This window comes from Rutidosis leptorrhynchoides, chromosome 6 (genome assembly GCF_046630445.1).
Source record: "Rutidosis leptorrhynchoides isolate AG116_Rl617_1_P2 chromosome 6, CSIRO_AGI_Rlap_v1, whole genome shotgun sequence".
NCBI lineage: Eukaryota > Viridiplantae > Streptophyta > Magnoliopsida > Asterales > Asteraceae > Rutidosis > Rutidosis leptorrhynchoides.
Genome location: NC_092338.1, coordinates 229,685,421 through 229,829,599, shown reverse-complemented (window position 1 = coordinate 229,829,599; position 144,179 = coordinate 229,685,421).

Below are 144,179 nucleotides of genomic sequence, written 5' to 3'. Positions count from 1 at the left end.
ATAATTCTAATAATAAGGGTATGTTAGCGAATATTATAAAGGTGTAAGTCGAAATTCTGTCCGTGTAACGCTACGCTATTTTTAATCATTGTAAGTTATGTTCAACCTTTTTACATTAATGTCTCGTAGCTAAGTTATTATTATGCTTATTTAAAACGAAGTAATCATGATGTTGGGCTAATCACTAAAATTGGGTAATTGGGCTTTGTACCATAATTGGGGTTTGGACAAAAGAACGACACTTGTGGAAATTAGACTATGGGCTATTAATGGGCTTTATATTTGTTTAACTAAATGATAGTTTGTTAATGTTAATATAAAGATTTACAATTGGGCGTTCCTATAAATTACCATATACACTCAATCGGACACGATGGGCGGGGTATTTATATGTACGAATAATCGTTCATTTAACCGGACACGGGAATGGATTAATAGCCACTAGAATAATTAAAACAGGGGTGAAATTATGTACAAGGACACTTGGTATAATTGATAACAAAATATTAAAACCTTGGGTTACACTCAGTCGACATCCTGGTGTAATTATTAAACAAAGTATTAAAATCTTGTTACAGTTTAAGTTCCCAATTAGTTGGAATATTTAACTTCGGGTATAAGGATAATTTGACGAGGACACTCGCACTTTATATTTATGACTGATGGACTGTTATGGACAAAAACCAGACAGAAATATTAAATAATCCAGGACAAAGGACAATTAACCCATGGGCATAAAACTAAAATCAACACGTCAAACATCATGATTACGGAAGTTTAAATAAGCATAATTCTTTTATTTCATATTTAATTTCCTTTATTTTATATTTAATTGCACTTCTAATTATCGCATTTTTATTGTTATTGTATTGCACTTTTAATTATCATACTTTTTAATTATCGCAAGTTTATTTTATCGCACTTTTATTATTCGCAATTTCATTATCGTTATTTACTTTATGCTTTAATTTAAGTCTTGTATTTATTTTTAACATTTTACATTTGGTTTTAACTGCGACTAAAGTTTTAAAATCGACAAACCGGTCATTAAACGGTAAAAACCCCCCTTTATAATAATAATATTACTTATATATATATATTTGTATTTTTATAAAAGTAAACTAATATAGCGTTAAGCTTTGTTTAAAGATTTCCCTGTGGAACGAACCGGACTTACTAAAAACTACACTACTTTACGATTAGGTACACTGCCTATAAGTGTTGTAGCAAGGTTTAAGTATATCCATTCTATAAATAAATAAATATCTTGTGTAAAATTGTATCGTATTTAATAGTATTTTCTGCAAAAATATAAGCTATTTTATATACTACTCTGCTAAAACATCAAGTATTTTTTGGCGCCGCTGCCGGGGAACTTCTTAAACGCCGGAAGCACAACGCTAATATAAAAAAAAAAAAAGATTTTTAGTTTACTTTTATTAAAATTCATTTTTGTAAAAATACGTTTTAAATATTCAAAAATATAAAAAGAAAAACAAAAATATAAATATTTTTAGGAGTTTGATAAATATTTAAGTTTTATAAAGTTTCTTTATTTCCATTTTTTTTAGTTTGTAAAAATATAAGTTTTATTTAATTAATAAATATATTTTATATTTTACAGCAAAAAAAAGAAAAAAAAAATTAATTCGGCCCGAACACTGTAGCAGCCCAGCTTTTGGCCCGAAACCCTAGCCCATGCGATCGCATGGCTGGGATACTGAGGACTCATGCGATCGCATGAGCCCTGCTGACACGCCAACTGTAGCCCTGAATCAGCATTAATTACGGGTATTATTTATTATTATAATTATAAAACCCTATTTAGTTTTATATTTAATATTAATTAAGTTTAGTTTTATTATTTAATTTATATATTTAGTTTATTTAGTTTAATTAAATTTTAAAATTAATATTTTTATAAAATAAATAATATAAAAATAATATTTTTATAAAAATTATACTTTTTACAATTTTTAGTATATTTTTATATTTTGTACTCTTTTAGCGTAATTTTTGTATTTTTCGCTCGTATTTAGTTTTAAGTCATAGTTTTTGCCATATTTATTTTTATTTTAAGAATTCTCCGTAAAATCCCTTAAGTGCTTTTTCTTTAGACTAAGATTTAAGTGCTTTAGAATTTTGCGACGCCTTTTTAAGTTTTAGTTTCTTTTTAAGTTATTTCCATTTGGGATTTAGTTTTTCCTGTAAGCTTTAATATTTTTAGACACCTTTTACTATGTATCAATTATCATTCCAATTAGTAATCTCAATTTGCGATTATAATTTTAAGTTAGTTGTAGTAATAAGGTTAGGTTAGTCAAGTGTTTTAAGTTTTATAAGTTTCTTTTATTTTTCCGTCACCTTTTATTTTTCAAACATTTTTCTTTTTCGACCTTTTTCGACGAGCTCTTTTTCTTTCTTATTTCTCGCTATTCTAGTTTTAGGACATAGATTTTTATTCTACTTCTTATCTAAATTTCTTAAAATTACGAAAATTTATTTTGAGTGGTTAAATTGATAGACATCAAAATTTTCTGGTTCGTAGTAATAGTTGGATTTGTACGTGGACCGGGTTATTGGAGCCAAACAGTCCTCAATTATATTGAGACCAAACGAATCCTGCCCCTCTGCTGCATCTTTTGGCTATTCGAAACGTGGGCAAAATCAGAAAAGTCTATTAATTGGATAACTTATTATAATTTTTCTTTCCTTTTAAAAACTAATAGGATATTCAGTGAATGCACCGAGCAAGACGTTCACCACCTTTTGTACGTTCACCACCTGTAACTAGATCAAGACATTTAGCAAATATAACCGCCGTTGATTTCTCTTTAGAATCGTCATCTAGTCGACCAAGTACTTCAGTTCAAATTTCCGATAATCCATTTTTTGAACCCGACCTCACAATTGAGAATCCGGAGAATATTCAGGAACGGTTCGTAGATCCTGAACCACTAAACTTTCCCCCGGAACCACCAATCATTCAAACAGAGATTGTTGAGGAACGAACCATTAAATCAGAATCCTCTAGTGATTCCGATTCAACAAATTCAATTATGGAGAATCTGGAACCTTTAAGTATGGAAGACCGAATGAGAGCTAAACGCACTGGCCAAGGTCATGCAATTACTCATCCAGACATTAATGCGCCAGATTATGAAATCAAAGGACAAATTCTACACATGGTGACTAATCAATGCCAATTTAGTGGTGCGCCGAAGGAAGATCCAAATGAACATCTACGTACCTTTAATAGGATCTGCACACTATTTAAAATCCGAGAAGTGGAGGATGAACAGATATATCTCATGTTATTTCCCTGGACTTTAAAGGGAGAAGCCAAAGATTGGTTGGAATCGTTACCTGAAGGGGCGATCGATACATGGGATGTTTTAGTTGACAAATTTCTTAAACAATTCTTTCCTGCATCTAAAGCCGTAAGACTTCAAGCAGAAATTGTTACGTTTACACAGAAGCCAAATGAAACTCTATATGAGGCATGGACAAGATATGGAAAGTTGTTAAGAGGATGTCCGCAACATGGTTTAGACACCTGTCAAATAGTACAAATATTCTACCAAGGATGCGACATCACTACAAGGAAAGACATAGATATAGCAGCTGGTGGTTCTATTATGAAGAAAACCGAAACTGATGCTTACAAAATTATTGATAACACTGCTTCCCACTCACATGAGTGGCACCAAGAAAAAGATATCATTAGATCATCTAAAGCAGCTAGAGCCGATTATAGCCATGACTTAGTTTCAATTTCCGCAAAGATAGATGCTGTGGAGAGACGAATGGAAAAGATGACTAAGGATATTCACTCAATACGAATTAGTTGTGAGCAGTGTGGAGGACCACATTTGACAAAAGATTGTCTCAGTATTGAATTAACAATGGAACAAAGAGAGAATATTTCATACATAAACCAAAGGCCTGGAAATAATTATCAGAATAATTATCAACCGCCAAGACCGATTTACAATCAAAACCAGAATTATAACAGAAATATTCCATACAACAACCAACAAGGTCCTAGCAATCAACAAGTATCCAATAATACTTACAACCAGCAAAGACCTAATTTTCAAAACAAACCACCATAACAAACCGATGATAAAAAGCCGTATTTAGAAGATATGATGACGAAGCTAGTTGAAACTCAGACGCAGTTTTTCACATCTCAGAAACAAACTAATGAACAAAATGCTCAAGCATTCAGAAATCAACAAGCTTCTAATCAAAATCTGGAACAAGAAGTAAGTAACCTAGCAAGGTTAATAGGTGAAAGAAAACCGGGAAGTCTACCTAGTGATACAAATGCTAACCCCCGGAATGAAACAGCTAAAGCCATTACCACAAAAAGTGGTACAACACTTAAACCACCGGAAATACCTTTAACTTCTGATGAAACTATTCCTACTCCACAAGAACCACAACCTGATCAAGATAAGGAAAAAGAACCGGTAGTTGAAAAGGTTAATGAAGATAACACAGTTAAGGATAAACCTTATGTTAAACCATACCAACCACCACTTCCTTACCCGAGTAAAATGAAGAAAGAGAAACTTGAAGCCGAGCAATCCAAATTTTTGGATATGTTTAAACAGATAAATGTAAATCTTCCTTTCATTGATGTGATTTCAGGAATGCCTAGATATGCTAAATTCTTGAAAGATCTAATCTCAAATAGAAAGAAAATGGAAGAGCTCTCGGCTGTTACTATGAATGCTAATTGTTCAGCAGTGCTGTTGAATAAGATACCAGAAAAATTATCTGATCCAGGAAGTTTCACAATTCCATGTTTTCTGGGTAGTCTTAGTTCAATAGAAGCATTGGCAGACTTAGGTGCTAGTATAAATTTAATGCCGTATTCACTATACGCTAAACTAGACCTTGGAGAATTGAAACCAACCAGAATAAGCATACAACTAGCCGATAGATCAATAAAATATCCTAGAGGGATAATGGAGAACATGCTAGTTAAAGTTGGTACTTTAGTATTTCCAGTAGATTTTGTTGTTTTGGACATGGAAGAAGATTCTCAAGTTCCTCTCATATTAGGAAGACCATTCTTAAACACGGCTAAAGCAATGATAGACGTGTTCGGTAAGAAATTGACCCTAAGTATAGAGGATGAGAGTGTTACCTTTTCAGTTGATAGAGCAATGCAACAACCACAATCTGCAGATGATACATGTTATTATATTCAAACTATAGATGCACATGCAGAATTATTAGAAGAATTTACAGAATTACAAGGAACAGGAGAATGTTCTTTAGGAGAAGGTAATGAACCAATTGATGAAGCTGAAATGTTAGCTACACTTATAGCTAATGGATATGAACCAACAACAGAAGAAATTTAAATGCTAAAAGAAGAAGACAGATATCGATACAAATCATCGATAGAAGAACCTCCGAAATTAGAGTTAAAGCCACTTCCAAACCATTTGGAATACGCTTATTTACATGGTGAATCTGAATTACCTGTAATAATATCGTCTTCTCTTACTGAAAATGAGAAATCACAACTCATTTCTGGGTTGAAAGCTCATAAACCAGCCATTGCATGGAAGATTCATGATATTAAAGGAATAAGTCCTTCGTATTGCACACATAAAATCCTTATGGAAGAAGGTCATAAAACGTATGTGTAACGCCAGCGAAGACTAAATCCTAATATGCAAGATGTAGTTAAGAAAGAGATTATTAAACTGCTAGATGCAGGTCTAATTTATCCAATCTCTGATAGTCCATGGGTAAGCCCAGTTCAATGCGTACCTAAGAAGGGTGGCATGACTGTCATTACAAATGAGAAAAATGAGCTTATTCCTACTAGGACTGTAACAGGATGGCGTGTATGTATTGATTATAGAAAATTAAATGACGCCACCAGAAAAGATCACTTTCCCTTACCTTTCATAGATCAAATGTTGGAAAGATTAGCCGGAAATAGTTACTATTGTTTTCTAGATGGATTTTCCGGATATTTTCAAATTTCAATAGCACCCGAAGATCAAGAGAAAACCACATTCACGTGCCCTTATGGTACTTTTGCTTACAAATGCATGCCATTTGGACTTTGCAACGCCCCTGCAACCTTTCAAAGGTGTATGATGGCGATTTTTCACGACATGATAGAAGAATGCATGGAAGTTTTCATGGATGAATTTTCAGTCTTCGGTGATACATTTGAATCATGTCTAGTTAATCTGGAACGAATGCTTCTTAGATGCGAACAATCAAATCTAGTACTTAATTGGGAAAAATGCCATTTCATGGTTAAAGAAGGCATCGTTCTTGGACATAAAATTTCAAAAGAAGGAATTGAAGTGGATAGAGCTAAAGTAGATGTAATTGCTAAACTTCCACATCCCACCAATGTTAGAGGAATTAGGAGTTTTCTAGGGCATGCCGGTTTTTACCGACGTTTCATAAAAGATTTTTCTAAAATTGCCACTCCTATGAATAAACTCCTAGAAAAGGATGCTCCATTCATCTTTTCAGATGAGTGTATCAAATCTTTTAATATTCTTAAAGAGAAACTCACTAATGCACCGATCATGATAACACCAAATTGGAATCTACCATTTGAACTAATGTGCGATGCAAGTGATTTTGCAATGGGAGCCGTTTTAGGACAAAGGATTGAAAAACGATTTCAACCTATATATTATGCTAGTAAGACGTTACAAGGAGCACAAAAAAACTATACAACTACTGAAAAAGAACTCCTTGCTATTGTCTTTTTTTTGACAAATTTCGATCATATCTCGTTCTAGCAAAAACGGTGGTCTATACCGACCATTCTGCTCTTAGATACCTATTTTCAAAACAAGATGCTAAACCAAGATTAATCCGTTGGATCTTACTCTTACAAGAGTTTGATATTGAAATCCGAGATAAAAGAGAAGCCGAAAATCTCGCCGCTGATCATCTTTCTCATCTTGAAAATCCCGAATTAGAAGTTCTAAATGAATCGGCCATACAAGACAATTTTCCTGATGAATATCTATTGAAGATAGATTATAAAGAAATCCCATGGTTTGCAGACTATGCAAACTACTTAGTTTGTGGATTCCTTGAAAAAGGATTATCGTACCAAAAACGAAAGAAATTCTTCAGTGATATAAAACACTATTTCTGGGAAGATCCACATTTGTTTAAAAGTTGTCCCGATGGAATAATACGCCGATGTGTATTTGGAGATGAAGCTAGTAAAATTTTAAACCATTGTCACACAGGACCAACAGGAGGGCATTATGGGCCTCAACTAACAGCAAGAAAAGTTTATGATGCTGGATTCTATTGGCCTACAATTTACAAAGACGCACACCTACTTTGCAAATCCTGTGATGCATGTCAAAGGGCCGGAAAAATAAGTCAACGTGATGAAATGCCACAAAATGTCATCCAAGTATGTGAAGTATTTGACATTTGGGGTATTGACTTTATGGGTTCATTTCCAAAATCTCATAATAATCTATATATACTCGTAGCCATTGATTATGTATCTAAATGGGCGGAAGCACAAGCTCTCCCAACTAACGATGCACGAGTTGTAGTCAACTTTTTAAAACGTCTTTTTGCAAGGTTTGGAACACCGAAAGCTTTAATAAGTGATCGGGGTACTCATTTCTGTAATAATCAACTTGAGAAAGTTCTTAAAAGATATGGAGTAACTCATAAAATCTCCACCGCATATCATCCACAAACAAGTGGACAAGTTGAAAATACCAACCGAGCTTTAAAACGTATTCTAGAGAAAACCGTAGGATCAAATCCGAAGGAATGGTCCATTAAATTGGAGGATGCACTCTGGGCTTTTAGAACAGCCTACAAAACTCCAATTGGAACCACACCTTTTAGACTTGTTTATGGAAAAGCATGTCATCTTCCAGTAGAAATTGAACACAAAGCATTTTGGGCTTTGAAAACATGTAATCTTGATTTACATGAAGTTGGACGTCTACGATTAAGTCAACTAAATGAATTAGAAGAATTAAGACATGAAGCATACGAAAATTCGTTAATCTATAAGGAAAGAACGAAGAAATGGCATGATAAAAGAATCAGAAGTTTAAAAGAATTTAAAGAAGGAGACAGAGTTCTTCTTTTCAATTCACGATTCAAGCTATTTCCTGGAAAATTGAAATCAAGATGGTCTGGACCATTCATAGTCAAAAGAGTTTTCCCATACGGAACGATAGAATTAATAAATTCAAATGGGATTGAATTTAAAGTTAATGGTCACAGAGTTAAACATTACATACATGGTCCGATGGAAGTCGACAACGAAGTTAATCACAATTTCGACACCACAGCTAACTAAGTGTGGGGAGAATCAAGTCTTTAAAGGATAATATGTATTTCTGTTAGAGTTAGATTATCTGTTTTCGTGTAGTTCTCGAAAATGGAACCCGAATGGTCTTTCCCTAGCAGACCCTAAAGAACTAGTCTTCTCCCCCCATTCTGAATTTTTATTTTTTTTTAGGTTTTTACAAAATGAAGACTTCCTGTGAACTAAACCATGGTCTAATGCTACACGCTTTGATCACTAAACGTAATAATGACATACTACCGAGTGAACTAGTATCAGTAATCAGAGAAAGAATGGACGGAGTTAGAAAAGAATCCAGATGCGAAGATAATAAGTTACAATTTGGTAAAGGAAAATCAAAATCCGCAGCAAAAAGAAGAGCACGACACCTAGAACGATGTCACAAATGCGGAAAATGGTCACATGGAGGTAAATGTTCAAATAATCAAACCTATTCAAATACCGAATTTGTTACTTTATGCAGAGACGGACCGTTCATATGTTTAGAAGAAAAGACACTGAATGCTCGAGGTTACGCCTATGTAGCCATGGAAAACCAATTAAACCGACTATCTTATGAATGGGATAGATCATATAACTAAGAAATCTATTTCACAGGTAAGTCTGTACAGTTTTTATTTTATTTTTAACCTTTTGATAATAAACGCTAATTTGTTCTATAAAGTATTAAATTGGTATTAAATAAAATTAGGTTTGGCGACCGAAATTATTGATATCATTCAAAAATTTATTACATCACTTCAAAATTTAACGTTTATTCTTAAGGTATAAATATCTTTAATCAATCAACCCAAAATATTTCAAAAATTCGTCATGAGTTAAATTAGGTCTTGGAACCGAAATTACTTTACCGAAAAGAGGGGCGCATATTTTTGATAATATTTGATTGATTAAAGTGGGATAAAAAGCCAAAAAGATTTTTAATTTTATTTTTACCATGTTTTTAAAATTAATATTTAAATCTTAAATTAATATTGTAAACTTTGTAAAAAACAATATTTTTAAAATTATAAATATTTGAATTTTTAAATTAAGTTTGGTGTGATTTTTTAATATTAATTTTGAATTTTATATTTAAATTGTGTGAATTTAAAAACAAAAATTTACTTTATCTCATTAAGTTAAAAATATGATTTTTAAAATTCGTCGTAAGTTGAAGACTAGGTCTTTAAACCGAAATTGCTTTACCCGAGGGAGGGACGAGAACTTTTATTATCATTATTTTTAATCTTATTGAATTAAAGTATGCCAAAAACATTAAAAAACCCAAAAATCTTTACTTTTAAAAACCGCGCTTTGATTTGACAAATTTTAAAATTTTGTCGAGGGACAGACTAGGACAACGATCCGAAACGCCCTCGCTCCTAAAGGAAAACAAAATTTTTAAAATTTAATTAATTATAAGTTTTATAAAGCATAAGGTTTTATAAAAAAAAAAAAAGCTGAAAACACTGTAGCCGGCACCCCATGCGATCGCATGGGGTTTGCACTTGGAACCCATGCGATCGCATGGGGACCAAATGCAGGTCAGAAACAAAAACAGCAGCGGGTTTGCTCTTCATCCACAAAACACACACACATTCACGAACCAACTCCAAAAATTCACCAATTTTCGCCATTTTTCCACCGTAATTCATCAAATTTCTTGCTCTAATCATGCCTAGATTCTCATTCCTCAGCAAATTGGTAAAAATTACACCCCTAAACTCTATAAATTCCTAGTTTTTGTGATAATTACCAATTTTTTACCTAATGCAATTTTGTTAATTTCTATTGTAATTAGTGTTAAATTGTTAGTATTTTATGCATGTATAACCTAGATTGATGCTATTTAACATGATTTGAAGCCAAAAACTTCAAAAATTTTAGAAATCTAGGGTTTGTGTTCTTGAGCAATTCGGGGCTTTTTGATATAAACAGGTTATGGCCGATTTTTGTCATGAATTATTGCTAAATTGAGTAGTGTAACATGTTTAGATAGTTAAATGATCCAAACAATGATCCTAAACATGATTTTTAGAGATTAAAGTGGACTTTTTAAGTCCAAAATTCATGAACTTGATTTATTTGATATATTTGCCATTTGAGACTTGTTTAATTATTAGTAATGAATATTTTGACATGTTATTTGAGTTAAATGCTTATGAATTTTGTATACATTTTCATATGTGCTTATTTAAAAAGTGTAGAATTGTGAAAAATTGTGAAAATGTGTATAAGTTTAATTTTGATTTAACATGTTATAGTGATTGTTTTAAGTTGTTATTTTGCTAACACTAATGCATATTTGGATGCACAATTTTTGTGTTTAATGTGTTTTACAGAGAGCCGACACTGGAGGTTCAGGAGCATCATCATCTAGACGACCAGCACCAGCACCAGAACCAGAACCAGAAATGCAACACGAACAAGAACCGCAACAGGAACAACAACAGCCTGATCAGCACATACCTTATTATGATCCGGTACAGTTTGTTGATGAATTCATAGTATTCCCAATGAGGCCGCCAGTAGAATTCCCAACGATTCCTGAGCACACTCTACATTCTAATCTGAGATTTGATAGAAGATGGAGAGATCACGAGACATATCAAAGGAACAAATTCAAATTGGTAACAAAAAATGTAGAGGTGCCAAGGGTAATTGATTGGGCCCCTTTGGAAACGGTCCATCTAGCTGACCGTGTTAGACAGCTTTTAGTTCAAAGGTACGGCAGTTCTTCTTTTACAGATTGGGAACGTCTTTTCACCATTCGTAGACCTGTATATAAGGAATGGTGTGTTGAGTTGATGAGTACTGTATCACTTGATACAAATATAGTTAGAATAGATGATAGAAGATTTCTTAGGTTTATCCTTGGCGGTAGGATGTACAGAATGTCCATGCTGGACATGGCCAGGGCCTTACAGATATATACTCCTGGTGAGTTGCTATTACCCGATTGTACAAACTTGATTCTTTATGGTGAACGGGTAGATAGTAACTTTGACGCTGACGCCATTTGGAGGCGTATGTCACATTTTGATGTTTTTACACGAGCAGGAGGACACTCCTATACACATATTGACAGAGCCGAGCTTCGTATTATTCATAGATTTTTGGCTAACTCGATTACATAAAGAGGTCATAATAAAGAAAAAATTACCTTATATGATTTATTCTACCTAAAGTGTATTCGGGATCCTAGAAGCTTTGTCAATATCCCTTACTGTGTTGCTTTTTATTTATCTAAAATGGTAGAGGGATTGCAGGACGGGAGTATAATAGGAGGAGGTATTTTTGTTACTCTTATTGGAGAGTATTTAGGTGTTGATAGGAACCAAGGGGGTCCATTACAGATTTGTAGAGAACAGGTTGAGCCCTTAGGATTGAAAGTTTATGTGGGTGCTAAGGTATTGAAAAGTAGACGTAACCAGGCAGTACCCTATGAGGGATCTCATCCTCAGGTAGAGAGAGGCTCAGACGAGGAAATGGAGGAGGCGGAAGACATTAGGGATGTCTTTCGAGATGCTATTCTTGACGTCCACGTTCGTATAGATGAGGAAGCAATGACGAACGCGGCAAGACATAGTATGTATGAGCAGTGGAACTCCGAGCGAGTATACGAGGATTATAGGCGACGCCAACACGATAGCTGGTTAGTTCATCAGCACCAAATCATGAGCCAGCTATCATATCAGGTACCAAATAACTATGTACCTACTCGACCTGCTCATTTTCCGCCACATAGCCCCGATATCCGACCACCCTTTAACCGGTATGACTATGACCAAGCCTATCAGAACACCTATAACCAACAATGGAACCCACCCGATGAGATGAACTGGAACCCCTATCCAGACTGATTTAGTTCCATTTGGTCATTTTTATGATTTTTATGTTTTTATCTTTTGACTTTTTCATGTTTAAACTTATGTTATTGGATATATTTGTGTAATTTTTATTATTTTATTATTATTGTGTACTAATATTTCATATTTAGAATTTGAAAGTGGGATATTAAGTCCCATTTCAAATTGCCATGCACGATTATATTTGTATGTATGTATATTGTTGATTGTACAAAACAGGGTAAAACAGCGCATTTTCAAAGACTGGCATTAAGTTCAGCAAAAGCTACTAATTTTGACGACAAGATGACAAATAAATGTGATGTAACAACAAACGAAATGAACAAATGATATGCACCATTTATCATTCAGCAAACAAACGCCAACATGTTTGGAAACTTTGGTAAAATTTAATCATTTCTACGCTAATCACCCTCAATAATTTAAATTGTACTGATTTCTTGCAAATGAGGGCATTGCAAGATCTAAAGTGTGGGAAGGGGTTAAATTCTTTCGGATTTTTAAAATTTTTATGTTTATACACTTGGTTACCATTAAAAATACTAGTAACGTAGTAGTTGTATTAGAATCTAGTGCTCTCTGATAATAAAGAACAGCCCTAGTCTTATATACTGACTACCCAATTCTAGTAAAATTTTTCAAAATTTTCAATTAAATGAACTCAAAATCATGTTTATACATATTTATGAACGATAAAACTAGGTGTTAACACCGAAATTATTGTAACCTCGGAAAGGACATAAATTGAGAAACAAACCAAAATGTTGAAATTCATTTAAAATGGAATAGAGGACGATAAAAAGGAAAATAAAAGCCAAGTGTGGAAAAACTTACCAACTTATCTTAAACATATGTCACATATATCTGTAACAAATAACTGAAAATACTTTTGTTTTGGACTAAACTAAACCATTTTACCCGATGAAAAAAAAGAAGAGATGGATCTACACGATGAATCAATTCCATCATTAAAAGGAAGTAAAGTCTTCCGAAAAAGACACGCGCTTCTTGATTTAGGTCAAGAAGTTGTCGTCCAGACCAGCTGTAGGTTGACGAAAAATCTAGAAAAGTCATCTCTAAAATCAGCAGGAAATCCACGGACCTCAGCATTAAACAGGGTCGCCAAGTGGTCAGATTTATCCTAACCATGAGAAGGATTTATCTCGTACAATGGGGGGCACCATGCAAATTAGCTGGATAAGACTAATGAATCAGATCCCCAGAAAGGATAATCTCCTTAAAGATTAAAAATCAGCTTTTAAGACTGATATTACTCAATCCTTGAGATTGACTTTAAAGATTGAGAATTACAAACTCATGGAATTCGATGATACCTAAACTCGAGCTTGAACGAGAAAATATTTTGATCAATTTAAAACCGATTTGTTTTCTAAAAACCCATTTTCAATGCATTCATTACCATTGAACGTAAAATCCTAGGAATTCACCTGGAATTCATTAGGTCACCTGAACCAAATCAGGTGTCAACCGTAAGAACGGTGGTTGCATAGCATGGTCAAAGACAGGACCTTGTGCCAGACCGAAAAATCATAAGGGTGAGCTTTACTATTGCTCCTACCAAGGATAGTAATTGCGTCCAACACGTTATAGACCATAATTAAAAGCATGTCAGGGGACATTGCCTTAACAGTTGCTTGTTCAACGCTTTCCTTTATAACCGGACGGTAGTTTATCGAAAGGTAATATACGGGACAAGTAAGCTGGATGTGTTGCTTTCCAAATACAAGGTTAGCAAGTGGGTGACATAAAACCGCAAGTTTTAAGCTAAAATTTTCAAATCTGAAACCCACCAAACCCACAAAAATATTTTGCAAACACCGGTGAAGGGTTATTCCGGAAAACTTATCTAGGGTAAAAGCTAGATTGAATTTTCAAAAGATCAAATATTTTCATAAAGATCCAATTTCCTTAAGGATCTACATTTTCATAGTCATGTGGGACTGTAAACCACCTTTCAAATGTGCACTTTGCTTTGGAAACTGAAAGTAAATCGTCTATTTGATTGAAAGTGTCGTTGACCTAAACCCGAGGCAACTGTGGATGACACACCCACCTTTAACCATGGTTCTATCGTTACTATCATTATTTATACCGCCGTATAGAAATCACTGATGTACAAAGTGTGAAGAATAAAGAAGTGATTCTAGTATTTCAAGACGATATTGCTTGAGGACAAGCAACGCTCAAGTGTGGGAATATTTGATAAGGCTAAAAACGAACATATATTTCATAGCATTATTCCTCAAGAAAGACAAGCTTTTAGTTGCAATTGTTCTATTTACAAGTGATATTCGTTTAAATAATAAAAGGTGAAGACAAAAGACAGATTCGACGAATTGAAGACGCAAACGACCAAAAAGCTCAAAAGTACAAAATACAATCAAAGAGGTTCCAATTATTGATAAGAAACGTCTCGAAATTACAAGAGTACAAGATTCAAAACGCAAAGTACAAGATATTAAATTGTACGCAAGGACGTTCAAAAATCCGGAATCGGGACCAGAGTCAACTCTCAACGCTCGACGCAACGGACTAAAAATTACAAGTCAACTATGCACATAAATATAATATAATATTTAAATAATTCTTATAATTATTTAATATATTATATTATTTATAAAACCGTCGGCAGAAGAAAACAACCAAAAATGAGCCTCCCCAGCTGGCCATGCGATCGCATGGGCTGGAAGGCATAAATCCATGCGATCGCATGAGCCCCAGTTCCAGCCTACATGCTTATAAAAATCGAGCTTTGGTGCACCACAAATCCATCTATCTTTCTCTTCTCTCCATATATACGTAAAATATATATTTATAATTTATATTTTAATTTTAATTTTAATTATAATTCTAATAATAAGGGTATGTTAGCGAATATTGTAAGGGTGTAAGTCGAAATTCTGTCCGTGTAACGCTACGCTATTTTTAATCATTGTAAGTTATGTTCAACCTTTTTAAATTAATGTCTCGTAGCTAAGTTATTATTATGCTTATTTAAAACGAAGTAATCATGATGTTGGGCTAATCACTAAAATTGGGTAATTGGGCTTTGTACCATAATTGGGGTTTGGACAAAAGAACGACACTTGTGGAAATTAGACTATGGGCTATTAATGGGCTTTATATTTGTTTAACTAAATGATAGTTTGTTAATGTTAATATAAAGATTTACAATTGGGCATTCCTATAAATTACCATATACACTCAATCGGACACGATGGGTGGGGTATTTATATGTACGAATAATCGTTCATTTAACCGGACACGGGAATGGATTAATAGCCACTAGAATAATTAAAACAGGGGTGAAATTATGTACAAGGACACTTGGTATAATTGATAACAAAATATTAAAACCTTGGGTTACACTCAGTCGACATCCTGGTGTAATTATTAAACAAAGTATTAAAATCTTGTTACAGTTTAAGTTCCCAAATAGTTGGAATATTTAACTTCGGGTATAAGGATAATTTGACGAGGACACTCGCACTTTATATTTATGACTGATGGACTGTTATGGACAAAAACCAGACGGAAATATTAAATAATCCAGGACAAAGGACAATTAACCCATGGGCATAAAACTAAAATCAACACGTCAAACATCATGATTACGGAAGTTTAAATAAGCATAATTCTTTTATTTCATATTTAATTTCCTTTATTTTATATTTAATTGCACTTCTAATTATCGCATTTTTATTGTTATTGTATTGCACTTTTAATTATCGTACTTTTTAATTATCGCAAGTTTATTTTATCGCACTTTTATTATTCGCAATTTCATTATCGTTATTTACTTTATGCTTTAATTTAAGTCTTGTATTCATTTTTAACATTTTACATTTGGTTTTAACTGCGACTAAAGTTTTAAAATCGACAAACCGGTCATTAAACGGTAAAAACCCCCCTTTATAATAATAATATTACTTATATATATATATATATTTGTATTTTTATAAAAGTAAACTAATATAGCGTTAAGCTTTGTTTAAAGATTTCCCTGTGGAACGAATCGGACTTACTAAAAACTACACTACTTTACGATTAGGTACACTGCCTATAAGTGTTGTAGCAAGGTTTAAGTATATCCATTCTATAAATAAATAAATATCTTGTGTAAAATTGTATCGTATTTAATAGTATTTTCTGCAAAAATATAAGCTATTTTATATACTACTCTGCTAAAACATCACTTATTCACTGTGAGTTATAGCTTCCCTCTTTACTTACACTATATTTGGGACTGAGAATACATGCACTTTTTATGTTTTGCTTACTTGACACGAGTACTTAAACTTTACATATGTGTGGGTTATATAACGGCATAAACATTCCCCTTAGCACGGTAACGTTTAATCATTGGTTTTGAACCGGTGAACGTGAATATTAGATATGGATCCATAGGGTTTGACATCCCCACTCGGGCTAGTCGCACTAGCATTTAACGAGTGTTTGATAGTTTGAGGACATACGCACTCGCCAAGTGTACTTTTAGGGGGTATTATTATTACGTTAAGTTAGTTACCGTGTACTCACGGTTAAGCATATACTTTTCATACTGATTTAAACTGCTGATTGAAGCACTGAAATCGCGTGGTCTACATTACTTTACTGATTACAAACTATAGCTCACCGACATTCGTGTTGACTTTTAAGCGTGTATTTCTCAGGTGCTTAGACGATGTTGCTTCCGCTGTTAGACTTGCTGTCTTGGTGTTATAGACTTACTGTTATGGACCTGCTGTATTAGATTTCCGCTGCATTACTTAGAGGTGTCTCAATCATGGAACTTTTATCTTGCATTCGTAACTTATGTTATTTTCAAATAATGACTTTGTAACGACCTTTGTGTCACGTTATCTTTTGTAAACGCTGTCTTTTTATGAATGCAAAACTGGTTTTCAAACAGCATGTAGTAATTGACCGTGTAAAGATCCTGTTGTTGACTAATCGTACACGATGGTTTTGTACGGGGTTTCACATTTGGTATCAGAGCATTGGTTATAGGGAATTATGTTGCATTAGTGAGTCTAGACCGAACCGAGTAGGATTCACTAATAGGACTAATCTACAACTTGCTCATTTAGTTGTTTCTGCAGAACCTGCTGCATGCTACTGTGTTATATTACTGCATGTTACTGCTTACTACTGCTGCATGTTACTGCTTACTTATACTGCCGTATGAACTTGCTGCATGCTACCATTTCCTTTTACTGCTATGTAATGTAGTGACCCGAACTTTTCCATGTTTATATATATTAAATGAAATTGATATTTACATGATTAAGTGTTTCCAACATGGTAAGCAATCAAACTTGTTAAGACTTGATTAATTGAAATAGGTTTCATATAGACAATTGACCACCCAAGTTGACCGGTGATTCACGAACGTTAAAACTTATAAAAACTATATGATGACATATATATGATTAAATATATAATTAACATGATATTATGATAAGTAAGTATCTCATTAGGTATTTTAACAATGAGTTATATACATAAAATTGTGTTTATTGAAATAAGAAACTCGAAACGATATATATAACGATTATCGTTATAACAACGTCTTACTAATTACATATGAATCATATTAAGATATTGTTACACTATGTTTAATCATGATAAATTATAAGTAAACATGTCATTATGTATATTAATAATGAACTATATATGTAAAACAAGACTACTAACTTAAGAATATCGAAACGAGACATATATGTAACAATTATCGTTGTAACAACATTTAACTGTATATATATCATAATATCATGATAATGTAATAATTTAACATCTCTTTAGATATAATAAACAATGGGTTAACAATATTTAACAAGATCGTTAACCTAAAGGTTTCAAAACAACATTTACATGTAACGACAAACGATGACTTAACGACTCAGTTAAAATTTATATACATGTAGTGTTTTAATATGTATTCATACACTTTTGAAAGACTTCAAGACACTTATCAAAATATTTCTACTTAACAAAAATGCTTACAATTACATCCTTGTTCAGTTTCATCAACAATTCTACTCGTATGCACCCGTATTCGTACTCGTACAATACACAGCTTTTAGATGTATGTACTATTGGTATATACACTCCAATGATTAGTTCTTAGCAGACCATGTAGTCACCTAACACATGTGGGAACCATCATTTGGCAACTAGCATGAAATATCTCATAAAATTACAAAAATATGAGTAATCATTCATGACTTATTTACATGTAAACAAAATTACACATCCTTTATATCTAATCCATATACCAACGACCAAAAACATCTACAAACACTTTCATTCTTCAATTTTCTTCATCTAATTGATCTCTCTCAAGTTCCATCTTCAAGTTCTAAGTGTTCTTCATAAATTCTACAAGTTCTAGTTTCATAAAAATCAAGAATACTTCTAAGTTTACTAGCTCACTTCCAATCTTGTAAAGTGATCATCCAACCTCAATAAATCCTTATTGTTTACAGTAAGATATCATTCTAAATCAAGGTAATACTCATATACAAACTTTGATTCAATTCCTATAACTATAACTATCTTAATTCGAGTGATAATCTTACTTGAACTTGTTTTCGTGTCATGATTCTACTTCAAGAACTTTCAAGCCATCCAAGATCCTTTGAAGCTAGATCATTTCTTGTCACTTCCAGTAGGTTTACCTACTAAACTTGAGGTAGTAATAATGTTAATAACATCATTCGATTCATACATATAAAACTATCTTATTTGAAGATTTGAACATGTAATCACTAGAACATAGTTTAGTTAATTCTAAACTTGTTCGCAAACAAAAGTTAATCCTTCTAACTTGACTTTTCAAATCAACTAAACACATGTTCTATATCTATATGATATGCTAACTTAATGATTTAAAACCGGAAAACACGAAAAACACCGTAAAACCGGATATACGCCGTCGTAGTAACACCGCGAGCTGTTTTGAGTTTGATAATTAAAAACTATGATAAACTTTGATTTAAAAGTTGTTCTTCTGGGAAAATGATTTTTCTTATGAACATGAAACTATATCCAAAAATCATGGTTAAACTCGAAGTGGAAGTATGTTTTCCAAAATGGTCATCAAGACGTCGTTCTTTCGACTGAAATGACTACCTCTTACAAAAACGACTTTTAACTTATTTTTCTGACTATAAACCTATACTTTTTATGTTTAGATTCATAAAATAGAGTTCAATATGAAACCATAGTAATTTAATTCACTCAAATCGGATTTAAAAGGAAGAAGTTATGGGTAAAACAAGATTGGATATTTTTTGATTGTTGTAGCTACGGGAAATATTGTAACAATTCTATACAAATCATATCCTAGCTAACTTATATTGTATTATACATGTATTCTAATGTAATCTTGGGATACCATAGACACGTATGCAAATGTTTTGACATATCATATTGACCCATGTATATATATTATTTGGAACAACCATAGACACTCTATATGCAGTAATGTTGGAGTTTGCTATACAGGGTCGAGGTTGATTCTAAAAATATATATGATTTGAGTTGTGATCTAGCCTGAGACATGTATACACTGGGTCGTGGATTGATTCAAGATAATATATATCGATTTATTTCTGTACATCTAACTGTGGACAACTAGTTGTAGGTTACTAACGAGGACAGCTGACTTAATAAATTTAAAACAGTAAAACGTATTAAAAATGTTGTAAATATATTTTGAACATACTTTGATATATATGTACATATTTGTTATAGGTTCGTGAATCGACCAGTGGCCAAGTCATACTTCCCGACGAAGTAAAAATCTGTGAAAGTGAGTTATAGTCCCACTTTTAAAATCTAATATTTTTGGGATGAGAATACATGCAGCTTTATAAATGTTTAACAAAATAGACATAAGTACTTACAACTGCATTCTATGGCTGGATTATTAAACCGAATATGCCCCTTTTGCTTGGTAACCTAAGAATCAGTAAACCGATCTACTAATTGACGCGAATCCTAAAGATAGATCTATTGGGCCCAACAAACCCCATCCGTTGTAGCGGATGCTTTAGTACTTCGATGTTGTTTTATCATGTCCGATGGATGTCCCGGAATGATAGGGGATATTCTTATATGCATCTTGTTAATGTCGGTTACCAGGTGTTCACCATATAAATGAATTTTTATCTCTATGTATGGGATGTATATTGAAATATGAAATCTTGTGGTCTATTATTATGATTTGATAATATATAGGTTAAACCTATAACTCACCAACATTTTTGTTGACGTTTTAAGCATGTTTATTCTCAGGTGATTATTAAGAGCTTCCGCTGTTGCATACTAAAATAAGGACAAGATTTGGAGTCCATGCTTGTATGATATTATGTAAAAACTGCATTCAATAAACTTATTTTTGATGTAATATATTCTTATTGTAAACCATTATGTAATGGTCGTGTGTAAACGGTATGTTTTAGATTATCATTATTTGATAATCTACGTAATGTTTTTTAAACCTTTATAGATAAAATAAAGGTTATGGTTGTTTAAAAATGAATGCAGTCTTTGAAAAACATCTCATATAGAGGTCAAAACCTCACGAAGAAATTAATTAATATGGAACGTTTATAATCAATATGAAGGGGGCATTTCATATAAACTCGATGTATGCTTTGCTTATTCTCGCTACTCTATGCTACTGCATGCTACTGTCTGCTTTTGATTGCATGCTCAATACTGTTATTACTTCCATGCTATGTACTGCTATAGACGACCTAGGCTGCTGTAGTTACTATGCCTGATTACGTGCTTGCTGCCCGTCTGCTTTTCGCTGTACCGACTTGGAGAACTTATCCATCCTAGTTCAGATGTTTTTCTGAACTACTTTCCCACTCGTCTAACCCTAAGAACTAGTAATGTAATCCACCTGTTACTACTGTTCCATCGTTCTATAGATCGAAACATTACTTCAAGCAATCTAGAAGGAGTACCCCTCAGATTACACGCCCACTAAAGTTGATCCTCGGAGGAGGAGATATGTGAGGACTTGTCAGAGTAACCGCACCCCGAGCTCACCCTAATTAGCCACATATAACATATGAAAATTAGAAGGATGTTCAGTTTCTGCAAGTTGACTCGTATCTCGTACACTTTCATGACCGTCACTTATCTCTTTCATTCTACACCACTACTCGACGATCTAACGACACTTCTGGACTTAGGTCCCTAACACTCTTAGGCATTGGAGAAGTCGGGAGGACATCTCCTTTCACAAGGTCATAGTGTCTTCCACCGATGCTCAGCCATACCCAAAGACTTGGGAACCGCCTCAAAACATATCGTATTACTACTTGCTACACGTACAACTCAACGCGAGACCCAGCTTGAATTCCTAGAAAGGAACCTAACGACATTACCTGAACCCGGATATTTTGAAGAAAATTCTGGGACATTTAGGCAATGATGCATGATCTACGGAACCTACGCACCCACACCGAGAAACTGTGAGATTGATTATGCAGATTTTGTTTTAAGATAGCATAGATAAAGCGCCGTTAGATGAAACTGAGTAGAACTTGAAGTGATCACGTTACATTGACCGTATGGAGTGATATTGGAATGAACGTACGATTTAGTACAATATAATGATGATAGGACAGCGTGATTATATTGAAGTAAATCATGCAGAAGTCCCAATGTTACTATATAAGGAATATGAAGTGATTCAGAGAAAATTTTGGTAGGAACGACTTGAGTATACGCATTATGGTCTATTAGAGGTAAGAAAAGAATAACCACGTAGCCCATATATTGTACAAGAAGGGCCTTGATTACAGAATTGATAACCCAAAAATCTGTTAATGATATAGACACCCTGGATACTTAAGGAAAAAGTTCTCAAATAGGAAAAACGCTGGACTTACTTGCGGTAGAGCAATCGTTATCTCAGCTATGGAGACCCGCATGGATCCTGATTTTAGTTAGGGTACGTTTCGTCACAATGTTTTATTGTCTCGGAGTTGTTTAGTACTAGAGTGATAGAAACCTTATATCTAAGGACCTTAGTGTTATGACTAAGAAGCCGTTAACAACCATGAGAGTTAAGTATTCTCTAGGACAAGCTAATGGTAAGCTGGCAGAGATAGAGGAATGATTTAAGGTAGTACCTTAAAATTAACAGGTGGGTCATTTGGAGATTACCGCATGCCAACAAAACTTGGAAATTTTAATGAAGTAGTTGGAAAGGATTAGTTACCTATGCACAAACAAATGTTATTTGAGAAGGTTGATAGAATTTTTCGCGATAGTATAATAAGATTTGGTTGGAATGAACCTTAAGATTAACCTAATACTCCTCAAGTCAGGAAGCTTGATATAAAAGTTGGAATGGACTTTAGGATTAACCTAATACTCATCATGTTAGGAAGCTTTGATGAAATAGTTGGAACGGACTGACTTTCAAGGATGAAAGCAAAAGTTATTTATAGTGAGAAGGTCATTCGTATACCTCGCAAGCATGGTGAGCCGTTAATAGGTTACGGGGAGAGAAGTAGCCCGAAGTTGAACCCTATTAATTGCATGACAGAAACCCGAAATCCCACAATGGAAATGGGAAGGAATAACAATGGGTTTCATCATGAAGCTACCAAAAACGGTAGGCAGTTATGACACTACCTGGGTTACTGTTGACTGCCTCACCAAATCTGCTCACCCTCTAGCCATAAAAGAAACCGATGCAATGAATAAACTTTCACAACGATACATAAAGGAAATTGTATCCTGTCACTTCAGCGATTCGGATTCTATATTAAAAACTACCCGAGAATCTTATTTGATACTCATTCTTACGCGACTCTGAATCCTAACTTATCCCGGGAAATTTCTTATTCGATAATAATCATACCATCATCCCTCTTACATCGATATTCGTCATACCAGTTCAAAATTTCTAAAATCAATGGGTAGTTAATTCCCATCCTCATACTCCCCCTTTCGTATCTCACTTATAAGCAACAACTTTACACTTAAGCATTTTTTGTCGAAAGACTTATACCCTACCAATAGTCATCAACCACATTTAAACTCAATGGTTTTTATTACCTCAAGGATCACCCGAAATTTTCAAAATCTTTTACTCAATCCTCATCAATATTTTTCCAACTTGTAACCTCCGAAATATGAAAATTTTGTTTGCCAAAATTTTTCACACACTATTTTACGGTACGATCCTCTCAAAATCTTATAAAAGTATGTTTATTTTATTTGCCATTCGTGCAAATTTTTGAAATCGTATATGTTATATAAAATAAATTAAATGATTACTTATTTTTGACAAATACATATGAAATTTTACTTTCACTTTTACAAATCAAATCTTCTATTCAAAAGATATCTTACTTTGAATGGTACGTGTTGTACATAACCTCAGTTTACTAAGAACTTCGTTTCATTTCTTACGTTGTCACCTTAAACGATTTCTATAAAAAATTTCTTTGCTTATTATATAAAATTTTTCGTTGCTTATTCGTATCCAAGTCATCATGAAGAATGACAATCGTCGAAATTGAGAAATTCATGTGTGTGTGTGTGTGATGAAGGTACTTACTAACTTACTACCATGTCATGCAGAGCCTTCGAGCATCCACTAACACTTAAACCATTCAAAGCGATTGCATTACCAAGGATCTTATTTGCCACGCCTGTTGGAACGATGCTCTTTCTTACATAACTCGAGGTCCTGACTTTTTCCAAGAGATTCTCATCTAGCGATATTAACACCATCAGTATTCCGACTTTAGTATTAGTCATAACCTGTTTGGCATTTTGCAAAGTCAAGAAGTGATTAACCTCTTATCCTCATGCTCTATCCTTCATACCTCACTTTTCAGCAACGGCTTCACACGTGAACATTTTTGACCCAAAGACTTGTGTCCTGATAATTATCAAAACTACATTAAATTCATTAGTTTTCATTACCTAGTAACGTGGCACCCGATGATTCAAAGATTTTCCACTCAATCTTTTTCAACTCGTAACCTCTGAAATACAAAAAAAAAAAAAACTATGCTTATCAAAATTTTTACACGTTGTTTATTTGTGCGGTCCTCACGAGATTTATGGACAAATGAAAGTAATAAAAATTTTTTTTGTCACTTATGCGATTTTTAAAACCATATACGTATAAATTTACCCTTACTCATTTTGGTTAGTACCTACTAAGTTATGTCTGCAAATTATTTAAAAATCACTCCTTTATCGAGTTATTTAACTTAAGTCAAATAGTTTTGTGCAAGATGGTGCACGTTGTACATACTTCTATGGTTACTAAAGACTTCATTCCATTTATATTGTCACATCAAACATTTAAAGGTTTTTCAAAACTTCCCTGGTTGATTTTATTAAAGATTTTTATATTAGTCTACACCATGTATGGATCACACTTCTTCTCGTCCTCCATTTAGGGATGAAGCTTACGACAAAGATCTTTGTTAAAACCTCTTGAGCCACTCTGGATGGCAGTTTTATAAAATTTATTAGAAAGTCTTTGTTCTCATAAAAATGTTCCTTTAAGGTTAGACATGGCAAAAACGCGGGCCGATAAATCAGTTTTCTGAGGTACACTTAGTGGTCACCCTATCGTAGGAAAGGCACTAGGTGGATTTCTACTCTTAATGTTCCACAACTAATCACAACACCCTCGTAAACATCATTCCTATGAATCAGTATATTGAGGTACAAGGAATCTTTTTTGGAGATTCTTTTCACGTAGAGTAAAACAATCTGTAGGACAAAGAGTTCACGTATCTTCTCATCCGCGCATCCCCTTAAGTATAAGGATAAATTCAGGACTAACCGCTCGAAGAGTTCACTTTCGTTCAAAGATCACACCTTTCGTACGATTTTCTTTCGGAATTGTAGTGTTAAATACTTTAGGAATCTATGAATCTTGTTATCCTCCTGAAGGGGACTGCTTAAAACATCTACGACACTGATGTGGTTACTCTACACATTCCTTCCTTCGTTGATTACAACTATATGTTGTTCTAGATTAATGTTAACCCTAACTTCAACATGTAACTGAAAGGATAAAGTTACATTATGGAACTGTGCTTTCATTCCATCTAAGGATAAGTTCACCTGTAGTATGGTAAACTGGGTAATATCCTTCATTGTTCGTTCAGACCGTCCTGAAGACACTATAAATAATTATGGCTTGCATTTCATATAAGTCCGATTAGTCACTTTCAGTTAAAATTTCAATTCATTTAGTCAAATGATACGTTCTTAAATATCGGGTTCTTTATGCCTATGGTCTCCTTCCAAAATCAAGAGGTTAGTAAAATCCGTGGCTAACACTATCTAGACATCAAATCGCAGGGTTGTAATCACCATGTTTTCCATTCTACCTATCAGCTTGGTATTGCGACATAAACGCTCAACGTTTTAGAGGAGTTTGGTAACATTCATGATGCATTTCATGCATCCAGCTTACGAAAGATGCCTGTAGGGCTAAAAACATCATCCTTCCTTTTGTGGGATTATATTCGGATGACATACTCATGTTAATCATAAACGAAATAAAAATTTGTTGATCTTTTAGGACAAGAGACTTAATTAATGGCATATACCTATTCTTACGCCCAAGTACCTTTCAAGGTAAATAACTCACTTCTGAGCCCACGTGTCTCACAGAACTTTGATACGCTCCTTCTTATTCAAATACAGTACCATTGTTGGTTACTCCTCAAAATTTCGGGATGAAATTTTCTTTAACAGGTGGGTAATGTAACGACCCGGCTTTTTCCGACTTGCTTTTGTGCTTTGTGCCTTCACGAAACTGCGTATATGTGCGTACTGACCTAGTTTATGCTCTGGGATCTTATTTAATGATTAATTATTCTCATTAATATCTTACAACGTGCTATTAAGTGTGTAATCACTTAGCTTGATCCCCGAAAGCTTTTACGACCGTTGGTGTCATTTGACGTTTGAAACGAGCTATGTAATTGGTACACGTTTAACTTTGGTCATAATCGGAATATTATGACTACGTAATACTAATTGTTATTTTATAATAACAATTACTTGGGTTTTTGGATGCTTAATTACGCTTAGTAATTTATTAGAGCACACTAGTTAGTCTTGTTGGACTTTCTACCTTGTTGGACTTTAGCCCACCCTACACTAGCTAGTGGACTATTTAATTAGCCCAATTTAAATAAGTTAGTGACCCATATTAATGAAAGACAAATGCCCATTTATTAGAGGGAACATACTAGCATTTTTGTTAAGCAATATCCTTAATGTTGCATGGGATCCTAACATAAGCACCAACTTTAGACAACCATTAACTAAAAAGCAAAAAGGTGTCCCCCTTGTCCCCTCCCCATACCCACGGCCACAATCACCCTCCCACCTCCTCACCACCTATAAATACAAGCCTTATTTCACTCATTTCACACTTGATCTCATCTGCAATTTACACACACTTACTCTCTAATTTTTTCTCGAGTCTTTCTTACTCTAAAAAGTGTAAGTTTTTGATTTATTTCTTCTTCTTTTTCCCTTCATCCACACGACATCATCATCATCATTTTATGGATCTAGCTTTTAGATTTTGATCTTATTATATCTTAAAGATTCAAACTTGGGTGTGAATCCTTCAAGAACATGAAAGATTCAAGGTTTCTAGCTTTGAATATTCACTTATTTTGTGTATCTAAATCTTTTTAGCTTTAATCTTGTTATTTTGTTATAAAGATTCAAACTTTTGTTTGTAATCTTCATGTATCTTAAAGATCCAAGCTTTATGCTTCAAGATCTTCAAGAACACTAAAGATCCAAGCTTTTTAGCTTATGGTTTCATTATTATGTTAAAGATCTTAGCTTTTTAGCTTATGGTCTCATTACTTTCATTATTTTGTTAAAGATCTTAGCTTTCTAGTTTATGGTCTCATTAATCTTGTAAAGATCCAAGCTTTCTAGCTTATGGTTTTCTTAATACTTGAGATCTAAGTTATTATTGTAGATCTCACTTACTTGGAACCTTTTTGTGTTTGTTGTGATGATAAAGATCAAGTCTTCATCATCACATATGATATAGATGCATGAACTTGTGTAAAATGGACAAAGGTTGAAGCTTTATTGGATTCATGCAATAAAGAGGCAATCTTGATGTTCAAAACTTGTAGAATGATAGATTTTACTTTTAGTTGTGTGTTGATGGTTGAACCTTGGTCAAAGTGATGCTAAAACATCAAAGAGTTGTACACTTGAAGCTTACAAGCATCAAGAATGAGAACCTTGATAAGAATCAAGAACCAAGAACCTCACCGGAGCATTTGTTTCCTATTTTTCAGGGTCTGATCAGACTCCTGGGCTTCTGGAAAATTAATTTTCAGATAGTTCGTTTTGAGTAGATAACTTTTTGTTTAGGCCTCGACTTAATCCGATATACGGTTTAGGATTTATGGCCTTCCGAAAGTCACTGCGCCTTTGTAACGTTGTGCTGAAATTTCTAACCTACTCACACTTGAACCGTCGCCACGGTCAAACGAAGACGAGTTAGGTTCTGAAAATTATTCAGTGGTTAGAGGACTCACATACAGAGGCATAGCCACTGACTACGCGTCTTTTCGATTTGTATAGAGGTCGTAACAGCTGTCCGAATTCAGCTTTTTGTTTCAATCTCTATTCTTGTTAAACTTACCTTAGTATTGATGAATGATGATGATAATGATGATGTCGATGATGACACTTAAACTTAATTTATTCACTTTTAAACTTATTGGGACAACATACTTACCTAGTGACCATTGACTTAGGTTGACGAACTTTTGGACCAACTTACCACTTGTATACGTTTCATATCGACTTTACTGCTTATTCACTGTGAGTTATAGCTTTCCTCTTTACTTACACTATTTTTGGGACTGAGAATACATGCGCTTTTTATTTTTTACTTACTTGACACGAGTACTTAAACTTTACATATGTGTGGGTTATATAACGGCATAAATATTCCCCTTAGCACGGTAACGTTTAATCATTGGTTTTGAACCGGTGAACGCAAATATTAGATATGGATCCATAGGGTTTGACATCCCCACTCGGGCTAGTCGCGCTAGCATTTAACGGGTGCTTGATACTTCGAGGACATACGCACTTGCCAAGTGTACTTTTAGGGGGTATTATTATTACGTTGAGTTAGTTACCGGGTGCCCACTGTTAAGCATATACTTTTCATACTGATTTAAATTGCTGATTGAAGCACTAAAATCTCATGGTCTACATTACTTTACTGATTACAAACTATAGCTCACCAACATTCGTGTTGATTTTTAAGCGTGTATTTCTCAGGTGCTTAGACGATGTTGCTTCCGCTGTTAGACTTGCTATCTTGGTGTTATAGACTTACTGTTATGGACCTACTGTGTTAGATTTCCGCTGCATTACTTAGAGATGTCTCAATCATGAAACTTTTATCTTGCATTCGTAACTTATGTTATTTTCAAATAATGACTTTGTAACGACCTTTGTGTCATGTTATCTTTTGTAAACGCTATCTTTTTATGATTGCAAAACTGGTTTTCAAACAGCATGTAGTAATTAATCGTGTAAAGATCCTGTTTTTGACGAATCATACACGATGGTTTTATCCGGGTCAGAGGTCGTTTGTTACTAGAATGCGATTCGTATTCTGCACGAAAAGGGAAAACCCTTAATGGTGTACGGAGAAAAGGGCAACACGAAGTTAAATCTTATTAGTTGCTTGAAGGCGCAAAAGCTAATAAGAAAAGGTTGCTATGCCATTCTTGCACATGTCGAGAAAATAAACTCCGAAGAAAAGAACATCAATAATGTTCGTGTCGCAAAAGAATTTCTAGATGTATTTCTAAAAGAATTATCGGGACTACCTCCACACCGATCCATCGAATTTCAAATAGACCTTGTACCCGGAGCTGCACCGATAGCTCGTGCTCCTTACAGACTTGCACCCAGTGAAATGAAAGAATTACAGAGCCAATTACAAGAACTTTTGGAGCGTGGTTTCATTCGACCAAACACGTCACAATGGGGAGCTCCAATTTTGTTTGTCAAGAAGAAGGATGGTACATTCAGGTTGTGTGTCGACTACCGCGAGTTGAACAAACTTACCATCAAGAACCGTTTGAAGGTATTTCATATGCCCGAGAGACATAATTAATTATTGTGGCCAATATGTTATGATCCAAGTCGGGTCATACCCAATAACAAACCGTCAACACTTTTATGTATTTATTTTAATGAGTGGATCTTTAAAATAAATATTTAGCACTTAGACTTTAGAAATTGGTTTTCTAAAGATAAAATGCAAGAAATAATTATTTGGATAATTATAAGTAAGTTTAATTATTTATATGATTAAACTTATATATGTGTGTTTTAATTTTATAAAAGGTTTATAGAATTATATATATAATGTGTAAGTATCAAATATTGATGCAAGACATCTTATATAAAAGAATGCAAAAAAAATAATAAAAAAGAGAGAGAGGGAGTAAGGGTGGACGTTTTTGGGGGACTCCATATGGGGTTCCCCATGCTTGCTTTTACTTTACTCTCTTTCCTTTTATTACATGCATTGGTGGATCTAAAACACACACTTAATACTTGCATTTCAAATTAGCAAAAATACTCTTCCTCATGCTCTCCATTTGGCCGAAATTTTGGGGCTTGAACAAGGGTTCACAAGTTGGTTTTTGCTAGTTAATAAGTGTACAAAATCCTAACCAAGAAGAAGGGTGTTGATTCAAGGTCTGTGGGCATCAAAGTCTTGAGGTTTCAAGTTAGAAACTTGCTATTCTTCATCTTCATCTTCATCTTGCTTCAACCTCCATTTTAGGAGAAGGTATAAACCTTAACTAGCTTCTTTTACATTTTAGTATATTGTACAAGACTAGATCTTTTAATGGAATACTTTTAAAAGGTTTAAATACACATGCAACTTGAAAATTACTTCCGCTTGCTATACATATATACACGAATTTATATACATACAAAATGGGTTTTGTGACTTTCTTTACATGTGGTATTCCATCAATGGTATCTAGAGCCAAAGTCTTGTTAATATGCTTCTTGTTTTTGGCTAGAAAACTCATTTATTTTACAATCTACTAACATGCATGAAAGTAGAATGAAAAAATCATGAGTTTTGGTGGGTTTTATGGTTTGGCCGAATTTTATGGGTCCCAAAAGTGGGTTTGGGACTTCAAGTTTGGCCAAGATTTGTTGTTATGTTGTTGTTCACAATCGAGCCTAGACCGTGTGTTTGTTTGGTTGAATGATTTGGTTATTATTTATAACAACCCGAACTAATCCATCCGGACAATGTCCATATTGATTATAAACGAATTACAATAGTTGATAACATAGCGAGGTAATTGACCTCTATATGATACATTTTACAAACGTTGCATTTATTCTTAAAAGGCAATCTATCTTTACATCAAAAATTGATATGTTCGTCTAACATTCCACAATAATCAAATGACCTAATCTGTCATTTACTTAATAAAAGTCTTTAATGATCTTCAATATCTCGAATGCAACGTTCTTGTATCATGGCTTAATTTGGTCCCAACTAGTTTCCTTAATATGAGCTAAAACACAGCGGAAGACTTAATTCGTACCTGAGAATAAACATGCTTAAAAGTGTCAACCAAAAGGTTGGTGAGTTCATAGGTTTATCGTAACAACAATTATCAAAAGTTTCAATAGACCACAAGATTTCATATTTATAAACATAATACACTCGCAAGTGTATAAAACCGTTCTGCTTATGTTGAGGCCTCAGTAACCAACCTTAACAATAATATAATAAGTCATCTTCGCAAAGATGGATATGTACACTCGCAAGTGTATAAATAATCCTCGAAGTACTAAACATCCGCCCACTAGTTCTTATGTCTAGTGCAGCCTACTGGATGGGGGTGTTAAACCCGATAGATCTATCTTTAGGATTCGCGCTTACATGCTCTTATAACATGTAACTAAATTACCTAGCACATCAATCCGCAGAATATCATTTTTAATCACTTGTCTCTATTTCGTAAAACGTTTATAAAAACAACGCATGTATTCTCAGCCCACAATTATATATAGCAAAAGCAATTAAAAAGGGAGCAAATGAAACTCACCTAATGTATTTTGTAGTAAAAATACATATAACACCATTGGTAACTTATAAGGTCGGCCTTCGATTCACAAACGTATCAATATTGAGATCCAATATTGCAGGATAGTATTTAGACACAACGGAGTTGATAAACACTAGTTTAGTTCACGAGCAATACCCCCGATCCACACCCATAATTTCCATAGCTATGACCCATAATCTCCTTAATTCTATCCCACTCATAAAAATCAATTTTGGTACATTTGGGCAGAACCTCATCATAGAATTTTAGGTAATAATACTAATAATCTTGCCCAAAATAATACCAATATTTGTAGTATTTAGATTAATATTGATAATCTTTAAAATCTTTAAATTTTGATTAATAATAATAATAATAATTTAATTAATTTAATTATACTACGGAGTAATATTAATATGGGAGAAGGAAAGAAAAAGAAAGAGAAAAAAATATACGTGTGTGTGCGTGAGACTAAAAATGCCGAATTTATAATTGTGGCCAGTTTTTATACCCCATGCGAGTCGCATGGGGTTCCCCTTACTTCTCATGCGAGTCGCATGAGCATCTAGGCCAGCTCACATTTGAATTTTAACACGTGTTGCCGACATTTATAAATATATTATTATTTATTTAATTTAAGTATTTATTTATATATTATATTATATTTACGGTATGGTAAAAATATATTTTTTTACAAAAATTACTTTTACGATGTCACCTAACTAATGTCCCGGTTCCGGTTTTTCAGAAAACGTTTCGTACGCTGAGAAAATTAACATTTTACATTCTGGGACTCGTACCTTTATCAAAATAATGGGTTTTAAATTATAAAAACAATCCCACTAAAAATGTAACTTAACCTTTTAAATGTTGTGGTCATTTACTCGTATAAATCAAAGTTTAATTATTTGTCAAAATATATTTTTAAATTGAAAACGTTTAATATTGCTTTGTAAAATACCTATATGTATTTAATGAACACGTTTTGTTAAATATTTGTTTTTATAAAATCACGGACCGTTACATTTATCGTTTAACAAAAGGTTTCAAAAAAAAATACGACTTTTAGAATAACGTTAAAACCTTTATTTTATTAAAACGACTCGTTAATATTTTGACAAAGACAGATTCAGATATTTGTAAAATCTTATTATCTTTTACTCTCACCGTTAATTATAATATTCTTATATCGAAACTTATTATATCTAATACTTTGTTATCGTTAACTATAAATATATAACACATAAACATTCGTGAATCGTCAGGCTTGGTCAAAAGGGTAACTAATCATCCAGATATAAGTTTGAGGCTTTCTAGACTCAACATAAGGGTTTTTGCTTATCGTGTCGGAAACATATAGAGTTTAGGGTTTAAATTTGGTCGGAAATTTCTGGGTCGTTACAGTACCCACCCGTTAAAGAAATTTCATCCCCGAAATTTGGTAGAGGTTGTCATAAATAACAATAGGAATGTTTTCATGACTAATATGAGGTATTAACGGAGTTTTATCATTATTGGAAGATATGGATATTACGATTCGATCATGTGAAGCGCATGAGTGAAGCTATCACAAAAGAAAGTGAAATGAGTAACATGGTATCATTTTAACTGATGACGTGGTTATGATTGACTTCCGGAATTCACGAGATTTAAAGAAAATCTTTCGTAATAAGATTTGGTTCTTCGGCGATTTAGGAAACAGGATCTCCTTTGATTTAATGCGGCAAATCTGCTATGACTTCTTTGTCAGATATTTCACTTATAAAAACTACCCCCTTCGTTTTCCTTCTTCCCGTCCTTGAATCAAGCGAGTAATGGTCCGGAGTTCGTAAGTATGAGATTCGGAATGAACATAGCTAATGTTCTAAGAAAGAAATGGTAATGGCACGATTTTGATTGGTCAAATTACCAGATTATTTCGGAAAATTAGAACTATCAGGGTGATACGTTCTAATATGTTTGGAGATTGGATAGAATGTAAAAGCCGTGTAGCATGGCATATAATGATGGTACTGTGAATCAGCATGTTTCATTAGAAACTTAACATGTATTACTGTAATATAATGAAGTTGATCAAGTTTCATTAAATTATACTAATTCATGCATCAGTTCCCAACACTGCTTCAGAACATTCCTATTTCAAACTCAAAGGTTTTAGAATTTAGAAACTAACACAGTTTCTTTTATATTGTAACGCAGATATTACGGAATGATAGATGATCTCAGATACGGATAGTTATGAAAATATCTCCAGAAATATGGAAAATATGTATAACGAAAGGTATGAAAATATCTTATAATATCTAAGGTAAGATGATGATGAAAAATATCATCTGGAAGATTTAGAATAAGGTGTATGGTTCATACTAACGGTTTTAGCAGGTTCTGAATCGTTTGAATTCTTTGAAAGCAGATCCAGTTCTTGTGATTTGTCCACACCTTCCTTCATGCTTTGCTCAATCCGCTTTCCAGTTCCAAATCTCCTCTTTTTCTGAGCCTTACCAACACACGATATTTTATCGTCATCTTTTGACTGCTAAATTTGTTTACAGTTTTTGCTGCTTCATCAGCATTTTAAGAACTGCTTCATGGTTCAGGGTGTTGTCGGAAACTTCATATTCGGAGTATGAAACTCTTAAGGATAAATGTTATAGGTATAACTGAAATGTCCCGTTCTTATTGATTAAAAACGTTCCATATTAATTGATTTCGTTGCGAGGTTTTGACCTCTATATGAGACGTTTTTCAAAGACTGCATTCATTTTTAAAACAAACCATAACCTTTATTTCATAAATAAAGGTTTAAAAAGCTTTACGTAGATTATCAAATAATGATAATCTAAAATATCCTGTTTACACACGACCATTACATAATGGTTTACAATACAAATATGTTACATCGAAATCAGTTTCTTGAATGCAGTTTTTACACAATATCATACAAATATGGACTCCAAATCTTGTCCTTATTTTAGTATGCAACAGCGGAAGCTCTTAATATTCACCTGAGAATAAACATGCTTTAAATGTCAACAAAAATGTTGGTGAGTTATAGGTTTAACCTATATATATCAAATCGTAACAATAGACCACAAGATTTCATATTTCAATACACATCCCATACATAGAGATAAAAATCATTCATATGGTGAACACCTGGTAACCGACATTAACAAGATGCATAAATAAGAATATCCCCATCATTCCGGGACACCCTTCGGATATGATATAAATTTCGAAGTACTAAAGCATCCGGTACTTTGGATGGGGTTTGTTAGGCCCAATAGATCTATCTTTAGGATTCGCGTCAATTAGGGTGTCTGTTCCCTAATTCTTAGATTACCAGACTTAATAAAAAAGGGCATATTCGATTTCGATAATTCAACCATAGAATGTAGTTTCACGTACTTGTGTCTATTTTGTAAATCATTTATAAAACCTGCATGTATTCTCATCCCAAAAATATTAGATTTTAAAAGTGGGACTATAACTCACTTTCACAGATTTTTACTTCGTCGGGAAGTAAGACTTGGCCACTGGTTGATTCACGAACCTATAACAATATATACATATATATCAAAGTATGTTTAAAATATATTTACAACACTTTTAATATATTTTGATGTTTTAAGTTTATTAAGTCAGCTGTCCTCGTTAGTAACCTACAACTAGTTGTCCACAGTTAGATGTACAGAAATAAATCGATAAATATTATCTTGAATCAATCCACGACCCAGTGTATACGTATCTCAGTATTGATCACAACTCAAACTATATATATTTTGGAATCAACCTCAACCCTGTATAGCTAACTCCAACATTCACATATAGAGTGTCTATGGTTGTTCCGAAATATATATAGATGTGTCGACATGATAGGTCGAAACATTGTATACGTGTCTATGGTATCTCAAGATTACATAATATATAATACAAGTTGATTAAGTTATGGTTGGAATAGATTTGTTACCAATTTTCACGTAGCTAAAATGAGAAAAATTATCCAATCTTGTTTTACCCATAACTTCTTCATTTTAAATCCGTTTTGAGTGAATCAAATTGCTATGGTTTCATATTGAACTCTATTTTATGAATCTAAACAAAAAAAGTATAGGTTTCTAGTCGGAAAAATAAGTTACAAGTCGTTTTTGTAAAGGTAGTCATTTCAGTCGAAAGAACGACGTCTAGATGACCATTTTAGAAAACATACTTCCACTTTGAGTTTAACCATAATTTTTGGATATAGTTTCATGTTCATAATAAAAATCATTTTCTCAGAATAACAACTTTTAAATCAAAGTTTATCATAGTTTTTAATTAACTAATCCAAAACAGCCCGCGGTGTTACTACGACGGCGTAAATCCGATTTTACGGTGTTTTTTGTGTTTCCAGGTTTTAAATCATTAAGTTAGCATATCATATAGATATAGAACATGTGTTTAGTTGATTTTAAAAGTCAAGTTAGAAGGATTAACTTTTGTTTGCGAACAAGTTTAGAATTAACTAAACTATGTTCTAGTGATTACAAGTTTAAACCTTCGAATAAGATAGCTTTATATGTATGAATCGAATGATGTTATGAACATCATTACTACCTTAAGTTCCTTGGATGAACCTACTGGAAAAGAGAAAAATGGATCTTGCTTCAATGGATCCTTGGATGGCTCAAAGTTCTTGAAGCAAAATCATGACACGAAAACAAGTTCAAGTAAGATCATCACTTGAAATAAGATTGTTATAGTTATAGAAATTGAACCAAAGTTTGAATATGATTATTACCTTGTATTAGAATGATAACCTACTGTAAGAAACAAAGATTTCTTGAGGTTGGATGATCACCTTACAAGATTGGAAGTGAGCTAGCAAACTTGAAAGTATTCTTGATTTTATGAAACTAGAACTTTTGGAATTTATGAAGAACACTTAGAACTTGAAGATAGAACTTGAGAGAGTTCAATTAGATGAAGAAAATTGAAGAATGAAAGTGTTTGTAGGTGTTTTTGGTCGTTGGTGTATGGATTAGATATAAAGGATATGTAATTTTGTTTTCATGTAAATAAGTCATGAATGATTACTCATATTTTTGTAATCTTATGAGATATTTCATGCTAGTTGCCAAATGATGGTTCCCACATGTGTTAGGTGACTCAAATGGGCTGCTAAGAGCTGATCATTGGAGTGTATATACCAATAGTACATACATCTAAAAGCTGTGTATTGTACGAGTACGAATACGGGTGCATACGAGTAGAATTGTTGATGAAACTGAACGAGAATGTAATTGTAAGCATTTTTGTTAAGTAGAAGTATTTTGATAAGTGTATTGAAGTCTTTCAAAAGTGTATAAATACATATTAAAACACTACATGTATATACATTTTAACTGAGTCGTTAAGTCATCGTTAGTCGTTACATGTAAGTGTTGTTTTGAAACCTTTAGGTTAACGATCTTCTTAAATGTTGTTAACCCAATGTTTATAATAACAAAATAGATTTTAAATTATTATATTATCATGATATTATGATGTACGAATATCTCTTAATATGATATATATACATTAAATGTCGTTACAACGATAAACGTTACATATATGTCTCGTTTCAAAATCATTAAGTTAGTAGTCTTGTTTTTACATATGTAGTTCATTATTAATATAATTAATGATATGTTTACTTATCATAATATCATGTTAACTATATATATAACCATATATATGTCATCATATAGTTTTTTTACAAGTTTTAAAGTTCGTGAATCACCGGTCAACTTGGGTGGTCAATTGTCTATATGAAACCTATTTCAATTAATCAAGTCTTAACAAGTTTGATTGCTTAACATGTTGGAAACATTTAATCATGTAAACATCAATCTCAATTAATATATATAAACATGGAAAAGTTTGGGTCACTACAGTACCTACCCGTTAAATAAATTTCGTCCCGAAATTTTAAGCTGTTGAAGGTGTTGACGAATCTTCTGGAAATAGATGCGGGTATTTCTTCTTCATCTGATCTTCACGCTCCCAGGTGAACTCGGGTCCTCTACGAGCATTCCATCGAACCTTAACAATTGGTATCTTGTTTTGCTTAAGTCTTTTAACCTCACGATCCATTATTTCGACGGGTTCTTCGATGAATTGGAGTTTTTCGTTGATTTGGATTTCATCTAACGGAATAGTGAGATCTTCTTTAGCAAAACATTTCTTCAAATTCGAGACGTGGAAAGTGTTATGTACAGCCGCGAGTTGTTGAGGTAACTCAAGTCGGTAAGCTACTGGTCCGACACGATCAATAATCTTGAATGGTCCAATATACCTTGGATTTAATTTCCCTCGTTTACCAAATCGAACAACGCCTTTCCAAGGTGAAACTTTAAGCATGACCATCTCTCCAATTTCAAATTCTATATCTTTTCTTTTAATGTCAGCGTAGCTCTTTTGTCGACTTTGGGCGGTTTTCAACCGTTGTTGAATTTGGATGATCTTCTCGGTAGTTTCTTGTATAATCTCCGGACCCGTAATCTGTCTATCCCCCACCTCACTCCAACAAATCGGAGACCTGCACTTTCTACCATAAAGTGCTTCAAACGGCGCCATCTCAATGCTTGAATGGTAGCTGTTGTTGTAGGAAAATTCTGCTAACGGTAGATGTCGATCCCAACTGTTTCCGAAATCAATAACACATGCTCGTAGCATGTCTTCAAGCGTTTGTATCGTTCTTTCACTCTGCCCATCAGTTTGTGGATGATAGGCAGTACTCATGTCTAGACGAGTTCCTAATGCTTGCTGTAATGTCTGCCAGAATCTTGAAATAAATCTGCCATCCCTATCAGAGATAATAGAGATTGGTATTCCATGTCTGGAGACGACTTCCTTCAAATACAGTCGTGCTAACTTCTCCATCTTGTCATCTTCTCTTATTGGTAGGAAGTGTGCTGATTTGGTGAGACGATCAACTATTACCCAAATAGTATCAAAACCACTTGCAGTCCTTGGCAATTTAGTGATGAAATCCATGGTAATGTTTTCCCATTTCCATTCCGGGATTTCGGGTTGTTGAAGTAGACCTGATGGTTTCTGATGCTCAGCTTTGACCTTAGAACACGTCAAACATTCTCCTACGTATTTAGCAACATCGGCTTTCATACCCGATCACCAAAAATGTTTCTTGAGATCCTTGTACATCTTCCCCGTTCCAGGATGTATTAAGTATCTGGTTTTATGAGCTTCTCTAAGTACCATTTCTCTCATACCTCCAAATTTTGGTACCCAAATCCTTTCAGCCCTATACCGGGTTCCGTCTTCCCGAATATTAAGATGCTTCTCCGATCCTTTGGGTATTTCATCCTTTAAATTTCCCTCTTTTAAAACTCCTTGTTGCGCCTCCTTTATTTGAGTAGTAATGTTATTATGAATCATTATATTCATAGATTTTACTCGAATGGGTTCTCTATCCTTCCTGCTCAAGGCATCGGCTACCACATTTGCCTTCCCCGGGTGGTAACGAATCTCAAAATCGTAATCATTCAATAATTCAATCCACCTACGCTGCCTCATATTCAGTTGTTTCTGATTAAATATGTGTTGAAGACTTTTGTGGTCGGTATATATAATACTTTTGACCCCATATAAGTAGTGCCTCCAAGTCTTTAATGCAAAAACAACCGCGCCTAATTCCAAATCATGCGTCGTATAATTTTGTTCGTGAATCTTCAATTGTCTAGACACATAAGCAATCACCTTCGTTCGTTGCATTAATACACAACCGAGACCTTGCTTTGATGCGTCACAATAAATCACAAAATCATCATTCCCTTCAGGCAATGACAATATAGGTGCCGTAGTTAGCTTTTTCTTCAATAACTGAAACGCTTTCTCTTGTTCATCATTCCATTCAAATTTCTTCCCTTTATGCGTTAATGCAGTCAAGGGTTTTGCTATTCTGGAAAAGTCTTGGATGAACCTTCTGTAGTAACCAGCTAGTCCTAAAAACTGGCGTATGTGTTTCGGAGTTTTCGGGGTTTCCCACTTTTCAACAGTTTCTATCTTTGCCGGATCCACCTTAATACCTTCTTTGTTCACTATGTGACCGAGGAATTGAACTTCTTCCAACCAAAATTCACACTTTGAAAACTTAGCGTACAATTCTTCCTTCCTCAATACTTCTAACACCTTTCTCAAATGTTCACCGTGTTCTTGGTCATTCTTTGAGTAAATAAGTATGTCATCAATGAAAACAATGACAAACTTGTCAAGGTATGGTCCACACACTCGGTTCATAAGGTCCATGAACACAGCTGGTGCATTAGTTAAACCAAACGGCATGACCATAAACTCGTAATGACCGTAACGTGTTCTGAAAGCAGTCTTTGGAATATCATCTTCTTTTACCCGCATTTGATGATACCCGGAACGTAAGTCAATCTTTGAATAAACAGACGAGCCTTGTAGTTGATCAAATAAGTCGTCGATTCTCGGTAGTGGGTAGCGGTTCTTGATGGTAAGTTTGTTCAACTCTCGGTAGTCGATACACAACCTGAATGTACCATCTTTCTTCTTGACAAACAAAACAGGAGCTCCCCACGGTGATGTGCTTGGTCGAATGAAACCACGCTCTAAAAGTTCTTGTAATTGGCTTTGTAGTTCTTTCATCTCGCTGGGTGCGAGTCTGTAAGGAGCACGAGCTATTGGTGCAGCTCCTGGTATAAGATCTATTTGAAATTCAACGGATCGATGTGGGGGTAATCCCGGTAATTCTTTCGGAAATACATCGGGAAATTCTTTTGCAATGGGAACATCATTGATGCTCTTTTCTTCAGTTTGTACTTTCTCGACGTGTGCTAGAACAGCATAGCAACCTTTTCTTATTAGTTTTTGTGCCTTCAAATTACTAATAAGATGTAGCTTCGTGTTGCCCTTTTCTCCGTACACCATTAAGGGTTTTCCTTTTTCTCGTATAATGCGAATTGCATTTTTGTAACAAACGATCTCCGCTTTCACTTCTTTCAACCAGTCCATACCGATTATCACATCAAAACTCCCTAACTCTACTGGTATCAAATCAATCTTAAATGTTTCGCTAACCAGTTTAATTTCTCGATTCCGACATATATTATCTGCTGAAATTAATTTACCATTTGCTAATTCGAGTAAAAATTTACTATCCAAAGGCGTCAATGGACAACTTAATTTAGCACAAAAATCTCTACTCATATAGCTTCTATCCGCACCCGAATCAAATAAAACGTAAGCAGATTTATTGTCAATAAGAAACGTACCCGTAACAAGCTCCGGGTCTTCCTGTGCCTCTACCGCATTAATATTGAAAACTCTTCCACGGCCTTGTCCATTCGTGTTCTCCTGGTTCGGGCAATTTCTAATAATGTGGCCTGGTTTTCCACATTTATAACAAACTACATTGGCATAACTTGCTCCGACACTACTTGCTCCGCCATTACTCGTTCCGACACCATTTGTTCCTTTCGTTCTATTAACCCCTGGTCCGTAGACCTCACACTTCGCCGCGCTATGACCATTTCTTTTACACTTGTTGCAAAATTTGGTGCAGAACCCCGAGTGATACTTTTCACACCTTTGGCATAGCTGCTTCTGATTGTTGTTGTTGTTGCGGTTATTATTGTTGTTGGGATGATTGTTGTAGTTGCTGTTGTTGTTGTTGTTGTTGTTGTTGTTGTTGGGCCGTTTGTTGTAGTTGCGATTGATGTTGCGATTGTTGGGATAATTGTTGCGATTATTGTTGTAATTGTTGTTGTTGTTGTATTGGTGATTCTTATCACCGTTTTCCTCCCACTTTCTTTTGACTTGCTTCACATTGGCCTCTTCAGCAGTCTGTTCTTTAATTCTTTCTTCAATTTGGTTCACGAGTTTGTGAGCCATTCTACATGCCTGTTGTATGGAGGCGGGCTCGTGTGAACTTATTTCTTCTTGGATTCTTTCCGGTAATCCTTTCACAAACGCGTCGATCTTCTCTTCCTCATCTTCGAATGCTCCCGGACACAATAGGCACAATTCTGTGAATCGTCTTTCGTACGTGGTAATATCAAATCCTTGGGTTCGTAACCCTCTAAGTTCTGTCTTGAGCTTATTGACCTCGGTTCTGGGACGGTACTTCTCGTTCATCAAGTGCTTGAATGCTGACCACGGTAGTGCGTACGCATCGTCTTGTCCCACTTGCTCTAGATAGGTATTCCACCATGTTAACGTAGAACCTGTGAAGGTATGCGTAGCGTACTTTACTTTGTCCTCTTCAGTACACTTACTTATGGAAAACACCGATTCGACCTTCTCGGTCCACCGTTTCAATCCGATCGGTCCTTCGGTTCCATCAAATTCCAAAGGTTTGCAGGCAGTGAATTCTTTGTAGGTGCATCCTACACGATTTCCTGTACTGCTAGATCCAAGGTTATTGTTGGTATGTAGCGCAGCCTGTACTGCGGCTATGTTTGAAGCTAGAAAAGTACGGAATTCCTCTTCATTCATATTCACGGTGTGTCGAGTAGTCGGTGCCATTTCCTTCAAAATAGTTAAATGGAACAAGTTAATCATACAGAATATTAAGAGTAGTTAATAGTATTTCGTAGCATAATATGAACTCATTTATAAAAGCTTTTTCTTCATATTAGCGTTTTATAAGTTTAAATTCGGGTAGTACCTACCCGTTAAGTTCATACTTAGTAGCTAATATACAATTCAACTACTACAATTCTATATGAAAAACTGATTATAATAATATTTCGCGTTCAAACTTTTATACAATATTTTACAAATTTACAATACCGCTTATTTTACATAAAGCATGAAATATAGCACACAATAACTTTGATACAAGATAGTTGTGAAGACAATTCTAGCTAGTACACAAGTCGTTCAGCAAAGGCAATAAAGACACGTAATTCATACGTCCAGAAACAAGTCATGCATTCTGGTTTTACTAGGACTACTTCCCATCCTTGGTCTTGTGCAACATAACCGTTATGGCCGTTGATAAGACAGCGTGTTGTAACGTCATCAAAGGGACGAGGGTTACGTAATGTCCAACAGTCCCGTAATAATCTAAAAACCTCATTTCTTACCCCAATTACCGACTCCGTCACTTGTGGAAACGTTTTGTTTAATAGTTGTAGCCCGATGTTCTTGTTCTCACTTTGGTGAGAAGCGAACATTACTAATCCGTAAGCATAACATGCTTCTTTATGTTGCATGCTAGCCGCTTTTTCTAAATCACGAAGTCCAATATTCGGATATATTGAGTCAAAATAATTTCTTAACCCGTTGCGTAAAATAGCATTTGGGTTCCCCGCAATATATGCGTCAAAGTAAACACATCGTAACTTATGGGTTTCCCAATGTGATATCCCCCATCTTTCAAACGAAAGTCTCTTATAAACCAACATTCTTGGAACGTTCTTCGAATGTCTTACAAACTGATCTCGCCTTAAATAGTTGTGCCGAGGAATTCTGACCGACTTTAGACAAGATTTCATCAATCATGTCTCCGGGTAGGTCTCTTAAAATATTGGGTTGTCTATCCATTTTGTGTTTTTATACTGTAAAATAGACAAGAGTTAGATTCATAAAAAAAATACTTATTAATACAAGCAATTTTTACATATATCATAAAGCATAAGCACACTATATTACATATATTACACCACACGAATACAACTATCTTATTCCGACTCGCTTGTTTCTTCTTCTTCGGTTTTGGTTCGTTTTGCCAAGTTTCTAGGGATATATGATGTTCCCCTAATACGAGCCGTCGTTGTCCACATTGGTTTAGAAAAACCTGGTGGTTTAGAGGTTCCCGGGTCATTGTTACAACTTAAGGACTTCGGGGGTTGACGATACATATAAAGTTCATCGGGGTTGGAATTAGATTTCTCTATTTTTATGCCCTTTCCCTTATTATTTTCTTTTGCCTTTTTAAATTCAGTTGGGGTAATTTCTATAACATCATCGGAATTCTCGTCGGAATCCGATTCATCGGAGAATTGGTAATCCTCCCAATATTTTGCTTCCTTGGCGGAAACACCATTGACCATAATTAACTTTGGTCGGTTGGTTGAGGATTTTCTTTTACTTAACCGTTTTATTATTTCCCCCACCGGTTCTATTTCTTCATCCGGTTCCGATTCTTCTTCCGGTTCCGATTCTTCTTCCGGTTCCGACTCTTCTTCCGGTTCCTCTTCGGGAACTTGTGAATCAGTCCACAAATCATTCCAATTTACATTTGACTCTTCATTATTATAAGTTTGAGGCTTTCTAGACTCAACATAAGGGTTTTTGCTTATCGTGTCGGAAACATATAGAGTTTAGGGTTTAAATTTGGTCGGAAATTTCTGGGTCGTTACAGTACCCACCCGTTAAAGAAATTTCATCCCCGAAATTTGGTAGAGGTTGTCATAAATAACAATAGGAATGTTTTCATGACTAATATGAGGTATTAACGGAGTTTTATCATTATTGGAAGATATGGATATTACGATTCGATCATGTGAAGCGCATGAGTGAAGCTATCACAAAAGAAAGTGAAATGAGTAACATGGTATCATTTTAACTGATGACGTGGTTATGATTGACTTCCGGAATTCACGAGATTTAAAGAAAATCTTTCGTAATAAGATTTGGTTCTTCGGCGATTTAGGAAACAGGATCTCCTTTGATTTAATGCGGCAAATCTGCTATGACTTCTTTGTCAGATATTTCACTTATAAAAACTACCCCCTTCGTTTTCCTTCTTCCCGTCCTTGAATCAAGCGAGTAATGGTCCGGAGTTCGTAAGTATGAGATTCGGAATGAACATAGCTAATGTTCTAAGAAAGAAATGGTAATGGCACGATTTTGATTGGTCAAATTACCAGATTATTTCGGAAAATTAGAACTATCAGGGTGATACGTTCTAATATGTTTGGAGATTGGATAGAATGTAAAAGCCGTGTAGCATGGCATATAATGATGGTACTGTGAATCAGCATGTTTCATTAGAAACTTAACATGTATTACTGTAATATAATGAAGTTGATCAAGTTTCATTAAATTATACTAATTCATGCATCAGTTCCCAACACTGCTTCAGAACATTCCTATTTCAAACTCAAAGGTTTTAGAATTTAGAAACTAACACAGTTTCTTTTATATTGTAACGCAGATATTACGGAATGATAGATGATCTCAGATACGGATAGTTATGAAAATATCTCCAGAAATATGGAAAATATGTATAACGAAAGGTATGAAAATATCTTATAATATCTAAGGTAAGATGATGATGAAAAATATCATCTGGAAGATTTAGAATAAGGTGTATGGTTCATACTAACGGTTTTAGCAGGTTCTGAATCGTTTGAATTCTTTGAAAGCAGATCCAGTTCTTGTGATTTGTCCACACCTTCCTTCATGCTTTGCTCAATCCGCTTTCCAGTTCCAAATCTCCTCTTTTTCTGAGCCTTACCAACACACGATATTTTATCGTCATCTTTTGACTGCTAAATTTGTTTACAGTTTTTGCTGCTTCATCAGCATTTTAAGAACTGCTTCATGGTTCAGGGTGTTGTCGGAAACTTCATATTCGGAGTATGAAACTCTTAAGGATAAATGTTATAGGTATAACTGAAATGTCCCGTTCTTATTGATTAAAAACGTTCCATATTAATTGATTTCGTTGCGAGGTTTTGACCTCTATATGAGACGTTTTTCAAAGACTGCATTCATTTTTAAAACAAACCATAACCTTTATTTCATAAATAAAGGTTTAAAAAGCTTTACGTAGATTATCAAATAATGATAATCTAAAATATCCTGTATACACACGACCATTACATAATGGTTTACAATACAAATATGTTACATCGAAATCAGTTTCTTGAATGCAGTTTTTACACAATATCATACAAATATGGACTCCAAATCTTGTCCTTATTTTAGTATGCAACAGCGGAAGCTCTTAATATTCACCTGAGAATAAACATGCTTTAAACGTCAACAAAAATGTTGGTGAGTTATAGGTTTAACCTATATATATCAAATCGTAACAATAGACCACAAGATTTCATATTTCAATACACATCCCATACATAGAGTTAAAAATCATTCATATGGTGAACACCTGGTAACCGACATTAACAAGATGCATAAATAAGAATATCCCCATCATTCCGGGACACCCTTCGGATATGATATAAATTTCGAAGTACTAAAGCATCCGGTACTTTGGATGGGGTTTGTTAGGCCCAATAGATCTATCTTTAGGATTCGCGTCAATTAGGGTGTCTGTTCCCTAATTCTTAGATTACCAGACTTAATAAAAAAGGGCATATTCGATTTCGATAATTCAACCATAGAATGTAGTTTCACGTACTTGTGTCTATTTTGTAAATCATTTATAAAACCTGCATGTATTCTCATCCCCAAAATATTAGATTTTAAAAGTGGGACTATAACTCACTTTCACAGATTTTTACTTCGTCGGGAAGTAAGACTTGGCCACTGGTTGATTCACGAACCTATAACAATATATACATATATATCAAAGTATGTTTAAAATATATTTACAACACTTTTAATATATTTTGATGTTTTAAGTTTATTAAGTCAGCTGTCCTCGTTAGTAACCTACAACTAGTTGTCCACAGTTAGATGTACAGAAATAAATCGATAAATATTATCTTGAATCAATCCACGACCCAGTGTATACGTATCTCAGTATTGATCACAACTCAAACTATATATATTTTGGAATCAACCTCAACCCTGTATAGCTAACTCCAACATTCACATATAGAGTGTCTATGGTTGTTCCGAAATATATATAGATGTGTCGACATGATAGGTCGAAACATTGTATACGTGTCTATGGTATCTCAAGATTACATAATATATAATACAAGTTGATTAAGTTATGGTTGGAATAGATTTGTTACCAATTTTCACGTAGCTAAAATGAGAAAAATTATCCAATCTTGTTTTACCCATAACTTCTTCATTTTAAATCCGTTTTGAGTGAATCAAATTGCTATGGTTTCATATTGAACTCTATTTTATGAATCTAAACAAAAAAAGTATAGGTTTCTAGTCGGAAAAATAAGTTACAAGTCATTTTTGTAAAGGTAGTCATTTCAGTCGAAAGAACGACGTCTAGATGACCATTTTAGAAAACATACTTCCACTTTGAGTTTAACCATAATTTTTGGATATAGTTTCATGTTCATAATAAAAATCATTTTCTCAGAATAACAACTTTTAAATCAAAGTTTATCATAGTTTTTAATTAACTAATCCAAAACAGCCCGCGGTGTTACTACGACGGCGTAAATCCGGTTTTACGGTGTTTTTCGTGTTTCCAGGTTTTAAATCATTAAGTTAGCATATCATATAGATATAGAACATGTGTTTAGTTGATTTTAAAAGTCAAGTTAGAAGGATTAACTTTTGTTTGCGAACAAGTTTAGAATTAACTAAACTATGTTCTAGTGATTACAAGTTTAAACCTTCGAATAAGATAGCTTTATATGTATGAATCGAATGATGTTATGAACATCATTACTACCTTAAGTTCCTTGGATGAACCTACTGGAAAAGAGAAAAATGGATCTAGCTTCAATGGATCCTTGGATGGCTCAAAGTTCTTGAAGCAAAATCATGACACGAAAACAAGTTCAAGTAAGATCATCACTTGAAATAAGATTGTTATAGTTATAGAAATTGAACCAAAGTTTGAATATGATTATTACCTTGTATTAGAATGATAACCTACTGTAAAAAACAAAGATTTCTTGAGGTTGGATGATCACCTTACAAGATTGGAAGTGAGCTAGCAAACTTGAAAGTATTCTTGATTTTATGAAACTAGAACTTTTGGAATTTATGAAGAACACTTAGAACTTGAAGATAGAACTTGAGAGAGTTCAATTAGATGAAGAAAATTGAAGAATGAAAGTGTTTGTAGGTGTTTTTGGTCGTTGGTGTATGGATTAGATATAAAGGATATGTAATTTTGTTTTCATGTAAATAAGTCATGAATGATTACTCATATTTTTGTAATCTTATGAGATATTTCATGCTAGTTGCCAAATGATGGTTCCCACATGTGTTAGGTGACTCACATGGGCTGCTAAGAGCTGATCATTGGAGTGTATATACCAATAGTACATACATCTAAAAGCTGTGTATTGTACGAGTACGAATACGGGTGCATACGAGTAGAATTGTTGATGAAACTGAACGAGAATGTAATTGTAAGCATTTTTGTTAAGTAGAAGTATTTTGATAAGTGTATTGAAGTCTTTCAAAAGTGTATAAATACATATTAAAACACTACATGTATATACATTTTAACTGAGTCGTTAAGTCATCGTTAGTCGTTACATGTAAGTGTTGTTTTGAAACCTTTAGGTTAACGATCTTCTTAAATGTTGTTAACCCAATGTTTATAATAACAAAATAGATTTTAAATTTTTATATTATCATGATATTATGATGTACGAATATCTCTTAATATGATATATATACATTAAATGTCGTTACAACGATAAACGTTACATATATGTCTCGTTTCAAAATCATTAAGTTAGTAGTCTTGTTTTTACATATGTAGTTCATTGTTAATATAATTAATGATATGTTTACTTATCATAATATCATGTTAACTATATATATAACCATATATATGTCATCATATAGTTTTTTTACAAGTTTTAACGTTCGTGAATCACCGGTCAACTTGGGTGGTCAATTGTCTATATGAAACCTATTTCAATTAATCAAGTCTTAACAAGTTTGATTGCTTAATATGTTGGAAACATTTAATCATGTAAACATCAATCTCAATTAATATATATAAACATGGAAAAGTTCGGGTCACTACAATAACTGGAAAAGTGTTACGAGATTCTCAATTCACTAATTGCGGATTTCGCCGAAGAGATAACAAGTTGCTGGTACATCTGCTGATAATGTTGTGAAATATAAAAGGTTCTCTGGTAGTGATAGCAAAAGACAAGGTATAAATATCGAGGTTATAGTAGGAGTAGTCTCACTGTGAAGTCGAAGTGGAACTGTGACAAAATTAGCTTCCTGAAAAGGAATTGTAGGATTGTTTTTGCTAATAAATGGCAAAGGATTTAATACGGTACGTGTTAAATTACGAATTTAGATTCGAAAGTTTTTCAAGTGCACAAATCTTTCTTCCGTAGACGAGGTGCGGCTGATTCAACTTTTTGATCGAGGTGTTTTTAAGAATCATGAAAAGATTTGAACGAAGATTATGATTGTCGAGATACAATTGAGGTTTAGAATGAAATCAAGTGGCAAGCTTGAAGATTTGTTTAGTTTCATATGTTATAATCAACTTTTAATTCATTTTACTTGTTCAAAGTTAACAGTCCAATAGTCAAATGGTCCATATATATAAGTTAGATATATAATATTCAAATTACATAATACATATCGTGACCCGTGTACCGGTCTCGGTGTCGATCACAACTCAAAGTATATATATATTTTGGAATCAACTCCGACCCTGTATAGCCAACTCCCACCTTCACATATAGAGTGTCTATGGTTGTTCCGAAATATATATATAGATGGGTCGATATGATAAGTCGAAACCTTGCATACGTGTCCCGTTATTTAAAGTGCGTAAAATAAATAAATATATATCATGACCCATGCACCATGTTGTCTCAGAATTACTCCGACGTATTGCGTACATGTGTCCCGACTTAAAAATGCATAAAAGTAAATAACAGAAATTAAATGACGATAAATAAAAGTGCGAGAATGTAAATTGCAATAAATTAAATGTTAATCAGTTAGCTGGAAACAGTTAGCCGGAACAGTTAGCATGGAATCCTTAACAGATATTTTTTTTTTATAGTTAGTTAATTCGTGTGTTTCTAACAATTTTTAATTTGTCCAATGTTTTCTTCATCATGCTACTTGTTGGATTCTGATAGGTCAAAATCCAGATATGAAATTTGAATAGAAATGGTTATTCTGTGGAGATACGTATATCGGTAGTTGTAAGTAGGATAGTAAATGATCGTTGAATCAGATTCGAAAAATGTACAATGTAACTTATTAATGTGAATTCTAAATATTCCTCGGGTACTACCCACCCGCTAAAATATTTTCATCATTAATAGTTTGTACGAAGAAATTTTTAATTACAATCTTTATGAAAATATACTTGCATATATATTTTCATCGGATGTAATCTTGGATTTAATGAGTCAATAAAATATTAAACTCATTTGATTTATCGTTAGTACTAGATTACATGATCTCTTAAGCATTAGAGATTTCATAATCGTCATGTCAAACGAAGAACGATACGTAAAGAAGAGGTAACCGGTATAGAATGATATTTAGAACAAAGATCATATTCGAAGTTCAGATGATGATGTTGAGGTACATGGTGCGGATGTGATTGTTGGTGGTGGTAATGATACGGTTGGGGTTGATGCTGATGATGCCGTTGACGTCGATGATGCTACTGGTACTGAAGATTGCGAGGTTGATTTGTTAACGGTACTGGTTATGCTGCTGGTGCTGCTGCTGGCGTTTGTAACCTTCGCACCGTGTTCTCCAAAGCCGTCACACGAGCGCGAAGTTCGTTAATTTCTGCTAGTACACCAGGATGATTGGCGGTTGGAGTGAGCGAATGAACAAGATCCGAAATATGGGATAGGATATAATCGTGACGAGATACTCGAGAAATGAGAGAGAAAATGGTTTCTCGAATAGGTTCGCCGGTAAGTGCTTCAGGTTCGTCGCCAATGGGGCAATTCGGTGGGTGAAAGGGATCACCTTCTTCTTGTCTCCAATAATTTAGTATACTACGAACCCATCCCCAATTCATCCAGAATAGATGATGAGAAATTGGTTGATCCATTCCAGTGACGCTGCCTTCGGAGCCCGAATGGAAATCCATATCAGCGTAGCTGTCGGAGTCGGAGGAATTCGAACTGGACGCGGAGTTCATCTTGTATAGTCGGGGAAATGAATTTTTGGTTTGAAATAGATTATATGAGTTGGGTTTGGTATTCTTCAATACATAATTTACATATGTATTTATAATACTCAAATCCCGTGAATTACGGAGAATCTTTGAAATTCGTCAGGCAATGTCTATAGCAACGGATACGCTAGGATACGAATTTTATCTATACACTATCGATGCACTAAATGCAGTAAGACGTGTCTAGACTTGAGAATGATATACAGGCAAATTTTCTAAGGATGATAAGCAGATGGTTTCCGACTAGATATGATAAGCAAAACTTTTGACATGTAGACACGGTCAAAGTCCAGACTCACTAATGCATCCTAACAACTACCAGTTAGACACACTAATGCAAGGCCTGGTTCGCTAAGACCAACGCTCTGATACCACCTATAACAACCCGAACTAATCCATCCGGACAACGTCCATATTGATTATAAACGAATTACAATAGTTGATAACATAGCGAGGTAATTGACCTCTATATGATACATTTTACAAACGTTGCATTTATTCTTAAAAGGAAATCTATCTTTACATCAAAAATTGATATGTTCGTCTACCATTCCACAATAATCAAATGACCTAATCTGTCATTTACTTAATAAAAGTCTTTAATGGTCTTCAATATCTCGAATGCAACGTTCTTGTATCATGGCTTAATTTGGTCCCAACTAGTTTCCTTAATATGAGCTAAAACACAGCGGAAGACTTAATTCGTACCTGAGAATAAACATGCTTAAAAGTGTCAACCAAAAGGTTGGTGAGTTCATAGGTTTATCGTAACAACAATTATCAAAAGTTTCAATAGACCACAAGATTTCATATTTATAAACATAATACACTCGCAAGTGTATAAAACCGTTCTGCTTATGTTGAGGCCTCAGTAACCAACCTTAACAATAATATAATAAGTCATCTTCGCAAAGATGGATATGTACACTCGCAAGTGTATAAATAATCCTCGAAGTACTAAACATCCGCCCACTAGTTCTTATGTCTAGTGCAGCCTACTGGATGGGGGTGTTAATCCCGATAGATCTATCTTTAGGATTCGCGCTTACATGCTCTTATAACATGTAACTAAATTACCTAGCACATCAATCCGCAGAATATCATTTTTAATCACTTGTCTCTATTTCGTAAAACGTTTATAAAAACAACGCATGTATTCTCAGCCCAAAATTATATATTGCAAAAGCAATTAAAAAGGGAGCAAATGAAACTCACCTAATGTATTTTGTAGTAAAAATACATATAACACCATTGGTAACTTATAAGGTCGGCCTTCGATTCACAAACGTATCAATATTGAGATCCAATATTGCAGGATAGTATTTAGACACAACGGAGTTGACAAACACTAGTTTAGTTCACGAGAAATACCCCCGATCCACACCCATAATTTCCATAGCTATGACCCATAATCTCCTTAATTCTAGCCCACTCATAAAAATCAATTTTGGTACATTTGGGCAGAACCTCATCATAGAATTTTAGGTAATAATACTAATAATCTTGCCCAAAATAATACCAATATTTGTAGTATTTAGATTAATATTGATAATCTTTAAAATCTTTAAATTTTGATTAATAATAATAATAATAATTTAATTAATTTAATTATACTACGGAGTAATATTAATATGGGAGAAGGAAAGAAAAAGAAAGAGAAAAAATATACGTGTGTGTGCGTGAGACTAAAAATGCCGAATTTATAATTGTGGCCAGTTTTTATACCCCATGCGAGTCGCATGGGGTTCCCCTTACTTCTCATGCGAGTCGCATGAGCATCTAGGCCAGCTCACATTTGAATTTTAACACGTGTTGCCGACATTTATAAATATATTATTATTTATTTAATTTAAGTATTTATTTATATATTATATTATATTTACGGTATGGTAAAAATATATTTTTTTACAAAAATTACTTTTACGATGTCACCTAACTAATGTCCCGGTTCCGGTTTTTCAGAAAACGTTTCGTACGCTGAGAAAATTAACATTTTACATTCTGGGACTCGTACCTTTATCAAAATAATGGGTTTTAAATTATAAAAACAATCCCACTAAAAATGTAACTTAACCTTTTAAATGTTGTGGTCATTTACTCGTATAAATCAAAGTTTAATTATTTGTCAAAATATATTTTTAAATTGAAAACGTTTAATATTGCTTTGTAAAATACCTATATGTATTTAATGAACACGTTTTGTTAAATATTTGTTTTTATAAAATCACGGACCGTTACATTTATCGTTTAACAAAAGGTTTCAAAAAAAAAATACGACTTTTAGAATAACGTTAAAACCTTTATTTTATTAAAACGACTCGTTAATATTTTGACAAAGACAGATTCAGATATTTGTAAAATCTTATTATCTTTTACTCTCACCGTTAATTATAATATTCTTATATCGAAACTTATTATATCTAATACTTTGTTATCGTTAACTATAAATATATAACACATAAACATTCGTGAATCGTCAGGCTTGGTCAAAAGGGTAACTAATCATCCAGATATAAGTTTGAGGCTTTCTAGACTCAACATAAGGGTTTTTGCTTATCGTGTCGGAAACATATAGAGTTTAGGGTTTAAATTTGGTCGGAAATTTCCGGGTCGTTACATTATTCATGGTTGTAATTCATTCATTTTGGTTTGTAATAAGTTGTAAGTAAATCTTGTAATTTTTCATGTAATTTATTCTATTTGTTTGTAAAAATAGAATAGGTTGTTATTTCATTTTCTAGAAAAATTGTATTAGGATATAATTTTGTAAAATGAAATTGAAGATTCAAGATGAAGATTACAAGATGGAGCTTATGAAGTTACTAGATTAAGTGGGAGATTTTGCTTAAAATCTCTTACTTTCCTTTACCCTTACCGGTGACATTTGTTTTTTGGCTAAACAAATGTCCACCATAATGGCTCCCGATTGTGAACATATTTTGTTATGCATGTTTGTGTATGTTTGTATGTTTGGTTGCTACAAGATTATCACATGTTAACACTTGCATAATACATTATAAATGGTTATAATAAAACATAACAAAAGGCACTAATAATTGGTTATTAGACCTAAATAAAATGGTTTATTTAAAAGGTAATGAAATGGTTTATAACTAGTAATTGGTTTACTAAAAGGACATGAAAATAGGTTTTTCATAAAACACTACACACCAAATGCATGTTGGTGTATAGCCTTTTGTTTTCTAAAACTAGAATGTAGAAAACTTAAAATCCCTTTAAACTATAACAAGGTAAACAAGTTAAATGCCATCCTTTTGTGAAAACACTTAGACGTATTAGGAAACTCTTGATGGGATAAAGGTCACCTAACCGTCATGAGCGGACTAATATGAATATGGTAAATTTTGCACACTAGTGGGTTAAAGGTCACCTAACCACTTGTTTGTTAAATTTACATGTCTACACAAGTAGGACGACTTGATTTGGGAATCATGAACTTAGGGTCACCGAAGCATGAGGAACAAATTGGCGTTGATGGGATAAATATGCCATGCAAAAGGATTGCATGATCCCATAAATTAAAAGTTGCAAAAGGATTGCAATTGTCATTATGACTACCTAGCTAAATCAAATGACGGGATAAAGGTCACCTAACCGAAATTTGATTTACCGTTGGATTCTAATATTTAATAAAACAAATTAAGAGGGTATTGTTTATTAAATCTAAAATCGATACTTAAAATGAACTTTGTTGAATTTTGTAGATGGCCGCTAATAACAACAACAACTTGCAAAACGCACCACTTAACCTAAACAACCTATCATTAAGGTCTCTCTTAGAGAAAGACAAACTCAACCATACCAACTTTATGGATTGGTTCCGCAATCTTCGGATTGTCCTCAAACAAGAGGATAAAGCGTATGTACTTGAGGACCCCATTCCCGATCAACCGGATGAGAATGATGTGGAGGCAATGGCCTCTTACGATAAGTATTGCCACGACTCCCTTCAAGTCTCATGCCTAATGCTTGGGACTATGATACCCGAACTCCAAAAGGATTTCGAGAATCATAGTGCATACGACATGATAACGCAATTGAAGGAGATGTTCCTCCAACAAGCGCGTGTCGAGCGTTTCGAAACGGTTCGGGCGCTACATGCTTGTCGTATGGACGATACCCAATCGGTTTCATCTTATGTACTTATGATGAAAAGCCTTATCGATCGTGCTAACCGCCTTAACCTAAACATATCTAATGAGTTAGCCACCGATCTTATCCTTAACTCCCTATCAAAAAGGTTTGATCAATTTGTAATTAATTACAATATGAATGGGATGGATAAGAGCATAGGTGAGCTTCACGGTATGCTTAGAACGGCGGAAACTAGCATGGATAAAAGGGCTTTACCCGTGTTAGCAATCGATCAAGGTGGATCCAAAGGTAACACCTCTAAGACAAAGGTGGCTAAGAGAAAAGGACCCGCCTATCAAGGCAAAGGGAAGGGGAAGATGGTTACCCCAACCATTAACAAGGCTAAAAAGCAAAAGGTAGCCGAGAAGGCAAACCCCAAGGAAGACCCATGTTTCGGTTGCGAAGAGATGGGTCATTGGAAACGAAACTGTCCGGTCTATCTTAAGGAGTTGAAGGACAAGAGGGATGCAGGGCAAACCTCAGGTAATATATATATGGTATATATAGAGCTTAGTATTACTTCTTCTAATACATGGGTATTAGACACGGGATGTGGAACTCATATTTGCAATTCTTTGCAGGGGTTCAAAAGAAGTGATCATAAGGCGGGAACATCAAGTCTCTATATGGGCAATGGTGCAAAGGTGCATGTTAAAGCTCAAGGAGATTTTATTTTGAAGCTTCCAAGCGGATTGGAACTTATTTTAGAAAATGTTTTGTATGCTCTGGATTTGTGTAGAAACATTATTTCTATTTTTCGCTTAAAACAATGTGGTTACGTTGTTAATTTTATTGATGATGATATTTATGTTTCTAAAGATAATGTATTCTATTTCAAGGCTTCGCCTTCAAATGGAATTTATGAATTGGTTCATGATGACGCATCATCGAGCTCTATATACCATACTAGCACCAAGAAACTCAAAAGGGATTTGAGTGATTCCTATTTATGGCATTGTCGCCTTGGTCACATAAACAAGAACCGAATGCATACACTTCAAAGGAATGGACTTTTGAAATCAAATGAAATGGATTCGTTTGATGTATGCGAATCTTGTTTACAAGGCAAGATGACTAAAGCACCTTTCAAAGGGACTTATGAAAGAGCTAAAGATTTATTGGGATTAATACATTCGGATGTATGTGGACCCTTTAAACCCATGACTAGGAATGGTGAAAGATACTTTGTTACTTTCATTGATGACTTTAGTCGTTTCGGATATGTCTACTTATTAAGACACAAGGATGAAACGTTTGAAGCATTCAAAGAATATCAAAACGAAGTACAAAATCAACTCAATAGGAAAATTAAGGTACTTCGTACCGATAGAGGAGGTGAATACCTAAGCGATACCTTCCAAGATCATCTTAGGAGTTGTGGGATCATCTCACAACTTACTCCACCCGGAACACCCCAACTTAATGGAGTTTCCGAAAGGAGGAACCGAACCCTAATGGATATGGTTCGATCTATGATGGCAAGAAGCTCGTTGCCTCTATCATTTTGGGGTTATTGTCTAAGCTCCGCGGTTCGTATTTTAAATATGGCCCCAACCAAGAAAGTGGAACAAACTCCTCATGAGATGTGGTTTGGAAAACCTCCTTCTCTTTCATACTTGAAAGTATGGGGATGTGAAGCTTATCCTAAGCGTTATGTAGCTAATAAGCTACATGCTCGATCCACAAAGTGTATCTTCATAGGATATCCTAAAGATGACATGGGGTATTACTTCTATGATCCATCCGAGCAAACGGTATTTGTTGCTCGAAAAGTGGAATTCCTTGAAACCAAGTTCCTTATGGAAGGTGATGGTGAAAGGCAGATAGATCTTGTAGAGGTACAAGATCAAGCCGATGATACACAATTGGTTGGCACTAGTACTCAACATGAGGATGTTGAAAATGATCAAGTGGATGATCAAAGTACACAAGACGTTCGAAGATCTAGTAGGATTAGTAATCCTCCCGAGAGATATGGGTTTCTCGTGGATGGTTGCTATACGGTTGATTTGGTTGAACCGACAAACTACAAAGATGCTTTATCAAGGATTGATAAAGATAAATGGCAGGAAGCCATGAACGTCGAGATGCAATCCATGTATGAAAACCAAGTTTGGGAACTTGTTGTGCAACCTCCTAGCTCCAAGCTAGTTGATTGCAAATGGCTTTTCAAGAAGAAAACCGACATACATGGAAACTTGGATACATACAAAGCTAGACTTGTAGCAAAAGGTTTCACTCAAACTCAAGGGGTTGATTATGATGAAACTTTCTCGCCAGTGGCAATGCTAAAGTCTATTAGGATATTATTTGTCATTGCTGCTCACTATGACTATGAAATATGGCAAATGGTTGTCAAAACCGCTTTCCTGAATGGATATCTTGAGGAAGATGTCTATATGCTACAGCCCGAAGGTTTTGTTGATCCGAAAAATCCTAAAAGGGTATGCAAGTTAAAGAAGTCAATCTACGGATTGAAACAAGCATCTAGAATGTGGAATCATCGCTTTAATGAAGAGGCAAAGAAATTTGGCTTCATTAAAAATGGTGATGAAGCTTGTGTGTACAAGAAGGCTAGTGGGAGCTCTATAATGTTCCTTGTGCTATATGTAGATGATATATTATTGTTTGGGAATGATATTACCACAATGCAAGAAGTCAAAACTTGGCTAAAGAGTTGCTTCTCTATTAAGGATCTTGGAGAAGCACAATACATATTGGGGATTGGGATCTATAGGAATAGATCCAAGAGATTGATAGGTTTAAGTCAAAGTGCATACATTGATAAAATATTGAAAAGGTTCAAGATGGAAAACTCTAAGAAAGGTTTGGTACCTATTCAAAGAGGAACCATTCTCAGTTCATCTCAGTGTCCTACCACGAAAGACGAACAAGAGAGAATGAAGAAAGTCCCATACGCATCTTCTATTGGGTCTATCATGTATGCAATGATATGTACTAGACCGGATGTGTCATGCGCTCTAAGCTTGACGAGTAGATACCAGAACAACCCAGGAAACAGTCATTGGATTGCTGTTAAAAGTATATTGAAATACCTTAGGAGAACTAAGGATATGTTTCTAATATATGGGTCTGGTGAGGAGGAACTCGCTGTAAAAGGTTACGTGGACGCGAGTTTCCAAACTGATCGAGATGACTCTCGATCACAATCCGGTTATGTCTTCATGTTAAATGGTGGTGCAGTCTCTTGGAAGAGCTCAAAACAGGAAGTTGTTGCGTTATCCACTACAGAGTCGGAGTACATTGCCGCCTCACTGGCAGCTCAGGAAGCTGCATGGATGAAGAAATTCATCGACGACTTAGGAGTGGTCCCTACCATTCAGGACCCTCTTGAGATCTTTTGTGACAACGAGGGTGCGATTGCTCAAATCAAGGAACCTCGTGCTCATCAAAAGACTCGTCACATTGAGCGGAGATTCAACTACATCAGGGATGAGGTTGAAAAGGGAAAGATATGTATTCACAAAGTTCACACAGATCAAAATGTTGCGGATCCACTCACGAAGATTTTACATGGGCCAAAACATGAGGGACATGTTTGTGCATTAGGGCTTCGATATTCTAGTGATTGGAATTGATCTATTTTATGTATTGTAACGGAACGAATTAGTTCAAACTCATTAATATAATTATGGTATTAATTTAATTATGAGTCATGTTCCAATTTTGCATATTTTATCCATGAATAAACTATTATTCTAAATTCCGTAGTTGATCACATTTGTGGGAATAAGTGTGAGGTCTAGACTATTATGAACTTGGATTGGTTAACATTCAAATGGTGAATGTGGGGCAAGGTTGCAACCAAGGTTCATAGATATTTGTGGGACACAAATATTGGAAGACCCGCTCTCAAGATTTACTATATGGAACCTTTGTGGTTGATCACATGTAATCTTGAGTAAAGGAGAATATCATTATATCCTCTGACCTGAGACACATATTGGGTTCGGATATCCACCGAATATTGTGCCTTGATTCTTTCCTTCGCTATTCTGAAATATGGTAGTACATAAGGGAGGCTTCAGGTATGGTACAAAGTGTAGTGTCTAGGACGTATGTAGTCAAGATGGAATTTGTCCCTCTTATTCGTTGAGAGTCAGATGTCTAAGGCCTGACAAAGTTAAATCTATAAGAGAGTGATCATTCTATGTCTCTTGGATTTAACATGACATCTAGGATAAAAGGATATATTGAAAGATTCACCTAAAATCATATTCGAGATGGGAACTCGAAAGGGATGATGTTATTGAATGGCACTAAGTCATAACACATTGGGGGTGGTGGACGGTCGTTAGGTGGTATCCGTCACTTGCATTAATTCCTTATGTTTCTCGTGCAAGTGGGAGATTGAAGGTATTTCATATGCCCGAGAGACATAATTAATTATTGTGGCTAATATGTTATGATCCAAGTCGGGTCATACCCAATAACAAACCGTCAACACTTTTATGTATTTATTTTAATGAGTGGATCTTTAAAATAAATATTTAGCACTTAGACTTTAGAAATTGGTTTTCTAAAGATAAAATGCAAGAAATAATTATTTGGATAATTATAAGTAAGTTTAATTATTTATATGATTAAACTTATATATGTGTGTTTTAATTTTATAAAAGGTTTATAGAATTATATATATAATGTGTAAGTATCAAATATTGATGCAAGACATCTTATATAAAAGAATGCAAAAATAAAAAATAAAAAAGAGAGAGAGGGAGCAAGGGTGGACGTTTTTGGGGGACTACATATGGGGTTCCCCATGCTTGCTTTTACTTTACTCTCTTTCCTTTTATTACATGCATTGGTGGATCTAAAACACACACTTAATACTTGCATTTCAAATTAGCAAAAATACTCTTCCTCATGCTCTCCATTTGGCCGAAATTTTGGGGCTTGAACAAGGGTTCACAAGTTGGTTTTTGCTAGTTAATAAGTGTACAAAATCCTAACCAAGAAGAAGGGTGTTGATTCAAGGTTTGTGGGTATCAAAGTCTTGAGGTTTCAAGTTAGAAACTTGCTATTCTTCATCTTCATCTTCATCTTGCTTCAACCTCCATTTTAGGAGAAGGTATAAACCTTAACTAGCTTCTTTTACATTTTAGTATATTGTACAAGACTAGATCTTTTAATGGAATACTTTTAAAAGGTTTAAATACACATGCAACTTGAAAATTGCTTCCGCTTGCTATACATATATACACGAATTTATATACATACAAAATGGGTTTTGTGACTTTGTTTACATGTGGTATTCCATCACCGTTATCCACTACCAAGAATTGGCGACTTATTTGATCAATTGCAAGGTTTGTCGGTTTATTCAAAGATTGATTTACATTCTGGGTATCATCAAATGCGGGTGAAGGAGGATGATATTCCAAAGACTTCTTTTAGAACACGTTACTGTCATTATGGCTTTATGGTTATGTAGTTTGGTTTAACTAACGCACCAGCTGTATTCATGGATCTCATGAACTGAGTGTGTGGATCATATCTTGACAAGTTTATCATTTATTTCATTGATGACATACTTATTTACTCTAAGAATGACCAAGAGCACGAAGAACATTTGAGAATGGTTCTAGAATTATTGAGGAAGGAAAAATTGTACGCTAAGTTTTCAAAGTGTGTATTTTGGTTGAAAGAAGTTCAATTTCTCGGTCACATAGTGAGCAAAGAAGGTATTCAGGTTGATCCGGCAAAGATTGAAACCGTTGAAAAGTGGGAAACCCCGAAAACTCCGACGCAGATACACCAATTTTTAGGATTGTCAGGTTACTACAGAAGATTCATCCAAGATCTTTCCAAAATCGCAAAACCCTTGACTGTATTAATGCATAAAGGGAAGAAATTTGAATGGAAGGATGAGCAAGAGAAAGCATTTCAATTGTTGAAGAAAAAGTTAACTACGGCACCTATATTGTCATTTCCTAAAGGGAATGATGATTTAGTGATTTATTGTGACCCTTCAAAGCAAGGTCTCGGTTGTGTATTAATGCAACAAAAGAAGGTAATTGCTTATGCGTCTAGACAATTGAAGATTCACGAGCAGAATTATACGACTCATGATTTGGAATTGGGCGCTGTTGTTTTTGCATTAAAGATGTAGAGGCACTACTTATATGGGGTCAAATGTATCATATATACCGATCACAAAAGTCTCCAACATATATTTAATCAAAAACAACTGAACATGAGGCAGCGTAGGTGGATTACGCTGTTAAATGATAATGACTTTGAGATTTATTACCACCCGGGGAAAGCAAATGTGGTAGCCGATGGTTTAAGTAGAAAAGAGAGGGAACCTATTCGAGTAAAAGCTATGAATATAATTATTCATACTAACCTTACTACTCGAATAAGAGAGGCATAACAGGTTGTTTTAAAAGAAGTAAATTTGAAGAATGAAATACCTAATAGATCAGAGAAACAACTTAATATTTGGGAAGATGAAACCCGGTACATGGCTGAAAGAATTTGGGTACAAAAGTTTGGAAATATGAGGGAAATGGTACTTAGGGAAGCACATAAAACCAGATATTCAACACATCCCAAAGCAGAAAAGATGTATCAAGATCTCAAGAAACACTGTTGGTGGCCGAGTATGAAAGCTGATATTGCTACATACGTAGGAGAATGTTTGACTTGTTCTAAAGTCAAAGCTAAACATCAGAAACCATCATGTCTACTTCAACAACCTGAACTCCCGAAATGGAAATGGGAAAACATTACCATGGATTTCATTACTAAATTGCCGAGAACTGCAAGTGGTTATGATACAATTTGGGTAATAGTCGATCGTCTTACCAAATCAGCACACTTTCTACCAATGAGAGAAGATGATAAAATTGAAAAGTTGGCACGACTATACTTGAAAGAAGTTATCTCCAGACATGGAATACCAATCTCTATTATCTCTGATAGGGATGGCAGATTCATTTCAAGATTTTGGCAGTCGTTACACCAAGCATTGGGGACTCGTCTTGACATGAGTACTGCCTATCATCCACAAACTTATGGGCAGAGTGAAAGGACGATACAGACGCTTGAAGACATGTTACGAGCATGTGTTATTGATTTTGGAAATGGTTGGGATCGACATCTACCATTAGCAGAGTTTTCCTACAACAACAGTTACCATTCGAGTATTAATGCGGCACCATTCAAAGCACTTTATGGTAGAAAATGCAGGTCTCTGATTTTTTGGAACGAGGTGAGGGATAGAAAAATTACGGGTCCGGAGATAATCCAAGAAACTACTGAGAAAATCATCCAGATTCAACAACGGTTGAAAACCGCCCAGAGTCGACAAAAGAGCTACACGGACATTAGAAGAAAAGATTTAGAATTTGAGATTGGTGACATGGTCATGCTTAAGGTATCACCTTGGAAGGGAGTCGTTCGCTTTGGTAAATGGGGGAAACTAAACCCAAGATACATTGGTCTATTCAAGATTATTGATCGTGTTGGACTAGTAGCTTATCGACTTGAATTACCTCAACAACTAGCCGGCGTACATAATACCTTCCACGTCTCGAATTTGAAGAAATGCTTAGCTAAAGAAGATCTCACTATCCCTTTAGACGAAATTAAGATCAACGAAAAACTACAATTCATTAAAGAACCCGTCGAAATAATTGATCGTGAGGTTAAATGACTTAAACAAAATAAAATACCAATCGTTAAGGTTCGATGGAATGCTCGTAGAGGACCCGAGTTCAACTGGGAGTGTGAAGATCAGATGAAGCAAAAATACCCGCACCTATTTCCAGAAGATGAGACAACACCTACTACAGTTTAAAATTTCGGGACGAAATTTATTTAACGGGTAGGTACTGTCAAAACCCGGACTTTTCCATGATTATATATTATATGAGATTAATATTTAAATGAATAAATGCTTCCGACATGTTAAGCAATCAAACTTGTCAAGACTAGATTAATTGAAACGGGTTTTATGTAAACATTTGACCACTCAGTTTGTCCGATGATTCATGAACGTTATAACTTGTATATGACATGATAATATATATGGACATATATATATGTTTAACATGTTGAAATCATATTTAAGTATCTCATTATGTATATTAACAATAAACTTTATACATAAAACAAGACTACTAACTTAAGGAATTCAAAACGATATCTATATGTAACGATTATCGTTGTAATAACGTCTTACTATTTATATATCATATTAAGATATATTAACACACTATGTTATATGATAACATAACAATTTAACATCTCATTAAGTATATTAACAATGTATTAATTACATTTAACAATATTGTTAACTTAAAGGTTTCGAAACAACACTTACATGTAACGACTAACAATGACTTAACGACTCAGTTAAAATGTATATACATGTAGTGTATTAAGATATATTAATATACTTTTGAAAGACTTCAAGACACAGATCAAAACACTCATACTTATCAAAGTTGGTTACAATTGCATTCTCATTCATTTTCATCAACAATTCTACTCGTAGTCAGTCAGTATTCGTACTCGTATTATATCCAGCTCCTAGATGTACATACTATTGGTATATACACTTTAATGATCAGCTCTTAGCAGCATTAATGAGTCATCAAGACATGTGGGAACCATCATTTAACATATAGCATGAAAAATCTAAAAAAAATTACAAACTAATGGAGCCTATATGAAAGGACTCCATTCACGTGAACTAGCTCACACTCTAACACATTCATTTTTCAATTTTCATGCATCAAACACATCTTTCTCAAGTTTTCTCTTGATGTTCTAAGTTTTCTTCATCATCTTCATCAAAATCTAGCTCAATCTATCTCAAAAATCCAAACATAAATCAACCTACATAACAATCTTTCAAGAACACTTCAAGAATCATATCAAGTTTGCAAGACTAATTCCAAGCTTTCAAATCCATTCCAAATAATCATCTAAGATCAATAAACCTTTGTTATTTATAGTAGGTTATCTTTCTAATTCAAGGTAATATTCATATTCAAACTTTGATTCGATTTCTATAACTATAACTATCTTAATTCGAGTAGTAATCTTACTTGAAATTGTTTTCGTGTCATGATTCTACTTCAAGAACTTCCAAGCCATCAAAGATTCATTCAAGCTCAAGATTATTTCTTGTCATTTCCAGTAGGTTTACCTACTATACTTGTGGTAGTAATGATGTTCATAACATCATTCAATTCTTATATATATAACTCTCTTATTCGAAGAATATAACTTGTAATCACTAGAACATAGTTTAGTTAATTCTAAACTTGTTCGCAAATAAAGTTAATCCTTCTAACTTGACTTTTAAAAACAACCTAACACATGTTTTATATCTATATGATATGCTAACTTAATGATTTAAAACTTGGAAACACGAAGAACACCGTAAAACCGGACATACGCCGTTGTAGTAAAACCGGGGACTGGTTTGGGTTGGATAATTAAAAACTATGATAATCTTTGATTTAAAAGTTGTTCTTATAAGTAAATGATATTTCATATGAACATGAAACTATATCCAAAAATCTTGGTTAAACTCAAAGTAGAAGTATGTTTTTCAAAATGGTCATCAAGACGTCGTTCTTTCGACTGAAATGACTACCTCTTTCAAAAATGACTTGTAACATGTAACTCTGACTATAGACCATCAATTTTTTATTTAGTTTAATAAATTTTAGTTTGATACAAAACCATAGCAATTTGATTCACTCAAAACGGATTTATAACCCATAAGACACTATATGCGGTAATGCTCGAGTTAGCATATAATAGGTCAAGGTTAATTCTAAAATAATATATATACCATGGGTTGTGATCGAGTCTGAGACATGTATACAATGGATCAGGGATTGATTCGAGATAATATGTATAATATGGGTCTTGAAAATATTAAGACAATATACTATATCGATTTATTTATTTACTACTAACTGTGGACTACTATTTGTAGACTACTAACGTTGGACTGCTAACTTAACAACTTAAATCATCAACACGTAAATAAAAATTGATATAAATATATTTCTATCATACTTTGATATATATGTATATATTTGTTATAGGTTCGTGAAAGTGAGTTATAGTCTCATTTTTACGATTTAATATCATTTTTACGATATATATGAAAGTGAGTTATAGTCCTATTTTTACGATCTAATATTTTTGGGATGAGAATACATGCAGTTTTATAAATGTTTTTCAAAATAGACACATGTAATTGAAACTACATTCTTTGATGAATTACTGTACCGGATATCACCCTTTTTGAACTTGGTAACCTAAGAATTAGTGTTTATTATAATTGCCACTAATTGACGCGAATCCTAAAGATAGATCTATGGGCTTTGACCTGCCTCAGTCAGAGAATTTGAACTGCTTTAGTACTTCGATTTTTCTCTTCAGACGAGTGGTTCTGTGTTGTGGATATTCTAGATGCATTCTGTTAATGTCGGTTACCAGGTGTTCCGTCATATGAATGATTTTTATGGCTATTTATGAAAAATGAAATCTTGTAGTCTATTATTAATTTGATATATAGGTTAAACCTATAACTCACCAACATTTTTGTTGACGTTTTAAGCATGTTTATTCTCAGGTGATTATTAAGAGCTTCCGCTATCGCATGCTAATTAAAGACAAGATTTGGAATCTGCATGCTTGTATTATATTGTTTAAAAACTGCATTCGAGAACTTATGGTGTTGTAACATATTATTATTGTAAACCATTATGTAATGGTCGCGTTTAAACGTTATAATTTTAGATTATCATTACTTGATAATCTATATTATGTCTTCAAAACCTTTGTCGATAAAATAAAGGTTATGGTGTGATTTAAAAACGAATGCAGTCTTTGAAAAACATCTCATATAGAGGTCAAAACCTCGCAATGAAACCAATTAATATGAAACGTTTATAATCGATATGAACGGGGTATTTCATTTGGTATCAGAGCGTTGGTCTTAGAGAACCAAAAATCTAATGCCCGTCCTAATCCGTCTGGATGAATACATTACATTTGGTTACATCGCGAGGTACTTGACCTCTATATGATACATTTTACAAACATTGCATTCGTTTTTAAAAGACAAACTTTCATTTCTTCGAAAATTGACGGTATGCATACCATTTTATAATATATCCAACTAATAATTGACTTAATAATAATCTTGATGAACTCAACGACTCGAATGCAACGTCTTTTGAAATATGTCATGAATGAATCCAAGTAATATCTCTAAAATGAGCAAATGTACAGCGAAAGATTCCTTTAATACCTGAGAATAAACATGCTTTCAAGTGTCAACCAAAAGGTTGGTGAGTTCATTAGTTTAACATAAATATTCATTTCCATCATTTTTAATAGACCACAAGATTTTCATTTCCATTTCTCATAAATATACGTCCCATGCATAGAGACAAAAATCATTCATATGGTGAACACCTGGTAACCGACCTTAACAAGATGCATATAGAATATCTCTATCATTCCGAGACTCCCTTCGGACATGATAAATTCGAAGTACTAAAGCATCTGGTACTTTGGATGGGGCTTGTTGGGCCCAATAGATCTATCTTTAGGATTCGCGTCAATTAGGGTGTCTGTTCCCTAATTCTTAGATTACCAGACTAAAAAGGGGCATATTCGGTTTAATAATCCATCCATAGAATGTAGTTTTAATTACTTGTGTCTATTTCGTAAAACATTTATAAAAGCAGCACATGTATTCTCAGTCCTAAAAATATATATTGCAAAAGCATTTAAAAAGGGAGCAAATGAAACTCACAATACTCTATTTTGTAGTAAAAATACATATGACGATATTGAACAATGCAGGGTTGGTCTCGGATTCACGAACCTAAATCAATTATATATATATATATATATATATATATATATATATATATATATATATATATATATATATTAACACATCATATTAATCAACTAAGTTTATAAATTTTTTTATAACGTACTATGATTAATATCCTTATATATAATTATATTAATACTTATAATAGGTTATATTATATATATGATATGATATATAATTTAATTAATGTTATAACAATAATATATTAGTTAATATATTAAAACATGGTAATTTTTAATATTAGTTATATTTATGTTACATGTAATAATTATATTCTATATAAAGAATATTTGTTGTAATAACAATAATAATACTAGTAGTAATATTAGTAATACAAATAATGATAATAATAATAATAATGTTAAAAATAATAATGATGATAATAATGATAATAAGAATAATAATTATGATATTCATAAAATTAATAATATTAGTAATTTTTATAATAATAATAATGATAATAATAACAAAAGTAATGATAATTCTAATATAATGTGGATAGCTTTAATAATAATGATAAAAATAGTTATTTGTAATGATAATATTAGTAATGATAGTTTTAATAATAATATTAATAATAATAATAATACTTACATTAATTATTATAATGATAATAATAATAATACTTATATTAATAATAAAAATGATAAAATTAATAAAATTAATAATAATAATAATAATAATAATAATAATATAATAATAGTAATAATAATAATATTACTAATATTACTACCTTAAGAAATAAGCTTTCCAAAAATAAAACGCTACTGCCCGGGTTCGAACCCAAGACCTCTCGTACCACAGCAACCATCCTAACCATCAATCTGTAGTTTATTTTTCTGAAATATATTGCAATCACAACTTTAAAACCCTTTGATTTTTGTTTTAATAAATATAATAATGATAATATAAATATAGATATAGATAATTATTAATATATAATAATATTTATACCTAAAAGAAAACGTGTGGGGTTTACTGCAGGAAGAAAAATAGATCAATCCTCAACCTTTATCATTATCAATCGTTTCACCCCAATTCTTATCATAACAGTACCATCATCATCATCGTTACCATGTTTTTGTCCATCATCATCATCATCATCATCATCTTCTCTTCATAATCATCATAATCATCATCGTCATCATCAATCATCACACTTTGTCAAGAAGTAGTAGCAACAGTTAAATAAGTCGATTACAAATTGAAAACAAGAACGGGTATAGCAGCTAGGGTTTTTCGATGGTCTTCCTTTATGATTTACGACTGAATATAACAGTAAACCAAGAAGTAATTTTAGCAGCACACGCATGATCCAATAAGAAGAAAGACATGAATAATTATGGTGGTTATTGATGATAATGGTGTGGTTTGTAATAGTCTTCGGTGGTGATAACAGTGAAGATGGTGAGTGTTTGATTGTTTCGATCTATTGCAAATACGTAATCATCATCATAATATATCACGATCACGATTATAATCATCTAACCCATCATCATTTATTAGTGTAACATCATCGTCTTTATTATCATCATCTCCATATCAATACACCATCTTCATGAATTAGTTTATGTTGAAAATAGGAATAGAAGTAAACGTACTGTAGCAGCATCGAAGGTTTTACAGATTGCAGCTTAGTGATAACAGTTGACTGAAATAGCAGCTCATGGTTAGGAAAGATGCATTTTGGAGTTCTTATTAAAGAACAGAAGTAACTGCAGCAAAGTATACTAGTAGCAAACATGTAGTTGTATGTGCGAATAGATAAGAAAGAAAGAAGATAACAATAAAGGAACAGTGAAGATGGTGGCGGTTCAACGATTGAGTAGTTGTTCAAGATGTGATCTTCGAAGGAGATGGGGGTCTTTAATGGTGATGGGTTTGGTGGTTATTGAGTTTAACCATAACAGGAACTAAACGATAGTTGCAGGGATCGGTCGATTAATGGGGATGTTGTTGAGTGATGGTGTTCGAGTATTAACAAAATATAATGATATATGGTATTAGTCTTCGGTAGTAGTAGCAGGAGTTAGGTGAGATTAAATGTTAGCTATCAAATAAGAAATCAAGTGACATTAACAGAAAAGGGTAGTAGTAGTGCAAATGCATGTATGTGTGTGTAAAGTCAAGAAAGTTAGAAGAAAAGGGGTATCATTTAGGTTGTGTATGTTGGAGTAGATGCCCAAATAAAGTAGTACTAGTACCTAATTATTATTGTATGCATATTATTATATAGATATAGATAAAGAAAAATGGAAGTTCTTTTAGTTGGTAGAAAAGAAATACAGGAAGTGGGTGTGATGTTGATTCAAGAATGCATGTATCTTTTATAAGAAAAATAAGAACTAAGGTGTTTTGATTTGGTTATAATCAAATAGCATAATAGTAAGAAATGATTGGTCTCTTTCCTTGTTTTGGCAATACAAAAACACAAACAGGGAAAGTAGTAGGTATATAACAAGTAATAATAGTGAAGGTTAAAGGTGATTGTGATATATTATTGATCGATTGCATGTATGTATGGAAAAATAAAATATATAGACTATCATTGAAACCCCACTCTTGACTAACCATCACCTTTAGTGTTGGCATTATATCCCATGCATATTTTGGTATATATTCTACCGACATATATTGGTACAAGCCTCTCAGTTGCTAAGCCCATATGTAATTGGTATTACATGTCTAATATATGGATTAATGGACTAATAGTTCAGTTTACACTTATAGCCCAAGTCATATATATATATATATATATATATATATATATATATATATATATATATATATATATATATATATATATATATATATATATATATATATATATATATACAAATAATGGATTTTATTACTTCATATCTTATTTACAACTAATATCTATATATATATATATATATATATATATATATATATATATATATATATATATATATATATATATATATATACATATATTAATATTTCTCATTACAGCTTATATTATTTATAAATTATTCATACAACAACATTAATCTACAATTGTAAATATTCTTTCGTGAATAGTCAGAAGCGGTCGAAGGGTAATTGATTACATGAAAACAGTTCAAAAATTTTGAAACTCAACATTACAGACTTTACTTATCGTATCGGAATCATACAAATATTAAGTTTAAATTTGGTCGAAAATTCCCGGGTCGTCACAGTACCTACCCGTTAAAGAAATTTCGTCCTGAAATTTGAGTGAGGTGGTCATGGCTAACAATAAAATTGTTTTCATGAAGAATATGAGTTGATAAGTAGAGTTTTATCATCATTGAGTAATATGGATAGAATAATTCGATTATTCGAAAAGTACGAATGAAGCTATCACAAAAGTGTGAAATGAATAAATGAAGTTTCGTCTTAACTTTAGACGTTGTCTTGGTTGAATTATGGAATTCAAGGGATTTTGAAGAAATCTCCCAAATCTAAAAGATTTGATTCTTCGACGAATAAGAAAATTAAGATTTCTAAAATTAAATACGGTGATCTGCCTTGATTAATCTGACTGATATTTCCATTATAAATTAAACTCTTTCGTTCCATTATTCTCACCATTCCTGTTCTTTCTTTCTTAGTCCATACATCCAAAAGATTGTGAAAATGCTTAATCCAGTTCTAATCCTTGATATTTTTCTAATTATCATTTCGGTCATCCTTCTTTTAAATCTTCCACCACAAAAATCTGTTTACCTCTACTATTACCTTAGGGTGATACTATTCTTAATTTTACCGTGTCTTTATATTGCTATTCGTATTAATATCCACGGTTTGTAATATCTGATTTGTTGTTGGGTTTTATATCTTCCCTTATATTTTGGAGCTCTTTGCCTTTTTATTCTCTTCTCAACCTCTAGTAAAGCGAGTAATGGTCCATAATTCGTAGGTATGAAGTTTCGAATGAACATGACTAACGTTCTAAGAGAGAGATTGTAATAGCACAATCTTGATTGGTTAAATTACCTGAATTCAAGAGAAAAGATAGAACTATCAGGAAGATATGTTCTCGATATGTTTGGAGATTAGGTAGGATGTAAGAGTCGTGTAACATGGCACATGATGACGTTTTGGTCTGTGAATCATCATGTTTCATTAGAAACTCAGCATGACTTACTATAATATAATTACGTTGATCAAGTGTCATTATATTATACTAACTCATGCATGAATTTCCAACACAACGTCAAAATCATTCATAATTCAAATTCGAATTTTTCAGAATTTTAGAAACTAAAACAGTTTCTTTTATGATATAACACAGATAGAGCAGAGAGATAATTAATATCAGACAAGAATATTTATGAAGATATATTCAAAAATACTGAGGATATTAATAAAGAAATATACGATGATATCTTAGGATTTCAGAATCAAATTGTGATGAAGAAATTCATTCATGATGATTTAGAGCAGTTAAGGAGTAAGGTATTTGCTAAAGATTTCATCAGAAACAGAATCATCAGGATTCTTTATGTACAAGTTTAGTCCTTGTAATTTGTTCAGAGTTTCAGGATGAGAGATCATAATTCTAAGGGATAAATGTTATATGTATATATAACTTTTGATGTAGAAACGCTGCGAGATTCAAAATACTAATTGCTGATTTCTCGATACTTGGTATGACAATTCTCGTTATAAGATGCCAATGAGTTCATGATAAGACTTCAATAGATAAATATAGTGATTTGTTGAAGAGATTTAAGCCAAGGAGCAACGAGGTTGCTGGCATGCATATATATCAAAGTTATAATATAGTTTATTTGAATGAAAAGTCTAAATTGATTTGCTAAAGCTGTGATAAAATTGGATAATTTGAAAAGAAATTGCATTGTTATTTTTGGAAATAACAATGCCAAAGGAGCTAGCACATATACGTGGTAAACGTTTACTCGGGTTCCGAGTGTTTTTAGGTGCATAACTATATGCATAAATCTTTTCTCTTGTAGATGAAGTGCGGTTGGTTCATCCTCTCGATTGAGGTGTTTTCAAGAATCATGAAAGGTCTGAACGCAGATTGTAATCGTCAAGATACAAATGAAATCAAGTGGAAAACTTGAAGAAATGTTTAGTTTCATATGTTATAAACAATATTTTAATTCATTTTAATTGTCCAATGTTGGTAGTCCTCAGTTGATAGTCCGCAGTTAACAGTCCAATAATTCATATATAGTTTAATATATAATATTCGAATTAATTAATAAGTATCGTGACCCGTGTACATGTCTCAGACTCGATCACAACCCAAAGTATATATATTATTATAGAATCAACCTCAACCCTTTATAGCTAACTCCAGCATTACTGCATATAGAGTGTCTATGGTTATTCCAAATAATATATATAGATGCGTCGATATGATATGTCAAATCCTTGTATACGTGTCCTGATATTTAAAGTGCGTAAAATAAATAACAGAAATTAAATGACGATAAATAAAGTGCGTAAAGTAAATAACAGAAATTAAATGACGATAAATAAAATTACGATAATTAAATTACGATAAATAAACTGCGATAAATAAATGTAATAAGGAATTAACAGTTAGCTAGGAACGGTTAGCTAGGATTTTGTTAGCGTGGATTCTTAACAAAATTTCTCATAGTTAATTTGTTTGTTTCTAACAAATTTTAATTTGTCAAATGTTTTCTTCATTATGCCATTTGTTGGATTCTGATAGGACAAAATTCAAATATGAAATTGAATGAAAATGGTTATTTTGCAGTGAATGGATTCGTATATCTGTGAATGTAAGTAGGATAGTAATTGACTGTTGAATCAGATTCGAAGAATGTACAGTGTAACTTATTAATGTAAAATCTAAATATTCCTCGGGTATTACCTCCCCGTTAAAATATTTTCACCATTAACAGTTTGTACAAAAGAATTTTTAATTACATTTTTTATGAAAATATACTTACATATATATTTTCTTCAGATGTAATCATGGATTTAATGAGTTAATATAATATTAATCTCATTTGATTTACCATTAGAACTAGAATATATAATCTCTAAAACATTAAAGTTTACATAACCATCATGTCGAACAAAGATAAATGATGTAGAACGTCATGTAGAACGATGATTATACTCGAGGTACAGATTGAGATGTTGAGACGTGTAGTATTGAGGCTTGTGATGTGGATGTTGTTGTTGGTGGTACTGGTGTGGATGTTGGTGGTACTGCTGAAGCTGGTAAGTTTTGCACTATGTTCTCCAAATTGATTACTAGAGCGCGAAGTTCGTTGACTTCTTCTATTATTCCGGGATGATTGTCGGTTGGAACGATCGGATGAATAAGGTTTAGAATCTGAGTTATGGTATAGTCATGGCGAGATATTCTGGAAATAAGAGAGAAAATGGTGTTTCGGACTGGTCCGCCGATAAGTGCCTCAGGTTCTTCATCAAGAGGGCAATTTGGTTGGTGAAAAGAAATTACCTTCTTCTCGTTTCCGTTGATTAAGTCGACTACGAACTCATTAGATGAATTGGGGAGGGCTGATTAGTTGATTTAATCTGGTGACGCTGCTTCTGGAGCTTAGGTGAAACTCCATATCGGATTAGCTGTCGGAATCCGAGGAATTCGAACTGGTTGAGGGATTCATCTCGTATGATCAGATGAAGGATTTTCGATAAGAAATAGATTATAGGATGTAGATTAGTACTATGCAATACATAATTTACATATGCATATATAATACTAAAATCCCATAAGTTACGGAGGAATCTACGGAAGCTATCAGGCAAAGGTAACAATAACAGATACACTAAGATATGAATTTATCTATACACTGTCTATGCAATAGAGGCAGTAAGACGTGTCTAGACTTTAAGGATGATAAGCAAATAATTTTCAACACGAAATGTTAAGCAAAACTTTTGACATGCAGACACGGTCGAAGTCCAGACTCACTAATGCATCTAAACAACTATCAGTTAGACACACTAATGCAAGACCTGGTTCGCTAAGACCATCGCTCTGATACCAACTCTAATACAGCTGGGGACAACCACTGTCCCACCCAGTGCCTTCCCAGCTAACCACCTGATGACCACTGAGTGTACCTCAGATACTGATTTTAGGGTCTGCCTCTCGGCTACTGCCAACCCTCGTAAGGGATCGCAAGGAGTAAGAGCCAATGCTTCGTCACAGGTAACACTGTGAGAACCTCCTTTATGACTAACCTGCACCAACGGCGTTAAACCAGCTCTGATACCAACTCTAATGCCTCGTCCTAATCCATCTGGAAGAATACATTACATTTGGTTACATCGCGAGGTACTTGTCCTCTATATGATACATTTTACAAACATTGCATTCGTTTTTAAAAGAAAAACTTTCATTTCATCGAAAGTTGATGGCATGCATACCATTTTATAATATATCCAACTAATAATTGACTTAATAATAATCTTGATGAACTCAATGACTTGAATGCAACGTCTTTTGAAATATGTAAAGAATGATTCCAAGTAATATCTCTAAAATGAGCAAATGTACAGCGGAAGATTCCTTTAATATCTGAGAATAAACATGCTTTCAAGTGTCAACCAAAAGTTTGGTGAGTTCATTAGTTTAACATAAATATTCATTTCCATCATTTTTAATAGACCACAAGATTTTCATTTCCATTTCTCATAAATATACGTCCCATGCATAGAGACAAAAATCATTCATATGGTAAACACCTGGTAACCGACCTTAACAAGATACATATAGAATATCCCCATCATTACGGGACTCCCTTCGGACATGATAAATTCGAAGTACTAAAGCATCCGGTACTTTGGATGGGGCTTGTTGGGCCCAATAGATCTATCTTTAGGATTCGCGTCAATTAGGGTGTCTGTTCCCTAATTCTTAGATTACCAGACTAAAAAGGGGCATATTCGGTTTAATAATCCAGCCATAGAATGTAGTTTCAATTACTTGTGTCTATTTCGTAAAACAGTTATAAAAGCAGCGCATGTATTCTCAGTCCCAAAAATATATATTGCAAAAGCATTTAAAAAGGGAGCAAATGAAACTCACAATACTCTATTTTGTAGTAAAAATACATATGACGATATTGAACAATGCAGGGTTGGCCTCGGATTCACGAACCTAAATCAATTATATATATATTAACACATCATATTAATCAACTAAGTTTATAAATTTTTTTATAACGTACTATGATTAATATCCTTATATATAATTATATTAATACTTATAAGAGGTTATATTATATATATGATATATAATTTAATTAACGTTATAATGATAATATATTAGTTAATATATTAAAACATGGTAATTTGTAATATTTGTTATATTTATGTTACATGTAATAATTATATTCTATATAAAGAATATTTGTTGTAATAACAATAATAATACTAGTAGTAATATTAGTAATACAAATAATGATGATAATAATAATAATAATAATAATGTTAAAAATAATAATGATGATAATAATGATAATAAGAATAATAATTATGATATTCATAAAATTAATAATATTAGTAATTTTCATAATAATAATAATGATAATAATAACAAAAGTAACGATAATTCTAATATAATGTGGATAGCTTTAATAATAATGATAAAAAATAGTTATTAGTAATGATAATATTAGTAATGATAGTTTTAATAATAATATTAATAATAATAATAATACTTACATTAATTATTATAATGATAATAATAATAATACTTATATTAATAATAAAAATGATAAAATTAATAAAATTAATAATAATAATAATAATATAATAATAGTAATAATAATAATAATATTACTAATATAACTACCTTAAGAAATAAGTTTTCCAGAAATAAAACGTCACTGCCCGGGTTCGAACCCAACACCTTCGTACCACAACAACCATCCTAACCATCAATCCGTCGTTTGTTTTTCTGAAATATATTGCAATCACAACTTTAAAACCCTTTGATTTTTGTTTTAATAAATCTAATAATGATAATATAAATCTAGATATCGATAATTATTAATATATAATAATATTTATACCTAAAAGAAAACGTGTGGGGTTTATTGCAGGAAGAAAAATAGATCGATCCTCAACCTTTATCATTATCAATCGTTTCACCCCAATTCTTATCATAACAGTACCATCATCATCATCATCATCATCGTTACCATGTTTTTGTCCATCATCATCATCATCATCTTCCCTTCATAATCATCATAATCATCATCGTCATCATCAATCATCACACTTTGTCGAGCAGTAATAGCAGCAGTTAAATAAGTCGATTGCAAATCGAAAACAAGAACGGGTATAGCAGCTAGGGTTTGTCGATGGTCTTCCTTTATGTTTTACGACTGAATATAATAGTAAACCAAGAAGTAATTTTAGCAGCAGCCGCAGGATCCAACAAGAAGAAAGACATGAATAATTATGGTGGTTCTTGATGATAATGGTGTGGTTTGTAATAGTCTTCAGTGGCGATAACAGTGAAGATGGTGAGTGTTTGATTGTTTCGATCTATTGCAAATACGTAATCATTATCATAATATATCACGATCATGATTATTATCATCTAACCCATCATCATTTATTAGTGTACCATCATCGTCTTTATCATCATCATCTCCATATCAATACACCATCTTCGTGAATTAGTTTATTTTGAAAATAGGAATAGAGGTAAACGTACTGTAGGAACATCGAAGATTTTGCAGATTGCAGCTTGGTGATAACAGTTGACTGAAATAGCAGCTCATGGTTAGGAAAGATTCGTTTTGGAGTTCTTATTAAAGAACATAAGTAACTGCAGCAAAGTATACTAGTAGCAAACACGTAGTTGTATGTGCGAATAGATAAGAAATAAAGAAGATAACAATAAACGAACAGTGAATATGGTGGCAGTTCAACGATTGAGTGGTTGTTCAAGATGTGATCTTCGAAGGAGATGGAGGTCTTTAATGGTGATGGGTTTGGTGGTTGTTGAGTTTAACCAAAATAGGAACTAAACGATAGTTGCAGGGATCGGTCGATTAATAGGGATGGTCTTGAGTGATGATGTTCGAGTATTAACAAAATATAATGATATATGGTATTAGTCTTCGGTAGTAGTAGCAGGAGTTAGGTGTGATTAAATGTTAGCTATCAAATAAGAAATCAAGTGACATTAATAGAAAAGGGTAGTAGTAGTGCAAATGCATGTATGTGTGTGTAAAGTCAAGAAAGTTAGAAGAAAAGGGGTATCATTTAGGTTGTGTATGTTGGAGTAGATGCCCAAATAAAGTAGTACTAGTACCTAATTATTATTGTATGCATTTATTATATAGATATAGATCAAGAAAAATGGAAGTTCTTTTAGTTGGTAGAAAAGAAATACAGGAAGTGGGTGTGATGTTGATTCAAGAATGCATGTATCTTTTATAAGAAAAATAAGAACTAAGGTGTTTTGATTTGGTTATAATCTAATAGCATAATAGTAAGAAATGATTAGTCTCTTTCCTTGTTTTGACAATACAAAAACACAAACAGGGAAAGTAGTAGGTATATAACAAGTAATAATAGTAAAGGTTAAAGGTGATTATGATATATTATTGATCGATTGCATGTATGTATGGAAAAATAAAATATATAGACTATCATTGAAACCCCACTCTTGACTAACCATCACCTTTAGTGTTGGCATTATATCCCATGTATATTTTGGTATATATTCTACCGACATATATTGGTACAAGCCTCTCAATTGCTAAGCCCATATGTAATTGGTATTACATGTCTAATATATTGATTAACAGACTAATAGTTCAGTTTACACTTATAGCCCAAGTCATATATATATATATATATATATATATATATATATATATATATACACAAATAATGGATTTTATTACTTCATATCTTATTTACAAGTAATATATATATATATATATATATATATATATATATATATATATATATATATATATATATATATATATATATATATATATATATATATATATATATATATATATATACATATATATATATTTACATATATTAATATTTCTCATTACAGCTTATATTATTTATAAATTATTCATACAACAAAATTAATCTACAATTGTAAATATTCGTTCCTGAATCGTCGGAAGCGGTCGAAGGGTAATTGATTAGATGAAAACAGTTCAAAAATTTTGAAACTCAACATTACAGACTTTGCTTATCGTATCGGAATCATACAAATATTAAGTTTAAATTTGGTCGGAAATTCCCGGGTCGTCACAAAAAATTTGCATTAGTGTGTCTAACCGAGTTTGTTAGGATGCATTAGTGAGTCTGGACTTTGACCGTGTTTGTTTTAAAAACGATTGCTTAACACTTTTGTTGGAAACTATATACTCTTAACATGTAAATATCATGTGATATATTAATCTCTTAACGTGTTTGCTATTGTGTGATAGATGTCTACTTCTAGTACCGATCCCATCGACTCACCTAATAACAATGAAGAGTCGAATGAATTTTGAGAAGATTCACAAATTTCGGAAGAAGAAGAAGAACAGGAAGAAGAGGAACCGGAAGAAGAGGAACCGGAAGAAGAAGAAGAACCGGAAGAAGAGGAACCGGAAGAAGAGGAATCGGAAGAAGAGGAACCGGAAGAAGAAGAAGTTCCGGAGGAGGAAATGTTAAAAACAACAGAAAAACAATTAAATAAAAGAAAATCATCAACCAATGGACCAAGGTTAAAAATGGTTTGTGGTGTCTCCGCTGAGGAGGAAAAATATTGGGAAGATTACCAATTTTCTGATGAATCGGATCCCGATGAGGATTTTGATGAAGTAATAAAAATTAATCCGGCCCAATTTAATAAAGAAAAAGAAAACAATAAGGGAAAGCTATCAAAATAGAGAAACCTGACCCCAAACCCGATGAACTATATGTTAACATGAAATACCCTGACGGAATATACCGTAAACACCCGTATTTCTTAAACTTTAACTATAGCCCGAGAACATCTAAGGGACCAGATTTTTCCAAACCATTTGTGAAAAGGTCTCCTCGTATGAGTACTGGCCCGTTTATCCCTAGGAAATTAGCAAAATGAACCGAGTCCGAGGAAGATGAAGCAAACAAGTCTGAATAAAATAGTTGAAGTCATTTACTCTTACCATGTCTTGTAAAATATGTATGATAACGTGCTTGTACTTTTATGCTATATGTAAAATAGCGGTATGGTATGATTGTAAAATATTGTATCAAAAGTTTAAGCGTGAAATGTTAATGAATTAAGTTTTTCATGATAGAATATTATTTCGATAGTAGTAGTTAATTTTTGCGCTGGCTATTAAGTATGAACTTTAACGGGTAGGTACTACCCGAATTAAAATTATAAAACGCTAATATGAAGAAAAGGCTTTTATAAATAAGTTCATATTATGCTACGGAATACTATTGACTACTCCTAATATTCTATATGATTAACTTAACTCTTTTGGCTATTTTTGAAGGAAATGGCACCGACTACTCGACAGAACTTGAATATGAGCGAAGAAGATTTCCGTGCATTCCTTACTGCAAATATAGCCATAGTACATTCTGCAATGCAAAACAATAACAATAACTCAGGGTCTAGCAGTGGAGTTAACTCTACAGGAAACCGTGTAGGATGCTCCTACAAGGCTTTCACTGCCTGTAAACCTTTGGAATTCGATGGAACTGAAGGACCGGTCGGACTAAAATGATGGACCGAGAAGGTCGAATCTGTGTTTGCTATAAGCGAATGTGCTGAGGAAGACAGGGTAAAGTACGACACGCATACTTTCACAGGTACTGCATTAACCGGGTGGAACACCTATCTTGAACAGGTGGGACAAGATGCTGCTTACGCACTACCGTGGTGAGCATTCAAACATTTGATGAATGAGCAGTATCGTCCCAGAAATGAAATTAGCTATCTCAAAACAGAGCTTAGAGAATTACGAACACAAGGATTCGATATTACCACATACGAACGACGATTCACCGAGTTGTGCCTATTGTGTCCAAGAGTGTTCGAAGATGAAGATGTGAAAGGGTTACTAGAGAGGATTCAGGAGAATGTGAGTTCAAGCGCCCCCACCTCAATGCAAAAGGCAAGTCGAATGGCTTACAAACTCATAAACCAGATTGAGGGGAGGATTAAAGAGCAGGCAGCCGAGGAGGCCAAAATGAAACAAGTCAAGAGAAAGTGGGAAGAAAACAGTGACAAGGGTCACCAATACAACAACAACAATCACAACCATAATCGCAACAACAATCACAACAACCGTAATATAAATCGCAACAACAACAATTTCAACCCCAACAACAACTACAATAACAACTACCATAACTACAACAACAGTCCTAACAACAATAATAACCGCAACAACAATAATCCCAGCAACAATGACAACAAGAGGCAGAAAATTCCATGCAAAAGGTGTGCAGGATACCATCCGGAAAAGTTCTGTGCGGTAGTATGTACCAAGTGTAACAGAAACGGTCATAGTGCAACAAAGTGTGACGTCTATCGACCGACGGCCAATAAAAATAACAGAACAAATAATTCTATTATTTATTACGGATGCGGAAAGCCGGGTCATTTCAGCAGAGCATGCCCAAACCAAGGAAATGCTAATGGGCAAGGCCATGGAAGAGTCTTCAACATCAATACGACTAAAGCGCAGAAAGACCCAGAGCTTGTTACGGGTACGTTTCTTATTGATGAAAAACCGGCTTATGTTTTATTTGATTCGGGTGCGGATAAAAGCTATATGAGTAGAGATTTTTATGCCAAGTTAGGTTGTCCTTTAACGCCTTTGGATAATAAGTGTTTACTCGAATTAGCGAACGGCAAATTAATTAAAGCCGATAATATATGCCGGAATCGAAAAAATAAACTGGTCGGCGAAACGTTTAAGATCAACTTAATACCAGTAGAGTTAGGGAGTTTTGATTTGATAATCGGCATGGAATGGTTGAAAAAGGAGAGAGCAGAGGTCGTTTGTTACAAGAATGTGATTCGTATTCTGCGCGAAAAGGGAAAACCCTTAATGGTGTACGGAGAAAAGAGCAACGCGAAGTTAAACCTTATTAGTAGCTTGAAGGCGCAAAAGCTAATAAGAAAAGGTTGCTATTCCATTCTTGCACATGTCGAGAAAATAAATTCTGAAGAAAAGAACATCAATGATGTTCCTGTCTTAAAAGAATTTCCCGATGTATTTTCAAAAGAATTACCGGGACCACCTCCACACCGATCCGTCGAATTTAAAATAGACCTTGTACCCAGAGCTGCACCGATAGCTCGTGCTCCTTACAGACTTGCACCCAGTGAAATTAAAGAATTACAGAGCAAATTACAAGAACTTTTGGAGTGTGGTTTCTTTCGACCAAGCACGTCACCATTGGGAGCTCCAGTTTTGTTTGTCAAGAAGAAGGATGGAATATTCAGGTTGTTTATCAACTACCGCGAGTTGAACAAACTTACCATCAAGAACCGTTATCCACTACCGAGAATCGATGACTTATTTGATCAATTGCAAGGTTTGTCGGTTTATTCGAAGATTGATTTACGTTCTGGGTATCATAAAATGCGGGTGAAGGAGGATGATATTCCAAAGACTGCTTTTAGAACACGTTACGGTCATTATGGGTTTATGGTTATGCAGTTTGGTTTAACTAACGCACCAGCCATATTCATGGATCTCATGAACCGAGTGTGTGGACCATATCTTGACCCAGTTTGTCATTATTTTCATTGATGACATACTTATTTACTATAAGAATGACCAAGAGCATGAAAAACATTTGAGAATAGTTCTAGAATTATTGAGGAAGGAAAAACTGTATGCTAAGTTTTCAAAGTGTGCATTTTGGTTGAAAGAAGTTCAATTCCTCGGTCACATAGTGAGCAAAGAAGGTATTCAGGTTGATCCGGCAAAGATTGAAACCGCTGAAAAGTGGGAAACCCCGAAAACTCCGACGTAGATATGCCAATTTTTAGGATTTTCTGGTTACTACAGAAGATTCATCCAAGATTTTTTCAAAATAGCAAAACCCTTGACTGCATAACGCATAAAGGAAAGAAATTTAAATGGAAGGATGAGCAAGAGAAAGCATTTCAATTGTTGAAGAAAAAGTTAACTACGACACCTATATTGTCATTGCCTGAAGGGAATGATGATTTAGTGATTTTTTGTGACGCTTCAAAGAAAGGTCTCAGTTGTGTATTAATGCAACGAAAGAAGGTAGTTGCTTATGCATCTAGACAATTGAAGATTCATGAGCAGAATTATATGACTCATGATTTGGAATTGAGCGCTTTTATTTTTGCATTAAAGATGTGGAGGCACTACTTATATGGGGTCAAATGTATCATATATACCGATCACAAAAGTCTCCAAAATATATTTAATCAAAAACAACTGAACATGAGGCAGCGTAGGTGGATTGAGCTGTTAAATGATTATGATTTTGAGATTGGTTACCACCCGGGGAAAGCAAATGTGGTAACTATGAATATAATTATTCATACTAACCTTACTACTCGAATAAAAGAGGCACAACAGGGTGTTTTAAAAGAAGGAAATTTGAAGAATGAAATACCCAATGGATCGGAGAAACAACTTAATATTCGGGAAGACGGAACCCGGTACATGGCTGAAAGAATTTGGGTACTAAAGTTTGGAAATGTGAGGGAAATGGTACTTATGGAAGCACATAAAACCAGATATTCAATACATCCCGGAGCGGGAAAAATGTATCAAGATCTCAAGAAACACTTTTGGTGGCCGGGTATGAAAGCCGATATTGCTAAATACGTAGGAGAATGTTTGACTTGTTCTAAAGTCAAAGCAGAACATCAGAAACCATCAGGTCTACTTCAACAACCTGAACTCCCGAAATGGAAATGGGAAAACATTACCATGGATTTCATTACTAAATTGCCGAGAACTTAAAGTGGTTATGATACAATTTGGGTAATAGTCGATCTTCTTACCAAATCATCACACTTTCTACCAATGAGAGAAGATGATAAAATGGAAAAGTTGGCACGACTATACTTGAAAGAAGTCATCTCCGGACATAGAATACCAATCTCTATTATCTCTGATAGGGATGGCAGATTCATTTCAAGATTTTGGCAGTCGTTACACTAAGCATTGGGGACTCGTCTAGACATGAGTACTTCCTATCATCCACAAACTGATGGGCAGATTGAAAGGATGATACAAACGCTTGAAGACATGTTACGAGTATGTGTTATTGATTTTGGAAATGGTTGAGATCGACATCTAGCATTAGCAGAGTTTTCCTACAACAACAGTTACCATTCGAGTATTAATACAGCACCATTCAAAGCACTTTATGGTAGAAAAAGCAGGTCTCCGATTTGTTAGAACGAGGTGGGGAATAGACAAATTACGGGTCCGGAGATAATCCAAGAAACTACTGAGAAAATCATCCAGATTCAACAACGGTTAAAAACCGCCCAGAGTCGACAAAAGAGCTACGCGAACATTAAAAGAATAGATTTAGAATTTGAGATTGGTGACATGGTCATGCTTAAGGTATCACCTTGGAAGGGAGTCATTTTCTTTGGTAAACGGGGGAAACTAAACCCGAGATACATTGGTCCATTCAAGATTATTGATCGTGTTGGACCAGTAGCTTATCGACTTGAATTACCTCAACAACTAGCCAGCGTGCATAATACCTTCCACATCTCGAATTTGAAGAAATTCTTAGCTAAAGAAGATCTCACTATCCCTTTAGACGAAATTAAGATCAACTAAAAAACTACAATTCATTAAAGAACTCGTCGAAATAATGGATCGTGAGGTTAAAGGACTTAAACAAAACAAAATACCAATCATTAAGGTTCGATGGAATGCTTGTAGAGGACCCGAGTTCACCTGGGAGCGTGAAGATCAGATGAAGCAAAAATACCCGCACTTATTTCCAGAAGATGAGACAACACCTACTACAGTTTAAAATTTCGGGACGAAATTTATTTAACTGGTAGGTACTGTCATAACCCTGACTTTTCCATGATTATATATTATATGAGATTAATATTTACATGAATAAACACTTCCAACATGTTAAGCAATCAAACTTGTCAAGACTTGATTAATTGAAACGGGTTTTATGTAAACGTTTGACCACCCAGTTTGTCCGATGATTCACGAACGTTATAACTTGTATATGACATGATAATATATATATGGACATATATATATGTTTAACATGTTGTAATCATATTTCAGTATCTCATTATGTATATTAACAACAAACTATATACATAAAACAAGACTACTAACTTAAGGAATTCAAAACGATATCTATATGTAATGATTATCATTGTAATAAAGTCTTACTATTTATATATCATATTAAGATATATTAACACACTATGTTATCATGATAACATAACAATTTAACATCTCATTAAGTATAATAACAATGGATTAACTTAAAGGCTTCGAAACAACACTTACATGTAACGACTAACGATGACTTTACGACTCAGTTAAAATGTATATACATGTAGTGTATTTAGATATATTAATACACTTTTGAAAGACTTCAAGACACATATCAAAACACTCATACTTATCAAAGTTGGTTACAATTGCATTCTCATTCATTTTCATCAACAATTCTACTCGTAGTCAGTCAGTATTCGTACTCGTATTATACCCAGCTCCTAGATGTACATACTATTGGTATATACACTTCAATGATCAGCTCTTAGCAGCCTTAATGAGTTATCAAGACATGTGGGAACCATCATTTAACATCTAGCATGAAAAATCTAACAAAATTACAAACTAATGGAGCCTACATGAAAGGACTCCATTCACGTGAACTAGCTCACACTCTAACACATTCATTTTTCAATTTTCATGCATCAAACACATCTCTATCTAGTTTTCTCTTGATGTTCTAAGTGTTCTTCATCATCTTCTCAAAATCTAGCTCAATCTAGCTCAAAAATCCAAACATAAATCAACCTACATAACAATCTTTCAAGAACACTTCAAGAATCATATCAAGTTTGCAAGACTACTTCCAAGCTTTCAAATCCATTCCAAATAATCATCTAAGATCAAGAAACCTTTGTTATTTACAGTAGTTTATCTTTGTTATTCAAGGTAATATTCATATTCAAACTTTGACTCGATTTCTATAACTATAACTATCTTAATTCGAGTAGTAATCTTACTTGAAATTATTTTCGTGTCATGATTCTACTTCAAGAACTTCCAAGCCATCAAAGATCCATTCATGCTCAAGATTATTTATTGTCATTTCCAGTAGGTTTACCTACTATACTTTAGGTAGTAATGATGTTCATAACATCATTCGATTCAAATATATATAACTATCTTATTCGAAGAATATAACTTGTAATCACTAGAACATAGTTTAGTTAATTCTAAACTTGTTCGCAAACAAAGTTAATCCTTCTAACTTGACTTTTAAAAACAACCTAACACATATTTTATATCTATGTGATATGCTAACTTAATGATTTAAAACTTGGAAACAGGAAGAACACCGCAAAATCGGACATATGCCGTTGTAGTAAAACCGAGGACTGTTTTGGGTTTGATAATTAAAAACTATGATAATCTTTGATTTAAAAGTTGTTCTTCTTTGAAAATTATATTTCATATGAACATGAAACTATATCCAAAAATCTTGGTTAAACTCAAAGTAGAAGTATGTTTTTTAAAATGGTCATCAAGACGTCGTTCTTTCGACTGAAATGACTACCTCTTTCAAAAATGACTTGTAACCTGTAAATCTGACTATAACCCATCACTTTTTCTGTTTAGTTTCATAAATTTTAGTTCGATACGAAACCATAGCAATTTGATTCACTCAAAACGAATTTATAACGAAGAAATTATGGGTAAAACAAAATTGGATAGAATTACTAGTTTTAGCAATGGAAATTTTTATAAAAAATGTATACTAACTATATCTTAGCTAACTTTCTTGTATTATACAAGTCTTGATAGACCATAGACACGTATACAATGTTTTGACATATCATATTGACATCATATATATATATATATATATATATATATATATATATATATATATATATATATATATATATATATATATATGTATATATATATATATATATATTATTTTGAATAACCTATAAGACACTATATGCGGTAATGCTCGAGTTAGCATATAATGGGTCGAGGTTAATTCTAAAATAATATATATACCATGGGTTGTGATCGAGTCTGAGACATGTATACAATGGGTCGTGGATTGATTCGAGATAATATGTATAATATGGGTCTTGAAAATATTAAGACAATATACTATATCGATTTATTTATGTACTACTAACTGTGGACTACTAATTGTAGACTACTAACGTTGGACTGCTAACTTAACAACTTAAATCGTCAACACGTAAATAAAAATTGATATGAATATATTTCTATCATACTTTGATATATATGTATATATTTGTTATAGGTTCTTGAATCGACCCGTAGCCAAGTCTTATTTCCGACGAAGTAAAAATCTGTGAAAGTGAGTTATAGTCCTATTTTTACGATCTAATATTTTTGGGATGAGAATACATGCAGTTTTATAAATGTTTTTCAAAATAGACACAAGTAATTGAAACTACATTCTATGATGAATTACTGTACCGGATATCACCCTTTTTGAACTTGGTAACCTAAGAATTAGTGTTTATTATAATTGCCACTAATTGATGCGAATCCTAAAGATAGATCTATGGGCTTTGACATGCCCCAGTCAGAGAATTTGAACTGCTTTAGTACTTCGATTTTTCTCTACAGATGAGTGGTTCTGTGTTGGGGATATTCTAGATGCATTCTGTTAATGTCGGTTACCAGGTGTTCATTTATATGAATGATTTTTATGGCTATTTATAAAAAATGAAATTTTGTGTTCTATTATTAATTTGATATAAAGGTTAAACCTATAACTCACCAACATTTTTTTTGACATTTTAAGCATGTTTATTCTCAGGTGATTATTAAGAGCTTTCGCTGTCGCATGCTAATTAATGACAAGATTTGGAGTCTGCATGCTTGTATTATATTTTTTAAAAACTGCATTCGAGAACTTATGGTGTTTTAACATATTATTATTGTAAACCATTCTGTAATGGTCGTGTCTAAATGTTATAATTTTAGATTATCATTACTTGATAATCTATATTATGTCTTCAAAACCTTTGTCGATAAAATAAAGGTTATGGTGTGTTTTAAAAATGAATGCAGTCTTTGAAAAACGTCTCATATAGAGGTCAAAACCTCGCAGTGAAACCAATTAATATGAAACGTTTATAATCGATATGAACGGGGCATTTCATTAGCTTCTCCTTGACTCTTTCTGGCAATTGTACAAAACAATTCTCATACATGATATCTGACCCTGCTCCTGTATCAGTATATACTAGAAAACAATTCGACCGTGCGTTGTTGCGGATGTATTCGACGCGCGGTCGAATTTGAATATACGTTGTTTGGTACCTAATATATCTAGTAGGTTGCGTTGTTTTTTGGACGTGTATGTAGATGTATGTAATATAGCCCGAAATATTTAGTATTTTTTTAACGATGTCTGTTTCGCGTATAGTTAGTCGCGTCGTGTTCGTAAAATTATTTCGAGTTAACGGTGGTCTCGGAAAAATTTAACTCGCGCCGAGCGAGAATATATGGACCGTTATCTAGTGTTTTTTTAACAATGTCCGTTTCGCGTATAGTTAGTCTCGTTGGGTTCATCTGATTTTTTTGAGTTGAACGGTGGTCTCTGGAAAAATTTAACTCACACCGAGCTAGAAGATAGGGCCCGTTAAAAATTTGGGTGAAATTAGTTTCTTTTATTTTAATAAAATTATATATTTATGCTTTTTACCCCTGAAAAAGTGTAAACTTGAGGGGCCATTGTGTAAATTGAGCCAAAGTTAAGGGACCGTTTGTAGTGTGAACTGAAACGACGAAATTCGGCGCGTGTTTTAGTATATAGGTATAATTCCTCCAACAACACAATTTGCTATACGAGCTTTAATCACTACAGGAGCATCAGATGGAATTGTATTATACATGGAAGGAAAAGCAATCAATTCATGTTTCCAATCTTCTAATGCTTCTGCTTTCCTCCGTTGTCCGGCTTGCCATGTGTGTATCATGTTTGCTTCAATAGGTATTATCTTACGATTACGCCTCTTCGTGCTCTTGAGAGTTGAGTGATCCTTTAGAACGGATGATGCCATATGTTGGTACAATTTTTCGTATAGCGGGTGTATGGTACCAGTACAGAACAATATCCGCCTAGCGTAGACTGGTTGTATATTGATTGATGTTTGCCCTTGGAAATGATCCCTGCAGACCCGGAACACGGATGGGAGATCCGTGGGGTGGGCTCAATCAATCTGTGGGTGAATCTGTAATTGATCCGTCTAGCGTTATGCTCCTAAGCGGTTAATGTTTTAGAGTGAGAAAGAACTGTGTGTGAGAGAAAGTGTACTTCTCTCTGACTGAAGTTCAGATCAGATTATGTGAATTGTGGTGACCCAGGGTGAAGCGACCCGTCCTAATCCATAAGGACGAATACAATAACATATGGTTACATTGCGAGGTATTTGACCTCTAAATGATACATTTTACAAACATTGCATTCGTTTTTAAAAGACAAACTTTCATTACATCGAAAGTTTACAGGCATGCATACCATTTCATAATATATCCAAAATATAAATGACTTAATCTTTCATTTACTTAATAATAATCTTTATTGAACTCAACGACTTGAATGCAACATCTTTTGAAATATGTCATGAATGACTCCAAGTAATATCTTTAAAATGAGCAAATGCACAGCGGAAGATTTCTTTAATACCTGAGAATAAACATGCTTTCAAGTGTCAACCATGTGAAGACCCGTCCTAATCCATCCGGACGAAGTCCATATCGATTATAAGTGATTCACAACAGTTGATTACATCACGAGGTACTTGACCTCTATATGATACATTTTACAAATATTGCATTCGTTTTTGAAAAGATAATCTTTCATTACATCGAAAGTTGACGGCGTGCATACCATTTTATAATATATCTAACTATAATTGACTTAATAATAATCTTGCTGAACTCAACGACTCGAATGCAATGTCTTTTGAAATATGTCATGAATGACTCCAAGTAATATCTTTAAAATGAGCAATTGCACAGCGGAAGACTTCTTTCATACCTGAGAATAAACATGCTTTCAAGTGTCAACCAAAAGGTTGGTGAGTTCATTAGTTTAACATAAATAATCATTTCATAATTTTAATAGACCACAAGATTTCATATTTCCATTTCTCATAAACATACGTCCCATGCATAGGGACAAAAATATCATTCATATGGATTGAACACCTGGTAATCGACATTCACAATATGCATATAAGAATATCCCCATCATTCCGGGATCCTCCTTCGGACATGATATAAATTTCGAAGTACTAAAGCATCCGGTACTTTGGATGGGGCTTGTTGGGCCCGATAGATCTATCTTTAGAGTTCGCGTCAATTAGGGTGTCTGTTCCCTAATTCTTAGATTACCAGACTTAATAAAAAGGGGCATATTCAATTTCGATCATTCAACCATATAATGTAGTTTCAATTACTTGTGTCTATTTCGTAAAACAGTTATAAAAACAGCGCATGTATTCTCAGTCCCAAAAATATATATTGCAAAAGCATTTAAAAAGGGAGCAAATGAAACTCACCTAATGTATTTTGTAGTAAAAATACATAGAACAACATTGAATAAGTGTAAGGTTGGCCTCGGATTCACGAACCTATATTAAGTATATATATTAATACATATAATTGTAATCGAACAAAAATATAATATTTTAATTTATATATTATATATTTAATTTGTATTTATATTCAAAATAGTTGTTATTTATATAGTTATATTATTATATCCATACTTGTTTAAATGTTATATTTAGAAATCGATAGTTTGTTATTTGTAAGTATGTATATAAATAATATTAGTAAGTTTGATATATATATGGTTATGTGAAATTTTAATATAATTATAGTATGCGTAATAAGTATATTTTATGTACAAAATATTTATCTGTTTAAAATACCAGTTTAGAGAAATAATGATTTGCTAATAATAATAGTAACCTTATTAATGATGGTAATACTAATAACAAAATGAAAATGATAAATTTTAATAATAATAGTGATACAAAAATGTTATTAATAATAATAATGATATAAATAATTTTGAATATGATAATTATACTAATAATTATAAAAATGGTACAAATACTAATATTAGTGAAGTGATAATATTTTTATATCGTTTTCTTAGTAATAATAATACCTATATTAATAACACTGATAAATTCTAAAATTCTAACAATGGTACCTTTATTGATATTGATATAGATAACAATAATAATAGTAACAATATCAATGAATATATAATAATAATAATTTTAATCATAAACATAATAATAATAGTAGTAATACTCATTCTATTTAGTAATAACTAAGTTAATGATAATAATTAGAATAATGATAATAATTACATTTTATAATAATTGTTAATAATAATAATAATAATAATAATAATAATAATAATAATAATAATAATAATAATAATAATAATAACAATAATAGTTATAATCATAATAATAACATTAACACTAATAATAATAATAATAATAATAATAATAATAATAATAATAATAATAATAATAATAATAATAATAATAATAATAATAATAATAATAATAATAATAATAATAATAATATTAATAATAATATTAATAATAATAAAACATGTGATTACCTTAGTTGAAGCTTTTTAAAAAAAATAAAAACTACCCATGCCAAGAATCGAACCCGAGACCTCTCGTAAACCAACACGACATTCAAACCGTTCCTCTGTTCCGTTTTATCTGTCTAATCCTAAGCCCGAATTTATTTAAACCCACTCTTCTGTTTTCCCTTCTTCCTTTCTTCTTCAAAACAGTGATCGACCAGGGTCTTCCCAATAATCATACAATCAAAATAATGATTTGGTTTTTGGATTTAAAAGTAATCAGTAACACTTATTGAAGTGATTGGATTGATTAAAATAGATAAAAAGGATAATAAAAAAAATAAAACAGTCGCTGTATAGTTTAACACAACGAGCCTTGAACTCAACATTGATTGTGAGATTTACAACGTTTTAGACCACGTTTCCAACACGAAAAAAGTTCTAAATTGTTATTGAAAACTTTCTGAATACTCAATTTAACCAGGATCATAAAAATGAACATGAATTTTTATAAAGAACAAGATTGTTGACTTTTGAATTCATAACTTTGACCTCAAAATTAGAGTTTGATATTTAGAATTGGAAATTCAAGTTTTGCAGAACGATCGAGTATTTAGTTCCTAACAGAACTGCATTACTACTTTTTGAAATACAATTCGAATTGAAGCTTTTAAGAAAATGGACTCAAAACAGGGTCGACGGGTTTCTGTTTCTTTTTTCTGTTTTAAAAATTAAATTAATTAAACTAGTTGTATGTGATAATTGATGTTGAAGTTGTGCAGTTGATTGAATGTGTTACTAACTCTGAGTAATTCATCTGTTGTATATCAATTGAGTCGACAATTCCAATACCAGGAACAGAAAGACAAATAAAAAAAATAAAGGTGTACGATTTCTTTAACTGATTTTGTTATCTTCTGATTGTTTTGAATATATCTGTACGGGTTTTAGATAGAATTTAAATTGAGATAGTGATGTAAAACAGTCTTGGATTTATTCAGCTTTATATGCATATATATAATTGATTTTTGTAGTTAGTAAATATAAATATAATAATAATAATAATAATAATAATAATAATAATAATAATAATAATAATAATAATAATAATAATAATAATAATAATAATAATAATAATAATAATAATAATAATAATAATAATAATAGACTTAAATAAAAATACTGATATTAATAATATCCTAAATAATAATACTGTTAATATTTATTTTAAAAGTAAGGATCATATTTATAATAATATTAGTAATAACAATATTAATAATAAATAATAATATATATTAATAATAATAATAATAGTACATAACATTGATAATAATACTAATAAACTGATAATAATAATATTATTACTGTAGTTTGTATATGTATATGTATTTATACATATCTTTATTTGTATTACTATATATATATATATATATATATATATATATATATATATATATATATATATATATATATATATATATATATATATATTTACACATTAAATATATAAAGAAACTTAATATTAATAATTAATAACCATGATATTGATAATCGTTAATAATAATGTATATAATGATTTTGAATGATAACATAATATCTAATAGTAGTACTAGTAATAATAAAGATAATGAGTTACATGATTTCAATTTCTATATCGATATAATAACATTAATTAATAATACTGATGTAAATTTTAATATAATAATCAATGTAATTAGTATAATAACTATACATTAACTTGTAAGTTTAATATAGATATACCTACAATTATATATACATATTTATTTTTATAGATACATATTTTACACTAGGCTTAATACTATAAATAATTAATATTAATAAAAATAATAATAATCATGAAAGTAATGATAATAATTTTAATACAACTACTATAATACAACTTATTAATTATATCTTATTTACAAACTATCATATACTGAATATTTAATATCTATTAATTACAATATATATAACATTTCTTTTGTATAAAAATTTATATATATATTTTCATACAATTGTTCGTGAATCGTCGTGCATAGTCAAAGGGTAAGTGATTACGTGAATATAGTTTCAAACTTTTCGAGACTCAACATTACAGATTTTGCTTATCGTGTCGGAATCATATAAAGATTAAAGTTTAAATTTGATCGGAAAATTCTGGGTCATCACAGTACCTACCCGTTAAAGAAATTTCGTCCCGAAATTTGAGTGAGGTGGTCATGGTTAACTATAAAAATGTTTTCATGATGAATATGAGTTGATAAATAGAGTTTTATCATTATTGAGTAATGCAGATAAAACGATTCGATTATTCGAAGAGTACGAATGAAGTTATCACAAAAGAGTGAATTGAAGAAATAAAGTTTCATCTTAACTTTTGATGTAGTCACAGTTGATTTTAGAAAATAAGGTGCATCTTAACTTCTGACATTGTCTTGATTGAATTCCGGAATTCAAGGAATTTAAAGAAAATCTTCGAAATCTAAATGATTTGATTCTTCGGCGAAAAAGGAAATGAAGATCTCTATAAATAAATATGGTGATATGCCTCGATTACCCTGTCTGATATTTCCATTATAAATTAAGCTCTTCCGCTCCATTATTCTCACCATTCCTATACTTTTTTTCTTAGTTCATACATCCAAAAGATTTTAAAAATGCTTAATCCAGTTCTAATCTTTGATATTTTTCTAATTATCATCTCTGTCATCCTTCCTTTTAATCTTTCACCGGAAGAATCTGTTTACTTCTACTATTACCTTGGGGTGATACTATTCTTAATTATACCGTGTCTTTATATTATTATTCGTATTAACATTCATGGTTTGTAACCTCCGTGTTGTTATTGGGCTTTATATTTTCTCTTATACTTCGAAGTCCTTGCTTCTGTTTTTCTATAATCATTGTAATTCCCAGTTAATACTCCCCCTATTTGCTGTGATTTATACTCCAATTTCTATTTTGGAGCTTTGTCCCTTCGTTTCTTCTTCTTGCGATTGGGCATCTCTTATAATGGTCCAGAATTTGCAGATATAAGTTTCAGAATGAACATAGTTAATGTCCTAAGAAAGAAATGGTAATAGCACAATTTGACTTGTCAAATTACCAGAATTCAAGGAAAGATAGGACTATCAAGAAAAATATGTTCTTGATATGTTTATAGATTAGACAGAACGTAAGAGTCGTGTAACATGGCACATGATGACGTTATGATCTGTGAATCATCATGTTCCATTTAGAAACTCAGCATGACTTACTGTAATATAATCATGTTGATCAAATGTCATTATATTATACTAACTCATGCATCAGTTCCCAACACTACTTCAAAAACATTCATATTTTAAGCTCGAAAGTTTACAGAATATAGAAACTAACAGTTTCTATATGATGTACCACTGATAGCACGAAGAGATTATTGATTTCAGATAAGAATAGTTATGAAAATATATTCAAAAATGTGGAGGATATTTATAATGAAAGATACGATGATATCTTGGAATTTCTAATATCGATGGATGATGAAGAAGATTTATCCGTAAGGGTTTAGATTCGGAAGCAAGGTATTCGCTAAAGATTTCATCAGAAACAGAATCATTTGGATTCTTTGAAGTCAAACTTATTCTTTGTGATTTGTCCACGGCTTCCTTCATAGTTTCGCATAATCCGCTTTTCGGTACTAAATTTTCTATTGAGTGTTTCCAAAACTCCATTCTTTATCATCAAATTTTTGACAGTTAAGGTCGTGTACAGTTTGTGCTGCTGTATTTTAGCTTTTTCAGAATTTCAGAATGGAAGATCATAATTCTAAGAGATAAATGTTATATGTTTGCATATAACTGTTGATATAGAAATGCTGCGAGATTTCAAAATACTGATTGCTGATTCTCGGTATTTGGTACGACAATTCTCGTTACAAGGTGCGGATGAGTACATGATGAGACTTCAATAGATAAATTTAGTGATTTGTCGGAGAGATTTAAACCAATGAACGACGAGGTGGCTGGTACATCTGCTGGTAATATGGTGGAATATAATAAAAGGTTCCCCGTTAACAATAGAAGAGTACACATATAAACCAAGGTTATAATAAGGTTGTTTCGAACGAAAAGTCAAAGTTAACTTGCTGGAGCTGTGACAAAATTTGCTAATTTAGAAAGGGATTGCAAAGTTATTTTGGGTAATAATAACACTAAGAAATTAGCATAGCTACGTTTTAAACGTTTACTCAGTTGCCGAGAGTTTCTCAGGTGAAAAGTTATATGCATCAATCTTTTCTTCCGTAGATGAAATGCGGTTAGTTCATCCTCTCGATTGAGGTGTTTTCAAGAATTACGAAAGGTTTGGATGCAGATTGTAATCGTCAAGACACAAATGAGGTTTTAGGGTGAAATCAAGTGGCAAACTTGAAGATTTGTTTAGTTTCATATGTTATAATCAATATTTTAATTCATTTTAATTGTCCAATGTTGGTAGTCCTCGATTGATAGTCCACAGTTAGCAATTCAACAATTCATATATAATTTAATATATAATATTCGAATTAATTAATACGTATCGTGACCCGTATTCGTCTCAGACTCGATTACAACTCAAACTATATATATTATTGTAGAATCAACCTCAACCCTGTATAGAGAACTCGATCATTACTGCATATAGAGTGTCTATGGTTATTCCAAATAATATATATAAATGCGTCGATATGATATGTCAAAACCTTGTATACGTGTCCCGATATTTAAAGTGCGTAAAATAAATAACAGAAAATAAATGACGTTAAATAAAGTGCGTAAAGTAATTAACAGAAATTAAATGACAATAAATAAAATTGCGATAAATAAAATGTAATCAGTTATCTAGGAATAGTTAGCTAGGATTTTGTTAGCGTGGATTCTTAACAAAATTTTCTCATGGTTAATTTGTTTGTTTCTAACAAATTTTTATTTTTGTCCAATGTTTTCTTCACTATGCCACTTGTTGGATTCTGATAGATCAAAATCCAAATATGAAATTGAATAAAAAGGGTTATTCTGCGGTGAACGAATACGTATATCGGTGGTTGTAAATAGGATAGTAAATTACTGTCGAATCAGATTCGAAGAATGTACAGTGTAATTTATTAATGTGAAATCTAAATATTCCTCGGGTATTACCTACCCGTTAAAGTATTTTCACCATTAACAGTTTGTACAATAAAAATTTTAATTACAATCTTTATGAAAACATATATACATATATAATTTCTTCAGACGTAATTATGGATTTAATGAGTCAATGTGATATTAAACTCATCAGATTTATGGCTAGAACTAGAGTACATAATCTCTAAAATATTAGAGATTACATAATCACCATGAAGGACGAAGATAGCTTATGTAGAACGATTCGTAAAACGATTTGTAGAATGATGATTATGCTTGAGGTATAGATTGCGAGGTTGAGACGTGTGATGATGTTGTTGTTGTTGGTACTCCTTGGTATCCATGGTGCGTATGACGTTGATGTTCGAGGTATAGATTAAGATGTTGAGGTATGGGATGCGGATGTTGATGTTGGTGGTGGTGATGGTACTGTTGACATTGGTGGTGGTACTGGTTATGCTGATGGTGCTGCTGCTGGTGTTTGTAACCTTCGTACCATATTCTCTAAAGCCACTACCCAAGTGCGAAGCTCGTTGACTTCTTCTATTACACCGGGGTGATTTTCGGTTCGGACTAGCGGATAAATATAATCTAGAATTTGGTATAGTATATAATCGTGGCGAGATACTCTAGAAATGAGAGAAAAGATGGTGTTTCGAACAGGTTCACCGGTAAGTGCTTCAGGTTCTTCGCCAATAGGGCAATGTGGCGGATGGAAAGGATCACCTTCTTCTTATCTCCAATGATTGAGGAGGCTACGAACCCATCCCCAATTCATCTAGAATAGATGATGACTGATTGGTTGATCCATTCCAGTCACACTGCTTTCGGAGCTTGAGTGGGATTCCATTTCGGAATCCGAGTGACTTGAACTAATGACGAATTCCATTTCGTACGATTGAATAAAGAATTTTTAAATTTGAAATGATTTTCTGGCTAACGGATGGTATTCTTAATTACATAGAATATCCATATATATAGAACAAAAGGTTTCGTAGATTACGGAGGAATTTATGGGATACACCAGGTAAGGTTTACAGTAACAGATACGCTAAGAAATTAATCTTGTCTATACACTATTCATGCAATTAATGCAGCAAGACGTGTCTAGACTAAGAATGATAAGCAGATAATTTTCGACACAAAATGATAAGCAAAACTTTTTGACATGCAGACCAGGTCGAAGTCCAGACTCACTAATGCATCCTAACGTCTACTAGTTAGACACACTAATGCAAGACCTGGTTCGCTACGACCACCGCTCTGATACCAAATGTGAAGACCCGTCCTAATCCATCCGGATGAAGTAAATATCTATTATAAACGATTCATAACAGTTGATTACATCGCGAGGTACTTGACCTCTATATGATACATTTTACAAACATTGCATTCGTTTTTGAAAAGACAATCTTTCATTACATCGAAAGTTGACGGCGTGCATACCATTTTATAATATATCTTACTATAATTGACTTAATAATAATCTTGTTGAACTCAACGACTCGAATGCAATGTCTTTTGAAATATGTCATGAATGACTCTAAGTAATATCTTTAAAATGAGCAATTGCACAGCGGAAGACTTCTTTCATACCTGAGAATAAACATGCTTTCAAGTGTCAACCAAAAGGTTGGTGAGTTCATTAGTTTAACATAAATAATCATTTCATAATTTTAATAGACCACAAGATTTCATTTTTCCATTTCTCATAAACATACGTCCCATGCATAGAGACAAAAATATCATTCATATGGATTGAACACCTGGTAACCGACATTCACAATATGCATATAAGAATATCCCCATCATTCCGGGATCCTCCTTTGGGCATGATATAAATTTTGAAGTACTAAAGCATCTGGTACTTTGGATGGGGCTTGTTGGGCCCGATAGATCTATCTTTACAGTTCGCGTCAATTAGGGTGTCTGTTCCCTAATTCTTAGATTACCAGACTTAATAAAAAGGGGCATATTCAATTTCGATCATTCAACCATATAATGTAGTTTCAATTACTTGTGTCTATTTCGTAAAATAGTTATAAAAACAGCGCATGTATTCTCAGTCCCAAAAATATATATTGCAAAAGCATTTAAAAAGGGAGCAAATGGAACTCACCTAATGTATTTTGTAGTAAAAATACATAGAACGACATTGAATAAGTGTAAGGTTGGCCTCGGATTCACGAACCTATATTAAGTATATATATTAATACATATAATTGTAATCGAACAAAAATATAATATTTTAATTTATATATTATATATTTAATTTGTATTTATATTCAAAATAGTTGTTATTTATATAGTTATATTATTATATCCATACTTGTTTAAATGTTATATTTAGAAATTGATAGTTTGTTATTTGTAAGTATGTATATAAATAATATTAGTAAGTTTGATATATATATGGTTATGTGAAATTTTAATATAATTATAGTATGCGTAATAAGTATATTTTATGTACAAAATATTTATCTGTTTAAAATATCAGTTTGGAGAAATAATGATTTGCTAATAATAATAGTAACCTTATTAATGATGGTAATACTAATAACAAAATGAAAATGATAAATTTTAATAATAATAGTGATACAAAAATGTTATTAGTAATAATAATGATATAAATAATTTTGAATATGATAATTATACTAATAATTATAAAAATGGTACAAATACTAATATTAGTAAAGTGATAATATTTTTATATCTTTTTCTTAGTAATAATAATACCTATATTAATAACACTGATAAATTCTAAAATTCTAACAATGGTACCTTTATTGATATTGATATAGATAACAATAATAATAGTAACAATATCAATGAATATATAATAATAATAATTTTAATCATAAACATAATAATAATAGTAGTAATACTCATTCTATTTAGTAATAACTAAGTTAATGATAATAATTAGAATAATGATAATAATTACATTTTATAATAATTGTTAATAATAATAATAATAATAATAATAATGCTAATAATAATAACAATAATACTTATAATCATAATAATAACATTAACACTAATAATAATAATAATAATAATAATAATAATAATAATAATAATAATAATAATAATAATAATAATAATAATAATAATAATAATAATAATAATAATAATAATAATAATAATAATAATAATAATAATAATAATAATAATAATAATAATAATAATAATAATAATAATAATAATAATAATAATAAAACATGTGATTACCTTAGTTGAAGCTTTTTAAAAAAAAATAAAAACTACCCATGCCAAGAATCGGACCCGAGACCTCTCGTAAACCAACACGACATTCAAACCGTTCCTCTGTTCTGTTTTATCTGTCTAATCCTAAGCCCGAATTTATTTAAACCCACTCTTCTGTTTTCCCTTCTTCCTTTCTTCTTCAAAACAGTGATCGACCAGGGTCTTCCCAATAATCATACAATCAAAATAATGATTTGGTTTTTGGATTTAAAAGTAATCAGTAACACTTATTGAAGTGATTGGATTGATTAAAACAGATAAAAAGGATAATAAAAAAAATAAAACAGTCGCTGTATAGTTTAACACAACGAGCCATGAACTCAACATTGATTGTGAGATTTACAACGTTTTAGACCACGTTTCCAACACGAAAAAAGTTCTAAATTGTTATTGAAAACTTTCTGAATACTCAATTTGACCAGGATCATAAAAATGAACATGAATTTTTATAAAGAACAAGATTGTTGACTTTTGAATTCATAACTTTGACCTCAAAATTAGAGTTTGATATTTAGAATTGGAAATTCAAGTTTTGCAGAATGATCGAGTATTTAGTTCCTAACAGAACTGCATTACTACCTTTTGAAATACAAGTCGAATTGAAGCTTTTAAGAAAATGGACTCAAAACAGGGTCGAAGGGTTTCTGTTTCTTTTTTCTGTTTTAAAAATTAAATTAATTAAACCAGTTGTAGGTGATAGTTGAAGTTGTGCAGTTGATTGAATGTGTTACTAACTCTGAGTAATTCATCTGTTGTATATCAATTGAGTCGACAATTCCAATACCAGGAACAGAAAGACAAATAAAAAAAAAGGTGTACGATTTCTTTAACTGATTTTGTTATCTTCTGATTGTTTGGAATATATCTGTACGGGTTTTAGACAGAATTCAAATTGAGATAGTGATGTAAAACAGTCTTGGATTTATTCAGCTTTATATGCATATATATAATTAATTTTTGTAGTTAGTAAATATAATAATAATAATAATAATAATAATAATAATAATAATAATAATAATAATAATAATAATAATAATAATAATAATAATACATTTATTAATAATAGACTTAAATAAAAATACTGATATTAATAATATCCTAAATAATAATACTGTTAATATTTATTTTAAAAGTAAGGATCATATTTATAATAATATTAGTAATAACAATATTAATAATAAATAATAATTTATATTAATAATAATAATAATAATAGTACATAACATTAATAATAATGTATATAATGATCTTGAATGATAACATAATATCTAATTGTAGTACTAGTAATATTAAAGATAATGAGTTACATGATTTCAATTTCTATATCTATATTATAACATTAATAATACTGATGTAAATTTTAATATAATAATCAATGTAATTAGTATAATAACTATACATTAACTTGTAAGTTTAATATACATATACCTACAATTATATATACATATTAATTTTTATAGATACATATTTTACACTAGGCTTAATACTATAAATAATTAATATTAATAAAAATAATAATAATCATGAAAGTAATGATAATAATTTTAATACAACTACTATAATACAACTTATTAATTATATCTTATTTACAAACTATCATATACTGAATCTTTAATATCTATTAATTACAATATATATAACATTTCTTTTGTATAAAAATTTATATATATATATATATATATATATATATATATATATATATATATATATATATATATATATATATATATATATATATATTTTCATACAATTGTTCGTGAATCGTCGTGCATAGTCAAAGGGTAAGTGAGTAGGTGAATATAGTTTCAAACTTTACGAGACTCAACATTACAGATTTTGCTTATCGTGTCGGAATCATATAAAGATTAAAGTTTAAATTTGATCAGAAATTTCTGGGTCATCACAAACTAAAAGGTTGGTGAGTTCATTAGTTTATCATAAACATTCATTTCCATCATTTTAATAGACCACAAGATTTCAGATATTTAATTGTACACGTAACCCGAGTACAAAATAATACGCATAACCTGCGAATTAAAAATCATTCATATGGATTGAACACCTGGTAATCGATCTTAACAAGATGCATATAGAATATCCCCCAGTATACAGCGCGCAGCTAATATACTAACTAATACCTCGAAGTACTAAAGCATCCATACCCTGGATGGGGCTCGTTGGGCCCGATAGATCTATCTTTAGGATTCACGTCAATTAGGGGCCGTTTCCCTGATTCTTAGGTTACCAGACTTGAAGGAGCGATATTCGGTTTAATAATCCAACCATAGAATGTAATTTTGATTACTTGTGTCTATTTCGTAAAACATTTATAAAATCAGCGCATGTATTCTCAGTCCCAAAAATATATATAAAAATTGAGTAATGAAACTCACAATACTGTATTTCGTAGCGATAATGCAAATGACGGCACTGAACAAGTGCAGGGTTGGCCTCGGATTCACGAACCTATATTAAGTATATATATATATATTTATATGTTGATCAATATCTGTCTAACAATTTAGGTCAAGTCATAGTGTATCACAATCCTAATGCTCGAGATTATCATGCAAAAGTCAACAAAAGTCAATTTGACCAAAATGATTTTAAAAAAAATCAATACATGTTTATTATATAACATAAATAGTCGTTTTATATATTTAAATATATTTATCAGATTTTATTAAAGTAAATAATACAAGTCATTTATAAATAAATAAAAATGTATATTAAAATTTTACATATGATAAAAATATGCTTTTATATATCTTAAGTAATATAGTTTATATAGTTCACTTAATATCATAAAAATATACTGGTATGTATTATTATATTACGTGTGGTAAAAATATCTTTGTATCACATATTTATTTGATAAGATAATATTGATAAAAATAAGAAATAAAAGTTGTATTATTTTGTAATAATAATAATAATTATTATTATTCTACTAATAATAATAACAATATTTATATTTACTAATGATGATAACAATTATGATAAAATGATAATTCTAATCATGATAATTTTAGTAGTAATGATAATAATATTTTTATATAACAATAATAATTCTAAAAATGATAATTTTTAATAATAATACTAAAATGATAATAATAATGATAATTTATAATAGAAATGATAATTTTAATGAAAATGATAGTTTTAATATTAATGAAACTTTTAATAAGAATAATAATGGTAAAAAAATTATGAAAACGATATTTTTATCTAAATCAATATCATACAATATTTTAATTTTATCATGATACTTATACTCGTTATTTCCTAATCGATTTGTTTAATAGCTTTTAGTCCTCTTATAAATCGCATTCATATTAATGATATTGATAATAGTAATTATAATAATTAGATGATACTAATATTAATTTTAATGATAATGATAATAATAATAATAATAATAATAATAATAATAATAATAATAATAATAATAATAATAATAATAATAATAATAATAATAATAATAATGATAATGATAATAACAATTTTAATAATAATAAAGATAGTAATAATAATAAAAATAACAATTTTTATTGATAATACTTATATTAATAACGATAATGATAATAATAATAATAATAATAATAATAATAATAATAATAATAATAATAATAATAATAATAATAATAATAATAATAATAATTAGATAATAATAATGACGATAATAACGACGATAGTAATAATAATAATAATAATCGTTTTTAATAATAATACGAAAATTAATGATAATTCAGTTGGTCATATCTTTTAATCCGTTCATCAAAACCACACGACTTCTAAATGAAAAGTTATTAATTTTTCGATAGCTTTTCAAAGACATGCATATCATATACCTTATTTCAGTAGCATATGTATTAAATTCATGATTTATCATAAACTATATAACTAATAAATTAAACATACAAGCATGCACAATCATATATACTCGAGCACTAGTCACGGATACACTATTAATATATAAAAGATAAGATAAGATATGAATGCTCACGTATCAATATTGTGATTCAATATTGCAGGAAAGTACGTAGATGCAACGAAGATGATAAACACTATATTGACCTCACAAGCATACCCCCGACATTACCCATAACCTCCATAGCTATAACACATAATTTCCTTAGCTCTATCCTACTCGAAAAACCCATTTTTAAATCGCTCACTCGTAACCTCGTCATACTATTTTATCTATACATACTAATAATATTAATACTATTAATATTAATTTAAATAGAGTAATAATAATAATAATCTTTATTAATACTAATATTAATTTAAATAATAAAATAAATAAATACTTACGGAGTATATAATGATATAGAGAGATTGAATGAATTGATCGAGCAGCGAACGATTGGGTTTTATATCCCTTTCTGGTCCCTCAACCTCCGCGATTGCGGAGTGTTTATGCTCAAGGTGTCTGCGATTGCGGTCTCTGTTTATCCAGCTCACCATCGAGTAAAACATGGGTGGCCGACGAATTTAGTTAATATTTAATATATATATTTATTTAATTTAAGTAATTTAAGTAATTATATAAATATTATATTATATTCATGAGCATAGTTGACTTGTAAATTTAGTTCCAATGACTTGTACATTGTCGCTCGTCTAACGTCTCGATTCCGGTTTTTTGAACGGTGTTTCGTATGCTAGAAAACTTGTACTTTACGTTTCACGACATGTACCTTTATCTATAATTAGACTTATTCGCCAATAAATTTTATTATAAGAAATGTAACTTATACTTGAGTGTTTTGGTCATTTGCTTTTATAAATCGATGTCTCGTTATATGTACATATGTATATATATAATAGTATTAATAAAACATTTTATAATTAATATTAAATCTTATTATATTGTAATATATATATATATATATATATATATATATATATATATATATATATATATATATATATATATATATATATATATATATATATATGAAGCGACCCGTCCTAATCCATAAGGACGAATACCATAACATATGATTACATCGCGAGGTATTTGACCTCTATATGATACATTTTACAAACATTGCATTCGTTTTAAAAGACAAACTTTCATTTCATCGAAAGTTGACAGGCATGCATACCCTTTCATAATATATCCAAACTATAAATGACTTAATAGTAATCTTGTTGAACTCAATGACTCGAATGCAACGTCTTTTGAAATATGTCATGAATGACTCCAAGTAATATCTCTATGATGACCATATGCATAGCGGAAGATTTCTTTCATACCTGAGAATAAACATGCTTTAAAGTGTCAACCAAAAGGTGTGTGAGTTCATAGGTTTATCGTAATCAATCATTTCTAAATTTTAATAGACCACAAGATTCTCATATTTCATAAATAACATTACACTCGCAAATTTAATAAAAATCATTCGTATGATGAACACCTGGTAACCGACATTAACATAATGCATATAGAATATCCCCCGCATACTCGCAAGTATGCCATAAATATTGGCAATCGCAATCACCATTTAAATCGAAGTACTAAAGCATTCCAAATTCCAGAATGGGGTTTGTTAGGCCCATAGATCTATCTTTAGGATTCGCGTCAATTAGGGGCCATTTACCTAATTCTTAGGTTACCAGACTTGAAGGGGCGATATTCGGTATAGTAATCCAACCATACAATGTAGTTTCAAGTACTTGTGTCTATTTTGTAAAACATTTATAAAAGAAGCGCATGTATTCTCAGTCTTAAAAATATATATTGCAAAAGCATTTAAAAAAGGAGCAAATGAAACTCACTATCCAATATTTTGTAGTAAAAATATTCATACGACGATACTGAACAGTGCAGGGTTGGCCTCGGATTCACGAACCTATATCATTTATTTATATATTAAAACATATATTCAAAATCGAACAATTTTGTATATTATGACTTTATATATTTAATTTGTATATACATATTTGAAAATGATTATGATTTGTTTTGTTATATACATATATATCTATTATAAAAGTACCTAATTTGTTATACACATGAATATTTATATAAAGATTGTTAAATTAAATCATACTTATATGTAATATTACTTATAAGTTTATTTTTATATACATAATAACATATGATATTAATAATAGTAAGTAAAAGTTGTATTTGATTATAATGATAATAATAACATTACTTATAATAATAAGAATCATAGTAATAATAATATTATTGATGCTAGTAGTAAAAAATGATAATAATAATAATAATAATAATAATAATAATAATAATAATAATAATAATAACAATAATAATAATAATAATAATAATAATAATAATATAGTTGTGGTAATAACAAAATAACAAGTTTTGTATAATTGATAAAAATTCTTAATATTACAATACTAATAATGATAATATTACTTTTGTTAAAAATAATAATAATAACAATAATGGTACAAAAAAATGATACTAATGCTATTATTTGTAATAATAATAATAAACGGTATTATTTTAATAAAAGTTATAATAATAGTAATAATCATAATCATAAAATTGACAATAATACCTAAATGATAAAATTAATAATAATTATATAAATAATACTTATAATAATACCATGATAATAATAATGATAATTATAACAATAATAATTATAATCATAATAATAACCATAATAATAATCACAACAATTAATAGTAATAATAATAATAATAATAATAATAATAATAATAATAATAATTATTATTATTATTATTATTATAATAATAATAATAATAATAATAATAATAGTAATAGTAATAATAATAATAATAATAATAATAATAATAATAATAATAATAATAATAATAATAATAATAATAATAATAATAATAATAATAATAATAATAATAATAATAATAATAATAATTAGAAATCTACCTCATTAAGATTGTCTAAAAAGAAACGTCCCAGATCGGACTCGAACCCGAGACCTCTCGGTTATACCCAACACTCCAAACCATCTAACTGTCTCAGCTTTTCTGATTTTTAATCCTAACTTAATCTATATAACCCATCTTTTATTTTGGCCCAGTAACAATTCCCATTCATTAAGTTCATTTACGGCCCAATATTCACAATAATTTCTGCGACCCAATTGGAAAATGAGTCTAGCAGCCCAATGATTGATCAAGAGTCCAAGACTAAATCAAAAACAATTTTGTACCATACATATATCATCATGTCTTCATCAAGTTATCATCATGCATCTCATCATCAAGCATCATCATCGTTACCATCAATATTCATCATCATCTTCGTTGTTTAATCACCATTGTAGCATCGTCACCATCATTATCTTGCCCACTGTAACACCATCGTATCACCATCATATTATAATTATCTCCATATTCAAAGTTTCATTTCACAATCTTCATCATACTCGCTGCACAGTATCAAAGTAGGAAACCGAAAAGAAACATGAGAGGGAGAGAGAAAGAAAAAGATGTGGTTATGATGGAGGTAGCTGTAGGATGACGAATTGAGGGAATCTTTAGGTGGTTCATGGCTGCACATACAACAGTAGAAATCAATAGGTTGATGGATTTTTTATTTTTTTTACAATGGAAACAGAACATAAAAGAAGAAATGGGTTTGTAATGGGTGGTGGTTTTGCTCAACATAAACAGAAACAAACTTAAGCAGCGAGTAGCATTTAAATGAGTGAGGGTGAAGGTTGTTTGGTTGATCGACATCCAATAAAGTGTTTGGTTTAAGAGTTTGATATAGGTGATTGTGTTGGTTTTGTAGTGGTGAGTTCAAGGGTGACCGGTGGTAGGTGGTATATGGTGGTGGTGGCTGAAATGATGGTGGTGATATCATGAAGATGGTAAAGTGGTGATGGTCCGTTGGCTGTGACCGATGAGAGTTCAGAAAGGTGGGGTTGTAGATGACGGGAGGTGGTGGTGAAAGGTATCATAAACATAAAACAAATAAGTGTAGCATCGGTTCAAATTGAGTTCAGGTTAAAGATCGTGATTCGAACAGTAGATAAAGGAAGTGGGTTCGTGATGATTGGTTATGGTGGTAGTCGAACTATAGATCAATAGCAGTAAATAACGATGATAAGGTGGTGGTTGTTTACGGGTTGATGGGTGTCGATGGAAGGTGGTGTAGGGTGGTAAAGTGGAGATCGAAGATATGGTAATATATCTCATCTTATAAGTCTGTATATATATGTGTGTAGTATTAGGCTTATATATTAAATAATATATTATAATATTTATATTTATAATAAGTTAGTAATCAAACATGTGCACAGAAAGGGGAAATAGTAATCTAATCTCAATCATATTCAATAGTTAGCAGCCAGAGATTTTAAAATATCTGCCGACAGTTTTCACGGACTGTGTATGGTGCTAAATCAGTGGCGGATAAAGGTGTTCAGAAAAATCCCATATTTTTAGATTAACTATATTTATTTATTTTGGTCATTATGGTATAGAATTCGATCATTAATTGTTAAATAAAAATTACATTAATTATTCACTCCCAACCTCAAGTAAAATATAAAAAATTTTAAAATTTAACCAATAGTTCCTAAATACATTTTTAATAAGCCTATAATTTATAAAACTCATTTTCGGCTAACGGTTTATTTTTTAAATAAAATAAGTTTGAATTTAACTTGTGTAATATCCATCGAATGATGAACGGGTGCTACTTTCGTTCACTAAATGAATTCGAAATCAAATATATATATTCGATATATTTTATGTATATAGATTTATTTTAACAATAAATTTTATTATTAATTACATCATTTTTCATACTTATTTCTAACAATTAAGTTGTATATTATTTTACATATTTATTTATAATAATAATTTCATATAACGATTAATAACATTTATTATGTACATATATGTATTTATATTTATATACATATCTACTCACAAATAGTTGTTCGTGAATCGTCGGGGATGGTCGAAGGTCAATTGAATATATGAAACAGTTCAAAATGTTTGAGACTAAATCTATCAGACTTTGCTTATCGTGTCAAAATCATATAAAGATTAAGTTTAATTTGGTTGAAAATTTCCGGGTCATCACAATATATATATATATATATATATATATATATATATATATATATATATATATATATATATATATATATATATATATATATATATATATATATATATATATATATATATACTTTTATTTCAAAATATAAATTATTGAACTATTTATTTAATATATAATTTTTCAAACTAAATATATTTTATATCATTTAAAATCGTTTTGAAATTATTATTTAGTAATATCCTTATCTTTTGAAACAATAAAAATATATTTACCATTTATAATACAAAGCTTTAATGTAGTTCTTCAAAATTCATAAACAAAGTACCTTATAAAGTGTTTTAATAATAAAGTTCTTTTAATATTGAAAACGTTTTGTACGTTTGAAACTATATCAAATAAATATGATAATTTTGTTTTCCAAAACTAAATATATTTAAGATTCGTTTTAAAAGGTAAAAATAATGTAAATCATTATATCATAAAACGTATTAGAAAAAAATAAAATTATATATACTCATAATATGTTTTCAAGTTTTTAAATTACCGTTTATTGACGAAGCGTGGGAAAAACGTATGAAATTAATTTTAATGTAAAACGTCGATTTACTTAACTTGTCGATATTCAACATCTAAGTTATTTACACTCCACGTTCTTACTTTCACATTATATAAAATGGAAGTTAAAATAATTATCATAACAAAGTTACGAGGAAAAATATTGTAAAGCATGAACTGGAATTCAAACAGGAATCTCCACTAACCTTTGTCTAATCCTCGATAATTGACACATTTTTTCTTACTTGTAAATCACTTTACCAATTATTTCGAATATCGTTAAAAAGGAAAGGTTTCCTAAATCAAAGTGGACCTCTCAACAGAGACCAATAACAATATCATAATCCTTAAGGTCTTGATAAATATCGTTTAATTCAATCGTTTGATATTATCTTTTAACTTTGATATTTCAATATATCAAATAGATATAAAAACCAATAAGTTTAATGTACGGTATCATACACGTAATACTTTGTTAACGTTTTCAATTAATATAACTATATATTATATATACATATGTAAAGACCCGTCCTAATCCATAAGAACGAATACAATAACATATGATTACATCGCGAGGTAATTGACCTCTATATGATACATTTTACAAACATTGAATTCGTTTTAAAAGACAAACTTTCATTACATCGAAAGTTGACAGGAATGCATACCATTTCGTAATATCCATCTATAAATGATCTAATCTATCATTTACTTAATCATAACCTTTACTGAACTCAACGACTTGAATGCAACGTCTTTTGAAATATGCCATGAATGATTCCAAGTAATATCTTTAAAATGAGCTAATGCACAGCGGAAGATTTCTTTAATACCTGAGAATAAACATGCTTTAAAGTTTCAACCAAAAGGTTGGTGAGTTCATTAGTTTATCATAATCATTCATTTCCATCATTTTAATAGACCACAAGAATTTCATTTTCATTTCTCATAAATATACATCCCATGCATAGAGACAAAAATCATTCATATGGATTGAACACCTGGTAACCGATATTAACAAGATGCATATAAGAATATTCCCTATCATTCCGGGACATCCATCGGACATGATAAAAAAACATCGAAGTACTAAAGCATCCGCTACAATAGATGGGGTTTGTTGGGCCCAATAGATCTATCTTTAGGATTCGCGTTAATTAGGGGTGCACTAATTCTCAAAATTAGTGATGTTCCCTAATTCTTAGGCTACCAAGCAAAAAGGGGCATATTCGGCTTCGATCAATCAACCATATAATGTAGTTTCGATTACTTGTGTCTATTTCGTAAAATATTTATAAACATTTCGCATGTATTCTTAGCCCAAAAATATAAAGTGTAAAAAGGCAAATGAAACTCACCATACTGTATTTCGTAGTAAAAATACATATAACTTCATTGAACAAGTGCAAGGTTGGCCTCAGATTCACGAACCTAAATTAATTATATATATTTATGTGTTGGTCAATATTTGTCTAACAAATTAGGTCAAGTCATAGTGTATCACAATCCTAATGCTCGAGACTAATATGCAAAGGTCAACAAAAGTCAATTTGACTCAAAATGATTTCCAAAATCTATACATAATTAATATATAGTTTAAATATCGTAGTTTTTATATTTTTAAATATTTTTAAAAGATCTATTAGAGTAAATAATATAATTCATTTATTAATAAATAAAACTTTATATAAAAATATACTTTTATATATCTTAAAATTTATAAAGTTCATTTAATATCATAAAAATATTATGATAGGTTTTATTAAGGTAATTATATTATTTGTATTATATATTTATTTGATAAAATAACATTGATAATAATAATAAGTACAAGTTGTATTATTTTATAATAATAATTATTATTATTCTATTAATAAAAATATCAATACTTATATTTACTAAAAATGGTATTATGATAACTTTAATATTTACGATAATAATAGTAATGATAAGAATAATAAGAACGATAATTTTATCTAAATCAATATCTTATAATATTTTAATTTCATCATGATACACATACTCATTATTTCTTAATCGATTCGTTTAATAGCTTTCAATCGTCTTTTAAATCGCGTTCATGTTAATGATAATAATAGTAATCATAATAATTAGATATTACTAATATTAGTTTTAATTATAATAATACTAATAATAATAAATATTATGATATTATTAATGATAATACTAATAACATTTTAATGATAATAATAATACTAATTATAACTTTAACGATAGTAACAGTAGTAATAATAATAAAAATAACAATTTTTAATAATAATACCTTTTATTGATAATGATGATGATAATAATAATAATAATAATAATAATAATAATAATAATAATAATAATAATAATAATAATAATAATAATAATAATAATAATTAGATAAAAAAACTAGAGTGACGATAACGACAATAATAATATTCATTTTTTTTAATAATAATACAAAAATTCAATTGACGATAACTTCTAATCCGTTCATCGAAACCATTCGATATCTAAATGAAAAGTTCTTAATTTTTTTCGCTAGCTTTCCAATGACATGCATATCTTATATCTTATCTCAACCGCATATGTAACTAATTTAAGATTCAACATAACCTATCTAATGGCAATATCAAAAGTACAAGCATACATAATCCTCTATACTCGAGCACTAGTCAGGGAAACACTATTAAGATGTAAAAATTAAATTATGAGTACTCACGTATCAATATTGAGATTCAATATTGCAGGAAAGGTACGTAAACGCAACGGAGATGATAAACACTAGATTGACCTCACGAGCATACCTCTGTACCATACCCATCACCTCCATAGTTATAACCCATAATTTCCTTAGCACTATCCTACTCGAAAAACTTATTTTGAAAACACGGGAGCAGAACTTCGTCGTAGTATTTTATGTAAATATTAATACTAATAACACTCAACTAATACTACTAATAATAAAACTAAGATTAATAATATTAATCTTTAATAATAATAATAATAATATAAATAATGAAAATAAGAACAGAGGGAGTAATAAATGTAATCGTGTATGTGTGTGTTTTCATCCGAAATAAAGATGCATTTTATAACAATGTGACCACTCCATCCATCCCATGCAATCGCATGGGATGTGTATGGTTGAAGCATGCGATCGCATGATCATGTAACACAGCTGGTATCCATCTTTGATCCTTACCGACACTCGTAATATTATTATATATATATATATATATATATATATATATATATATATATATATATATATATATATATATATATATATATATATATATATATATATATATATATATATATATATATATATTATATTTAATTTATATAATTACTTATATATTATATTATATTTACGTTCATGGTAAAAATGTAATTTTTACACAAATGACATGGACGTTGTTACTCGACTCATGTGCCTTTTCCGGTTTCTCGAACGCATTTTCGTACGTTTAGAAAACTAGTCTTTTACGTTACGCGACGTGTACCCTTATTAATAATTTGACTTTCTCATCAATAAATTACCTTATAAAAAATGTAACTTATATAATTGAGTGTTGTGGTCATTTGCTTCTATAAATCAGTGGTTCGTTGTTCGTCAAAATATATTATTTTAAATCAGGACGTTTTAAGACAAGGTTAAAATATATATATTTTTATATTTTCATTTCGAAATATAAATCTGGGACAATATATGATATATAGTTTTTCAAAACTAATAATATTCAAATTTATATATCTTGAAATCGTTTAAGTAATAAGAAATATTATTTCGTAACATTTGTATTTTTAAAGTTTAAAATAGATATACTTTATTTATATAAAAAAATTGTTTACAAAGACATTTTAATATTCTAATTACTTTATAATCCAAATCATTTTATCACAAAGGTTATAATAGTAGAAGTTGTTATGTCATAAGACGTTCTTAAAAAGTCTATTATATCGAAATGACGTTGTCGTTTATGAACGTAAAATCATATATGAATCATACCAGGTCTCAAGGTTTTAACTTCTAGTTTAATCACGACTCGTAGGACTAAGTCTAAAGGAAAAATCAAACGTAAGGAATCATCTTAATGTAAAATGTCGATCTATTTAACTTGTCAATATCTATTTTCTAATTTTCCTATATTCCCAAATTTCACTTTCACAAAATCTAATATGAAGGTTAATTAATTTATCTTATCAAAAGTCACGAGGCAATTATTGTAAGGCATGTATTGGAATTTAACATAAATTTCCACCAATCTGACCTGCTCTCGCTACTTGACACTTTGTCCTTACTCGAAGATCACTTTTCCATTTATTCCGAATATCGTTAAAAAGGAAAGGTTTTCTAAATCAAAGTGAACCTCTTAACAGAGACTCATAATCATAGTTCAATGTATCTGATAAATTAATCATTTGATATCATCTTCTAATTCCATCGATAACTATTTGAATATATTTTGAAACAAATACGTTTATGTAAAGTATTATACGTCTAATACTTTGTTAATGTTTTCAAGTTATAATATATACACATATACATATATTTTCATATCCGTTTATCTAATGGTTCGTGAATCGTTGAAGTTTGGTCGAGGTTAAATGAATGTATGAACATAGTTTAAAATTCTTTGAGATTCAATCTTAACAACTTTTGCTTATCGTGTCGGAATAATATAAAGATAAAGTTTAAATTTGTTCAAAAAATTTCGGGTCGTCACAGTACCTACCCATTAAAGAAATTTCATCTCGAAATTTGATTCGGATGGTCATGGCTGACAATAAGTATGTTTTCATGACGCATATAAGCTGAAAATTAAGGTTTTATCATCATTGAGTAATATGGATAAAACCATTTGATTTTGTGAAGAGTACGAGTGAAGCTATCACCAAAAGAGTGAAATGAGTAGGTATAGATTCGTCATATCTTTTGACACAGAGAGGATTGATTTCCAAGTTCAAGAGATTTGGAGAAAATCTTCGTAATATGATTTCATTCTTCAGTGATTAAGGACATTATTATCCCCTTCGATTTAATGCGATAATCCATCTCGATTTCTCCGTCAGATATTTCACTATAAATTCACCTCCTTTGTTTCCTTACAATTCACCCCTTCTATACTTTCTCCCTTAACTCATATTTTAATGTGTTTGTCAATATGCTTCATCCAGTGCTAATTCTTGATATACTCCTCACTTTCATATCTGTCGTTCTTCTTTTTCATCTGCCGCCGGAAGAATCTATTTACTTTTACTATACCCTTGGGAATAGTGTTTTTAGTTCTCTCGTGTCTTTATATTTCCATATGCATCGATATATATGGGTTGTAATTTTCAGGTTGTTGTTGGGCTTTATATCTTCCCTTATATTTTTAAAGTCCCTGCTTCTGTCTTCTATAATCATTGTCATCCACAGTTAATGCTCTCTTCTATTTGCTGCGATTTATACTCAAATTTCTATTTTGGAGCTTTGTCCTTTCGTTTCTTCTTCTTGCGATTAAGCACCGCTTGTAATGGTCCAGAATTCGCAGATATAAATTTCAGAATGAACATTGTTAATGTTCTAAGAAGGACATGGTAATAGCACGATCTTGATTTGTTAAATTACCAGAATACCCTGGAAAATACAGAATCATCAAGAAAATATTTTCTTGATATTTTAGAGGTTAAATAGAATACAAGAGTTGTGTAACATGGCACATGATGACGTTATGATCTATGAATCATCACGTTTCATTTAGAAACTCAGCATGAATTACTGTAATATAATCACGTTGATCAAGTGTCATTATATTATACTAACTTATGCTTCAGTTCCCCACACTACTTCAAAAATATTCATATTTTAAACTCGAATGTTTCAGAATTTAGAAACTAAAATAGTTTCTTTTACGATGTAATACATATAGAGCGAAGAGGTAAATAATTTCAGATGAGAATAGTTATGAATATATCTTCAGAAATATGGAGGATATTTATAATGAAAGATACGATGATATCTTAGAATATCTAAGGTCTGAGGATGATGAAGAATATTGTCTTCAAGGGTTTAGAGTAAGGAGCAACGTATTCACTAAAGACTTCAGCAGGCATTGAATCATTTGGATTCTTTTCATCCTTGTGATTCTTCCACAGCCTCTTTCATACTTTGCTCAATCCGTTTTCCAGTTCCAAAACTTCTCTTTTTCTGAGCTTTGCCAATACACTATTCTTTATCATCAAACTTTTTACTGTTAAGATCTTTTACAGTTGTTGCTGCTTCGTCAGCATTTCAAGAACTAGTTCGCAGTTCAAGGTGTTTTTCAGAAACTTCACATTCAAAGTATGTAAGTCCAGGAGATAGACGTTGTACGTACACATATAACTGTTGGCGTAGACATGTTGCGAGATTTCAAAATACTGATTGCTAATTCCCGATGATTCGTATGGCAATTCTCGTTACAAGATGCGAATGAGTAAATGATGGGGTTTCGATAAATATAATGATTCTTCGGAAGGTCAAAGATCAGTGAAGTTGTGAATAAGTTTATTGCTAATGTGGTGGAATATGAAAAGTTCTCCGGTAACAAAAGGGTAATCATATATATCAAGATTATGATAAGGCTACTCCGAATAAAAAATCGAAGTTGTCTTGCTGGAGCTGTGATAGAATTTGCTACTTTGAAAAGGAATTGCAAAGTTATTTTTGCTAATAAATGCCAAAGGATCTGACACAGATATGTGTTGAATTATGACTTTGGTTTCGAGAGCTTTTTAAGTACATAACTGTGGGTAATTTGTGGTTGGATCATCATCTCGATTGTTCATTATTTGAAGTGTCTTCAGAAATTTTCGAAGGGTTTGAACACAGATTGTAATCGTTAATATACATTTGATGTTCTAACACAGTTTTGAAGTCAAAGTATAGCTTTGAAAGATGTAGGAATCTAAAAGTGATGGTACCGGTTATATCTCGAATTGAATTCTGAGGTTTCAAAATCAGAATATGTAATTGGGTTTGAATGAGTATGGTTGTTTTGTAATGGTGTATCACATCATATACACGCATAAAAGGCATAATGGTAGCATCAGGAAGGCTGGAAACAACCGTTTTGTGGAGTTAACCATCCAGCGTTCTCCGTTGTACAGGCTGCTCCGTCATGCGTAAGCCCTGAAGGCCGCCTAGCGTGTAAGCTCTCTCCGGAGAATGGCCCTTTTAGCATAAATTTCAGATCACGAATAACAGAATGTATCATCATCTGACACGTGTCCCCAAACAATCTGGTGGATCTGACACTATAAATAGACCCCTTGGGTCGTCATTTTACACAGTTCAGACATTCTGACAACTTCGAGAGCTAAGACTTCACTTCTCTTTCTCTCTCTACTTTCTCTCACTAGAAGTCATCCGGCTAGCACTTTTACGCTCTACGGATGACAGATTGATTAAGCCACCCCACAAGTTTCTACACTTGTGATCCGGGTCTGCAGGGATTATTTCCCGAGGGTAAAAATCAATCGGCAACACTCCGCCCTCCTAAAGCTAGATTACTTCTAGTATCTTGTTGACACACTAAGCCTTACCTCATAAGGAAATAGGTGTTAACAATGGCGCCATCCATTATTAAGACGAATCAACTCACCAACACTGATAAAGACGGCGAAGATAACGAATTCATACCCATAGAAGTGGGTATGATACATCCATGGAAAGCTGGACAACGGAGGAAGGCAGAAGTATTAGAAGATTGGGAAGAGCAATTAATATCATTTCCTTCTATGTGCAACACAAATCCATCCGATGGTCCAGTAGTTATAGAAGCACGAGTTGCTAATTACTTAATACGCAACATTTACACTGACACAGGAGCTGGTGCAGACATTATGTATGAACATTGCTTCATACAGCTACCCAAAGATGTACAAGAAAAAATGAAGGAAACATATGTGCCGTTGGCAAGTTTTACAAGTGAGCCATCCTGGTCTGAAGGAAGTATTGTGCTTGAAGTGACCTTGGGCAAGAAACCCCTAAGACGCACAGCCAACATTGAGTTCTTGGTAGTTAAAGCAAATTCACAGTACAACATAATTTTGGGAAGAACTGCTTTAATGATGTTTGGAGCTGTAACGTCAACTGTACATGGTATGATGAAGTTTCCAACGCCAGGCGGAGTAGCAACGTTATATGTAGAATGGCAGAAGTCAATTGAGTGTTCCCAAGTAACAAAGGCAGTAATTAAGCCAATCATACACGATGATGGGTCAATTTCACCAAATCTTAAATTTCCAGATCAGAAAATCATAATTGGGCACACGTTGTTCGCCGAATGTAAAGAAAAATTATACAATATTTTGACAACAAATCTAGACGTTTTTGCATGGCAGCCGTCTGATATGACCGGTGTTCCAAGGGAAATTGCAGAGCATAGGCTAAACGTGAATCCCAACATACATCCTGTTTGTCAGAAAAAGCGTGGCATGGCGCCAGAAAGAAGCAAATTCCTCCGTGATGAGGTACGAAGTTTGGTGGATGCTAGGATCTTGCGAGAGGTCAAATATCAAACGTAGGTAGCCAATCCGGTCATGGTTAGGAAGCCGGACAATTCATGGCGGATGTGTGTGGATTTCACGGATATCAATAAAGCATGTCCAAAGGACAATTATCCTTTACCTGAAATTGATTGGAAGGTTGAATCATTGGCAGGATATCGATTCAAATGTTTCCTAGATGCTGCTAAGGGATATCATCAAATCCCAATGGCTTTAAAAGATGAAGACAAAACGGCTTTTCACACGACGGAGGGCATATTCTGTTACATGAAAATGCCTTTTGGTTTGAAGAATGCGGGAGCAACATATCAACGACTTATTGATATGGAATTTAAGGATCAAATTGGGCGAAACTTAGAAGCTTATGTTGATGACATTGTCATCAAAAGTCATAATGAAGAAAAGATGTTACGAGATATACAGGAAACTTTTGCATCTCTACGAAAAATTAACATGAAATTAAATCCCAAGAAGTGCACATTTGGTGTGGAAGAGGGAAAATTCTTAGGTCATATTGTCACAGAACGTGGAATTAAGGCTAATCTTAAGAAAATTCAAGCAATTGAAGATATGAAGTCACCAACTAGCAAGAAGGATGTTCAACGGTTACATGGATGTCTAGCAGCATTAACAAGGTTCTTGTCTAGAGCAGCTGAAAAGTCACTTCCATTCATGAAAGTGTTACAGGGCTGTTTAAATAAAAAAGATTTTGTGTAGACGGCGAAAGCCGAAAATGTATTCCAAGAGATCAAGCAGTTGTTAAAAACATTACCAACATTAACAGCACCAAAAGAGGGGGAAACCCTAATTTTATACTTAGCTGTCTCAAAGGATGCAATAAGTTCTGTCCTAATCGCAGAACGGAACGGTGTGCAAATGCCTATATATTTTGTTTGTAAGGTGTTGCAGCTTAGTGAAACAAATTATCCACCACTTCACCGTATGGTTTATGCCCTTGTGCATACTGCACGACGTTTATGAAGATATTTTCAAGGTCATCCCATCTTAGTGTTAACAGATCAATCGTTGAAGCAAATAATCCGACGTCCAGAATCATCTGGCCGTTTAGCAAAATGGGCCATCGAGTTGGGGGAGTATGAGATCAATTTTGCTCCACGAAATTCAGTTAAAGGACAAATTTTGGCAGATTTCCTCTTGGAGACAAATGAAAAAGTAGAGTATGACAACAAAATGGCACCATCACAGCATGAGTGGGAGTTACACACTGATGGGGCATCCAGTGAAGAGGGAACAGGTTCAGGGCTAGTTTTAACAATTCCAGACGGTGAAAAGTATACTTATGCATTGAAATTCTGTTTTTATGCTTCAAACAATGAAGTAGAATATGAGGCATTACTCTCTGGCCTCCGCATAGCGGTAGAAATAGGGATAACAAATTTACGAGCATATGTTGATTCTCAAATTATCGCCCAGCAGGTTAATGGAACATTTGATGCAAGAGATACATCCATGAGGCAATATGTAAAGTTCGTGGAAGCAATTTCAAAGAAATTTGATAACCCTGAAGTCGTGCAAATCCCTTGAAATATGAACAAAAAAGCTGACGTCTTGAGAAAGTTAGCTACTTTAACCTTTGATCATTTGCACAAACGAGTGTTGGTTGAAGAACTTAAGGAGAAATCAATACATGGAAAACCAATTATTGCAATAGTTGAAGGAGCTAAGGAAACTTGGATGACTTCGTATTTGAGATATTTGCATGACGGATGGTTACCTGTTGATAAGGCGGAAGCAAGAAGAATAAGAGTGACTGCACCAATGTATGAGATTGTTAGTGGTGTCCTTTATCGAAATTCATACAATGGTCCGTTGTTAAGATGTTTAACAGATGATGAAGCGTTAAAAGTGGTCAAAGAAATGCATGAAGGAGTTTGTTCTCAACACTCCAGTTTCCGTACTGTGGCATCACGGATCATGCGATAAGGGTATTTTTGGCCTTCCCTTTATCGGGATGTCGCAGAAATCATAAAAACATGTGAGAATTGTCAGAGGCATGGTACAATTCAGCGTCTTCCAAAGTATGATTTGATACCGGTGTCATCCGATTGGCCGTTCTGTAAATGGGCTATTGAAATTGTGGGGCCATTCAATAGGAGCACTGGTAATGCTAAGTTCTTGGTGGTAGTTTTCGATTTTTTCACAAAATGGGTTGAAGCAAAGGCTTTAGCAAAAATCACAGGAGAAAATGACAAAAAGTTTGTTTGGCATGATATTGTATGCCGTTATGGGGTGCCAAATGAAATAGTAAGCAATAACGGCAAGCAATTTGCAGAAAATCCATTTCGGAGTTGGTGTGAAGAGCTGGGCATAAAGCAAAATTTTACATCTGTTGCTCATCCTCAAGCGAACGGACAAGTGGAGGTTACCAACAAGGAAATCGTTGCTGGCATTAAGGCACGGTTAGGTCTAAGTCAAACTGGATGGGTGGATGAGCTGCCAAATGTATTGTGGACACACCGGACGACGCCAAAGCGGTGCATGGGAGAAACACCTTTCAGTCTGGTGTGTATGGAACAGAGGCAGTGATACCGGCTGAAATATGTGTGCCAACGCAATGCATTATGGCATTTGATGTTGAGGCTAATTCTGAGGCGTTAAGGGAGAATCTCAACTTGTTGGAGGAAAGAAGGTTGATGGCCGCCATCCGGCAAGCAGATCACAAGCATAAAATGGCAAAATATTATAACAAGAAAGTGCAGCATGTGCAGTTTGAAGTAGGTGATTTAGTACTACGTGATAATGAGGCAAGCAGGCAAATCAAATTTGGAAAGCTAGCCCCAAAATGGGAAGGACCGTATAAGGTCATGAAAGTAAATCAGAATGGATCATACCTGCTTGCTGCGCCTTCCGACGAGCAATATGAAAGAGCTTGGAATGCAATGAATTTAAAGAAATTTTATGCGTAGCACTATTTGCATGGACAGCTTGATTAACTGTCAAATGCATGAGATATAGTCATAAATGTAAAAGTTTTTTTAAAAATTTGAATAATAGCAATTATTCTTATGGCAATATTTTTCACAAATTTTATCCGGCCAAGGATTTTTTAGCCTGGGTGTCACATAGCTGTGTGTCATCCCTACCCGCAGAAAGAAAGAAACCCTTTCGGTGGTAGAAGTGCAATCATACTCAAAATGGTTGTATCGATAGTGAGACATGTAGAACTCACTAAAGCATCGAAGCGATGAAACGAATCTACAAAAAATATCATGACACAACTTATATACACAAAATGCAGAGCAAAACGAAAAATGGATCATAGTGTCCAGCAAAATATATAAAGGTGAAAGTAATTCGTAATTTCTTCTCATGAGTTTCATGACGGAAGGCGTATGATGGAGAATATGATTTTGATATTCATAACTATAATGATTGCAAAGTTACAGCATATATTTCTAATATACATAACCAAGTGCAATATTAAGTGTTATGTAAAAGCAGATGTATAAGAACATAGTGTTTCATTCATCCTGTGGAGTATAATTCAATACATCATCTATTGTTACATCTGGCCTTTTACAAAGATTTTCAAGATCAGAAAACCTCATATTTTCTATTGAGGCACCGGCTGCATCAGCTTATAAAATGGCATTTTCATTAATCTTTGATGTGATTACCTCAGGCAGAGGATTTGGAAGTTCTGGTAGTTTTCTCTTCATAAAATTGAAAAAATTTAACCGTTCAACTGATTTAGCAAGGCGGACAAACTCACAGATTCTGTGAGATAATGCTTGACAGTTAAAGATACGCTCTACAAGCGCAGGAATACCAGTTATCATTCGTATTTTGTTCTCCTCTTTGGCTTTAAGCTGTTCTTTCAACATGTTATTTTGCTCAAGCATTTTTTCGTTCTCCTTTACTAGTTCATCAATTTTGCTCAGATGCCGCTTTTTTCTGAAAGATAGTTCTTTGACTTGCTCCTTATATTCTGCCCTCTGATTGTTGCAACTCTCATAATGCCTCTTCATTGTCTCGTATTCCCTCTTTATCTCTGTGGCTATTCGTTCAGTCTTGGCCACTTTCTCCTTTTCAGCAGATAGCTCCTTATTTGTAGTGACTTCACTGTTTTACAAGTCAGATAGGCGTTGAAGGTCATTTAGACCAGAAGAAATGTTCAGAATGATACTTTGTACCTTAACTTTCTTGGCATCTGCATCAGATAAATTGCTAAAGAATTGGGCTAGTGAAGGGCACACCATGGCATTTAGAAAAGTCATGAAATCTTCGTACGAATGCGGTGCTCCTTTTAAAAGGGAGGAAAGCATGTTTGTGTCAATATTGGGAAGCGTAATTTGTTGTTGAGAAGAACTAGGGACAGCTCCTTATTGAGCGGATGACGGAGGAATTTGACCAGTTCTTCTCCTCTTGGCGGAAGGCGGAAGAGTTGTTAATGTAGTGTCTTGATGTACTGCACAAGTTGTTGGAGATAAAGGGAAATTGTTATTTATAAAAGAGTTCCAATATGCTTCACAACATTTCAAAGGTGGCATAAAGTATAAGGAAGGGTTTGGATTATAAAATCCACCAGTACTGGGTATGCAAGAAAACAAGTACAGGTTTTGGTATGGAATTTTGCATAATTCAGTGTTGTCATTTTCATTACCCGAGGTACAACGTTCTATAGAGGCAACTCGATTCATACCTATGTCTTCTTCTTCTTCTTCTTCATCTTCATCCTCCCTCATTACATCTGTTTTGGGGGTATCATCAATAATTTTCTCGGTAGTAAAGGTAAGCTACGAATAAACCGATGACCGCATGGCGGTAAGCGGAGTAATTTCTGCAAAAAATTAAAAAGTCACAGTGATTAAATGGATAAATAAAGCAGAACATTTTATTTAAGCATATGTAGCAAAAGTAAATGCTTACTCTTTTTCCCAGCAAGAACACAGGCATAACCTTGTGAGATATCCCAATCTTGGCTTACGGATGTCAAAGCATCTAACATAGATTTTAATGAGTTAATACTAAATTAAACTCATTCGATTTACGGTTGGAACTAGAATTGAATAATCCCTTGAAGGCTTTAGAGATTATATAAGTATTTCTTCAATAATATTGAAATTATGAATCAATACTTCGTTATTTGTTGAGGCGTGATGTTGGTTTTCGTTAAATTCTTGTGAACTTCGCAAAGTACGAATGATGTTATCTGAAAAGTTTCGGGTACATTGATGATGAAAGTGTAAAATCAAATATATACTTGATTTATTATGAATTGGAATTTGTTGAATTGAGATAGAGATTGTAGTTAACGATGGTTAAGTTGCGGGCGAAGGACGTACATTATTGCATATTTGTAATATGAATTAACCGAGTAGTTAAGATTCACACACAATAGCTTAGCACAGAAAGATTTTTTTTATTTCAAAATATATATATATATATATATATATATATATATATATATATATATATATATATATATATATATATATATATATATATATATATATATATATATATATATATATATATATATATATATATATATATATATATATATATATATATATATATATATATAATGTACATATAATTTCTTCAGAGGGAATGAGTTAATTCTTCATAACTCGTTGATACAATATACACGTTATTGATTCGTAATGATGTCCACAGTGATTCTTGAACTGACGGAGTTTGTGATGTTATAGGTGTTGTTGATTCTGATGCTGACTGCACTGACGATGCTGGTGACGCTGACGGTACTGTTGATGCTGTTGGTAAAACAAGTTTAGCTTGTTAACCACACACCATTTTTGTCAGGTTTTCTACTCTTCCTTCTATCATTTTGGTTCGCTTAACTGATTTATGGTTAGGGCCAGATTAGATAATCTCTAAGACTTTAGAGATTACATAATCGCCATGGAATGTTTCTCCAATGAAGTTATGAATTAATACTTCGTCAGTTATTGTCATTGGTACTCCTTGGTATCTATGGTGCGTATGACGTTGATGCTCGTGGGTCAGATTGTGAAGTTGAGGTTTACGACGCGGTTGTGGTTGGGGGTGGTAATGGTACTTTTCGCGTTGATGATGGTGGTACTGGTTATGCTGCTGGTGCTGCTGCTGGTGTTTGTAACCTTTGCACCATATTCTCCAAAGCCACTACCCAAGCGCGAAGCTCGTTGACTTCTTCTATTACACCGGGGTGATTGTCGGTTCGGATGAGTGGATAAATAAAATCTAGAATTTGATGTAGTGTATAATCGTGACGAGATACTCTGGAAATGAGAGAGAAAATGGTATTTCGGACACGTTTCACTGGAAAGTGCTTCAGGTTCTTCATCAAGAGGGTAATGTGGTGGATAGAAGGGATCTCCTTCTTCTTGTCTCCAATGATTGAGGAGGCTAAAAACCCATCCCCAATTCATCCAGATAGATGATGACTATTTGGTTAATGCATTCTGTAGCGACCCGACAAAATCGTCATTGACGGCGTCGTTAACTTAGGTCCTGTTGCATGGTCGTAGTCCCTATATGAGACGCGTTTAACCAAAATTATGTCGCATTCATTTGAAAAGTACAAGACTTACAAAGTTTAGTTTACCAAACGGATCTACAACAAGTTTAAGTTTACAAAAGTAGTAAAGTATAAATGAAATAACTTGCAACATAATTAGTTTAAAATCACGGTTGCTATAAATAGTGTAAGTATGTATGTATGCTTGACTCCAAGGAAATAATCAGAGTGTATGCATGTATGCTTGACCCCAAGTAAGTATGAGTATACGCGGAAGCATGTATCAAATAGCCATTCATGAACCAGAGAAAACATATAGAAAACTGTCAACGAAAAACGTTGGCGAAATCATACGTGTATTAGTAAACGTGCATTTGAACCACAAGATTTAATATAAGTTAATTATCTAAATTGTTTGCATTCCAAAAGTATTGTTCGCGAGCACCCAATTATCAAGACTTAACTGTTTTGCACCCTGTTGCGTAGTGTTAGAACATACACTAAACTCGAAAATATATTTCATCCGCTAATGGTAGCGAACCGTCCGAATGAGGCTCGTCAAGCCCATGTGATCACATAATATAAGTTCTCGTTTACACCCTGCAAGTGTAACTAATGATAATTGAATTGAGGCTTTTTGTTCAAACTCGCACGTGGAATGTTTGTTTTCGTACTTGTGTTCAAAGCATAAAAGTATGATACATATATGTTTCTCATCCCATAGTTTAAAACATAAAAGTTGTTGAAAAGGTGGGACTATGATCTCACCTCGAGTGCATGAGTATAAAAGTACTTCACAAAGTAAACGTGTGCATGATAGTTGTTTAGCCTTGACCTAGACAAGTAAGTTCTATCAATTAACCGGTTACGACACAAGGTCGGGCGAAATGTGTTCAATTAGTCCTATGGCTCGTTACGACTCAATTATATAGCATGTGAATCACGTTGTCAAGTTTCATGCAAGAATCAAGTATAAAATAAGATTAGAACGATTGCATAAGTTTTTTGTTAAGTTTGACTAAAAGTCAAACTTGGTCAAAGTCAACGAAAAAGTCAACGGGGTCGGGTCGGGTCCCGAACTATTTTCCTGAGCTTAGAAGTCATGTATAAGCATGTTGGCCAAGTTTCATATCAATCGGGGGTGCATAGCATAGGTAGAATTAAACGAAAACAGAGATTTTTGAGCAGTCTGCCTCAGATGCACCGCATCTGAGGTAGATGCGCCGCATCTGCATCTGTATCAGCCATTTTGGGGCAGTTTAACACTTAGACGATTTCAACTTCAAACGATCATAACTTATGAACCGTAAACATTCAAAACACGTATCTTATATCATTGGAAAGGTAATTTAACAAGGAATACAACTAAACACATTTCATGAATCAAATCCATCATTAATAACAATGAAAACCTCATCAAATGATCATTAAACGTTTAAAATCAAGGTTTCAAGTTCACAAAACGCATTTCTTGACTAGAGAATCCAATTTACACATATGATACGCCCTTTTGAAGGTAATGAAACATACAATACAACTAAACACTTACTAACAAAATTTCATGGCATTTAAACATCAAAAGTTCGTTTTAAGTCTATCAAACCCTAACCAAAATTCACAAAAATCAATAATCATGTGTTAGATGTTTTCTTAATCAACCTACTCATCAAAACAAATCTAGTGATACTAGTAACACAATTAAAACATGAACATTAACAAATTAACAACATTAACTCATCTAAAATTCAAGATTAAGCAAACCCATTTCAAATGTTCAAACTAGTTACTCAAAACAACAAATCGAGCAAATAAAACATATATTCATGTTATACTTGAGCCATAGACACTAATTAACACCATTTCAAGTATATAAAATGAACTTAGAGAAATCTAGTGTTTTTAGAAAGTTACTCAAACTTGATGAAATTGGTACCAAAATGTAGAGGATGAAGAGAGGATCACGAAAATGTAATTTGTTTTGATGTTTGCTTCTCCAATCGGATATAGATGATGAATCTTTGTGAAGATCAAAAAGATGTAAAGATTGGAAGTGTTAGTTGAAAGAAAATGGAAAAGAGAAAAAGAAATAAAATGAATGGAGGAGGTGAATGGTTGACTAGTCAACCACTAGTCACTTCTTTGGTCAAGTGGCAAAACTAGTCCCACAAGTTTGTTGTCGGGTGCGAGAATTAACCGAATGAGTATTTTAAAACGCTAGAGTAACCGAGAGATGTTATAATTAAATAATGGAAATATTAAGAACATTAGTTAACGAATGATACAAATTTAGATAACGAAAGATATCATCTAAAAAAAGACGGTGTTAAAAATAAATTTAACGGAAAAAATGCGGGATGTTACATTACTTACACCTTAAAAGAAATTTCGTCCCGAAATTTAGTTGGAAGTAGTAGTCGTTGTTTCTTCCTCGAGATCTTGTGTTGAAAATTCTACGAATAAGTGAAGGCACTTCCTTGGGTATTTCAACGAGCCTGACAGTCGGGATTTTACGTTGTTTCAGAGTTTGGTTTCACGATCCATAATTTCAACCGGTTCTCCTAGAAGGTGAAGTTTGTCATCGATAGGAAGTTCATCAAAAGGATAACAAGTTCTTGTTCCACAAGACACTTCTTTAAGTTAGGTACATGGAATGTAGGATGAACAGAGACTCAAATGAGTCGGAAAATCTAAACAGCAAGCAACGGGTCCAAAACGCCCCAAGATTAAAAAGGATCAAAATATCACGGATTTAGCTTTCTACGTTTCCCGAAATGGATTACACCTTTCTAAGGTGCGACTTTTAATGTTACACGATTACCTACTTGGAATTTGAGAGGTTTACGTCTAACATCGGCATAGTGGCGAGAGCCGTCTTGAGCCTTTCTTGGATTTGAACGATTTTAACGGTTATTTCATGAATGAGTGCGGGTCCAGTGATTCGATTATCATTTACTTGGTTCTACAAAAGGAGAATGACGTTTCCGATCACATGAGATTTCAAAAGGTGTGACGTTAAGAATTGAATGATAACCATCGTCGTAAGAGAATTTAGTTAAAGGCAAAGACTTTTCTCAAGAAATTTTGAAGTCGACAACACGAATTCGTTTTATGGTTTCCAAGGTTTGAATCGTACATTTGCTTTGTTCGTCGGTTTATGGTTGATGCGTTGTACTCATGTCTAAACGTGGTCCCGAGGATTTTTGTAAGGCGCCCCGAAATTTAGAAGTGAAACGAGGATCTCGATCCGAAACGAGGTACATTCCTGCAAGGTATATTCGAACAAGTTTATTAGGACTTGAAAATGTTTGTTGGAATAAGTTTCTGTTTCTCAAGAATTTCACGCCGCGGAAGATTTATCAGTTTTTGAAAATGTTTGTTAGAGCAAGTTTCTTATCAGGTTCTGAAAATGTTTGTCAGAACTATCCACCCTCATGGTGAATACTAGTATAATGTGAAGAGTCTCTCCCTCTATTGAGAATTTAGAATAAAGATTTCCTTATAAGGAAGTACGAGTGTAATGCGAGAGAAGTTTCCGCCTTGATGTGAGCATAACATGCATTTTGTAGTTCGTTGAATAGACTGTGCGAAAACGAGATAGTATACACGTGTAACATATGGTTGAAGTCGAAGGAATTTGTCATTCATTCAGAAGCATAAATATGGTTTGACAATAATCGAAGATGTGTACCTAGTATGGTTGTTATCAGTATTCTCGGGGTTTTCGGATATCCAGACAAGAAAGATGAAGTCATGTACATGGCACATGGTGGTGATTAGGTTGATCGAGTCCAACCACCATCACGTGTCATTAGAACTTTGATATGACTTACATTAATATAACCACATTGATCGAGTGTCGTTATATTACGCTAACTCATACCTCCATCCCCACATCACTCCATAGATTCAGGTTCGTGTAATCGTGAATTTTTAAAATGAACAAAGCATAGCGACATCACTAACGTGACTCGGATTTAATCGAAAGAATTAGTGCAACTCTTAAGGTGCATTTCCCGAGGGAAGTGTATAAATGATTGTTCACGTCAATGCGGTTCAAGTCAGATAATAATGTCTTTAGGTACGAAAAGAGTAATGAATCATGATAACGAATAGTATGCAACCGTAGTGGTAAGTATTAATGACGATACTCACCAAGAGTAGTGATGGTAGTAACAAGAAGTGGTAAATAGTAAGGAACACCGGTGTGACACCGATAGTAAGTTGAAACAGTGGCGAATAAAAATCTGGGAGACAGAGTTCCCGAACAAGTGTGACTAATGAAGTCGTCATCATCCTTACGCTTATGAATCTTGAATTTACGTGTGTTCCCAGAAAGTTGCAGAATACGAGTTCGTATGATGAAAACTTGGTACCATTTAAAATTTTTTCCTAAGAATGATTCAAGTATAATGCACAAGTAGTCAAGTAAGTGCTATCTATAGCAAATGTATGTCAGAATGCAATACCTAACTATCTGGTTGTAGTCTAGATTCACTAATGCTTCCTAACGACTCTGTCAGACACACTAATGCACATCCTAGATCCCTACAACCAATGCTCTGATACCATCTGTAGCGACCTAACAAAATCGTCATTGACGACGTCGTTAACTTAGGTCCCGTTGCATGGTCGTAGTCCCTATATGAGACACGTTTGACCAAAATTATGTCACATTCATTTGAAAAGTACAAGACTTACAAAGTTTAGTTTACCAAACGGATCGACAACAAGTTTAAGTTTACAAAAGTAGTAAAGTATAAATGAAATAACTTGCGACATAATTAGTTTAAAATCATGGTTGCTATAAATAGCGTAAGTATGTATGTATGCTTGACTCCAAGCAAGTAATCCGAGTGTATGCATGTATGCTTGACCCCAAGCAAGTATGAGTATACGCGGAAGCATGTATCAAATAGCCATTCATGAACCTGAGAATATATATAGAAAACTGTGAACGAAAAACGTTGGTGAAATCATAGGTGTATTAGTAAACGTGCATTTGAACCACAAGATTTGATATAAGTTGATTATCTAAATCGTTTGCATTCCAAAAGTATTGTTCGCGAGCACCCAATTATCAAGACTTAACTATTTTGCACCCTGTTGCGTAGTGTTAGAACATACACTAAACCCGAAAATATATTTCATCCGCTAACGGTAGCGAACCGTCCGAATGAGGCTCGTCAAGCCCATGTGATCACATAATATAAGTTCTCGTTTACACCCTGCAAGTGTAACTAATGATAATTGAATTGAGGCTTTTTGTTCAAACTCGCACGTGGAATGTTTGTTTTCGTACTTGTGTTCAAAGCATAAAAGTATGATACGTATATGTTTCTCATCCCATAGTTTAAAACGTAAAAGTTGTTGAAAAGGTAGGACTATGATCTCACCTCGAGTGCACGAGTATAAAAGTACTTCACAAAGTAAACGTGTGCATGATAGTTGCTTAGTCTTGACCTAAACAAGTAAGTTATATCAATTAACTGGTTACAACACAAGGTCGGGCGAAATGTGTTCAATTAGTCTTATGGCTCGTTACGACTCGATTATATAGCATGTGAATCACGTTGTCAAGTTTCATACAAGAATCAAGTATAAAATAAGATTAGAACGATTGCATAAGAGTTTTGTTAAGTTTGACTAAAAGTCAAACTTGGTCAAAGAAACAAAAAAGTCAACGGGTTCGGGTCGGGTCCCGAACTATTTTCCTGAGCTTAGAAGTCATGTATAAGCATGTTGGCCAAGTTTCATATCAATCGGGGGTGCATTGCATAGCTAGAATTAAACGAAAATGGAGATTTTTGGGCAGTCTGCCTCAGATGCGCCGCATCTGAGGTAGATGCACCGCATCTGCATCTATATCAGCCATTCTGGGGCAGTTTAACACTTAGACGATTTCAACTTCAAACGATCATAACTTATGAACCGTAAACATTCAAAACACGTATCTTATATCGTTGGAAAGGTAATTTAACAAGGAATACAAAAACACATTTCATGAATCAAACCCATCATTAATAACAATGAAAACCTCATCAAATGATCATTAAACGTTCAAAATCAAGGTTTCAAGTTCACAAAACGTATTTCTTGACTCGGGAATCCAATTTACACTTATGATACGCTGTTTTGAAGGTAATGAAAATACAATACAACTAAACACTTACTAACAATATTTCATGGCATTCAAACATCAAAAGTTCGTTTTAAGTCTATCAAACCCTAACCAAAATTCACAAAAATTAATAATCATGTGTTTGATGTTTTCTTAATCAACCTACGTATCAAAACGAAGCTAGTGATACTAGTAACATAATTAAAATATGAACTTTACCAATTTAACAACATTAACTCATTCAAAATTTAAGATTAAGCAAACCCATTTCAAATGTTCAAACTAGTTACTCAAAACAACAAATCGAACAAACAAAACATATATTCATGTTATACTTGACCATAGACACTAATTAACACCATTTCAAGTATATAAAACGAATTTAGAGAAATCTAGTGTTTTTAGAAAATTACCCAAACTTGATGAAATTGGTACCAAAATGTAGAGGATGAAGAGAGTATCACGAAAATGTAATTTGTTTTGATGTTTGCTTCTCTAATCGGATTTAGATGATGAATCTTTGTGAAGATCAAAAAGATGTAAAGATTGGAAGTGTTAGTTGAAAGAAAACGGGAAAGAGAAAAAGAAATAAAATGAATGGAGGAGGTGAATGGTTGACTAGTCAACCACTAGTCACTTCTTTGGTCAAGTGGCAAAACTAGTCCCTCAAGTTTGTTGTCGGGTGCGGGAATTAACCGAATGAGTATTTTAAAACGCTAGAGTAATCGAGAGATGTTATAATTAAATAACGGAAATATTAAGAACATTAATTAATGAATGATACAAATTTAGATAACGAAAGATATCATCTAAAAAAATACGGTGTTAAAAATAAATTTAACAGAAAAAATGCGGGATGTTACATTACCTACACCTTAAATGAAATTTCGTCCCGAAATTTAGTTGGAAGTAGTAGTCGTTGTTTCTTCCTCAAGATCTTGCATTGCAAATTCTACGAATTAGTGAAGGCACTTCCTTGGGCATTTCAACGAGCTTGACAGTCGGGATTTTACGTTGTTGAGTGGGATTCCATTTCGGAATCCGAGGGACTTGAATTGATGACGAATTCCATTTCGTACGATTGGATAAAGAATTTTTTGATATGTAATGATTTTCTGGCTATCGGATGGTATTCCAATTACATAGAATATCCATATATATAGAACAAAAGATTTCGTAGATTACGGAGGAATTTACGGAATATGTCATGCAAAGTTTATAGTAATAGATATGATAAGATATGATTTAGTAGATATGCTAAGATATGAATTTTGTCTATACACTATTCATGTAATCAATGCAGCAAAACGTGTCTAGACTAAGAATAATAAACAGGTAATTTTCTGACGAAAATGATAAGCAAACTTTTGACATGCAGACATGGTCGAAGTCCAGAATCACTAATGCATCCTAACGACTTATCAGTAAGGCACACTAATGCAGACCTGGTTCGCTAAGTCCACCGCTCTGATACCACATGTAAAGACCCGTCCTAATCTATAAGAACGAATACAATAACATATGATTACATCGCGAGGTAATTGACCTCTATATGATACATTTTACAAACATTGCATTCGTTTTAAAAGATAAACTTTCATTACATCGAAAGTTGACAGGCATGCATACCATTTCGTAATATCCATCTATAAATGATCTAATCTGTCATTTACTTAATCATAATCTTTACTGAACTCAACGACTTAAATGCAACGTCTTTTGAAATATGCCATGAATGATTCCAAGTAATATCTTTAAAATGAGTTAATGCACAGCGGAAAATTTCTTTAAAACCTGAGAATAAACATGCTTTAAAGTGTCAACCAAAAGGTTGGTGAGTTCATTAGTTTATCATAATCATTCATTTCCATCATTTTAATAGACCACAAGAAAGATGCATATAAGAATATCCCCTATCATAGAGACACAAATCATTCATATGGATTGAACACCTGGTAACCGACATTAACAAGATGCATATAAGAATATCCCTTATCATTCTGGGACATCCATCGGACATGATAAAACAATATCGAATTACTAAAGCATCCGCTACAACGAATGGGGTTTGTTGAGCCTAATAGATCTATCTTTAGGATTCGCGTCAATTAGGGGTGCACTAATTCTCAAAATTAGTGATGTTCCCTAATTCTTAGGCTACCAAGCAAAAAGGGGCATATTCGGCTTCGATCATTCAACCATATAATGTAGTTTCGATTACTTGTGTCTATTTTGTAAAATATTTATAAAAATTTCGCATGTATTCTCAGCCCAAAAATATAAAGTGTAAAAAGGCAAATGAAACTCACCATACTGTATTTCGTTGTAAAAATACATATAACTTCATTGAACAAGTGCAAGGTTGGCCTTGGATTCACGAACCTAAATTAATTATATATATTTATGTGTTGGTCAATATTTGTCTAACAAATTAGGTCAAGTCATAGTGTATCACAATCCTAATGCTCAAGACTAATATGCAAAGGTCAACAAAAGTCAATTTGACTCAAAATGATTTCCAAAATCTATACATAAATAATATATAGTTTAAATATCGTCGTTTTTATGTTTTTAAATATTTTTAAAAGATCTATTAGAGTAAATAATATAATTTATTTATTAATAAATAAAACTTTATATAAAAATATACTTTTATATATCTTAAAATTTATAAAGTTCATTTAATATCATAAAAATATTATGATAGGTTTTATTAAGGTAATTATATTATTTGTATTACATATTTATTTGATAAAATAACATTGATAATAATAATAAGTACAAGTTGTATTATTTTGCAATAATAATTATTATTATTCTATTAATAAAAATATCAATACTTATATTTACTAAAAATGATATTATGATAAAATGATAATTCTAATTATGATAACTTTAATATTTACGATAATAATAGTAATGATAAGAATATTAAGAACGATAATTTTATCTAAATTAATATCTTACAATATTTTAATTTCATCATGATACACATACTCATTATTTCTTAATCGATTCATTTAATAGCTTTTAATCGTCTTTTATATCGCGTTCATGTTAATGATAATAATAGTAATCATAATAATTAGATACTACTAATATTAGTTTTAATTATAATAATACTAATAATAATAAATATTATGATATTATTAATGATAATACTAATAACATTTTAATGATAATAATAATAGTAACTATAACTTTAACGATAGTAACAATAGTAATAATAATAAAAATAACAATTTTTAATAATAATACCTTTTATTGATAATGATGATAATAATAATAATAATAATAATAATAAAAAATAATAATAATAATAACAATAATAATAATAATAATAATAATAATAATAATAATCATAATAATAATAATAATCATAATAATAATAATAAGATAAAAAAACTAGAACGACGATAACGACAATAATAATATTCATTTTTTAATAATAATACAAAAATTCAATTGACGATAACTTCTAATCCGTTCATCGAAACCATTCGATATCTAAATGAAAAATTCTTAATTTTGTTTGCTAGCTTTACAACGAAATGCATATCTTATATCTTATCTCAACCGCATATGTAACTAATTCAAGATTCAACATAACCTATCTAATGGCAATATCAAAAGTACAAGCATACATAATCCTCTATACTCGAGCACTAGTCAGGGATACACTATTAAGATGTAAAAATTAAATTATGAGTACTCACGTATCAATATTGAGATTCAATAGAAAGGTACGTAAATGCAACGGAGATGATAAACACTAGATTGACCTCACGAGCATACCCAAGTACCATACCCATCATCTCCATAGTTATAACCCATAATTTCCTTAGCCCTATCCTACTCGAAAAACTTATTTTGAAAACACGCGAGCAGAACTTCGTCGTAGTATTTTATGTAAATATTAATACTAATAACACTCAACTAATACTACTAATAATAAAACTAAGATTAATAATATTAATCTTTATTAATAATAATAATAATATAAATAATGAAAATAAGAACAGAGGGAGTAATATATGTAATCGTGTATGTGTGTGTTTTCATCCGAAATAAAGATGCGTTTTATAACAATGTGACCACTCCATCCATCCCATGCGATTGCATGGGATGTGTATAGTTGAAGCATGCAATCGCATGATCATGTAACACAGCTGGTATCCATCTTTGATCCTTGCCGACACTCGTAATATTATTATTATATATATATATATATTATATTTAATTTATATAATTACTTACATATTATATTATATTTACGTTCATGGTAAAAATGTAATTTTTACACAAATGAAATGGACGTTGTCACTCGACTCATGTGTCTTTTTCGGTTTCTCGAACGCATTTTCGTACGTTTAGAAAACTAGTCTTTTACGTTACGCGACGTATACCCTTATTAATAATTTGACTTTCTAATCAATAAATTACCTTATAAAAAATGTAACTTATATAATTGAGTGTTGTGGTCATTTGCTTCTATAAATCAGTGGTTCGTTGTTCGTCAAAATATATTATTTTAAATCAGGACGTTTTATGACTAAGTTAAAATATATATTTTTTTATATTTTCATTTCGAAATATAAATCTGGGACAATATATGATATATAGTTTTTCAAAACTAATAATATTCAAATTTATATATCTTGAAATCGTTTAAGTAATAAGAAATATTATTTCGTAACATTTGTATTTTTAAAGTTTAAAATTGATATACTTTATTTATATAAAAAAATGTTTACAAAGACATTTTAATATTCCAATTACTTTATATTCCAAATTATTTTATCACAAAGGTTATAATAGTAGAAGTTGTTATACCATAAGACGTTCTTAAAAAGTCTATTATATCGAAAAGACGTTTTCGTTTATGAACGTAAAATCATATACGAATCATATCAGGTTTCAAGGTTTTAACTTCTAGTTTAATCATGACTCGTAGGACTAAGTCTAAAGGAAAAATCAAACGTAAGGAATCATCTTAATGTAAAATGTCGATCTATTTAACTTGTCAATATCTATTTTCTAATTTACCTATATTCCCAAATTTCACTTTCACAAAACCTAATATGAAGGTTAATTAATTTATCTTATCAAAAGTCACGAGGCAATTATTGTAAGGCATGTATTGGAATTTAACATAAATTTCCACCAATCTGACCTGCTCTCGTTACTTGACACTTTGTCCTTACTCGAAGATCACTTTTCCATTTATTCTGAATATCATTAAAAAGGAAAGGTTTTCTAAATCAAAGTGGACCTCTTAACAGAGATTCGTAATCATAATTCAATGTATCTAATAAATCAATCATTTGATATCATCTTCTAATTCCATCAATAACTATTTGAATATATTTTGAAACAAATACATTTATGTAAAGTATTATACGTCTAATACTTTGTTAATGGTTTCAAGTTATAATATATACACATATACATATATTTTCATATCCGTTTATCTAATGGTTCGTGAATTTGGTCGAGGTTAAATGAATGTATGAACATAGTTTAAAATTCTTTGAGATTCAATCTTAACAACTTTTGCTTATCGTGTCGAAATAATATAAAGATAAAGTTTAAATTTGTTCAGAAATTTTCGGGTCGTTACAACATATCTATATACACATAAATGTTCGTGAATCGTTGGGAATAGTCGAAGGGTAATTGAATATATGAACATAATTCCAAAATTTTCGAGACTCAACATTATAGACTTTGCTTATCGTGTCGAAATAATATAAAGATTAAGTTTAAATTTGGTCAAAAATTTCCAGGTCGTCACAGTACCTACCCGTTAAAGAAATTTCATCCCGAAATTTGATCGAGGTAGTCATGGCTAACAATAAGAATGTTATTATGACGAATATAAGTTGATAAATATAGTTTTATCATCATTGAATAATATGGATAAAACAATTTGATTATGTGAAGAGTACGAGTGAAGCTATCGCAAAAGAGTGAAATGTATACATATAACTATTGATGTAGAAACACTACGAGATTCAAAATACTGATTGCTGATTTTTGGTAGTTGGTATGGCAATTATTGTTACAAAATGTAGATGGATATATGATAGGGTTTCAATGAATCAATATAGTGGTTTTTTTGGAGAGATTTAAGTCAAAGATCAATGAAGTTGTTGGTAAGTTTATTGCTAATGTGGTGGGATATAAAAGGTTCCCGATGACTATGGCGAAAGGGCAAACGTATATATCAAGGTTATAATAAGGCTAATCCTCATGAAAAGTTGAAGTTGATTTGCTGGAGCTGTGACAAAATTGGCTATTTTGGAAAGGAATTGCAAAGTTACTTTCGGTAATAACAACACCAATGGATCACGGATTTTATGTTAAACTTCTACTTAGGTTCCGGGAGTTTTTCTGATGCATGACTGTGAATAACATGTGGTTGGATCATCCTCTCAATTGTTTCTTAATTGAGGGATTTTCAAGAATCATGTAGATTGTAATCTTCAGTATACATATGGTGCTCTAGAATTTGAATGACATGAATATTTTTCTGGGTTTTAAGAATAGAAGTGATGTTCTATCACAGTTTTGAAGTCAAAGCATAGATTCGAAAGATGTAGAAATCTAAGAGTGATAATATCGGTTATATTTCGATTTGGATTGTGATCTGTTAAAATCAGAATATGTAATTGGATCTGAATGAGTATGGTTGTTTTGATTTCTATGAAAGAATGTATATCGTTGTGAAAGTAGTGAGTGTAGTTGATGATTTGCTGAATCAGAATCGAAGAATGTAACATATTAATTGTAAATTTATATATCTCTCGAGTATTACCTACCCGTTAAAAGTTTCACAAGTAATATTTTGTACAAGGGAATTTTATTACGGTCTTTATGAAAATATAAGTATATATTTTCTTCAGATGTAATACAGATTTAATGAGTTAATATTAAGTTAAACTCATTTGACTTTCGGCTGGAATTAGAAATGAATAATCTCTAAAATGTTAAAGATTACATAATCTCTGCGGAGTATTTCACTAATGTAATCAATACTTCATTGTTCATTTTTATTGGTATTTCCTCAGTGAATAATGTTGGTGCTCATGGAATTCTTGTGAAATTCGCGAGATATGAATGATGTTTTCTAGAAAGTTTCGAGTACATCGAAAATGAAAGTGTAAAATTGAACATGTATTTGAATAATATACTTGGTTTATTATGAGATGGAATCTATTGAGTTGAAGCAGAGTTTAACGATTGTTAAGTTGTTAACGAAGAATGTACATCATAGCATATTAATGATTAGAATTTGCCGAGTATTATCTACTCTTTAAAATTCACATGTAATAGCTTAGTACGAAAAGATATATTGTGGTTTAAAAATTTATATATATAAATTATACATATAAATTTTTCAGAGGGAATGAGTTAATACTTCATAACTTGTTATTACAATATATCCATTGATGATAATGGTGTCGATATCTGAGGTGGTTATAGAGTTTACGGAATTTGTGGTGTTGTAGGCGTTGCTGGTGCTGGTAATACTGTTGGTGATGCAGGAGGTACTGCTGGTGCTGATGATGCTGACGGTACTGCTGTTAATGCTTGTGTAACATGTGTCATTTGTAAATCACGCATTATTCCGATCAGGGTTTCTATTCATCTGATTTATGGTTAAGGCTAGAATAGATAATCTCTAACACTTTAGAGATTACATAATCACCGCATAATATTTCTCCAATGAAGTTATGAATCAATACTTCATCGGTTATTGTTGTTGGTACTCCTTGGTATCTATGGTGCGTATGACGTTGATGCTCGAGGTGCAGATTGTGATGTTGAGGTGTGGGATGCGGATGTTGTTGTTGGTGGTGGTAATGATACTGTTGGTGTTGATGATGGTGGTACAGTTGATGCCAGTGATGATGCTGGTGCTTGTGGTATTGAGGCTTGTGAGGTGGATGTCGTTGGTGGTACTGGTGTTGTTGATGGTGCTTGTAATATTTGCACCATATTCTTCAAAGCCAATACTCGAGCGTGAAGCTCGTTGACTTCTTCTATTACACCGGGGTGATTGTTGATTCGGACGAGTGGATGAATAAGATCTAGAATTTGAGATAGTATATAATCATGACGAGATACTCTGGAAATGAGAGAGAAAATGGTGTCTCGAACAGGTTCACCGGTAAGTGCTTCAGGTTCTACACCAAGAGAGAAATGCGGTGGATGGAAGGGATCACCTTCTTCTTGTCTCCAATGATTAAGTAGACTACGAACCCATCCCCAATTCATCCAGAATAGATGATGGCTAATTGGTTGATCCATTCCGGTCACACTGCTTTCAGAGCTCGAGTGAAACTCCATGTCGAAATCCGAGGAACTTGAACTAGTGGCGAGTTCAATTTCGTACGATTGAATAAAGGATTTTTTTTTTCCGATATGAAATGATTTCCGGTTATTGGATGGTATTCTAATTACATAGAATATATATATATATATATATATATATATATATATATATATATATATATATATATATATATATATATATATATATATATATATATATATATAGAACAAAAGATTTCGTGGATTACAAAGGAATTTACGGAATATATCAGGCAAAGTTTACAGTAACATATACGCTAAGATATGAATTAGCAGATAAGCTAAGATATGAATTTTGTCTATACACTATTCATGCAATCAATGCAGTAAGATGTGTCTAGACTAAGAATGGTAAGCAGGTAATTTCCTAAGGATGATAAGCAGGTAGTTTTTGACAAGAAATGATAAGCAAAACTTTTTGACATACAGACATGGTCGAAGTCCAAACTCATTAATGCATTTTAATATCTATCAGTTAGACACACTAATGCAAGACCTGGTTCGCTAAGACCACCGCTCTGATACCACATGAAGCAATCCGTCCTAATCCTTAAGGACGAATACAATAACATATGGTTACATTGCGAGGTATTTGACCTCTAAATGATACATTTTACAAACATTGCATTCGTTTTTAAAAGACAAACTTTCATTACATCGAAAGTTGACACGCATGCATACCATTTCATAATATATCTAAACTATAAATTGATCATTCTATGTCTCTTGGATTTGACATGACATCTAGGACGAAAGGATATATTGAAAGATTCACCTAATCATATTCGAGATGGGAACTCGAAAGGGATGATGTTATTGAATGGCACTAAGTCATAACACATTGGGGGTGATGGACGGTCGTTAGGTGGTATCCGTCACTTGCATTAATTCCTTATATTTCTCGTGCAAGTGGGAGATTGAAGGTATTTCATATGCTCGAGAGACATAATTGATTAATGTGGCCAATATGTTATGATCCAAGTCGGGTCATACCCAATAAGAAGCCGACAACACTTTTAAAAGTATTTGTTTTAATGAATGGATCTTTAAAATAAATACTAGACGCTTTGACTTTAGAAATTGGTTTCTAAAGATAATATGCTTGAATAATTATTTGGATAATTATAAATGTAAGTGTGATGATTTTATAAAATGGTTATAAAATTAAGTATATGTGCAAGAAACACATAGACAACTTGTAAGTGGCTTATAAGTCTTATGATGTACAAGTAAATAATTATATTTACATATCTTTATAATGGGTTTTATAAAGAATAATGTGTAAGTATCAAGTGGGGTTTTATTTAACAAATTAATCTTATTAATTTGAAAAATAAAGGAAAAATAAAATATTTGGTTAGCCAATGGTGGGGGTGGCGGTTTTATGGCTCCAAGACAAGCCACCCCATGCCTTGCCTTGGTTGTTTAAACACTCCATTTGATACATCACTTTAGGCATATCCTCTCACACTTCATTACTTGCAAATTTGAAAAACCAAAACTCCTCCCAACCTCCTTTTCTTGGCCGAATTTTGGAGAGAAGCAAAAGGGTTCTTCAAGTTTGATTTCAAGCTTATTTGGTGTAAAAATCCTAACTACATACAAGGGTGTTGTTATACTAAGGCTTGTGGGTATTATTTCTTGAGGTTTCAAGTTAGAAACTTGCTATTCAACATCCTCATCTTCATCTTGCTTCAACCTCCATTTTAGGAGAAGGTACAAGATTATCACATGTTAACACTTGCATAATACATTATAAGTGGTTATAATAAAACATAACAAAATGACACTAATAATTGGTTATTAGATCTAAATAAAATGGTTTATTTAAAAGGTAATGAAATGGTTTATAACTAGTAATTGGTTTACTAAAAGGACATGAAAATAGGTTTTTCATAAAACACTACACACCAAATGCATGTTGGTGTATAGCATTTTGTTTTCTAAAACTAGAATGTAGAAAACATAAAATCCCTTTAACTAAAACAAGGTAAACAAGTTAAACGCCATCCTTTTGTGGAAACACTTAGACATATTAGGAATCTCTTGATGGGATAAAGGTCACCTAACCGTCATGAGTGAACTAATATGAATAAGGTACACTTCGCATACATGTGGGATAAAGGTCACCTAACCACTTGTATGTTAAGTCTACATGTTTACACAAGTAGGACGACTTGATTTAGGAATCATGAACTTAGGGTCACCGAAGCATGAGGAACAAATAGGCGTTGATGGGATTAATATGCCATGCAAAAGGATTGCATGATCCCATAAAATTAGAAGTTGCAAAAGGATTGCAATTGTCATTATGACTACCTAGCTAAATCAAATGACGGGATAAAGGTCACCTAACCGAAATTTGATTTACCGATGGATTCTAATATTTAATAAAACAAATTAAAAGGGTATTGTTTATTAAATTTAAAATCGATACTTAAAAGGACTTTGTTGAATTTTGTAGATGGCCGCTAATAACAACAACAACATGCAAAACGCACCACTTAACATGAACAACCTATCGTTACGGTCTCTCCTCGAGAAAGACAAACTCAACCATACCAACTTTATGGATTGGTTCCGCAATCTTCGGATTGTCCTCAAACAAGAGGATAAAGCGTATGTACTTGAGGACCCCATTCCCGATCAACCGGATGAGAATGCTGTGGAGGCAATGGCCTCTTACGATAAGTATTGCCACGACTCCCTTCAAGTCTCATGCTTAATGCTTGGGACTATGATACCCGAACTCCAAAAGGATTTCGAGCATCATAGTGCATACGACATGAGAATGGGATGGATAAGAGCATAGGTGAGCTTCACGGTATGCTTAGAACGGCGGAAACTAGCATGGGTAAAAGGGCTTTACCCGTGTTAGCAATCGATCAAGGTGGGTCAAAAGGTAACACCTCTAAGCCAAAGGTGGCCAAGAGAAAAGGACCCGCCCATCAAGGCAAAGGGAAAGGGAAGATGGTTACCCCAACCATCAACAAGGCTAAGAAGCAAAAGGTAGCCGAGAAGGCAAACCCCAAAGAAGACCCATGTTTCGGTTGTGGTGAGATGGGTCATTGGAAACGAAACTGTCCGGTCTATCTTAAGGAGTTGAAGGACAAGAGGAATGCAGGGCAAACCTCAGGTAATATATATATGGTATATATAGAGCTTAGTATTACTTCTTCTAATACATGGGTATTAGACACGAGATGTGGAACTCATATTTGCAATTCCTTGCAGGGGTTCAAAAGAAGTGATCATAAGGCGGGAACATCAAGTCTCTATATGGGCAATGGTGCAAAGGTGCATGTTAAAGCTCAAGGAGATTTTATTTTGAAGCTTCCAAGCGGATTGGAACTTATTTTAGAAAATGTTTTGTATGCTCCGGATTTGTGTAGAAATATTATTTCTATTTCTCGCTTAAAACAATGTGGTTACGTTGTTAATTTTATTGATGATGATATTCATGTTTCTAAAGACAATGTATTCTATTTCAAGGCTTCGCCTTCAAATGGAATTTATGAATTGGTTCATGATGACGCATCATCGAGCTCTATATACCATACAAGCACCAAGAAACTCAAAAGGGATTTGAGTGATTCCTATTTATGGCATTGTCGCCTTGGTCACATAAACAAGAACCGAATGCATACACTTCAAAAGTATGGACTTTTGAAATCAAATGAAATGGATTCGTTTGATGTATGTGAATCTTGTTTACAAGGCAAGATGACTAAAGCACCTTTCAAAGGGACTTATGAAAGGGCTAAAGATTTATTGGGATTAATACATTCGGATGTATGTGGACCCTTTAAACCCATGACTAGGAAAGGTGAAAGATACTTTGTTACTTTCATTGATGACTTTAGTCGTTTCGGATATGTCTACTTATTAAGACACAAGGACGAAACGTTTGAAGCATTCAAAGAATATCAAAACGAAGTACAAAATCAACTCAATAAGACAATTAAGGTACTATGTACCGATAGAGGAGGTGAATACCTAAGCGATGCCTTCCAATATCATCTTAGGAGTTGTGGGATTATCTCACAACTTACTCCACCCGGAACACCCCAACTTAATGGAGTTTCCGAAAGGAGGAACCGAACCCTAATGGATATGGTTCGATCTATGATGGCAAGAAGCTCGTTACCTCTATCATTTTGGGGTTATTGTCTAAGCTCCGCGGCTCGTATTTTAAATATGGCCCCAACCAAGAAGGTGGAACGAACTCCTCATGAGATGTGGTTTGGAAAACCTCATTCTCTTTCATACTTGAAAGTATGGGGATGTGAAGCTTATCCTAAGCGTTATGTAGCAAATAAGCTACATGCTCGATCCACAAAGTGTATCTTCATAGGATATCCCAAAGATGACATGGGATATTACTTCTATGATCCATCCGAGCAAACGGTATTTGTTGCTCGGAAAGCGGAATTCCTTGAAACCAAGTTCCTTATGGAAGGTGATGGTGAAAGGAAGATAGATCTTGTAGAGGTACAAGATCAAGCCGATGATACACAATTGGTTGGCACTAGTACTCAACATGAGGATGTTGAAAATGATCAAGTGGATGATCAAGGTACACAAGACGTTCGAAGATCTAGTAGGATTAGTAATCCTCCCGAGAGATATGGGTTTCTCGTGGAAGGTTGCTATACGGTTGATTTGGATGAACCGACAAACTACAAAGATGCTTTATCAAATATTGATAAAGATAAATGGCAGGAAGCCATGAACGCCGAGATGCAATCCATGTATGAAAACCAAGTTTGGGAACTTGTTGTGCAACCTCCTAGCTCCAAGCTAGTTGATTGCAAATGGCTTTTCAAGAAGAAAACCGACATACATGGAAACTTGGATACATACAAAGCTAGACTTGTAGCAAAAGGTTTCACTCAAACTCAAGGGGTTGATAATGATGAAACTTTCTCACCAGTGGCAATGCTAAAGTCTATTAGGATATTATTTGCCATTGCTGCTCACTATGACTATGAAATATGGCAAATGGATGTCAAAACCGCTTTCCTAAATGGATATCTTGAGGAAGATGTTTATATGGTACAGCCCGAAGGTTTTGTTGATCCGAAAAATCCTAAAAAGGTATGCAAGTTGAAGAAATCAATCTACGGATTGAAACAAGCATCTAGAATGTGGAATCATCGCTTTAATGAAGAGGCAAAGAAATTTGGCTTCATTAAAAATGGTGATGAAGCTTGTGTGTACAAGAAGGCTAGTGGGAGCTCTATAATGTTCCTTGTACTATATGTGGATGATATATTATTGTTTGGGAATGATATTACCACAATGCAAGGAGTCAAAACTTTGCTAAAGAGTTGCTTCTCTATTAAGGATCTTGGAGAAGCACAATACATATTGGGGATTGGGATCTATAGGAATAGATCCAAGAGATTAATAGGTTTAAGTCAAAGTGCATACATTGATAAATTCTTGAAAAGGTTCAAGATGGAAAACTCTAAGAAAGGTTTGGTACCTATTCAAAAGGGAACCATTCTCAGTTCATCTCAGTGTTCTACCACGAAAGATGAGCAAGAGAGAATGAAGAAAGTCCTATACGCATCTGCTATTGGGTCTATCATGTATGCAATGATATGTACTAGACCGGATGTGTCATGCGCCCTAAGCCTGACAAGTAGATACCAGAATAACCCGGGAAATAGTCATTGGACTGCGGTTAAATGTATACTGAAATACCTTAGAAGGACTAAGGATATGTTTCTAATATATGGGTCTGGTGAGGAAGAACTCGCTGTAAAAGGTTACGTGGACGCGAGTTTCCAAACTGATCGAGATGACTCTCGATCACAATCCGGTTATGTCTTCATGTTAAATGGTGGTGCGGTCTCTTGAAAGAGCTCAAAACAGGAAGTTGTTGCGTTATCCACTACAGAGTCGGAGTACATTGCCGCCTCACTGGCAGCTCAGGAAGCTGCATGGATGAAGAAATTCATAGATGACTTAGGAGTGGTCCCTTCCATTCAGGACCCTCTTGAGATCTTTTGTGACAACGAGGGTGCGATTGCTCAAATCAAGGAACCTCGTGCTCATCAAAAGACTCGTCACATTGAGCGAAGATTCAACTACATTAAGGATGAGGTTGAAAAAGGAAAGATATGTATTCACAAAGTTCACACAGATCAAAATGTTGCGGATCCACTCACGAAGCTTTTACATGGGCCAAAACATGAGGGACATGTTTGTGCATTAGGGCTTCGATATTCTAGTGATTGGAATTGATCTATTTTAAGTATTGTAACGGAACGAATTAGTTCAAGCTCATTAATATAATTATGGTATTA